This window comes from Schistocerca nitens, chromosome 8 (assembly GCF_023898315.1).
Source record: "Schistocerca nitens isolate TAMUIC-IGC-003100 chromosome 8, iqSchNite1.1, whole genome shotgun sequence".
NCBI classification, from domain to species: Eukaryota; Metazoa; Arthropoda; class Insecta; order Orthoptera; family Acrididae; genus Schistocerca; species Schistocerca nitens.
Genome location: NC_064621.1, coordinates 193,248,118 through 193,372,766, shown reverse-complemented (window position 1 = coordinate 193,372,766; position 124,649 = coordinate 193,248,118). Strand labels below are relative to the sequence as shown.

General features: G+C 41.9%; 1 protein-coding gene across 1 annotated transcript; it reads right to left on the bottom strand.

Annotated features, from left to right (window-relative positions):
- Positions 1–10,728: 10,728 nt before the first annotated feature.
- LOC126199482 (lipase 3-like) lies at positions 10,729–115,663 on the bottom strand. Its single transcript, XM_049936404.1, has 9 exons — positions 115,469–115,663; positions 111,441–111,645; positions 95,645–95,759; positions 67,289–67,535; positions 61,380–61,538; positions 40,634–40,718; positions 20,220–20,362; positions 12,104–12,172; positions 10,729–10,893 (listed from the first exon to the last, which is right to left on the bottom strand). Exons 1-9 carry the CDS (start codon positions 115,661–115,663, stop codon positions 10,729–10,731), a joined length of 1,383 nt encoding a protein of 460 aa, XP_049792361.1.
- Positions 115,664–124,649: the final 8,986 nt, after the last annotated feature.

Here is a 124,649-nt window from a genome sequence, read left to right as displayed (position 1 = left end):
GGGCAGCAAGGAGACATATCCCCGCCGACAACAACCACGGTACACAACGTTTGCAACAGTGTTTCACCGATTAGCCGACAAAGGGTCCTTTCAGGTACCAGGAAATCATGAAGGATGTACCCGAAATGTTCTGACAACAGACCTGGAGGAAAATTTGATTAACACAGTGGAAGGTGACTCCGTGTCAGTACCAGGCAGCTGGCCTCCCAGTGCAGGATAAGCCAGACGACAGTGTGGAACATCCACCACAATTGTTACTACCCTTATCACTTACAGCGTGAGCAGAACTTACTAGCGACAGACTTTCAACATCGGAAGCAGTTTTGTCACTGATTTCTTCACCAAGCAACCACGATTCCGGGATTTGCGTCATCCACCCTATTCACAGATAAGGCCACCTTTACGCGGAGTGGTATCTTTAACTTCCATTATACAGGGTGATTCAAAAAGAATACCACAACTTTAAAAATGTGTATTTAATGAAAGAAACATAATATGACCTTCTGTTATACATCATTACAAAGAGTATTTAAAAAGGTTTTTTTTCACTCAAAAACAAGTTCAGAGATGTTCAATATGGCCCCCTCCAGACACACGAGCAATATCAACGCGATACTCCAACTCGTTCCACACTCTCTGTAGCATATCAGGCGTAACAGTTTGGATAGCTGCTGTTATTTCTCGTTTCAAATCATCAATGGTGGCTGGGAGAGGTGGCCGAAACACCATACCCTTAACATACCCCCATAAGAAAAAATCGCAGGGGGTAAGATCAGGGCTTCTTGGAGGCCAGTGATGAAGTGCTCTGCCACGGGCTGCCTGGCGGCCGATCCATCGCCTCGGGTAGTTGACGTTCAGGTTTCATAATTAACCTTTTTCGTAGGACTCTCCATACAGTTGATTGTGGAATTTGCAGCTCTCTGCTAGCTCTGTGAGTCGATTTTCCTGGGCTGCGTGCTACATTTTCATCACTCGTTCTCGGCCGTCCAGAACTTTTCCCTTTGCACAAACACCCATTCTCTGTAAACTGTTTATACCAACGTTTAATACACCACCTATCAGGAGGTTTAACACCATACTTCGTTCGAAATGCACGCTGAACAACTGTCGTCGATTCACTTCTGCCGTACTCAATAACACAAAAAGGTTTCTGTTGAGCGGTCGCCATCTTAGCATCAACTGATGCTGACGCCTAGTCAACAGCGCCTCAAGCGAACAAATGTACAACTAAATGAAACTTTATAGCTCCCTTAATTCGCCGACAGATAGTGCTCAGCTCTGCCTTTTGTCGTTGCAGAGTTTTAAATTCCTAAAGTTGTGGTATTCTTTTTGAATCACCCTGTAGTCATCTGTGCGGCAGTATGCAGAACACCCATGGTATGCTGACAGCGAATGATCAGCATCGGTGCAGCCAGAACGTGTGGACCGGGATAACTGGCGACTGTATTTTGGGAACAGTCTTCCTTCCACGTCGCCTGTCAGGCCGGAACTATCCACGTTTCTTGCGAGTGACTTTGCCTCCCATGCCGCAAAAAGTGCCATTGATGATTCAAAAGGTTATGTGGCTGCTACATGATAGTTCTCCAGCCCAATTCGCCGTTAAAGTCCGAATGCATCTCAATCGTGTTATCCTCGTCGATGGATCGGACGAAGGGGTCCAGTTGCATGGCCTGCTTGTTCACTGGATCTCAACCCGTGCGATTTCTGGTTATGGAGCAATCTCCAAAGTATCGTGTATGCAGAGCCCATTCCAGATGTGGAGACAATGGAGCAGCGAATTCATGCTGCCTTTGATACTGTTCAGGATGCAGCCTGGCCCACGTGAACGTGTGAGACAGAACATGCTACGGCGATTACTCGCATTCGTTGAAGCACATGGAAACCATTTTCAACGCATACTGTGACTGTGGCTGCATGGTAAGCGTGTATTAGACCGCAGTCTCTGTATCAATGTATGATTGAATAAATTGTCTCTAACATGGAAACCATGCATTTCCGAACGTAAGTTCATTAGACGTTTCTTGTTCAGTACCCTCTCATCGATCAATAACTAGAGTTTGTACACGGGGAAAAAATCACCCTGTATACAACCGTTCCCTCGTCGAAACATCCGAACCTAAACACTGGAAAGTTATTCAAGACACGCCAATACAAAAGAAAGGGATTACGGACCCATATCGCTAACGTCGATTTGCATTAGGATTATGAAAGGTATATTGTGTTCGAATATTATTTGTTATCTCGAAGAGAACGATCCTTCCCCCATGAACCATGGACCTTGCCGTTGGTGGGGAGGCTTGCGTGCCTCAGCGATACAGATGGCCGTACCGTAGGTGCAACCACAACGGAGGGGTATCTGTTGAGAGGACAGACAAACATGTGGTTCCTAAAGAGGGGCAGCAGCCTTTTCAGTAGTTGCAGGGGCAACAGTCTGGATGATTGACTGATCTGGCCTTGTAATATTAACCAAAACGGCCTTGCTGTGCTGGTACTGCGAACGGCTGAAAGCAAGGGGAAACTACAGCCGTAATTTTTCCCGAGGACATACAGCTTTACTGTATGATTAAATGATGATGGCGTCCTCTTGGGAAAAATATTCCGGAGGTAAAATAGTCCCCCATTCGGATCTCCGGGCGGGGACTACTCAAGAGGACGTCGTTATCAGGAGAAAGAAAACTGGCATTCTACGGATCGGAGCGTGGAATGTCAGATCCCTTAATCGGGCAGGTAGGTTAGAAAATTTAAAAAGGAAAATGGATAGGTTAAAGTTAGATATAGTGGGAATTAGTGAAGTTCGGTGGCAGGAGGAACAAGACTTTTGGTCAGGTGATTACAGGGTTAAGAATACAAAATCAAATAGGGGTAATGCAGGAGTAGGTTTAATAATGAATAAAAAAATAGGAGTGCGGGTTAGCTACTACAAACAGCATAGTGAACGCATTATTGTGGCCAAAATAGACACAAAGCCCATGCCTACTACAGTAGTACAAGTTTATATGCCAACTAGCTCTGCAGATGATGAAGAAATTGATGAAATGTATGACGAGGTAAAAAAAATTATTCAGGTAGTGAAGGGAGACGAAAATTTAATAGTCATGGGTGACTGGAATTCGTCAGTAGGAAAAGGGAGAGAAGGAAACATAGTAGGTGAATATGGATTGGGGGGAAGAAATGATAGAGGAAGCCGCCTTGTAGAATTTTGCACAGAGCACAACTTAATCATAGCTAACACTAGATTCAAGAATCATAAAAGAAGGTTGTATACCTGGAAGAATCCTGGAGATACTAATAGGTATCAGATAGATTATATAATGGTAAGACAGAGATTTAGGAACCAGGTTTTAAATTGTAAGACATTTCCAGGGGCAGATATGGATTCTGACCACAATCTATTGGTTATGAACTGCAGATTGAAACTGAAGAAACTGCAAAAAGGTGGGAATTTAAGGAGATGGGACCTGGATAAACTGAAAGAACCAGAGGTTGTAGAGAGTTTCAGGGAGAGCATAAGGGAACAATTGACAGGAATGGGGGAAAGAAATACAGTAGAAGAAGAATGGGTAGCTCTGAGGGATGAAGTAGTGAAGGCAGCAGAGGATCAAGTAGGTAAAAAGACGAGGGCTAATAGAAATCCTTGGGTAACAAAAGAAATATTGAATTTAATTGATGAAAGGAGAAAATATAAAAATGAAGTAAATGAAGTAGGCAAAAGGGAATACAAACGTCTCAAAAATGAGATCGACAGAAAGTGCAAAATGGCTAAGCAGGGATGGCTAGTGGACAAATGTAAGGATGTAGAGGCTTGTCTCACTAGGGGTAAGATAGATACTGCCTACAGGAAAATTAATGAGACCTTTGGAGAGAAGAGAACCACTTGTATGAATATCAAGAGCTCAGATGGCAACCCAGTTCTAAGCAAAGAAGGGAAGGCAGAAAGGTGGAAGGAGTATATAGAGGGTTTATACAAGGGCGATGTACTTGAGGACAGTATTATGGAAATGGAAGAGGATGTAGATGAAGATGAAATGGGAGATAAGACACTGCGTGAAGAGTTTTACAGAGCACTGAAAGACCTGAGTCGAAACAAGGCCCCGGGAGTAGACAACATTCCATTAGAACTACTGATGGCCTTGGGAGAGCCAGTCATGACAAAACTCTACCATCTGGTGAGCAAGATATATGAGACAGGCAAAATACTCACAGACTTCAAGAAGAATATAATAATTCCAATGCCAAAGAAAGCAGGTGTTGACAGATGTGAAAATTACCGAACTATCAGTTTAATAAGTCACAGCTGCAAAATACTAACGCGAATTCTTTACAGACGAATGGAAAAACTGGTAGAAGCGGACCTCGGGGAAGATCAGTTTGGATTCCGTAGAAATGTTGGAACACGTGAGGCAATACTAACCTTACGACTTATCTTAGAAGAAAGATTAAGAAAAGGCAAACCTACGTTTCTAGCATTTGTAGACTTAGAGAAAGCTTTTGACAACGTTAACTGGAATACTCTCTTTCAAATTCTGAAGGTGGCAGGGGTAAAATACAGGGAGCGAAAGGCTATTTACAATTTGTACAGAAACCAGATGGCAGTTATAAGAGTCGAGGGGCATGAAAGGGAAGCAGTGGTTGGGAAAGGAGTGAGACAGGGTTGTAGCCTCTCCCCGATGTTATTCAATCTGTATATTGAGCAAGCAGTAAAGGAAACAAAAGAAAAATTCAGAGTAGGTATTAAAATTCATGGAGAAGAAGTAAAATCTTTGAGGTTCGCCGATGACATTGTAATTCTGTCAGAGACAGCAAAGGACTTCGAAGAGCAGTTGAACGGAATGGACAGTGTCTTGAAAGGAGGATATAAGATGAACATCAACAAAAGCAAAACGAGGATAATGGAATGTAGTCAAATTAAATCGGGTGATGCTGAGGGGATTAGATTAGAAAATGACACACTTAAAGTAGTAAAGGAGTTTTGCTATTTAGGGAGTAAAATAACTGATGATGGTCGAAGTAGAGAGGATATAAAATGTAGACTGGCAATGGCAAGGAAATCGTTTCTGAAGAAGAGAAATTTGTTAACATCGAGTATAGATTTAAGTGCCAGGAAGTCGTTTCTGAAAGTATTTGTATGGAGTGTAGCCATGTATGGAAGTGAAACATGGACGATAACCAGTTTGGACAAGAAGAGAATAGAAGCTTTCGAAATGTGGTGCTGCAGAAGAATGCTGAAGATGAGGTGGGTAGATCACGTAACTAATGAGGAGATATTGAATAGGATTATGGAGAAGACAAGTTTGTGGCACAACTTGACTAGAAGAAGGGATCGGTTGGTAGGACATGTTTTGAGGCATCAAGGGATCACAAATTTAGCATTGGAGGGCAGCGTGGAGGGTAAAAATCGTAGAGGGAGACCAAGAGATGAATACACTAAGCAGATTCAGAAGGATGTAGGTTGCAGTAGGTACTGGGAGATGAAGAAGCTTGCACAGGATAGAGTAGCATGGAGAGCTGCATCAAACCAGTCTCAGGACTGAAGACCACAACAACAACAACAACAAGAGAACGATTTATTGACAGACACTCAACACGGATTCAGAAAATATCGTTCTTGTGAAGCCCAACTAGCTCCTTATTCTCACGCAGTACTGTGTGTTATCGACAGTGGATGTCAGACTGATTCCATATTTTCATATTTCCAGAAGGCTTTAGACAGTCCTTCACGAGCGACTTCATCTCAAACTTCGTGACTATGGAGTTCGTCTCAGTTGTGCGATTGGATTCGTGATTTCCTTTCAGATAGGTCACAGTTAGTTCTAATTCTTGGAAAGTCATAAATTCATAGATTAAAACGGAAGTAATATCGTGCAGTGTAAGCTTTCACGGTAGGTATTGGCATCACTTAAAACTTCCAGGCTATTAGACGGTGGTCGATTTATAAAACTTTCTCCTAACGCTTCCTCTCCAACTGCAGAAGACATCTTCAGATTTAAAACGTCGAACTGCAACAAGAACTCGAAGGAGCGCCGAATATACTCCTATAGGCTGTGTAGAGGGCACCACAGTCTATCACAAGACTTCGGCTACGAGATTATCGCTGATACTGCCAACATTCTCGACTGAAAGTAATCGACCGTCATTCTTACGTTGCAATATTGACATCCAGATTTTATCTAATTTAACACCTTCCTCTTTTTTGTTAAAATTATTATGGTGTTTATAAATCTCAATAGTCTCTCCATACATATGCGCATGATAATACGATGTTTTCGATACGATACTCGTCTCAGTGAACTTTATTTCGCGATCACCCTCTTGATAAAGATGTTCCGCTACGCTAGATTTATCCGTGCGTTTTAGGCAGTAATTCATCTTGTGTTCAACAACACGATTGTTAACACTTCTTTTTGTGGTACCAATGTAAACCAGTCAACAACTAAAAGAAATTTTATATACACCCGGTGTAGCCAAAGGATGTCGTTTATCTTTCGCTGATCTTAAACATTCAGTGAGGCACAACATCTGCTGGAAAAATATCACATATACATGAGATAGCTTCGTTCACTGGAATCATGGTAAAAAACGACACAAGATCGAAACTAACAAGGATATCACTTTGGCTCACGTGCATTTCTTTTAATTTATCAATGAATTTTAATATGGCTATCAGTTTCACCAGCATAAGGTTGCAGCAGTGACGGAAGGTGTATAGCTAATTCGTGGGTGGGAGATCCTATAATCATCTAATGGTAGGTAAAGTACTATGAGTAAAACATCATAAAATCATGCCGACACATTCGCGAATGCAACGACTGTGCCTATATCCGCAACCAAGCGTCACGCAGCCCTTCATAAAAACAAGTATCTATCTCGGAAAGTATGTTTTCCGGACCCATGCTTATTGGACTTATTTTTCTTGTTTCGATGAGTACTATCACCTCTCAAACTATTTGACACTTTTTTGAAGACCCTGTACATCCTGAACTTTGTGCAGTAAAATAACATAATTTTGTAGGCACATTCACCGACATATGTGGATACTAACTGGGAAATTTGTTGTGAATAGTTTTTGTAGCAAAGAAGTAATAAATTTAAACGTTATGAATGATGCGTCAGTTTTTCAATAATCATAATGTATAAGACGTCATTTCTCATGAACTATGTGTTTCACAATGAGATAATTTTGCAGATAAATTCACTGGTGTATGTGAATAGTGTCTGCAGAATGTGTAATGAATGTAGTTAGTAGTAAAGAAGTAATAAATTAAAACGTCATGTGCGATGCGTCGGTTTTACTGCATGAACGGAGAAATTGTAATAAACGATAAACATTTTTGTGTCATCATGTTGTGGGGTTGTCAGAGAGAAAATGATTCCTAAAGGTTTGAAACTATGTGTAATCTTTGTTGCAAGTCATTAAGTGCTCTAATTCTCAAACACTCGTTGAATAAACTGTGGGTATTCATTCGTCGTGGGCTTCACTTCTTTGTCATCCCCACCCCTTTGGCAGCTATACCCCTAAGGTGATTCTTTCCATTCAGTAAGTGTTGTGTGTATCATGTTTGCTTGATATAGGTCCAGTGGATTAGAGGATATGTGGAACATATCGTGCACCAGGTTGACGTCGCATGGACTCATCAAGTCGTTTGAAGTCCCTTGTAGAAATATTGAGCCATGAATAGCGTAAGTGCTGCCGGTGCAGGATTTTGTGCACGAACTGACCTTTCAGTTATGTCAAATAAATGTTTGATGACATTCATGTTTGGTAAACTGAGTGGTTAAATCATTCCTTCGAATTATCCAAAATGTCCTTCAAACCAATCGCGAACAACTGTGGCCTGGTGTGCATTGTCATTCATAAAAAATCCATAGTTGGTAGGGATCATTAAGTCCATTAATGGCTGCAAACGCTGTCCAAGTAGCCGAACATAACTACACTCCTGGAAATTGAAATAAGAACACCGTGAATTCATTGTCCCAGGAAGGGGAAACTTTATTGACACATTCCTGGGGTCAGATACATCACATGATCACACTGACAGAACCACAGGCACATAGACACAGGCAACAGAGCATGCACAATGTCGGCACTAGTACAGTGTATATCCACCTTTCGCAGCAATGCAGGCTGCTATTCTCCCATGGAGACGATCGTAGAGATGCTGGATGTAGTCCTGTGGAACGGCTTACCATGCAATTTCCACCTGGCGCCTCAGTTGGACCAGCGTTCGTGCTGGACGTGCAGACCGCGTGAGACGACGCTTCATCCAGTCCCAAACATGCTCAATGTAGGACAGATCCGGAGATCTTGCTGGCCAGGGTAGTTGACTTACACCTTCTAGAGCACGTTGGGTGGCACGGGATACATGCGGACGTGCATTGTCCTGTTGGAACAGCACGTTCCCTTGCCGGTCTAGGAATGGTAGAACGATGGGTTCGATGACGGTTTGGATGTACCGTGCACTATTCAGTGTCCCCTCGACGATCACCAGTGGTGTACGGCCAGTGTAGGAGATCGCTCCCCACACCATGATGCCGGGTGTTGGCCCTGTGTGCCTCGGTCGTATGCAGTCCTGATTGTGGCGCTCACCTGCACGGCGCCAAACACGCATACGACCATCATTGGCACCAAGGCAGAAGCGACTCTCATCGCTGAAGACGACACGTCTCCATTCGTCCCTCCATTCACGCCTGTCGCGACACCACTGGAGGCGGGCTGCACGATGTTGGGGCGTGAGCGGAAGACGGCCTAACGGTGTGCGGGACCGTAGCCCAGCTTCATGGAGACGGTTGCGAATGGTCCTCGCCGATACCCCAGGAGCAACAGTGTCCCTAATTTGCTGGGAAGTGGCGGTGCGGTCCCCTACGGCACTGCGTAGGATCCTACGGTCTTGGCGTGCATCCGTGCGTCGCTGCGGTCCGGTCCCAGGTCGACGGGCACGTGCACCTTCCGCCGACCACTGGCGACAACATCGATGTACTGTGGAGACCTCACGCCCCACGTGTTGAGCAACTCGGCGGTACGTCCACCCGGCCTCCCGCATGCCCACTATACGCCCTCGCTCAAAGTCCATCAACTGCTCATACGGTTCACGTCCACGCTGTCGCGGCATGCTACCAGTGTTAAAGACTGCGATGGAGCTCCGTATGCCACGGCAAACTGGCTGACACTGACGGCGGCGGTGCACAAATGCTGCGCAGCTAGCGCCATTCGACGGCCAACACCGCGGTTCCTGGTGTGTCCGCTGTGCCGTGCGTGTGATCATTGCTTGTACAGCCCTCTCGCAGTGCCCGGAGCAAGTATGGTGGGTCTGACACACCGGTGTCAATGTTTTCTTTTTTCCATTTCCAGGAGTGTATTTCAGCCAATAATATGTTCAGATGGACCAGAACACCCAGCCCTTTCCTTGAATACACAGCCCATACCATGAAGGGGCTGCCACCATCTTGCACGGTACCTTGTTGACTACCTGAGTCCATGACTTTGTGGGATCTGCGCCACACTCCATACTCGAACCCTACCATTAGCTCTTATCAACTGAAATCGAGACTCATCTCACCAGGTCTATGGTCGACTGTGGTCCAACCAACATCACCATGAGCCCAGGAGAGGTGCTGCAGGCGATTTCGTGCAGTTGGTAGAGGAACTAGCATCAGTTATCTGCTGACATAGCCCATTACTGCCTAACGGAAACGTTCGTCGTATGTCTCACATTGATTTCGGCGGTTATTTCACGCAGTGTTGCTTGTCTTTCAGGACTGACCACTCTACGCAAACGTCGCTGTTCTCGGTAGTTATGTGAAAGCCGACAGCCACTACTTTGTCCATGGTGAGAGGCAATGCCTGAATTTGGTATTCTCGTCACATTCTTGACACTGTGGATCTAGGAATATTGAATTCCGTAACGATTTCCGAATGGTATGTCCCATGCGGCTGGCGCCAACTACCATTCCGCGTTCAAAGTCTGTTAATTCCCGTCGTGAGACCATAATCACATCGAAAATCCTTTCAAATGAAACACCTGGACACAAATGACAGCTCCGCCAATGCGCTGAACATTTATACCTTGTGTACGGGATAATACTGCCATCTGTATTGTACATATCATTATCCCGTGACGTTTGTCACCTCAGTGTATGAAGGAGACTATGTGGCTACTACATTAAGTAAGTTCTAATGGATCTCGGTTACAGTTGTTGTGAAGAGATGAATACGCTTGCACACGGTAGACCACCGTGGACAGCTTCGCCAAACCGGTCTTCAACCTAAAAGCACAAGAACAACGCCGCGCGGAGTAGCCGAGCGGTTGAGGCGCCACGTCACGGATAGCACGGCCCCTAGCGCCGGAGGTTCGAGGCCTCCCTCGGGCATGGGTGTTTGTGTTGCTCATAGGATAAGTTAGTTTAAGTCAATTTAAGTAGTGTGTAAGACTAGGGATCGATGGCCTCAGCAGTTTGCTCCCTTAGGAATTCACACACATTTTAACATTTTTTAACAAGAACAACACGTGCAAGTCGCAGTACATTGAGTAACACAGTAACAGTAATGGAAGAAAAGTTGGAGAAATATAAAGAAAACACAATACATACGTAGTTACAGAGTGTATATTAACCACTGAAAATTAACAGATTAATAGTGATACATTTAAGTAGTTCAGTACCATTTTCGTGAAGAGGCTATCATTAATTTTCTCTCGTTCCACTCTTAACAGTATACAAGTTCATTTTCTGCAGTCATTTTGTTCCTTTTTCATAACTGTTCATCACGTCCAAAACTGGTTTGTACACAAAATCATATGCGTCTTTGCCATATATAAAATCCAAGTGGTTAAATTTCGGAAATTCAATCATGTTCTTTTCTTTTGAATTTCCAAGTTGATTGTGCAAACGATCGATGTCCTGCAAAAGAAAATACTTATTATCTTAGGAATTAAACAAGCCTTACAAAATACAAATATTTATAATAACTGAAAACAATTTCAACTGAGTGATTTCACTCTTTTTAGTGTAAAAAAGACGTAATTAACAGTGAAATTACAACAGAACACGTTTTACATCTATATGGATGCTCTGCAAATCACATTTAAGTGCCTGGCAGAGGGTTCATCGAACCACCTTCACAATTCTCTATTATTCCAATCTCGTATTGCGCGCGGAAAGACTGAACACCTATATCCTTCATTTGTGAATTAATAAATAATAACATAGTTTTGAGACATGAATTATCGTTTATTTAAACAGATTCTAGAATCTTTTTAGTAAACTACGTGAGCAGTATTAAATTGTATAATTCAACAGGGCTGTTGGTACATAACGCATTCTCTTCTCCTAAGTCTGGTGCTTAACTTGATGTTCTAATAGTACAACAGGAGTGGCGGGGGGGGGGGGGGGGGGGGGTAGGAGCACTTTTGGTAGTAACTGTTTCTTACTTTCCAGACTTCACAAATCTCCGCCAGGAAGCTTCATAATAACGCAAGCACAAACCATAGTGAATGACTCATGCTGGAAACAAGTTAATGCCGTGGCTAAGGCGTTTTTCTACAGTACGCTTTCTACAGTACTTGGACAACATTTCCTCTGTTTCCTTCCTGCAGAACATGACTGCTGTGATTTAGGTAACAACTCATACAAAAAGTACGTACAACAACTTCCAATGTATGTTATTATTGCGGTATAAACTGAAGTTCTGGAATCGTTTCAAAGAGAGGTGTAATGAAGGAAGTTATTTGACAGATGAAACATTCGAGATTTTAGATTTGTTTTGTAATTACTTATAGATCGCTGTGGACAGAATATATTGGAGTAGCTTTAATGATCGGATACAAATAGAAAGTTTTCGTTTGGATATAGCACAAATAGCGTATTTATCTCTCTTATTCGTTGCTTGTGTAGAATTTCACATGCGATCGATAGTTCGGCAGTGGATATTATGCATGAGAATGGCATAGATGATTAGGGTGTAAAAAGTTCTGATGATTACTTAAGTGACACCTGTACTGTGTACGTAGAAAAATGCAAGATAGAATGCATTTTAAATAAAGTATTTCAACGATTACTTGCAAAATGGTTGAAAATGGTGAAGAGACGTGAGGAGCTGCATTCTACCAACCTTTGCTACTATCATCGAATCAATTATAAATGTAGGGTGGCACAGATTTGAAACTTTGAAGTCCACAGGCTGTAAAACAAAATGAGATACAGCTCAGCTAAAAGGTCGACCAGATCAGAGACCATTTACCAACGGACGAAGAGTATCGAGACGGGAAGAACGATCATCTATTGAAAATACAAAGGCTTGAATCTAGAGAGGTAGAGGAACTGTACTATTTTGATAGCACAGAAAACACTATTTTACTAACGGGGACTTACCACAAATTAAATAATCAATTGTTATGAGGCAAGCATTGTGTATTTTGCAGTACTGTGTTGAATATAATCAACATTCCAATGAACAGCAGGGTAAGAATTCCGCTCGCGTGCCGTGCCACGACGTGAGATACAACGCGCTCTGCTTCGATGCGCACTTCCACCAGCGCCACGCCACGCCGTCTGAGCATGTGGAGGAGGAAGAGGGGAAAACTGCGAACGCACCACATTTAAATGGTAATGCAGTCACATTGCATACGACTTTTTTTATACTTGACATATCTCAACAAACAGCTCACAAATGAAATAAATTTTCAGAATTAATCAATTATTTTTGGGGCGATGAAGATATAATAAAATTTTTATCTGGTAGAAACTATCGGCATACGGACAGATGCAATTAATTTCACAAGCTGTCGCACTCAAAATGTGACATAATAGCGACTTGTTCAGTTTCATAATCGAGAAAAGGTCTCTCACACAAATACGTCGATCGACATATTGTAGCGTTTTTGCAACCTCATACTGGAAACATGGAAATTCTACCTGGGGAATGCAATGTAGACGCCCTGGACAATTGTAACGTATAAAGATTTGTCATTAAATCTGGAATTACCTTGCAGGTCAATCTGTTACATCAGCACATGCACAAGGGCGCTTTCAACTGGATCGGCAAACGGTCTCGAAAACAGATGTACGAGTAACATTATCCTCAAAACCTTTAGAAAACTATCCCTGTACTTGTTTCAAGGCCACAAAGAATTCTTCAGACCTCGCGTTTTCTTTAACGTCAGTGAGCTCAGGGAACTGGGCTGCGTTTGTTAGAATGTGTCCCTTCTATTACGCGATTTTCTTTTTAAGTGCAACGTCATCAAGCCAGAAAGAAGGTGTTTCGCATCGGGCACTGCCTTGCTGTGGACAGTGTGCTCTGAAGTCCACTCAAAAGATAAGATTTCCAATCCATTCTAGATGTTTTCATTTTCGTTCCTGCACTCCTTTTTTTCCTTCATAAATTCAACGATAGCGAATTTAAATTCAATAAATCGTTCCGGGTATACGCTTTGAAGTGATACACAAAGTTTCCATACTGTTTGATCAGTTCCATAAAAAACAGTTGCGAATGACGGTGGAATAACACATGCGACTTCATATTCGTACCACCAGTTTCTTCACGTGCTGCGTGCCTAAAACTTTAGAAGTTAAGTGTTTGCTGATGTACTGAACAACGAATCCCGTCTGCAGACTGTTTTAATTTTTTGTTCTTTCATTGCCTGCTAAATCTTTAAACTCTTTCTGCCTGGTTTGTAATGTAGTTTCATAGGAAATTTGCCATTCCCGTCGCTTGTGTGATTGCATAATAAATACCGAGAATTCTCATCCCTGTATTCTGTCATTCCCAGTCATGTTTAAAGGTGTGTCACTATAGATCGCTACATTGTCTTTGTGCAAACATCCACTGAAACTGTGAACGGCCATCATGCCACGAACAGAGAGCGAAGGGTAAACAGCCCTGACACCACAATTCTGCCGACCGAGAAATGCCACATCGCAACACTAAGTGAAATGTCACGCTGTATAGAAAACTCCTCTGAAGGAAAAAGCAAAGTCGGGAGGGTCAAGCCTTGGCCCGCCCATGGTCCATAAATGGTTCAAATGGTTCTGAGCAGTATGGGACTTAACGTCTGTGGTTAGCAGTCCATACAACTTAGAACTACTTAAACCTAACTAACTAAGGACATCACACACATCCATGCCCGAGGCAGGATTCGAACCTGCGACCGTAACGGTCGCGCGGTTTCAGACTGTAGCGCCCAGAACCAATCGGCCACTCCGGCCGACCATGGTCCGTACCTTCTGCCTGTGTGAAGTGTGTCACGCCCTGGCCGACTCTGCTCTAATGAGTACAGAATATGAATTATGAGTAAACCGAAAAAGGACAAATGTAATGAAAGGTATTAGAAATGAGAATAGCAGGAAACTTGACACCAAAACTTGTCGTCACGACGCAGACGAAGTTAAGGAACTCTGCTACAATGAAACCAAAATAACCCATTAAACTTCCTGCCAGATAAAAATTGTGTGTCGGACCGAGACTCGGAATCGGGACCTTTGCTTTTCCCTGGCAAGTGCTCTACCGACTGAGCTACCCAAGCACGACTCACGACTCCTCCTCATAGCTGTAATTCCACCAGTACGTCGTCTGGAAAATAACTCATGATGGACAAAGCAAGGATGACATAAAAAGCAAACCTGCACAGGCAAAGAGGACGTGCCTGGCGAAGAGAAGTCCACACGTATGAAACATAGGCCTTAATTTGAGGAAAAAAGTTCTGAGGATCTACGTTTGGAGCACAGTAGTGTACGGTAGTGAATCGAGGGAAATTGAAAGACGAACAGAAGAAAATCGAAGCGTTTGAGTTGTAATGTTGCAGAAGAGTGTTGAAAATTAGGTGGTCTCATAAGATAAGGAATGAGGAGGTTCTCCGCAGACTCGGCGAAGAAAACAAAATGTTCAAATGTGTGTGAAATCTTATGGGACTTAACTGCTAAGGTCATCAGTCCCTAAGCTTACACACTACTTAACCTAAATTATCCTAATGACAAACACACACACCCATGCCCGAGGGAGGACTCGAACCTCCGCCGGGCCAGCCGTACAGTCCGTGACTGCAGCGCCTGAGACCGCTCGGCTAATCCCGCGCGGCTCGGCGAAGAAACTAACATACGGAAAACACTGACAAGAAAAAGGGACAGGATGACAGAACATGTGTTAAGGCCACAGAAAATAGCCTCTTGGTACCCGAAGCAACTTCAGACGGTAAAAACTGTAATTGAAGACAGGGTTTGGAACGAACCCAGAAAATAATTGAGGATGCAGAATGCAAGTGGTACTGGGAAATGAAGAGGTTGGAGCAAGGGAGGAGCTAGTGGTGGGCTGCATCAAACCACTCAGAAGATTGTTGACTCAAAAAAAAAAAACTGTTTTGGTGTTATGCTCAATTAAAAACAGAATATCGTGAACTACAAGGGTAGCCTGAAAATTAATGCGGGCTGAAAAGTGACGCACACCTGCTTGTAGAATGCGATCTAAATGATGCTGAGAAACGTACCAGGTGAGCTGTGGAAGGTAACATCCCCCCCTTTACGCATGTGTCGTTTGAATGCGTTGCATTCATCCACTGTACTCTGAGTAACGGAAAATGTGACTCGTAGGGAGATTCTCCTCATTTAATGTCTGTTGATGGTGACGTGCTGTTGATAGATTTACTGTAAATCAATGGGTACTAAAATTTCGGTGTAGCGAGTCTGGAAAAGTTATTGTTAATTAAACGCGCGGCGGATGTGCAATCATTACCACAGACGATAAACATCGCAAACTCGTCGAAAGCTTGACTCAAAATGATCGGCCAATCACACCAAAGCGTATCGCGAACAATAGTGCAATATCCAAGGAAAATGTCGGCTTCATTACTAAACAGTTAGGATACCGTAGAATCTGTGCACGATAGATACCATACCGTCACACAGACGAGAACACACAGCGTCGATAGGAGTACTGCGAGCAGCATTTGAAGCGGTTCCGTGACGAAGGAGACTGGCTCCATTTTGAATATTGGGCCGTGTGACGATTCATGGATCCACCATTACGACCCAGAGGAGAAAAGACAATGCTCCGTATATCGACATATTTCTTCTCAGGCGAAAAGGTTCAAAACACAACCATACGTAAAAAAACTCTTTTGACTGTGTTTTGGGATGCTGACCGAATTTATGTGACTGATTATCTGGTACGACGGGCAGCGGTAAATTCTTTTCAGTACACAGAGGTTCTAAAGCACCATTCATGCGAAGCTTGTAGTCTTCGAGGCAGCCTGGAGCCAACAATCTTGCAACATAACAGCACTCGTCCACACACCTTGCGCGAAAATGAAAAGGCTCAGCGAAAACTGAAGTCTGAACCGATTCCATACCCTCCTTACTAGGAGCGATCTTGCGCCTTGCGATTTCTTTTTCCTCTACTCAAGAGAAATCTCAAGGGTAATCATTACGTCTTGGACGATGATATGAAGGCAGCTGTAAAATCTTGGATTCGAGAAAAGTCGGAATAATTTTTCAGAGACGTAATGAAAAAACTCGTTACACGTTGAGACTATGATTCTGAAGCTTAACAGTTGGGCATTAATAACATTAACGTACTTTTTACCTCATCTTCCTCATTGTTTTTATTTGTGTTCTACAAGCACTTGTGCATTACTTTTCAGTCTACCCTCGTAATATGAATCTACGATAGTTAACTAGCATGATTTCGTCTGTAAATGACAGCAAGAGTTACGTTCTCACGACCTAATTTAAAGCATTTCCCGACTCTTGCGATTTCATGCGCCCTATATCAAACTTGTCATATCAGAATCCTGTGCAACGATGCCAACAGAATTAAACGGTTAAAAGTTTGGCTTCAGAAGAAATACAGAAACTCATGACACAATAACGTCCCTACGACTTACCTTAGAAGATAAACTGAAGAAGGACCTACCTACGTTATAGCATTTGTATACGTAGACTATTGTTTGACAATGTTGAGTGGCGTACACTCTTTAAGATTCTGAAGGTAGCAGGGGGAAAAACGCCTAGCATAACCTTATTTACAACTTGCTCAGAATCCAGACTACAGTTCTATACACTGATGAGCCAAAACATTACGACCACCTAATTGAAAGCGTGACGGTCCACTTGCGTGCCATGGATTCGAAAAGTAATTGATAGGTTTGTGGCTCCGGGTGCCTATGCAGAAGTCACACACTTCCCGTACGTTACTGTCTGTTGGTTTGTGGGTGCAGAGCTGGCGTCCGATAGCGTCGCAGTTGGGTTTCATCCGATAAGCCGAAACTGACGGACAAGATATCAACCTGAGTTTACTATCATGCTCCTCAAACCATTGCAACACGAATCTGGCTTTGCGACACGGGTAGTTATTCTGCTGGAAGATGCCATCGTTGTGAAGGAAGACATCAACCATATGGGGTTGCAGGTGGTCCCTAACAATGTTCACTTAGTCCACAGCTGTCATGGTGCCCATGAAAGCCTAGGTGAATGTCCCCCATAACATGCTACTGCTCCCACTGGCCTGCGTCCGTGGTGCGCTGCATGTTTAGACCAGACGTTCGCATAGCTGATGGCGTATCTGGACATGACCATCAACAGGGTTTAACAACAAATGGATTCATCCGACCAGAATACACGATTCCATTTGTCCGCTGTCCAATCTCGATGGTCCCGTGCCCACTGTAATCGTAACTGACAACGTTGTCGGGTCAACGTGGGACACGTAGGGTTCCTACGCTGCGGAACACCAAGTTCAACACTGTGCTCAAAAACACTTGTGGCTACGCCAGCACTGTACTCGGTCGTCAGATCTGCCACAGGTCGCCACCTATCCTGCTTTAGATAGCGGGCAATCCTCCAATACCTATGTTCTGTGGTGAGGTATGGACGTCCAACTTCTTGTCGCCTACTCGTGGCTTCAGCATTCTTCGACCACTTTCCATAGATACTCACGACAACAGCACCCCAACAGAGGACCAGCTTCGCCGTTTCCAATATGCTCGCTCTCAGGCGCTGGGCCACAACAATTTGGCTTTTGTCGAAGTTGCTTAAGTCGGCGGATTTCGCATTTAGGCCACTTATTGTTGATGGAGAGATTCCCCCATTCGTCTCTGCTCCGCTCATCTACTTCTCTTACTGCGTCATGTGCTCTTAGTACCATCAGGTAGAATACAACCTCGCGGTTGGCAGCGGTCATAATGTTTTGACTCATCAGTGTAATGCGATATTGCAGTGCCTCAGTTGTTCAGAAGTGCATGTCCAAAAGAATTATGCATCGTACTTGTGAACAACACAGGCACCGCAATAGCGCATTTATGCGCCGACTCCGGGCATGCGACTTTCATTATAATGTCTCCCATATACGGAAATATACATAATGAATGTACGAGAGCAGGTTGTAAACAAAGGGCTGACTAGAGATGGATGTTTATGTCCAGCCGTGAGTCGTGCTCGGATAGCCAGATGGTAGGGTGAGTGCTCGCGAGTCCTGGTCCAGCACAAATTTTCACTGTCATAATTTCATTATACAGCTGATGGTTGTCCATATTCTCAACTGCGAATACGTTTCATGTACAGTTATATGAGTCCAAGGACAAGAAGTAACTGGTGAGAGAAGAGTGAGACAAGGCCGTAACCTAATCCCAGTGCTATTCAACCTGTACATTGAGCAAACATTAAAAAGCAAGGAGAAGTTTGGAGAATTAAGTTTCAGGAGGAAGAAATAAAACCTTGAGGTTTCTCCGATGACATCGTAATCCTGCAGGGATGGCGAAGTATTTCGAAGACCAGTTCAATGAAATGGCTAGTGTATTGAAAAGAGGATATAAAATGGACAGATACAAAAATAAAAGAAGGGTAGGTGATGTAGGTGAATTAAATCAGGCGTTGCTGAGGGAACTATATTTGATATTGAGGCACTAAAAGTAGAAAATAGTAGATGAGTTTTGCTATTTGGACAGAAAAACAACTTAAAGCTGTAGAGCTTTTCTTGAGGCTGCATTTTAATTTCCAGTGGTCGTTTTCCCCCTGCATGCGATCCTTGCACGAGCTAGAAAAATAAGTGACAGCCAAAACAGGGAAGATATAAAATGCACACTGGTAATAGCAAGAAAAGTCTTTCTGGAAAAGACAAATTTGTTAATATCGACTATAAATTTAAGTGCTAAGATACGAATCGTAGTTTTCTACAGAACTGAAACGTTTGATAATAAAACAGTTCAGACTAGAAGAGAGTAGACGATTTTGAAATGTGGTTTTACAGCAAAACCGTGAAGATTAGAAGGGTAGATAGAATAACTAATGATATGCCATTGTATCGAATTGGATGAAAGAAATTTGTGGTACAACCTGACTAAACTAAAGCATCCGCTGATAGCAAACATCCTTAGGCGTCAAACAATCGTCAATTTCGTAATGGAGGGAGGTGCAGCGGGGAGGGGAGGGGGAGGGGCAAAATTGTAGAGGGAGAGGATGTAGGTTGCAGTAGTTATTCAGATATGAAGCGACTTGCAAAGGATATTTTTAAAAGGACATCATATTCGCCGTTGTCTGTAAGGATTATTTATTGCCTAATGCAGTTTAGGCTTTTGGGGATTTTCAAGTGGTACTGCAAATGCTTCTTAGGTCGTTTTCTGCTGTAGATGTCGACTTAGTTTTATGTATTTGATGTATTTTGGAATTACGTCGTTGGATTTACATTGCTTGTGAAACTTTATATATCTGTTGTCTTTAGTAATTTAATCTTAGTACGCTGAAATCGCAGTAAAGCTTCAGAATTCAATCAGTTGCATGCCTAGCAAGGCATATGTGGTTTTACTGCAATTTCAGTGAACGAAGAATAAATTTCTAAAGACAGCAGAGTGTATAACGTTTAACAAGCAATGTAAATCCAATAACGAAACTTCAAAATACACCAATGATAAAATTAAGTTGACATCTACAGCAGTGAAACGAGTTAAGAAGCTTTTGCAGTACCAATTGAGAATGGCCCGAAAGGCGAAATTACAATAGTGAAATAAATAATTTTTCAGTCAACAGCGAATATGATGTCCGTGATGTCTTTTTTAAAAAACTCTACATAACTATGAACCCCGGCTATGAGAAGTTTGCACAGGATAATCTAGTGTGAAGTGCTACCTCAGTTCCGTTTTCGGACTGAAAGCCAAAACGGCAACAACCTGGTCAAGTATACAACGAATAATCTGAGATTCGCTGTTGTTATTTTTACACAGTCGTCACTCATCACGAGAACTTACCGTCGGTCCAGCGAGCCAGTCGTTAGGCCCGTAGAAAAGATAGACCGGTGCAGTGACGTTCGCAAGGTTGTAGTCAGGCGGCGTGGCCTTACCGTAACGCTTGAAATTTTTTAAGATGCCATAATTGTATTGCCTAAAGTGACCTGAAAAAGAGAAAATGATGTGTTGAAAGCATTAGCAGATGGATCGCGGAATTACTGCAGTGATATATTTTGGTTATCGTGAAATCATGTTCTCTGTGAAGTTTGAAAGAATTCGTCTGGACACAGAATAATCGAGTATACAGCTCCCATGAATCTGTGTAACAACATATTGTGTTCTATTGTATATCACATTGTAAAAAAGGTGTTTGTATAACTGTAGGTAGTCGAAGACTGACACAGAATATCATGGCGTTTACTCTTTGACCTATACTACACTACCAGATTTTTTTTTACGAAGTTTCTGTGTGAAACAAAATTTGATCGTGGTATAAGACACTTTGTCAAAGGTCTTGGTCAGATTTTCTTTGATCTAATCTAGCGCCTTGCATTAGATTTGGTCAAAGAAAGTGTCCGTCTTATGTTTACTGCATAGATAAATGTAACCGCTTGGAGTGCTAACATCACTAGAGCTGTTTGACATCCAATGTTTATCTACATGACCGAAATTTACATGGTGCGTCACACCTATAAGGAAATTGATAGAATTGTACGAGCCAGATAAAGCACTGTGTAACTTGCGGCATTCCGAATACAAAAATAAAATAACAAGATGCAGTAGTTATTAAAAAAATTCGGAGGCCATTAGCCGTGAAATATGGCCAGGGTGTACCCTCGAGGATATAAAGGAAGAGATCTACAATTTTTGTAAGAATAAACATATTTTAAATGGCTTTGATATGAACTAAACAGGTAGTTGCTTTCAGATACTCCTTCTTCGGAGCAAATCACAGTCACTATGTTTACAATGGAGCTCCCAAATCCAGATTTCGTATACCGATTCCCCAAGACCGCTTCTGGTTGATGAAGTGAACGCCCCAAAACCGCTGTAGGAAATTCACTTCCAGCTACCGGTTTTCCACTTCCGCAATCGACTTTTGCTCCCACATAAACGTGCAATCGTTTATGAAACCTGCTTCGGTTGTCAGGTTACGTCTAGTTTTTAAAAATTTTCGGCTAATATTGACAGACTGACTTTTGTACGGTGAAGGGTAAGTAGAAACATTACGCTGAGCACAAAGCTGTTTACACCTCTAATGTCTAACTGAAGAGAAATAACGACTGTGCTGAGTAAATCAGAAACTGGAACAGCTGTTTTCTGGCCGCTGTATTTAACTACACTAGAAAATCCATTTAAGTCCTTAACATGTAAACACGAGAGCGGAAAATGGTTTCCGAAATTCGGTTTTCGTCTTCCGTAAGATGTGTCGCAAGTAAACGTAGTGAGTGTTTCTGTAAGTCTGTCTTTTGCGGATATAGCATTTCTGAGGTAAGTGTTCTGCTTCGTAATATAAGGAGCCACTTTCCTGAGCGCATATTGAAATGTACTCTCGTCCATTCACAAGTAATTTTCATATGACTTAACGTTCTCGACTTGCAGCTCCCGTAACAGATTTTTTTGGGTGATTTTGGCATCTCGCCGTGAAACTCACGGCTTCACCCATGTATGTTTCCTTTTACTTTTCTTCTGCTCCTCTTTCAGATGTAAATACAATGCAGTTGTGGTGCACGCAACTGCAAAGTACATAAATAAGTCTTGAGTAACAACGCACAACAGCTGATGCTAGTGGTAGCAACAGTCCTCTATTTTCGTTTTAAATCTGAAGATGGCAGGTACGTATAATGTGATGTAGATTCCTTTTTCATCAGATAAAGCTGTCTCAATAACAACGTGATCCATGTCATGCACAGTTATAAGAATCAGTGTCTACTGCAATATTGCTGTGTGTGTTTTCAGGTAGTAATGCAAAACGAGTATATTTGCATTGTTGTAAAGGTACGACCTCGGATATGTTGTATAAAATGTTCTGGATACACTTCTCGGTGTAATTTACTATTAAAATTCAAGCTTTCGACAACAGTACTATTGCCTTCTTCAGGATAGCAACTGTGTATTGAAGAAGTAACGGCGAAGAAGTAACGGACTCGACCAGGTCACTTCGACGAAAGACCACATTACATCAAAGACGCGACCAGTGACATTTCGTCGTTAGCGTCAGTGTAATCTGTGGTAGCAGCGGGTACTACTAACGAAGTTAGAATATAGGAAGACTTTCTCAAGCCGAAATAGAAGCCCGCCTCCGCCATATTGCTGAGTTTTGGTGAAGCGCTGCTCTTTGATCTCTCCTAAAAACAGGAATAAAAGGTTCGGCTGTTTTGTCTCGATGTACACCATGCTCAATGAGTGTGAATTGGCGTAAAAAATTAGCTGTTGGTAGGACTATTGTAGCGACTCTGCCCAGCTCTGTTTACATTTGTGACGTCAGTCGACCTGTGTCACTGACCTAGTGATGCAGCAATAAAATCGAAGATGATGGAAATAGACCAACTGTGTGCCTTATACTCCGCTCCCCCACCCCCCCCCAAGCACCACTCCCAACCCCAGCCTCTGCACTAAACGGTAAATGGCAAACTCTAAATGCATAATGCTAAAAGCTGAAAGGTCAATGCTAAACACCTAGCGGTAAGCACTAAATAGTACACGCTAAACATTGAGCGATAAATGGTAAACGGTAAATACTAAAGGACGAACGATAAACACTAAACGGTTAAATTGAACGATGAATGGTAAATGCTAAACACTAGAAGCCTAACAAATGACGCATAATGTCTATTGATCACTGATAATCACTGATCACTGACCATCACTGATCACTGGCCATCACTGATCACTGATCATCACTGATCACTGACCATCACTGATCACTGACCATCACTGATCACCGACCATCACTGACCACTGACCGATAGTTATCACTGACAGCCATTGATAAATGACCATCAATGATCGCTGTCAATCATTGATCACTGATTTTCACTGATCACCGACCATAATTGATACTGAGCATCACTGATCACTGATCATCATTGATTACCATTATTGATCACTGACCGTATGTGACACTACTGTCACAAAAGGCGACTGATGTAGAAGTACACCTTCCAGTCATTCGACGCGCAAGTAGCCGAAGTGGCGTCAAGTCGAAGACTTGCACCCGGCGAACGGTCTACCCGACAGGAGGCCCTAGTCACAGGACCTTCCAGTCGTGACAGGAAGGGTTGTATGAACTATGCTCTGTCTACTTGCAGTTTTAATTATACGGGATGAGTCACTAACTATTGCCACCAAGAATAACTCCGAAAGTATGACAGGAGCTGAAAAGTTTGTGGGACAAAAGTTGCATGGGTCAACTTGGTTTTTTTAAATGGGATACTCTAGTTTGATACTTATTTTCTGATAGCGGTTATCGAGACGAATCCAATTATGTGTAACAGTAAGATCTTTGAAGGTCAACGAAGGTCGGAAAGGTGGCATGAACGTCCATTTACAGAAGATGTTCGAAGCGATGACCATTGGTAACAATGCAGTCCTTCAATCTTCTTATCATGAACTGAGTGGTATTCCTTATCATATCGGCTCTTATCGAAGCACATGCTCTTACAATTCTCTCTTGCATATCTTCAGGTGTAGTTGCAACATCTTCATAAACAATGTCTTTTACGAATCCCCACAAGAAAAAATCCAGAGGCGCCAAGTAGGCGAACGAGCCGGCCGCGACACATCTCCTCCGCGTCCAATCCAACGATTTGCGATTTGTTTCTGCAACTTATTTCCAGCCATTAACGAAAAATGTGCCGAGCACCCATCGTGTTGATATCACATTCTGTTCCTTGTTCCTAAAGGTATTTCTTCCAATAACAGACCTAATGTTTCTTGCAGGAATGTTGTGTATATCCTACCATTAAGATTTCCTTCGATGAAATAGGGGCCTATAATTCTGTCCTCCTGAACCCAACACCATACACTCACCGACCACAGTTTTTGGTGTGCAACTTTCCGCAGCCGACATGGATTTTCATTTGCCCAATAATGCATGTTATATACATTAACATTTCTATGGTTCGTGAATGTAGCCTCGTCAGTAAACAAAATCAAATTAATAAATGTGTCATCCCTCTGAATCTGAAGTTGAGCCCACCGGCAGAATTCAGTGCGACACATACAATACGTGTCAGTTAATTCTTGGTGGAGATTGATATGGTGATATATTATGGCGATGCAGAATACGATCAACACTGCTATGGCCCATGTCAGACTCCATTGCAATTTGACGCGAACTAACACAAGGATCTACAAACACAGTGGCAAGAGTACCAATTTCCGTTTCTCGTTAGTAACTTTCCTTTGCTGGATATGGTTCTGATGCGTTAAAAATACAGTTGTCCTCAATTTATCATACTCGTATTTAAATGTACGGCGTATAGGGTGAGTAGGTTGAGGATATCTTTCAGCATATAAGTCTCTAGCTCTCACTAAATTTTGTTGTCATTCTCCGTAAATAAGAAGCATATTGACTTGTTCTTCTAAGGAATACCCCATTCACACTCGCTTGATTCGACGATATTAGTGTTGTCTTGCGAAACCGTCGAATGGTGTTTACATGTCAATGGCACGTTAGATGGATGCGCTGTATTCGTCGAATATTTACTATATGCACGACATAATGAGAGAGAATTGTCAGAGCACGTGCTTCGATAAGTGCCAATGCGATAAGGAGTACCATTCAATCCATGATAGGAAGATTGCAGCACTGCATTGATAACAATGGTCATCACTTGGTTCTAAAATGGCTCTGAGGACTATGGGACTTAACATCTATGGTGATCAGTCCCCAAGAACTTAGGACTACTTAAACCTAACTAACCTAAGGACAACACACACATCCATGCCCGAGGCAGGATTCGAACCTGCGACCGTAGCTCGGCCACTCCGGCCGGCGGTCATCACTTCGAACACCTTCTGTAAATGGACGTTCATGCCACCTTTTTGAGCTTCGTTGAGCTTCAAAGACCTTACTGTTACACATCACTGGATTCGTCTCGATATCCGCTATCAGAAGATAAGATCCAAACTATAGCATCCCTATCAAAAAAAAAGATAAAGTTTCCCTTCACATCCCTGACGCGACCCTTCATCAGTTGCATTAAACTTCGCTAATGTCTCATTTCCTACTGAACTGAATATTTGAGAAAAACAATGTAAATGTATCTCCACTTATCAAAAAATGTTTTGCATCAACTCGGTTCCCAGAGTTCCGGAACCTGTACAGAAAATTGGAATAGAGATCAACATAAACGTCATTTCCGCCCTTTTTATTGCTCATGAAAACCACACATTGCATGTTGTACCACCATACAGCGAAACCTTCAGAGTTGGTGGTCCAGATTGCTGTACACACCGGTACCTTTGCTACCCAGTAGCACGCCCTCTTGCGCTGATGCATGCCTGTATTCGTCGTGGCATACTATCCACAAGTTCATCAAGGCACTGTTGACCCATATTGTTGCACTCCTCAGCGGCGACTTGGCGTAGATCCCTCAGAGTGGTTGGTGGGTCATGTCGTCCATAAACAGCCCTTTTCAATCTATCCCAGGCATGTTCGATAGGGTTCATGTCTGGAGAACATGCTGGCCACTCTAGACGAACGATGTCGTTATCCTAAAGGAAGTCATTCACTAGATGTGCACGATGGGGGCGCGAATTGCCGTCTATGAAGACGTTTGCCTCGCCAATATACTGCCGATATAGTTACACTGTCGGTCGGAGGATGGCATTCACGTATCGTACAGCCTTCCATTACCACCAGCGGCGTACGTCGGCCCCACTTAATGCCACCTCTAAACAGCAGGGAACGTCCACTTTGCTGCACTCGCTGGACAGTGTGTCTAAGGCGTTCAGCCTGAACGAGCTGCCACCAAACACGGCTCTGACGATTGTCTGGTTGAAGGCATATGCGACACTCGTCAGTGAAGAGAACGTGATGCCAATCCTGAGCGGTTCTTTCGGCATGTAGTAGGGCCCATCTATACCGCGCTGTATGGTGTCGTGGTTGCAAAGATCGACCTCGTCATGGACGTCGGGAGTGAAGTTACGCATCATGCAGCTTATTGTGCACAGTTTGAGTCGTAACACGACGTCCTGTGGCTGCATGAAAAGTATTTATTCAGCATGGTGGCGTTGCTGTCAGTGTTCCTTCGAGCCATAATCCGCAGGTAGCCATCATCCACTGTAGTGGTAGCCTTTGGCCGGCCTGAGCGAGGCATGTAATTGACAGTTTCTGTCTCTCTGTATCTCCTCCATGTCCGAACAACATCGCTTTGGTTCACTCCAAGATGCCTTGACACTTCCCTTGTTGAGAGCCCTTCCTGGCACGAAGTATCAATGCGGACCCGATAGAACTGCGGTATTGACCTTCTAGGCATGATTGAACTACAGACAACACGAGCAGTGTACCTCATTCCTGGCGGAATGACTGAAAACGATCGGGTGTCGGACCCTCTCCGTCAAATAGGCGCTGCTCATGCATGGTTGTTTACATCTTTGGGTGGGTTCAGTGACATCTCTGAACAGTCAGAGGGACTGTGGCTGTGATACAATATCCACAGTCAACGTCTATCTTCAAGGAGTTCTGGGAACTGGGGTGATAGAAAACTTTTTTTGATGTGTGTCTTAATGTCTACAGTATTCAGTTCACTGATCACGAGTGAATGGCTATGGGAACATCAGAGGAGGAACACGAAGGAAAGAAAGTTTCACGTCGTTTCATTAAATGTCTCGAAACATTATAAACGTGTGGAGCATATGGATCTCTTGATGCTACATTCAGCTATCATTAAAGTTCACCGTATCTCCTACATAGAAAAGCTTTCAAGATTACCACGCAGTACTATCACTGCTCATCTGTATCTCCTCCATGTCCGAAAAACATAGCTTTGGTTCACTCCGAGATGCCAGGACACTTCCCTTGTTGGGAGCCCTTCCTGGCACAAGTAACAATGCGGACGTTATTCGTGCTATTTTCTTTCTAAAGAGAAGTTGGCATCACATTCGGTTGACTGTTCAGAGTTCACAGCAGTCAGAAATATAGTGCCCGAATAAGAGAAACAGTTCTTTAAATTAGACTCGTATAAAAAACCGTTCAAATCGCCTTTTTTTCATTGATGCAAAAATCCAATGTTTGTTGCGACCAGGTGTTAGTAACGACATTCACTCACATAAACCTTATAGTATACCTTTCTTCACGTACTTTAGTTTTAGTCATGAATATGCAGAGTTTCAGCTACACCGAGGTGCAGATTACATGGAGTATTTTACCCATAGTATGTGTCTGATTGTTGAGCGAATAAAAAACTACCTGTTCCAGAACAACCAGATAATTATTAAAGCCGAAGATGAAGAAGCTTTCCAAACAGCAGAAATTTGTCACCCATGCAAAGAATACCTCAACAATAAAGATGTGAAACGAAGGGAGCACCTCGTCCATCATCCAGGGATAACACGGCCGAGATGCGTCCGGGCGTTAACGGCGAAGTAGGCTGGAGTTCCATCATGTAGCAGCCACATAAACCTTGGAATCATCAATGGCACTTCCTCCAGCAGGGGAGGCAAAGTCACCCGCAAGAGACGCCGACAGTTCCGGCCTGTTAGGCGACGTGGAAGGAAGACTGGTCGCAAAATACGGTCGCCAATTATCCCGGCCCGCATATTCCGGCTGTACCGATGCTGATGATTCGCTATCAGCATCCCAGTGGGGTTCTGCGTACTATTCCACAGATGACTGTTATGGAAGTTGAAGATAGAACTCCGTGTAACGTGCTCTCATCTGTGAACAGGATGGATGACACAAATCCCGGAAACGTGGTTGCCTGGTGAAGAAACCAATGGGAGAACTGCTCCCGATCTGGAAAGTCTGTCGCTAGTAAGCTCTGAACACGCTGTACGTAATCAGGACTGCAGCAATTATCATGGAGAATGTTCCTCATGGTCGCTGGCTTACCCTGTACTCGCGGGCCAACTGCCTGGTACTAACACGACGGTACCTTCCAGATGGTAATCATATTTTTCCCCAAGTCTGGTGCCCGGACAGTTCGGATACGTCCTTCATGATTTTCCGCCTTCTGAAATGACCCTGAATCAGACAAACAGTGGAAGTGACTAGGGACTCCCGTCGGGTAGACCGTTCGCCGGGTGCAAGTCTTTCGATTTAACGCCACTTCGGCGGCTTGCACGTCGATGGGAGTGAAGTGATGGTGGTTAGGACAAAATATTGTTCAAATGTGTGTGAAATCGTAAGGAACTTAACTGCTAAGGTCAGCAGTCCCTAAGCTTACACACTACTTAACCTAAATTATCCTAAGGACAAACACATACACAACCATGCCCGAGGGAGGACATAAACCTCCGCCGGGGCCAGCCGATAGTTAGGACAACACAACACCCAGTCCCTGAGCGGAGAAAATCTCCGACCCAGCCGGGAATCGAAGCTGGGCCCTTAGGATTGACATCTGTCGCGCTGAGCACTCAGCTACCGGGGGCGGACAGACAAACAGTGAAACACTGTTGCGAACATTGAGTGCTGAGGTTTTTGTTGGTGGGGATGGGTCTCCTGCTGCTGCCCCCCGCGCGTTGCCATTTGCCTTACAGAAAGTAAACACCTTGTCGGCAAGCTCTCGATTCAGATACGGAACAACAGTGTACAGCGCTGTATCCATACACCACAAGGTGTGTCACCAAGAGAATTGAATCGGACACAACATTCCCAATTACTATGGAAGGAGAGGGTGCTAGGGCATGACGTATGAGGAACAGTACCGGTCTCAAGGAGGAAAGCCATAGAGTCTCTGCAGCAAAGTTGGGGTTGGGGTTGGGTTGTTTGGGGAAGGAGACCAGACAGCGAAGTCATCGGTCTCATGGGATTAGGGAAGGACGGGGAAGGAAGTCGGCCGTGCCCTTTGAAAGGAACCATCCCGGCATTTGCCTGGAGCGATTTAGGGAAATCACGGAAAACCTAAATCAGGATGGCCGGAGGCGGGATTGAACCGTCGTCCTCCCGAATGCGAGTCCAGTGTCTAACCACTGCGCCATCTCGCTCGGTCTGCGGCAAAGTATGAATAAATGGTCTGTAGCATGGAAACAATGCATCTCCGGACACAAGTTTATTATATACTTTTTGTTCTGTACCTTTTCATCGATCAATACCTAGTATTTGTACATGGTGGAAAAAATCACCCTGTAGATTTCTTCAACAGAAAGTTGCTCTCTGGAAAAGTTGCTCTCTGGAAAAAAAAAATCACTCGTGTTCAGAAAAGTCATAACTCCTTGGACGACTAGAGATGGGACGTTTATATTCACAGTACACGTACATTAGTATGATCTGCAGAAATGATTAGCGTTTGAACCATGTCGGCCCGCGGATTCAAGGTCGACATCGATATTGCAGCGCAACACCACCTACCGGTAAAAAGTGCCTGCGGCTCTCGTTGGCACCATAAACCAGAGGTAATGGACCAGTGTGACTTGAGCAGACGAGCAGGATGCCTCGCAGACGTATGTGCGAACCTTATCGTCAAATCAGTGAGTTTGAACGAGGGCGCATTATTGGCATGAGAGAATGTGATGCATCTATTCGGGAAATTCCTGCTCGTGTGAGACGAAGTGTTCCGGCAGCGCAACGAGTGTATGCAGAACGGTTCACGGAAGGCTAGGACTAGGCCGCACCACCGAGAACACTCAACCCCCCCCCCCCCCCCCCAAGAAGAACGATACCTCATCCGAATGGCTTCTGCGTCCAACTCGGTCCTGGCGCAACAGTGGAAGAGTGGAACACATCGTACATTATCAGGGGTGACAGTTTGTCGCCGTTTATAACGGCACTGGTTAAGCGCGCGTCGTCCACTTCTACGTCTACCTTTGGTGAATGTGCAGAAACACGCTACAAGGCAGTGTATGGAAGGACGTCACTGGGGGCGGGAATGGCATCAGATCGTGTTTCCGAACGAATCCAGAATTTGTTTGTAAATGGTGACCGCATTTCGTTCGCCGCAGACAGAGGAAGTGGCATCACAGTGACTGCATTCGCAAAGGACATTCAGAGGCAACTCGAGGCCCCATAGCGTCGGTTTCTATTGGATACAACCGCAAATCACAGTTTGTGCGTGTCCAGGGCACTGTGGCCAGTGTGACCTACTTAGCTATACCCTTTCTGCACAGCATCATAGACGCCATTTCTCGGCAAGACAATGCAGGACCACATGTTGCTGTACGAATACGTAACCTCTTGGTGTCACAGGATGTCAGCCTTTTGCTCTGACCCGCAAGAGTCGGCCGCGGTGGCCGTGCTGTTCTAGGCGCTTCAGTCCGGAACCGCGCGACTGTTACGGTCGCAGGTTCCACTCCTGCCTCGGGCATGGATGTGTGTGATGTACTTAGGTTCTAAGTTCTAGTTGACTGATGACCTCAGATGTTAAGTCCCATAGTGCTCAGAGCCATTTGAACCTTTTTTTTTTTTTTACCCACCAGACTTGTCGCAAATCGAAAATGTGTGGGATATGGTGAAAAGACTGGTGCAGCGCTCTGACACTGTGCCAACCACCACAGGTGAACTTTGGTACCAGATGAATGCATCATGAATGGCTACACCACAGGACGCCATTCGCGCCTGATACGCATAGATGCCGTAACGTATCGAACATGTTATCAGGGCCTACGGTGGACCCAGCGCCTACTGGGCAACCTGTGCTGAACCGAGGTGACTGAAATGCTAATCATTTCTGCAGAACATAGTAATGTATATGTCCTGTGAATTTAACGTCCTGTCTCTAGTCGTTCTAGGTGTTCTGTTTTTTTCTGCACATGAATGTACGTCTCACATTTAAAGGCCAATGAATTGAAGATAACAAGAAAGCGTTTCCCTAACAGCGAGAAGTTTGATTAAAGCAACAAGAAAGTCGCCTTTCCTTACGAATCTGTAACTAACGGACCTGTTTTGGTGAAAAAACAGTTACCGCCGATTAAGTCCTTCACAAGCTTGCGGAGTGGTAAGCCATTGATCAAAGAACAGTATTACTGAAGAGCATGCAAAGTTGTAAGTCGGCTGTTTGGGTTTTTATGTTGGTAACGCCACGTAGCACTCTGTATGAAAATCACTGACTGTGCTGTGTGCAGCCTGTGGCTGGTTGGCATTGTTGGAATATCCGCTGTTGTAGTGTTGGGCAGTTGGATGTGAGCAGCGCGTAGCGTTGTGCAGTTGGAGGTGAGCCGCCAGCAATGGTGGATGTGATGAGAGAGATGTCAGAGTTTTGAGTGGACAATCTGGACGTGTGTCCGTCAGAAAAAGGAAATTTGTTTAATTGGGTGTCACAAAATTATATATATACATACATATATATTATTACTTTTGAACGCTATTAAGTTAAATACATTGTTTGTTCTCTTTCAAAATCTTTCATTTGCGAACTATGACTATCAGTAGTTAGTGCCTTCAATAGAATCTTTTATTTAGCTAGCAGTACTGGCGCTCGCTGTATTGTAGTAGTTCGAGTAACGAAGATTTTTGTGAGGTAAGTGATTCATGAAAGGTATAGGTTACTGTTAGTCAAGGCCATTCTTTTATAGGGATTATTGAAAGTCAAATTGCGCTGCGCTAAAAAAATATTGTGTGTCAGTTTAGTGATGATCAGAATAAGTAAAGGGAGAACTGTCTGAGTACGTTCAGTTTTACTCAGCTGTCTTCGTATCATACAACATAGAAGTTTACCAACACAGTCATTCATAGTTTTTCTAAAGGGACGTTACAAAGTATAGAGCTTATCTGAATACAAGACCGTGGAAGATTACGCAGACTTATACATAAAAAGCCGAGTCTTGCTTCTCGTTGTTGTGTTTGAAAAGTTCCGCACACTCTGACTTAAAACATACGAAACAGATATCCCTACTATGTGGCCACATCTGGCTTGGCGTGGGACGTATTGCTAAAACCAATAAGGGAAAAATACAACTTACTACCGATATCGAGCAGTTGCAATCCGCTGAGCGCGGCATCAGAGTTGTTATTGTTCACTGCTTCCATAGACATTCAGTGGCAAACTGCAATTAGGTGGCGACTCTGATGAAAATAAGGATGAGTTGTAGACCTCGATGTTAACAATCTGTTCAGTTGGGTCATGATGCAACAACTACGAGACTGAGTTTTCATGGATACCTGTTGAGGGTTTCAAGGTGATGAGCGTACCCTATGATTCAGGCAAGGGCTGTATCCTCCCTAAGAGAATCCTGAAAATTTCCATGATCTGCTCTCTGAACTATCTACATGTGCGGAGAAAATTACGCCACCATCTAGCGTGAACAAGCCGGGCATTCCAAAGAAACTAATTTCCACACCGAACAATAAGAAAAAATATGTAATTCATTATACGCAGAAATTTAAAGCAGTTCTAAAGAACAGACTTACTATGCGCAAAATTCGCTGCATATTGCCATTCCGTCGATCAGCCTGGATGAAAAATTATGTAGGTATTAATACCGAGGAATACATGAATGTGAAGAACAAATTCGAAAAAAAAATCTTAAGACTGATGAGCAATACGGTTTTCGGCATAGCTATTGAATAAGCGACATGCAACTGGTAACATATTGGGAAGGAAGATACGGAGCTGCAGCTCTGATCGCAAGACGTAATTGTACAAGCAGCACCATATTTAAAAATTACTGAAATGGGCGGACGCAACATTGTTTTCGATAAGCCTATAGCTCAAATGGTTCAGATGGCTCTAAGCACTATGGGACTAAACATCTGAGATCATCAGTCCCCTAGACATAGAACTACTTAAACCTAACCTAAGGACATTACACACATCCATGCTCGATGCAGGATTCGAACCTGTGACCGAAGCAGCAAAAAATGGCTCTGAGCACTATGGGACTCAACATCTTAGGTCATAAGTCCCCTAGAACTTAAAACTACTTAAACCTAACTAACCTAGGACATCACACATACCCATGTCCGAGGCAGGATTCGAACCTGCGACCGTGGCAGTCCCGCGGTTCGGGACTGCAGCGCCATTACCGCACGGCCACCGCGGCCGGCCCGAAGCAACAGAGCGGTTCCGGACTGAAGCACCTAGAACCGCTCGACCACAGCGGCCGGCAATCCTATAGCCATAGCAATTGCCAATATACACTGAAGCGCCAAAGAAACTGGAACAGGCATGCGCATTCAAATACAGAGATATGTAAACAGGCAGAATACGGCGCTGCTGTCGGCAACGCCTGTATAAGACACTAATGCCTGGTGCAGCTGTTAGATCGGTTACTGCTGCTACAATGGCAGGTAATCAAGATTTAAGTGAGTTTGAACGTGGTGTTATGGCCGGCGAACGAGCGATGGAACACAGCATCTCCGAGATAGCGACGAACTGGGGATTTTCTCGTACGACCATCTCACGAGTGTACCGCGAATATCAGGAATCCGGTAAAACATCAACTCTCCGACATCAATGCGGCCGGAAAAAGATCCTGCAAGAAGGGGATCAACGATGACTGAAGAGAATCGTTCAACGAGACAGAAGTACAACCCTTCCGCAAATTGCTGCAGATTTCAACGCTGGGCCATCAACAAGTGTCAGCGTGCGAACTATTCAACGAAACATCATCGATGTGGTGTTTCGGAGCCGAAGGCCACTGGTGTGCCCTTGATAACTGCATGACACAAAGCTTTGCGCCTCGCCTGGGCCCGTGAACACCGACATTGGACTGTTGCTGACTGGAAACATGTTGCCTAGTCGGACGAGTCTCGTTTCAAATTGTACCGAGCGGATGGACGTGTACGGGTATGGAGACAACCTCATGAATCAACGGACCCTGAATGTCGGCAGGGGAATATTCAAGCTGGTAGAGACTCTGTAGTGGTGTGGGGCGTGTGCAGTTGGATTGATATTGGACCCCCGATATGTCTAGATACGACTTTGACGGGTGACACGTACGTAAGCATCCTGTGCGATCAACTACACCCATTCATGTGCGGGCTTGGGCAATTCCAGTACGACAATGCGACACCCCACACGTCCAGAATTGCTACATAATAGCTCCAGGAACACTCTTCTGAGTTTAAAAAGTTCCGCTGCCCACGAAACTCCCCAGACATGAACATTATTCAGCATATCTTGGATGCCTTCCAACGTGATGTTCAGAAAAGATATCCACCCTCTCGTACTCTTACGAATTTATGGACAGTTCTGCAGGATTCATGGTGTCAAATCCCTCCAGCCATGTCGTGTTGCGGCACTTCCGCGTGATCGCGTGGGCCCTACACGATATTAGGCAGGTGTACCAGTTTGTCTGGCTCTTCAGGTAGGTATTTCCCAAATGTTGGTTGTAGATTTTCGTCATGAGTGCGTGCTGAGAAAATCTGACCCAAAAAAATGTTAAAATGTGTTACACCGATACGTATAGTCCAATATATCATAAAAATAATGATAACATTAAAAACGATGTAGACAGGTGGTTTGATACGGCGGCTTAACCCGATTACAACGTTCATAATACCCACGTGTAAACAAAAAGAAAATGGATCTATAAATGAGTTGTCGGGTGGGATAATTACTTAATTCATCGGACAGAGAGCAAAACCGGACGCTCTGTAAACTGAGACGCAAAAGGTGTGAAACACTGATCACCAAAAGAACTTGCCGTTGATGATTATCAGGAATGTTTGTTAAATGACACTGACATATCCACTGTGCAGTACATAATTAAGTCCAAGCGTCCTCTTGTTTCTTCTTTTAGACAGGAAAATCTTACTTTATCTGGACGAGACGATAAACGTTTGATATTTCCTGATGAGGTCAGTACGGTGGCTCGGGGTCACTACCTTAAGAAAAATGAAGATTGCAAATACCGTTAAAAATGTAAATAGCTTAAACTGGAACTTTAGGCGAACAGCACCTTTTTCTGATGGAAAAATTAAATGGTCCATCGTAATTTGATTATATTGTACAATCTGGCCAGGAGAGTAGGTCTTGCCCTCTGAGGGTTCCGTATGAACTTAATTGTGTATATACACAGTTCATCCCTACCGAGAATCGAGGCTCTTGACGAATTTGCCTATTATCATATTGATACTGGTAAGATATCTGACACAGGAACGCCTAAACTCTGTAGAACTTTTCATTTTAAGTTTGAGGTTGGATAAGAAAGGGCAAAAGAATTTTTTGCGTGTGACGTAATTACAAATTAGCAACTTTCTGATTTTTTCCCCTTACTTGTAATTCCAAATCTTGCGTCTCGTCAGAGTTCATGAGCCTAAGTCAACGTGAAGAACCCTATAGTTTGTGATGATAGAGTTTTATACTATCAACATATGTGACATAAAACGCTGTATCTTTTGATTGCACTTAGAAGCTTCAATCTTATAAAACACCAATGGACCGTCGACCTTTAGATGCTATACAAATTTCAACTTGATACATCTATCCGTTTCTGAAGAAAAGGTGTCTTAACAGACGGACAGGCATACAATCGGACAACCAAAGACAAAAATAATATTTTTTTCGTGTGATACAATTACGAATTAGCAATTTTCGGATTTTTTCCTTCCCTTTTGCTGTGAAAGCTTGCTTCTTGTCAAATTTCCTGATTCTAGAACAAACTGAAGTACTCTGTAGGTTGTGATGAGTGAGTTTTCGAATATGGAAGTCTGTGACATAAATGGCCATACCTTTTGACTGCATTGACATAGATGCTTCATTTGTTTGCTCCGCTAAGGGACCTTATACCCCAGCATGTGGTAAAAATTTCAGCATTTTACGCCTACCCATTCCGGAGAAAAAAAGTTTTTGACAGTCTGAGAGACAGACAGACAGATACACGGACAACAAAACGATCCTATAAGGCTTACGTTTTAACCGACTGAGGTACAGGACCCTAAAAAGCAAATATCTTCACAATGTTTGTATAGGCCTGTAAAAATGAAATGAGAATACTGTAAAAAAACGTATGGTAAAAAGCCTTTTTTATAACAAACTTCGTATGTAGCCTTTTTTTGTGTTTGACTTTTCCTTCCCGCTGACCGTACAGTTTGTTTCCAGACATCGTTTGTGAGTGTCTCTGTCTCCCGGGGGCACTGCATCTTAACAGGACAGCTGAGACATGCAGAGATATCTCGCCTCTCTTAACTGCTCCTCTTCCTCCCTCGCCGGCCGAGTGGCCGTGCGGTTCTAGGCGCTACAGTCTGGAACCGAGCGACTGCTACGGTCGCAGGTTCGAATCCTGCCTCGGGCATGGATGTGTGTGATGTCCTTAGGTTAGTTAGGTTTAATTAGTTCTAAGTTCTAGGCGACTGATGACCTCAGAAGTTAAGTCGCATAGTGCTCAGAGCCATTTGAACCATTTTGAACCTCCCTCGCTGCCTCGCAGCAGCAAGTGAAGACGTTCACTGACGCTCCGTAATACGTGTACTGCACGCACTTACACAACTGGTCAATTTCCACCACCTTGCATTCTTAATACTGTGTTAACATTGGTTGGAGATAAGGAGGAGGCGTGGAATGTTGCTGATACAGGTGATGACATCACTGATGATTTCATGATTTCAAGGACATCGATTACATCAGTGATAAAATCACTGATCGTGATGATGTTGCTGATGATGTCACTCAAGCTTTCGGGCGCTAGTCGCACAGATTTGTCCCAGAATCTCCATAGCAATCGTACTTTGTCAGCTGTCGGAGGATACGTATTCACTCACGAATGTATATTCCTTCAAAGTACACTCCCTGAACTGATTGTCAATTCAATGCTTGAATGCTTAGAGGGCAGTTTAACACTGGGGTTTAACGAAGCTCTATGCTCGACGTAGATTACGCCATCTCTCCTTTATTGGGTAACTGTTTTGTGAATACCTTACATATTCGATAGTCGTTCACTCTACTGACGACGAAACTAGTGGTTACTGTCCAAAGCTCGAATTTGCATAGTGAATTAATGTGAAAAGTGCACCGATAGCTCTTTATACAAATAGCAAAGTTGTTCACAGTGTGCGTTAACGAGCATTGCGCTCTCATTTAAATATTTGGACGAAAGAGTCAGCCTACAGGAATTGTGAAACGAACCCTGTCGTCCAGGACCGGATGCCATAAAGTGCGCAGATTCACCACGAGATGGGGAAACTCACAGGCGTCTATTGCCTGTTGAGGCCTAAGCGCTGTAGTGTGCGTGTGATACAGACGAGAACCTACGTCATAGGGAAACCCAGTAGAAGGCTTTTGTGGCCAGGGAGACGTAGCAGTGTTAAATATGGTTGACGTAAGATCGGCGATAAAGGGAAACATTTATGAAAACTATTTAAGGGGCTCCGGAAAGGCTCAAAATCATGAAAAGTTCAATTTTTACTTTTTTGCGTTTTCTGAATCTGCAGACTATTACCTTTTAATAGATATATAATTTATTCAATTCCGAAGACTACAACTATTTTTAAACTTTTTTTGAAATGTGTTCTACATGGGCGTGACCCACTGTGGCGCTGTTAAACTGCTGTCAAATGGTGTTATTATTAACGTCCGTGTTCGTCAGGTACATTTTAGTGATGTGAGATAAAGTATGTGTTGTGGCTAACCTGTGATGGTTCAATATATATCGCTGGTGTGATTGTCGATTGTTTCATGTTTATTTACTCTGTCGTTATCTCGAAAATATTCGTAATTAATTCTGTTTCTTGAGTCTCTGTTTTGTTGAAGTATAATAATGAGTAAAAGTAAAGTTATTAGATATCCTCTGAAGGCTTTTAAGAAAAGGAGAAATGTTGGAAAGCCAAAGGTATGTGTTATTACTGTAAACAATAAAGACGATGAAAATCCCCAACATAGCTTGTGCCCCAAAGAAGAAGACAGTTGGTGTAAATATAACAAAGGATTGCTAACTGGTGAAGTGTACACTCATAAGCATAGTCTGCCTCAAGCAATAATGGAGGTGATAAAACCTATTTTCAGAGACTTAGCAGCACCTGAACTGTTGAAAAACTGTATTCACGGAAAAACTCAAAACCCCAATGAAAGTGTAAATAGTGTTATATGGTCGAGAATCCCCAAGACTGTATATGTTGGAATAGAAACACTTCACTTTGGTGTGTATGATGCTGTTGCGACTTTCAATGATGGCAACATTGTAAGGTGCAAGGTATTTAGAAATATGGGAATGAAGATAGGTTGTAACATGGTACGAGCGATGCTTGCTTTAGACAAGGAACGCCTTCGGGCTGCAGACAGGGCTGTAAAGAGTCTAGAAATACAAGCAAGAGTAAACAGGAGGAGGAACAAGAGGAAGCTGGAGGAGGAGTTTGCAGAGGATGAAGATAATTCATCCTATGGACCTGGAATACACTAAAAAGTTAATCCAATCTTGTCGCTCGATTCCCAAAACTTTTATTTTCTCATACTAATTACATGTTTTCTAAGGATCTTCCAAACATATTTGTTTCAAACTTTCAGTAAATGTTACACAGTACCTTCTGCATAATTTAACACAGCCTTTTTCCAAAAAACTGTATATTTTTGAATATATAAATAAAAAATTGCAAAAACATGTTGTGAATTTTCATTACAAATGAAAAAAAAAATCATCTTTAACAACTGAACTAAAATTTTGTAAAATCCCTGTGTTAAGTTGTAGCCCATATTCCAATAAATAATCTGTAAAAAGTTCAACTTCCTACCTCAAATACTTTGTGAGGAAAGATGTAATTTATAAGCGTTATTTTAACATTGCAAGTATAGGGCGTTCCGGAGCCCCTTAATTCTATAGTAATGCTGGGAATCACAGTAATTTTAATCTGCCAGCCTCCATAAATTTTCATGATGATCCCAATAAAACTTGACTATTGATCTTATCTTTAATTGTTTAGGGTTTACTGTTAAAGAGAAATTCACAAGTTTTGTTACAAAGACCTGAATGCTGAAATATGAAAGCTTTGGTCGATCTCAACGATCGATATTTCATATAGAAGAGCATCATTAAAATGACAAACGTTGTAAATATCAACTCTGCAACATCATTTGTTTAAAAGATATAATAAACTTAAATTATCACTATTTTCAGTTAAGTATCAGATCATCATTTCCTCCACACAAAACACATTGAACGATGACAACATGACACCTTATTTAAACATTAGGTAATAGAATATTTGTTGTAAAGTGTAGTGCACAATAGTTACTTTTGTTCTTTGTTTATTTATCAGAAAGCACACTGGTGCAAGGATACTGGCCGTGACATTCAAAGTTAAGAAGGCAATTGTATTGGTTTTATGTAAAAGAATTTAACTTTTATTGTGTAATGGATACTATTGTTACTTCTGTTATTTTATTTAGAACGTGAAAGTGGTCAAGCTTTGATTATTTAAATATGTTAAAATGTAAAGTAATGTAGAATAAACTGTAGCCAATCAGATGGACGCCTTCAGGAAAGGGAGCTGCCCTAGTCAGTTGAGCGAAGATGTTCGGCACGCGGGAAACGCGGTCGGAGACGAGCAAAGGGCAGTTCTGGTCGAGACACAAAAGGGGACAGTTCGGATGGAGACGCGAAAACCAACAGTTCGGCTGGAGACACCAAAGGATACAGTTCCGACAGTCGGTCTTTAGGTAGCTAGCAAGTGAAACGACGTAGAAAATTTCGCGAAGTGTGGTTTCGCGGGACGTAGTCTCTAAGGGTTGAGAAGCCGCGCGCCTGTTGTGAACCCTAACTTTTCGCATAGTTAACGAGGTGGAGTATTGGACTGCTAATTCGCGATGAGATTGTGAATTATCGAAGTGTGTCAAATGGATATGCTCTCGAGTGTAACAATAACTCTAAATACAACCACTTTCGTTATTAATTTGCTTTCGGAATAAACGATATTCTAACCGAATCGCAACTGTGAGGCCTACATCATTCATGGATCGTTAATTTAGTTCCCAATATTATTATTACTGTTATTATATGTTATGTTCACTTTGTATTTCGCAAACTTGCCATAAGCCAGACAATTTAACCAAAGGGTCACAAGTGTCTAATTTAGGACGTGTAATGCGACACGTGCAGTTCAACCCCTAGACGAGTTTCAGCCCAGATATTTCGACGAAGAGGTACCGCATGTGAGCCTGAACATCTTTGGGATGTTAGCTCGCAACAAAGATTCATTTTCAAAGACGAATTTAGTAATGCTAATGTTTCTTGCCAAAATAAAGGAATCACATACCTCAGGCATCCACATAACCAGAAAATGTGGAAGATTACTAACTTCTAAAACTCTGTGTTTGAAGAAAGTGCACGAAAAGTGACAAGATACAGTGTAGGATACGTTGTTTTATAATATGAATGTAATTATAATTTTATTGCATATTTACCTTTGGCTATGCCTTGTGCATAATGTATGAATTGCCTAATAGAAGATCCAGCAGGAATATGTGCTGAAATTGCCCCTAATTTTTCCTATAAAAAGACAAAAATGAAACATGTTAGTGTCAATATTAGTACGTTACTAATGCGATAACAGATATTTCTACTTATCGAAAACAAGAGTTGTTCAGTTAAATGTAACATTCATCTTTGGTTGAAGCAGGCTACATTGGTACAAGAGTCTCATGTAAAAGTGCTACAGATGAAGATTCCTTAGTCAGTTACGGAGACAGCAGACAAGAACATGGAGAGTGAACGATATCTTGTATCCTCATTAAAGGCAAAAGGTTTTTTTTTTTCTATCGTATATCTATAGCAACAAGTTGCACTGCATGTCAATTTTATGTTTATCAATAGGTCCCCAGGAATAGGCAGTTGACACAAGACTTAAACCCACTACTGGCCACTACCAATATTATGTGTAGTGTAAAAGCACACGCTAGCGAATATTCCTGAGAACTAAAAGTTATTTTGGAAAAAGGTAAAAATTTTGTCATCATTTATTGATAATAAGAACAAGATTAAGAACTATGATACAAGACTGTACTTGGGAGAGGGACTCTGTGGAAAAGCGACTGTGTGTAAATGCTGCGTCTATACCTACATGACTACTCTCCAATTCACAATTAAGTGCCTGGCAGGGAGTTCATCGAACCACCCTCAAGCTATTTCCACTTTCGACGAGCGCACGGGGAAAACGAACATTAAATCTTTCCTTAAGAGCTCAGATTTCTTTTATTTTATTACTGTGATCATATCTCGCTATGTATGTGGGTGCCAACAAAATGTTTCCGCATTCGGAGGAGAAAGTTGGTGACTGAAATTTCGTGAGAAGATCTCGCTGCAACCAAAAACGCCCTCGTTTTAATCAGTCCCACCCCAACTCGCTGTGATTTCGTGGTACAAATCCCACACCGCGCCGCAATACTCCAGAAGAGAGCTGACATGCTTAGTGTCTTTAATATACCTATTGTATCTCCAAAGTGTTCTGTCAATGAAGCGCAATCCTTGACTCACATTCGACTCATAACTAACTAGTTGAATTTACAGATTTTAGATTTGTGTGGATTATCGTGTAACCAAAATTTAATGGATTCCTTTCAGTACTCTTGTAGATGACCTCCAATTTTATGGTTTAGATTCAAATGCCACTTTTCGCACCATGCAGATATCTTGTCTAAATAATTTTGCAATTGGTTATGATCTCATGTTGACTTTACGAGACGGTAAATGACATCATCATGTATAAAATGTCTAAGAGGGCTGCTGAAATTGTCTCTTAAACCGTTTGCATAGATTATGAACAGTAGAGGGCCTATAATACTTCTTTGGAGAAATCCAGATATCACTTACGTTTCACTGGATAACTTTCCGTCCGTTACTACGAACTTAGAAGTTTCTGGCAGGAAGTCACGAATCCAGTAGAACATCTGAGACGGTACTCAATAGGCACACAGTTTATGTAGAAATTGCTTGTGAGTAACGGTGTCAGAAGCCTTCTGGAAATCTGCCAGTCATTTAAAAACGAAATCAGGTAAGTGCAGTGATGCTAAAGCGAAAGAGCCCCATGAAAAACGTGAAGATGTCTCAGAAGAAATAGTCTTTGGAAGAACAGATTCATCATATATAAAAATCAACGCAAACCTCAGTGAAATTAAAAGAAAAGAGTGTAAAACAAATTCCTTTGCTAAACGCAGAGGAGAGTTGGATAAGTTGAAAGAGTATAGTGAAAGCCTCTACGAGGGGAAAGAACTGTCTGCTGACTTTATAGAAGAAGAAACTGGAGTCGATTTGTATCAGATTTGGGATCTAATACTAGAGTTAGAGTCGACAGAGCTTTGGAAGACTTGCAGTCACATAAGGAATTTCTAAAGAAACTTGGAGAAGTGGCAACCAAACTATTATGCAAGTTCATGTACAGAATCTGTGAGCCAGGACACATACTTGCAGAAGTTCAGAAAATATTGTATACAAATTCCCGAAGACAGCAATATGATATTAATGCGAGAAGTACTACATAATCAACTTAGCAGCAGATTCGTTCATTATGCTGTCAAGAATAATATGCGGAGGATGGAAAAGAAAACTGAGGATTTGTTAGATAACAATTCAGAGGGGTAACCCTTACACTGCACTTGTTAATATAGGGGGCGCAAGAATTCAGAAGACATGTTCATGGAATTTGTCGATCTTGAAACAGGTTATGACAATACAAAATGGTGCAATATGCTTTAAATTTCGAAATGTAAATTATAGAGAAAGAGGGGTAATATACAACATGCACAAGTATCAAGAAAGAACGATAAGGAAAGAACGAATTTCACAGATTACAAAGGGCATAAGGTGCGGATGAAGTCTTTCGGCCCTACTGTTCAATCCGTAAACCGGGAAAGAAATTACAGAAATAAAGGTTCAGCAGTGAGATTAAATTTCTGAGTGAAATGATATCACCGACAAGATTCTCTCACGACACTGTTATCTTCAGTGATGACTAGGAATAATTAGAGGACCTGTTGAATGAATGAACAATCTCATAAGAGCAGAATTCTAATTGAGAGGAAATCTAAGAAAGACGAAAGTAATAAGGAGTAGTATTAATGAGATTAGCGGTTAATTTAGTATCAGCATTCGGGCTCAAGAAATAGACGAAATGCAGGAATTCTGATACATTGGAAGGAACGTAACGCATGATGGACGAAACAAGATGAACACAAAAAGTAGACTAAAAAGGCAAAAAGGATATTCCTGGTAGAAAGAAGACTACTGGCCTCAAACATCGGTTTTAATCTGAAGAAAAAATTTTTGAGGACGTACATTTGGAAGTGAATCATGGACTGTGATATAACTGGAAAAGAAGAGACTCACACGAAGCGTTTGGATTGTTGTGCTACAGAAGGAGGTTGGGAATTATGTGGACTGTTAAGACACGAAATGAGGAGGTTTTCTGCAGAGTCGGCGAGGAAAGGACAATGCGGAAAACAGTGACAAGAACTAAGAAGAAAATGTTAAGACATATGTTAAGTCATCAGAGAATAGCTCCGTAGTACTAATGGGATCTGCAGACCACAAAAACTTCACTTCAAAGCGGAGGTTAGAATATAAGTACCCAATAGGTACCTGAGGACGTTGAGTGTAAGTGCTACTCTGTGACGAAGGAGTTGGCACAGATGGGGTGTTGTTGTTGTTGTGGTCTTCAGTCCTGAGACTGGTTTGGTGCAGCTCTCCATGCTACTCTATCCTGTGCAAGCTTCTTCATCTCCCAGTACCTACTGCAACCTACATCCTTCCGAATCTGCTTAGTGTATTGATCTCTTGGTCTCCCTATACGATTTTTACCCTCCACGCTGCCCTCCAATGCTAAATTTGTGATCCCTTGATGCCTCAAAACATGTCCTACCAACCGATCCCTTCTTCTAGTCAAGTTGTGCCACAAACTTCTCTTCTCCCCAATCCTATTCAATACCTCCTCATTAGTTACGTGATCTACCCACCTTATCTTCAGCATTCTTCTGTAGCACCACATTTCAAAAGCATCTATTCTCTACTTGTCCAAACTGGTTATCGTCCATGTTTCACTTCCATACATGGCTACACTCCATACAAATACTTTCAGAAACGACTTCCTGACACTTAAATCTATACTCGATGTTAACAAATTTCTCTTCTTCAGAAACGATTTCCTTGCCATTGCCAGTCTACATTTTATATCCTCTCTACTTCGACCATCATCAGTTATTTTGCTCCCTAAATAGCAAAACTCCTTTACTACTTTAAGTGTCTCATTTCCTAATCTAATCCCCTCAGCATCACCCGATTTAATTTGACTACATTCCATTATCCTCGTTTTGCTTTTGTTGATGTTCATCTTATATCCTCCTTTCAAGACACTGTCCATTCCGTTCAACTGCTCTTCCAAGTCCTTTCGTCTACATCTACATCTACATCTACATTTATACTCCGCAAGCCACCCAACGGTGTGTGGCGGAGGGCACTTTACGTGCCACTGTCATTACCTCCCTTTCCTGTTCCAGTCGCGTATGGTTCGCGGGAAGAACGACTGTCTGAAAGCCTCCGTGCGCGCTCTAATCTCTCTAATTTTACATTCGTGATGTCCTCGGGAGGTATAAGTAGGGGGAAGCAATATATTCGATACCTCATCCAGAAACGCACCCTCTCGAAACCTGGCGAGCAAGCTACACCGCGATGCAGAGCGCCTCTCTTGCAGAGTCTGCCACTTGAGTGTATTAAACATCTCCGTAACGCTATCACGGTTACCAAATAACCCTGTGACGAAACGCGCCGCTCTTCTTTGGATCTTCTCTATCTCCTCCGTCAACCCGATCTGGTACGGATCCCACACTGATGAGCAATACTCAAGTATAGGTCGAACGAGTGTTTTGTAAGCCACCTCCCTTGTTGATGGACTACATTTTCTAAACACTCTCCCAATGAATCTCAACCTGGTACCCGCCTTACCAACAATTAATTTTATATGATCATTCCACTTCAAATCGTTCCGCACGCATAATCCCAGATATTTTACAGAAGTAACTGCTACCAGTGTTTGTTCCGCTATCATATAATCATACAATAAAGGATCCTTCTTTCTATGTATTCGCAATACATTACATTTGTCTATGTTAAGGGACAGTTGCCACTCCCTGCACCAAGTGCCTATCCGCTGCAGATCTTCCTGCATTTCGCTACAATTTTCTAACGCTGCAACTTCTCTGTCTCTGACAGAATTACAATGTCATCGGCGAACCTCAAAGTTTTTACTTCTTCTCCATGAATTTTAATACCTACTCCGAATTTTTCTTTTGTTTCCTTTACTGCTTGCTCAATATACAGATTGAATAACATCGGGGAGAGGCTACAACCCTGTCTCACTCCTTTCCCAACCACTGCTTCCCTTTCATGCCCCTCGACTCTTATAACTGCCATCTGGTTTCTGTACAAATTGTAAATAGCCTTTCGATCCCTGTATTTTACCCCTGCCACCTTCAGAATTTGAAAGAGAGTATTCCAGTTAACGTTGTCAAAAGCTTTCTCTAAGTCTACAAATGCTAGAAACGTAGGTTTGCCTTTTCTTAATCTTTCTTCTAAGATAATTCGTAAGGTTAGTATTGCCTCACGTGTTCCAACATTTCTACGGAATCCAAACTGATCTTCCCCGAGGTCCGCTTCTACCAGTTTTTCCATTCGTCTGTAAAGAATTCGCGTTAGTATTTTGCAGCTGTGACTTATTAAACTGATAGTTCGGTAATTTTCACATCTGTCAACACCTGCTTTCTTTGGGATTGGAATTATTATATTCTTCTTGAAGTCTGTGGGTATTTCGCCTGTGTCATACATCTTGCTCACCAGATGGTAGAGTTTTGTCATGACTGGCTCTCCCAAGGCCATCAGTAGTTCTAATGGAATGTTGTCTACTCCCGGGGCCTTGTTTCGACTCAGGTCTTTCAGTGCTCTGTCAAACTCTTCACGCAGTACCTTATCTCCCATTTCATCTTCATCTACATCCTCTTCCATTTCCATAATATTGTCCTCAAGTACATCGCCCTTGTATAAACCCTCTATATACTCCTTCCACCTTTCTGCCTTCCCTTCTTTGCTTAGAACTGGGTTGCAATCTGAGTTCTTGATATTCATACAAGTGGTTCTCTTCTCTCCAAAGGTCTCTCTAATTTGCCTGTAGGCAGTATCTATCTTACCCCTAGTGAGACAAGCCTCTACATCCTTACATTTGTCCTCTAGCCATCCCTGCTTAGCCATTTTGCACTTCCTGTCGATCTCATTTTTGAGACGTTTGTATTCCTTTTTGCCTGCTTCATTTACTGCATTTTTATATTTTCTCCTTTCATCAATTAAATTCAATATTTCTTCTGTTATCCAAGGATTTCTATTAGCCCTCGTCTTTTTACCTACTTGATCCTCTGCTGCCTTCACTACTTCATCCCTCAGAGCTACCCATTCTTCTTCTACTGTATTTCTTTCCCCCATTCCTGTCAATTGTTCCCTTATGCTCTCCCTGAAAGTCTCTACAACCTCTGGTTCTTTCAGTTTATACAGGTCCCATCTCATTAAATTCCCAACTTTTTGCAGTTTCTTCAGTTTCAATCTGCAGTTCATAACCAATAGATTGTGGTCAGAATCCACATCTGCCCCTGGAAATGTCTTACAATTTAAAACCTGGTTCCTAAATCTCTGTCTTACCATTATATAATCTATCTGATACCTTTTAGTATCTCCAGGATTCTTCCAGGTATACAACCTTCTTTTATGATTCTTGAACCAAGTGTTAGCTATGATTAAGTTATGCTCTGTGCAAAATTCTACAAGGCGGCTTCCTCTTTCATTTCTTCCCCCCAATCCATATTCACCTACTATGTTTCCTTCTCTCCCTTTTCCTACTGACGAATTCCAGTCACCCATGACTATTAAATTTTCGTCTCCCTTCACTACCTGAATAATTTCTTTTATCTCGTCATACATTTCATCAATTTCTTCATCATCTGCAGAGCTAGTTGGCATATAAACTTGTACTACTGTAGTAGGCATGGGCTTTGTGTCTATCTTGGCCACAATAATGCGTTCACTATGCTGTTTGTAGTAGCTAACCCGCATTCCTATTTTTTTATTCATTATTAAACGTACTCCTGCATTACCCCTATTTGATTTTGTATTGCCCGCATCTCGTGGTCGTGCGGTAGCGTTCTCGCTTCCCACGCCAGGGTTCCCGGGTTCGATTCCCAGCGGGGTCAGGGATTTTCTTTGCCTCGTGATGGCTGGGTGTTGTGTGATGTCCTTATGTTAGTTAGGTTTAAGTAGTTCTAAGTTCTAGGGGACTGATGACCATAGCTGTTAAGTCCCGTAGTGCTCAGAGCCATTTGAACCATTTGATTTTGTATTTATAACCCTATAATCACCTGACCAAAAGTCTTCTTCCTCCTGCCACCGAACTTCACTAATTCCCACTATATCTAACTTTAACCTATCCATTTCCCTTTTTAAATTTTCTAACCTACCTGCCCGATTAAGGGATCTGACATTCCACGCTCCGATCCGTAGAATGACAGTTTTCTTTCTCCTGATAACGACGTCCTCTTGTGTAGTCCCCGCCCGGAGATCCGAATGGGGGACTATTTTACCTCCGGAATATTTTACCCAAGAGGACGCCAATATCATTTAATCACACAGTAAAGCTGCATGTAGTAAAGCTGCATGTCCTCGGGAAAAATTACGGCTGTAGTTTCCCCTTGCTTTCAGCCGTTCGCAGTACCAGCACAGCAAGGCCGTTTTGGTTAATGTTACAAGGCCAGATCAGTCAGTCATCCAGACTGTTGCCCCTGCAACTACTGAAAAGGCTGCTGCCCCTCTTCAGGAACCACATGTTTGTCTGGCCTCTCAACAGATACCCCTCCGTTGTGGTTGCTCCTACGGTACGGCCATCTGTATCGCTGAGGCACGCAAGCCTCCCCACCAACGGCAAGGTCCATGGTTCGTGGGGGGAGATGGGGTGGTCCGCAGCAAATCAGACAGTTGACTGACGCCCCTGTAAAACTTTTAAAAATTAAGGTAGGTAATAGTAGTAATTGTATGGTGTGGAAAATGACTGTAAGACTGTCAAATGAAAGAATAAATTACTCAATTTGGAGTAGTAAATACCTTTGCTGAACATATCATTGAACTACCTTGAATTTCGATTACAACAGAGATGTAATAATTTGTTTCCTTGGTGTGCCGCTTCTGATTTCATAGGTGCTACGCCAACCGTTGTGAACGAGCGGTTCTAGGCGCTTGAGCCCGGAACCGCGCTGCTCCTACGGTCGCAGGTTCGAATCCTGCCTCGGGCTTGGATGTGTGTGATGTCCTTAGGTTAGTTAGGTTTAAGTAGTTCAAAGTCTAGGGGATTGATGACCTCAGATGTTAAGTCCCATAGTGCTTAGAGCCATTTGAACCATTTTCATAGGTGCTTGGCACGCAGCACAAAGCAGGGGTATAGTTAACTATACTACGCGAAGGTTGTGGGGTTTCCTCCATTCACGTAGCTGCCGTCTCCATGACAGCCTGCGCATTGGCTGAAGCTCTCTGCTCATCATTGCTTCCTTCACCAGTGCAACATGAAAAATGGACCTGACCACATCGATATACTACATGGGGTACTCAAGAATGTGATACGTTATCTGGTTGGTCTGACGCAATTTGAGCGTGCAACGCAGAGTCGTAGTTTCATTTTGACTTGTAGCTCAAGCGAGAGATGATTGATCATGGTGATATCCCCCCAGGATATATGTTTGAAACAAACGGGAGCCGGCCGCGGTGGTCTCGCGGTTCTAGGCGCGCAGTCCGGAACCGTGCGACTGCTACGGTCGCAGGTTCGACTCCTGCCTCGGGCATGGATGTGTGTGATGTCCTTAGGTTAGTTAGGTTTAAGTAGTTCTAAGTTCTAGGGGACTGATGACCACAGCAGTTGAGTCCCATAGTGCTCAGAGCCATTTGAACCAGCCAAACGGGATTTATGTTTGGAACAGGTTGGTATGCCTACTTCTATGCGCGGTCTGTGGGGCTTGGTGAAAGAAAATAACGAGAGAGGCACTTTCAAGACTCACATTTTGTTACCTCTAGCGAGGCTAGTTGCTGTTGTGATGCACGTTGCTTTACATGCACCCAGCCACACTTCGTATTACAGCTCAAAAAACACAGCAGAGAGTCATGCTGCGGCAATATTCGCCTTCTTTGCCTTTAGAAACGTTTACTTATCTAGAGTTACTTCAACATAACGATAATGGGCTGTCTTCAGCACCGAGAGCGTACAACAGTGGGGTACTGCCGCAGTCTTAACAACTCGTTGAGCTGCAACGAACTTTTGGACAAGAACAGTCAGATTAATAATTTAATTATATGTTGTATCGTCAAATTATGCTCAAAGAAGTGAATAACTCTTACTTTACAGTATACGAGCGAAACATAATCACGATGAGTTGGTTTGCATCACTTTCTACATCCAGTGTGAATGAAGCAAGAAATAAAGTGTATTAATGGGAAATGAAGCACTTCACACAGTCAAAAATCGTTATTACCACCAGTTAAATCCGTTAAATGGTCAATGTGGAACTTTTAGAACAGATGGGTGGGCAAGAAAGATTATCATCCGTAACACTGAACAGTGGCAACGAATAACAGGTTTGTGAAGTTACGTACGGGATATTGTTATTTTACTGGCTCTGTGAAAGTCTTATTTCCTCTGTCGAAGAGCAGCAAACGAAGAAACAATGGAGGATGGGGAATACTAGGAGTGATAAAAAGTAATACCTCCTAAATTTTTGTGTGAAAACTCTTAAAGCTTTTCGAATAAAACAAACGTAATTAACGTTCTATATCTTTATTCTTCTTGTCTACTTAATTATTTCTCAACGTCGTCACACTGGCAATGAACACGTTTCTCCCGGCGTGAAATCAGTTTCTTGACACTGACGCTGTAGAATGTTTGACTTTTTTGACGGAGCCACAACATTACTTCTGCTTGCACCGTTCCGTCATTATCAAAGTGAAGTCCTCGAGAGCGTTCTTTAATTTTTGGAAACAGATGAAATTTGAATGGGGGCAAGTCGTGACTGTATGGAGGGTGATCGATGACAGTGAAAGCAAGGCGTCAGATAGCTTCAGGTGTCTCAGCGTTCGTGTGAGGTCCGCCATTGTCATGCTGAAGGAGGGGTGCTCCATGTTTGGATAAACTCTTCTGCGGCTAGAAACCCGATTACAGCACGCTGTTTCTCACGCACTGGCGTAGTTACGTTCCACGCCGCCATGTCACACTCACAATTTGGAGCTGAAGATGTAGAATATTAAAAACGGTTGTTTCACTTGAAAAGCTTTAAGAGTTTTCACATAAAAACTGCAAAGGCATTACCTTCCAGCACGCCCTCGTATTTCATAACATATAAACATCCTGAACAGAAGAGAATCGAAGTGCCTGATATGTGGTGCTACTGAAGAAGGTCGAAATTAGGTGGACTGATAAAATAAAGGAGTTTCTTCGCAGAATTGGCGAAGAAAGGAACATATGGAAAACACTGACAAGAAGAAGGTAGAGGATGGTAGGACATGTGCTACGACATCATGGAACAGCCTCCATGGTACTAGATGGAGCTGTAGAGGGTATAAACTATAAGAGAAGACAAAAATTAGAATACATCCAACAAATAATTGAGGACGTAGGGTACAAGTACTCTGAGATGAAGAGGTTACTGCAGGATAGGAATTCGCGACGATCCTCATCAAACCAGTCAGAAGACTGATGACAGTAAAGGAATCAAATGTCAAGTTAAAGATGAAGAGATACTGGACGAAAAACTTTTAGAAGAATATCGGAAAATTTGTTGAGTAACTCATGATTCTGTGCAGAGTCATTATAAATTACTGAGGTATTTAATAATTCTACATTTTCCCTAACACAGAACATGAATACATTATCTTCTATTACCTCAAATGACGGAGACTACGCATTGCTTAGATTAGGAAGGAAGGAAGGAAGATTGCGATCCAGCGTGACTTCGATGACGTCGTCATCAAAAACGGAGCACAAACACGCATAGAGGAAGCAAATGGCTCTGAGCACTAAGGGACTTAACATCTGAGGTCATCAATCCCACAGAACGTAGAACTACTTAAACCTAACTAACGTAAGGACATCACACACATCCATGTCCGAGGCAGGATTCGAACTTGCGACCGTAGCGGTCGCGCGGTTCCAGACTGAAGCGCCGAGAACCGCTCGGCCACTCTGGCCGGCGAGGAAGCATGGAAAAGGAAACAGGCCATGTCCTTTAAAAGGAAAATCCTAGAATTTTCCTTCTGCGACTTAAGGAAATCACTGAAGTACTAATCTGGATTGCAGGGCGGGAATCTAAATCACCTACTTCCGGAACGAAAGTCTAGTAGTGCCTTACGACTGCTTCACCTCGCTTGGTTGCGGTGCTTATAGAACTCCTTGTGGACCCCGTGAGTAATACGGAATAAACATCCAGGCGATAGTCTCTTTCTCGCGGAGACCTGTAAAAGAGGCTTGCGTGACATCGTTCATAGCTGCGGTAGTTAACCTTCTCGATTCCGAAAACCTTGATTAAGGACAGATTTGTTAACTTTGTCTTTGATGATACCTGACGGGAAGAAATAAGGAAGTAGGAGACCGAGCGAGATGGGTTACCATATGAAAACATTGTGTGCAGCCGACGCGCAATCAGTCCGTTGATGCGGAATGTTTCAGTGCAATTATTTGTAATCATCCGTATACCAATAGGGTAGCACGCTGTGAACTGTGTTGTACATGTGTGTGTCCTTTAATAATATTTTCAGTGATGACGAACAGGTAAACAGGTGTCACTCAGGAAACACAAAGAACACGTACACGGGTGGTCGCGTTGGATCTCAGAGACACAACAAAGTTTTTCAGAACCCTGTGTTAGCACACTGGGCTACTGAATTTTCCAAGTAAATGCAATGCCATTACATCACCGGTAATGATCCCTTCCAGCAAAATGTGAGCCTGCTCGCCAACGGACACGAAATTCTGTAAGAAAAGCTGCTTCTTCATGATAAGATTTCAGTAAGTATAACACCCATTTGTACAAGCCCCACTGCAATCATCTGCATCTACAACTACATCTACATTTATAACACTTCTCTTCAGTTCACACTTCATTGTTTGGCAGAAGGTTTCTCGAACGACCTACAGACTATTTCTCTATCGTTACACTCTCGAACAGTGCGCGGGAATAAATGAAAGCTTATATATTCCCGTGAGACCTCTGATTTCTCTTATTAACCCCCGACGCAAGCAGAGGGGTGTTATTTTAACGTGTGTATCTACGTATCTGTCTGTGGCATCGTAGTCCCCAAACGTAAGGTCCGATTTTAAGGTAGTATTTTTTTTTTTTTTTTATTTCAAAGCTGGTTTAATCGGGGTGATTCTTAGCTACGTTCCGTGAAAGTCTGTTCAGCCGTTTAAATTTCATCAGCTAAATTCAGTAAAAATGTTTTCCGCCACCGCGCTCTCTCGATATACGCTACGTAACGCATAAAAGCTACATCAAGTTACGTAGTACCAGAGTGTAGAGCTCAAAAATATCTAGTTATATGTTGATCAACAGTGATGAATTTTGTTTTTTGAAGTCGCCCGTTGTAGCACCTACTAAGCAGAAAAAGGGTGACTGTGACTCAACTATAAGAGACAAACACATGCTCTCACAGACTTGTTTGTAGGTATTTTTGAGGTCTAGCTTTCAGTCCTAAATCACATGATTTTATCCTAATAGTTAAGGCAGCCTACTGCAGGAGAGTTCAGTGGCAGACCCCTATCTTCCGATTTGATTTAGAATTGTCGCCACTGCTTATTGCTTGTACTACCTAAATCGGCTAAATATATACTAAAACGGATCGATGAATAGATGTGTGAATTAAAAAAACAAAAACGTAAATCATGTAAGTCAAAATGGCAAAATACTATGATAGTTTTTAATGCATTTTAATTACTAATAGTAGCTACATGTGAGAAGTGCAAAGTATTCGAAATATAACAGTATTTTTAAATACTGCATTGCCAAAATCTTGCAAGTATAATAATGTTTATGAAAAAACATGTATTCTGAGAATAAGCAGATTTAGGCGAGGCAAGATCTCGCGTTGCCATTTCGTGTATCGTCCCGGACAATATTTGCGTGATTGCGGGGTTGGATGTGGATCGTACCGAGTCTACTAGTAAAATATAAACATTAAAAACCATTAAATAAGACTTAAATTACAGATTTTAAAAAACTACGAAAAAATCCTATATATATATATGTATTGCCCCTTGCAGTTTGGTATAAGTCGTAATATTTTGATCGAAGCGTCGTTGCGTCGGGGGACCGCTAAGCAAATAAAATAGTATAAAAATGGCAACGTATGAAATTTAAATAAAAGTAAGCTGCCTAGGCAAAGAACGTAAATATTGAAACAACAATATCAAATCGTTTAGTCTGCGTGTTAGCTGATTTACTCGGAAAAATTCGCAGTGCAGAGGCAGCCGTCAACGACGCCTGCCCTAATGCGACTCCGTCTTAGGGTACCTGGCGGCACCTGGTCACTCCCCATGCGCTACATACGACGCACCGCGCGACTGGAGCGCGTGGGTTGTAATTACGTACAAACTTAGTTAGGCTGGTACGTAATTGTGTAAAAGCACGGTATAAAATAACTAGGTAACGGGACCGATTACCTCGCAGTTTTGTCCCTTCCCCCTCTCTTTTAAACCAACAACAACAACTAGGTAACGCTGCTCCTTAACAACGTTATGCTAATTACAGACAAATTGAATTTCGTGTTTATATAATGAGTAACTGCAACTTCACTAACTAATGCGAGGTGTGGATGCGAGACGGAAAGAACTGGAAGGGATGACGCCAAACAGAAGAGGCTTATATCTAGCAATAATGTGAGTATTCTGTTAAAGAAAAGATAGCTGCTGTTAACTCTTTTCTTTTTATTTACTTTCCGGCCCTACGGCGCGACAACGCTTGGATCGGAATATTACATTTACATTAAACTTAAAGGGGCAATATGTATTTTTTTTTACTTTTTAGAAGTTTTTTGTCGTCTTTTTTAATTTTTAATTTTTTTATTACGATGATCGTTTATCCCTATGTAGTTGCACGTCAAAAAATATTATCACATTCGAAGGAGAAATTTCGCAATTGAAATTTGGTGAAAAGACGTCGCCGCAACGAAAAATGCCTTGCAATTAATGATTGCCACCCCAATTCGTTTACCACACCCGTAATACTAGCTCGCCAACTTCGCGAAAACACAAAACGAACTGCCGTTCTTTAAACTTCTACGCTTCCGTCCATCAATCCCATCTGGTAAGAATCCCACACCGTGCAGCACGTTTCCAGAAGAGGACGGACGAGTGTTGAGCAGGTAGTCTCTTTAGTAGATCTGTTGCATCTTCTAATTACTCTTCCAAAGTCTGATGATTACTTTCATATGCTATAAACAACAGTATCGTCTGCAAACAAAGTAAGAGCGCTGCTAAGACTCTCTCCTGAATCGTTTACGTAGATGGGTCCTATAATGCTTCATTTAGGAGCACCAGGTATCATTTCTTTTTTTACACGATGACTGTGTACTGTGGTCACGTTGACAGGAAATCACGAAACCTATAGCACAATCCGATATGTCGAAACCAGCCCTGAAATTTTTCACACGTGAATAATACACCAAAGGATAGGCCCTGTCAAAATTTTAGGTGCTAAGGCACCTTACGAGTATTTCTTCAAAAAAACGGCAAAATTTTCATATTTGACGCACGAGGAAACACTGATAGCAGCAGTTCGTACAGCCCCTCCTACCGACCGCGCGAATGTGCGAATAAACAGACGCAGCCGGGATAAGAGAACGTAGCGCCACGTAGTGCGATGTCCAAAGCGCTCACATGGGAAATTTAAGCACTTAAACCGCACCAAAAGTGCCTCAATTTATTACTTGTTTGAATAACTTGCAATTCATATCGACAACTAAACTGCCGCATATGTAATTGTTACACAAGTGACTAGGAGAGGATAGAAACACAAGGCAATGTACGAGGTCTATTCGGAAAGAAAGGACTGACAGGTCGTGAAATGGAAACCACTGTGAAAATCGAGTTAGCTACACCTTCCAGCTACACCTCTATATAGTCTCTGCTCCGACTTACAAGACTCGTCGTAGCTTTGCAGCAGCTTTCCAATACCCTCGTCATAGAAGCTACCCATCTATCTTTCCGCCAATTCTCTACATTGGTCTACAGTCTATGCCACAATGTTGTCTTCATAGCCAGCGGTTCATGTGAGCAGAGATGAAACTTAGAGCGAGCTAATTATAGGCCGAAGTGTTGGTGATGAATAACGTCCTATCGAAAATGCTGCAGGAGCATCCTCATTGCCCCTGCAGAGTGCGACCGGGAATTGTCATGAGTTAGGAAACACATGACAGTTAATCTTATGTGGGCTGCATGACATTGGGTGAAGTCCCTCACCAGGACCTCATACTTGGCTGGAGGCACTATTTTCTAAGAATCTTTGCGTGCTCACTATGCGTTCAAAACTGAAAAGAGCGACGTGACGCGATTGACCGGGATAATAGTAACACTGCTCAACACATCTCTGCATAGCTTCGTGGGATATTCACTATCGATTCCATTTCGCGCCCGATCGGACCTAACTTTACCAATAGCCCTCCTAAGAGGTTACATTACGGATTACGTCCATCAATCGGGGCTTCAATTTGTAGGCATTATATACTTTATAACAATATCTGTAGCACAGTTCTTGTGGTAATATTTAAGTAGCGTAGATTTTATTAACAATGAAACAGTTACATTTTATTCAATGTATTGGCAACAAAAACGCGAAGCGTCACTTGGATGACGAAAAAAATATTTTCTATGCACCAGGCACAGCTGATAAAAGAAAAATCAGTTCATTCAGGCATTTCACAGTAATTACTAGTATTATTCAGATAAAATTAACATGGAGCAAGAAATGGTCGTGGCCGTTGCTCTGTATATTAAGCTGCGTATCAGGCATACTTGATCAAGTTCTTAAAATGTGGTGATGCAAACTGAAAATGCGCGAACGTCAGAAGTTCAATTATACTGATCCGCTGATAAATATGAAACGAATTACAGCTATCAGAAATTATACTGTCCGACGGTTTTCAGGAAAAGATGCTTCACACTGTAGAAAAAATTCTTTTCTTTATCGAAAGGCTGAATCACACTATTAGTGGCGAGTGGAATCCAAATTACATTAACAGTCTTTTCGTCGTCCTCCTAAAGAGATATTGTTCTGTGCAGGTCAAGAGTGCCACAAAAGAAATGAGTTGTTTTTCGCTACTGGTAAGAAGATGCATCGGATGTAATACTGAAACTTATTCTCTCCCATTTTTCCAGATTTTACTACGTCAATTACAAAATTTTTGCAACTAACCAGTCGTTTTTTTTAAATTTTTGATACTAATCTGCCCCGAGGTTCCTGAAGAAAGCTACAAAGCTGCGGAAACTGTAATCCATTGATACTTATCACTGACGTTGTTGTATACGAATGTGTCACAGCATTCACAAACTATGCCGGCCGGAGTGGACGAGCGGTTCTAGGCGCTACAGACTGGAACTGCGCGACCGCTACGGTCGCAGGTTCGAATCCTGCCTCTGGCATGGATGTGTGTGATGTTCTTAGGTTAGTTAGGTTAAAGTAGTTCTAAGTTCTAGGGGACTGATGACGTTAGAAGTTCAGTCCCATAGTGTTCTGAGCACTATGGGACTTAACGTTAGAAGTTAAGTCCCATAGTGCTCTGAGCACTATGGGACTTAACTTCCGAGGTCATCAGTCCCCTAGAACTTAGAACTACTTTAACCTAACTAACCTAAGGACATCACACACATCCATGCCAGAGGCAGGATTCGAACCTGCGACCGTAGCGGTCGCGCGGTTGCAAACTGAAGCGCCTAGAACCGCTCGGTCACCCCAGCCGGCTAGCAATACTGCAAAAGCAACTGCTAATTATTATTGATATAAAAATAAGCTGCAAATTCAAGCAAACAGTATCTGTTGAGAGTTGTGTCCGGATAACTATCAATATAAACTGAAATTCGCTTTAGAAATTACGGTCGTGTTCTGCCGTGTCATCTGCCTGCCCATGTGCCGTCAACCACGCGCCCACCGTGTTCCGTATACACTGTCTGCTGCTACAGCTACCGCAGGGGTATAGATTTCTCCAACTGCCTATTACGAATTTCGCATATTTCAACAGTTTTACCTGCAGTTATTTTAGGACCTAAAATTTTTACGTGGTGTTTCTTTCGGTGTATTCTACCTGTATAAAACATTCCACGACAGGTTTCGACATGACGGATTAGACAATTTCCTTACGAGACGATATTCCATAGGCACCAATTTCATTAGAAGCCCCTAGTGAGAAACGAACTAACGGTATCAAAAGCATTCTAGAAATCTACAAATATGGCATCAGTCTAGGATCGCCTGCTGATAGCACTCATTACTTCGTGTGAATAAAGAGCTATTGTTTCACAAGAACGATAACGTCCGTGTTGTTACCAGTGACTATAGCTGCTCTTGGTTGTTCCTCTGCACTGATTGCTGTGGGACTTCTGAGGAAATTCACTTTCACTTTGTGTTATGGCGACTTTGGGCATACAGTTTCTGCAGCGACGGTTTTTTTACGCTAGGCAACTTGGGGAGTACGTTACTTTAATCACAAATACTGTACTGATGAACGCAGAAAATTATCAGACAGACAGACCAATCAAAGTAACACACTTGTATGCAGAATTTCGTCAGTAAACACTACAAGATATTGTCTCAGCTACAGGAATGTAATGACGTTACATTCTAATTGGCCTTATTTCTACACTATTTATCTAATTTCCACCACAGTCAAATCAACAGAAGTTACACTATAAAAACATTAATTAATACCTAAAGCACTTAATGGAAACCAATTAACAGATTTCCATTATAAATCAAGGTTTAAATATAATAATATAAACACAGTGTTAATAATAATCTCTGGGTTCCTTTTTCGAAAAATGGCTCTGAGCACTATGGGACTCAACTGCTGAGGTCATTAGTCCCCTAGAACTTAGAACTAGTTAAACCTAACTAACCTAAGGACATCACAAACATCCATGCCCGAGGCAGGATTCGAACCTGCGACCGTAGCGGTCTTGCGGTTCCAGACTGCAGCGCCTTTAACCGCACGGCCACTTCGGCCGGCTCGGTTCCTTTTTCGGGTATTGGGTATTAATGACTTTGAGACAAAGGGAACATTGAAAGGCTAACTTTAACAGAAATCTGTTGGTTCATCTCATTACCGGTTGCAAACTGCAGTCTGACGTCAGATGACATGAGTCACGCACGCTGTAAACAGGAGACATCAGTATCTCTACGTGCAATTGTCATATTTATAGTGATTGCGACCAAACCAGACCTGACCCTACAAATCCCACTAATGACTCTGTCTCATCGTCATTGTTCACACTAGTTAACAAAATGTTGAACGTTTCCTTGCAGATTTCAAAGCATCACATTTTATGTGCACCGAAACCAAACATACGGTGCTGTATGTTAAGATCGCAGGTATCATACCCTGCAACTGTTCACCCTGATGGGCCCTCGTTTGCGAGTAACTGACTAAAAGAGTTCGAAATTTTGCATGATGCTCAATAGCATTAAGAAAGATACATCACAAGTCCGATTACGAGGTGGCTAGGATAATAAGTTTCTCTTGCAAGAGGTTGTGGGTTCGAATTTTCTCAGATGCAATAATTTTTTATAGATAAATCTTTATCGAAATGACTTTATTATTTTTATTCAATTAATTGGTTTAAATGTAATGTTTTTAAATAGTGTCACATTATTTTAATCACCATATGAACTCTTTTCATTTGTTTCATTTTTTCGTCATATTCTTCTTCCAATCGGAATTTTTGTGAATGTGGATTTAATTATATTCATCTATTATAATATTAATTTTTTTGAAAATTCCGATCTATCGGTTAAAAAACAAAAGACCACATAATCTATTTATTTTGAATGTGCAGTGGTGTGAAAAATGCAGTTTTCGTTAACATGTGTGCATTTTTTTTCACGGTAATCGTCATAGAAACATTTAAAATATAACCTAAATACCTATTGTACTAAGGACAAAATAACGCAGGTGAAGATTTTAATGGAAGAATGTCTTATCAATATAACGAAATTCAAACATAATGACAAATAAATATAATGAAAACACTAATGTCGACGAAAAAATAGGGTGACAAAACAAAAAATAAATCGAAATTAATAGATAAAATTAATTAAAAACACATAAACATTTCAAGTGGAAAAAGAATGACAGGAAGAAAAATGAGAGTAAATGAAGAACTTGATATTATGATTAAAATGATGTGGCAAAGGAAAGAAAATAAAAAATTACACTTAAATCAATTAACTGTATAAAAATTGTGATCAAAGTAATTTCAACAAATATTTGAAAATGCAAAAAAAATCCAACATCTATCCACTACGCAACCAGACTGTAGGCTGCAACTTTATAACGCTACTGAGTGCCACACAAAATTCCGAAATTTTATTTCGTCAATTACTCACAAATGAGTGCCCACCACGGTGAATGGCTGCAGTGTATGATACCTGGAATCTTAACCTACATAACCGTATAGATGGTTCCAGAAAGTCGATCCCAAGGCTGGGAACGTCTCCTTGTGAGTGTGTATTCACTTTTAGTTAATTTTTTTTTTTTTTACATTCTGATCAGCTCGGATTTATCGTCTGATCAACCGAAGTATTTATTAGCTTTCGTTGCTTTTGAGAAATTCACTCTTTTTTCATTCTAAATGAATCACATTTCCCTAAAACGTCCCCTCTAAAAGAAATTACCGCCTAACGCTTAATTTTACTGGTATGTCCTTCAGCATCTCTCAGAACTACACGTTTTGTAGTGTTAAAATGTTTCATGGGCCCTGATCTCAGCTCCGACCTGGCTATTGTTCTCTGTCACCTGCCGACAGCAGTAAGGCTAAAATCCCTTTCACTCTCTTAGGTGCCTGGGGTATCATTGCCTGGTGAGATGCAAATTCTTTTTCTGCCATCATGCGCCACTGATGCATACATGCATTAGAATTTTTCCACTTAAACTTGGCTTTAGAAAGCGTCTTCAAGGGTAATAACATTTTCTGCCGCCGGCTCATTTTTTCGCCATGTCATTGAGGACGCAGGTGGAACACAGGGTCCCAGTTACAGAGTAAATACCTGTCATGTCGCAGAAGGGGTGCCGGTGTCCTCTGCGTATTCAAGTACACACCAGCTATGAACACCCAGATAATTCACAGTGTTTTCTAGCAACAACAATATACACTTTTTGCGATAGACGCAATAATGCCAGACCTAGATAAATAGTGGTATCATCATAGAAGAATGCTGAAGATTAGATGGGTATATCATATAACTAATGAGGAGGTATTGAATAGAATTGGGGAGAAGAGGAGTTGTGGCACAACTTGACTAGAAGAAGGGATCAGTTGGTGGGACATGTTCTGAAGCATCAAGGGATCACCAACTTAGTATTGGAGGGCAACGTGGAGGGTAAAAATTGTAGAGGGAGACCAAGAGATGAATGCACTAAACAGATTCAGAAGGATGTAGGTTGCAGTAGGTACTGGGAGATGAAGCAGCTGGCATGCGGTTAAAGGCGCTGCAGTCTGGAACCGCAAGACCGCTACGGTCGCAGGTTCGAATCCTGCCTCGGGCATGGATGTTTGTGATGTCCTTAGGTTAGTTAGGTTTAACTAGTTCTAAGTTCTAGGGGACTAATGACCTCAGCAGTTGAGTCCCATAGTGCTCAGAGCCATTTGAACCATTTTTGATGAAGCAGCTTGCGCAGGATAGAGTAGCATGGAGTGCTACATCAAACCAGTCTCAGGAATGAAGACCACAACAACAACAACAACATCATTTATTTAGTCCCAGAATGGATAACTGCCGCTTTATGAAGTTACTCTGTTACATTAACAAACTTAAATACAAGGTGTAGAGATTCAGATTTAGGATCACTATCTATAATAACTAGTTCTGTAAAGGAAAGAAAGTAACTTACGTCAATAACTTGATCATTATCGAAGCCACAGATGAGAAATACTATATTTCTACATATTCTCTCGGTGATAACGTTGCTCTGACAGACTTTCGGTTGGATACGTTTTATTAACTCTGGGCTAGGAGCAAACCTCGTAGCTCCAATTAGTTTCAGGATCGTCTGAAACGAGTACATAGTAAGAGGTATTTATTCAAGTATAAATCATATTAGAAAAATTTTTACATTAATATTAATGATAGCTTAGCGATTCTAAAGTATTTTAGACTAGTGCAATCTCCAAAATATTTCATGCTTAGCGTATCTGAACGACATGTGGAAAAACGGAAGAATGGGGCAAAACAGATTGGACGGGTCAAACCGACTCGTAGAAGATTTCCTGTTAGGGGCTGCTATCGGGAGGCAACATTAAGAGTTCGTCAAGAGACAGCGATTATGTGTAGTTCGAGCTTGATTTCGTTTGCATACTGGCCATTGGTTGGATTGTGCAAACTTTTGAAGTTTTTAACAGTTTCTTTTCCAACGTGCACTAAGTTTCTTTATGGTTTTGAGAATTAGTATGGCAATCTGATTTACCATCAGTGAGTAAGTATGATTATTCAGTGTATTTAGTTGTATTTTTTACAGTAAACGTAGCCTGGCAACTGTTGCTCGATAAACTGAAATCGCCGTATTTTTTTCATTGTGTACTGTGGGGCAGATCCGTCAACCGCTGGTGGGATAAAACCGACGAAGGTCGGTCTTGCCCCGCAGTGTGTTTCATTATGCTGTATAATACAATTAAAACTCCGAATTAGTAATATTAAGTGTTTCATAAAAATTTACTCTCAATGTGGATGGAAGTAAACAGGACATAAAAAGGCTTTGGACCAATATTTTACTTTTTATTTAACATAAATGTTGTTTTACTTGTTACACAAATAAATTGAAACAGCAGGAAACTGGAATTTTTAGTAGAGCCTAAGATAAATTTCTATTTCAAGTAAAATGTTCTCTTAAAACTGATAAAATCTTTTCTTTGATTTTTTATCCCTCACAGCAAACAATGTTAACTGTAATATTTTTTTTACGTTCGTAAAAGTTATGCACCTACAATTTCATTTCAGATATGGTGAGGAACTATGTGCGACAACTCGGCAGAGATGGTCATAACAAGGAATGAGGGAGGCAGTAAATGTGGTTCTTGAAGTATTAATGGGATATACTGCAGCAACTAAATTTCTCAATATACCTCGTACAACCTTGATTGACAGGATGAAATAACAGCGAAAAAACGAATTGACGCACGAGCTGGCTTCTGAAAAGCGATTTCGTCGCTATGATACTGTGTTTTCTGAAGCTCAAGAAAAGGAAATAGCTGAGTATGTATTATTTATGGAAGACAGACTCTGTGACCTTACAGTTTCTGATCTACGCAGGCTGACGTTTGATTCAGCAGATAAAATATCGTAAACAATACCTTCAACAGAGTCGAAAAATTGGCAGGTAATGAGTGGTATTACGGTTTCTTTAAACGACATCCTAAATTAAAATTAAGGTTACCAGACCATACATTTTTAGCTCGAGCTTGAGCTTTTAATAAAGCTGCCGTTGGGAAATTTTTTTACCTTTGGGCGTCAGTTTATATACAGTACAAAATTAAACCAAACGATGGTACAGTGTGGATGAGACAGGGGTTCTCACAGTCCCAGACAAACCTTCAATGTTATTAGCCCCCCTGCGAAAAAAAAAAACAAGTTGGATGTTTATCTTGTACAGAACGTGGTGTGCTCCTTACTGTAGAAACACGTATGAGTGCACCTGGGAACTTAATGCAGCCGATTTTTGTATCTTCCAGCAAGAAAGAAAATCCATTGTTAATGGACGATGCTTCTTCAGAATCCTTCACCTTTTATCATGAGTCGGGGTGGATCAATAAGCACGTTTTTCTAATGTGGTTTAAGAAATTCATCTAATTTTCTCCCACCATTGGAAAAAACAATTTTGCTCATTTTGCACGGACGTGTATTGCATATTAACAGTTTGGGTCTTATTGACGTAGCTCGGAAACACAGTGTCATTCTATTGGATTTTCCACCGCGTACAACACACCGCCTTCATCCCCTAGATCTTTCTTTTATGGATACCCTTGAGTGCATACTATGAGTAAGAAACTAGGCAGTGGTTAATTGCGGATCCTGGGCGTAGCATCACCGTCTACCAAATCGGTAAGCTTGTGAATAGGGCTTTCACGACAGCTGCTCTTATGCAAACTGCCGTAAAGGGCTTCGAGAACAGTGGAATACACCCATTCAATAGAAACGTATTCCCTGCTCACCTGTATGATCCATCTGAAACCACAACTAGACTAGAAGAATCAGATCCTACAAACCTTCAGCCATGAACTGCTACAGAAGCATCGAACATTGAAGTGTCCGGTACTGCACATTTCCAGGTCTCTGCAACCTTTCTGAGTCTAATTCTAGAATACCTGATGATAAACGTCCACAACCATCTACATCTGTAATACCTGATGCTACGTGTTCTCGGCCTTCAACTTCTGAAGCACAAAATGAAGAAGGGAACCAGCCCTCCACTTTTGGAGCAACAAGTTCACTACATACGTCATCAGAGCGAAGTCCAGGAGGGCTACAAAAAGTACCATTGCAAACAATTGCAAACAAGTGCATTTCTAATATCACCTAAATTACTAGGCCACCCCCACAAGAAAAGGAGAGAGTCCACAAGAAAAATGCAAGGAAAAAACGAAAAACGGTCAACCTCACATCCTCACCTTACAAATCAGAACTGGAGATTGAGGAGAAGAAAAAAGAAAATCAAAGGGAAATTAAAGCAGAAAGAATGAAAGTTGGGAACTACTGATTGTTGGACACAGATAGTAAAAATAAAAGGTGTCCAAAGAGGTAGCTTTCTTTTCAATCTAAGCTCCAAACAGAATCTGAAAATTGCAAGGTAAAAGAAAAGAAAGTGAAAGCAAATGTCAAAGAGGTGACGATGACTTGAATGAAGACGAAGAGGCTTGCATATTCTGCAATGAATTATACTATAAGGACAGGGAGGGGTGAATTCAGTGTCTGATCTGTAAGGGATGGAGCCACGAGGCTTGTAAAAATTGTGAAGTACGAGATACCAATTTCGTTTGTAACTTTTTTTCTTAAAACTTAAATGCAGCGTCATGTAGTGTTAATTTCTCGTTTCATGCTGATATATGTCTCATTACATTTCAAGACATTCATTTGTATAGTTTTTTGTACATTTTGGAATAAACGTTTTTACATTTAAACCTCATGGGTGTCTGTTCTATGCCACGTACGGGGTAAAACCATCATTTTGTCAACGTTAGAAAAAAAAATTTAAGCACTTACCATTAATGCAATTTATATGAATATTCATACATCTGTAATATGCAGATAATATTAATAACCTCACTGCAAAATGTACACTAGAACTACAAAACATCGCAATCTAGTATTTCAGGCCTAATAACTGGGCTTCGACTTTAATCATACATCTCTTCATGTACGGCACACACACTATCTGGGCGAGTATGGGATGTAGACGAAAGTCATAGGATAAGAAAGTTTGGGTCAGCGATAGCAAACGTTCTAAGACGGCCGAGGCGAATGTGAAAGACCTTCATTAAAATTTGTAGCGCAGTTGGAGCAGTATTATTTTTTGAAACTTTTATTGTGTTTTTCAATTTATGATGTTTGTTTAACTTTACAAAGTATACTATTTTATTAAAATGCTAGTTTCATGTCAGTCAGGATATTTGTTATACTATTTAACTTTTTAAGAAATTAATTGTTAATCTCATTCTGTAAACTGCACCATAAGGGTACCTTTTATTTTTTTATGCTACTGAAATGTTGGTGTAATTCTCTGTAGAAGGAAAATGAAATTTCTTGCAGATGAGTGAAAAAAACTGCCGGTAGGTGTTTTATTCTTGGTTTTACCTTTTTTTGATTCGATATTTCTTCGGCATGTCTGATACAAAAAGGTTCCGTAATCAGGAAAGTAAAAAAACTTAGTAGAAAAACAAAAATGTTAGTCAAGATGACCCCTCGGGTCAAGCTCAAGCTCCGGGTTCGCGTCCCGGCCCGGCTCAAAATTTCATTGTCACCAGTGCATGCTGCAGCCAAAGTTAAGCCACATTCGCAAATGCGAATATGATTCCTGTGGTGTCACCGTCAGACACCACACTTGCTAGGTGGTAGCTTAAATCGGCCGCGGTCCATTAGTACATGTCGGACCCGCGTGTCGCCACTGTCAGGATCGCAGACCGAGCGCCACCACAAGGCAGGTCTCGAGAGACGTACTAGCACTTGCCCCAGTTGTACGACGACGTTGCTAGCGACTACACTGACGAAGCCTTTCTCTCATTTGCCGAGAGACAGTTAGAATAGCCTTCAGCTAAGTTAATGGCTACGACCTAGCAAGGCGCCATTAACCATTTGTAACGTTGCATGTACCTCAAGATAGAGTCTCACTTGTATCATCCAGAATGCTGTATACCAAAGGACAATATAAAAGTTAAGTGTTCTAGTAGCTACGTTCTTTTCTTTATCACATTCATTACGAATCCTGTTCCAGACTTAACGCCAGACGGCGTGAGTTGACGCGTGCCCTTTCGGCTACTTCACTGTGGACTGGCTGCCTTAACAGTCCACTACAATTCCCGTATTTCATTTGGCTGTTGATCATTGCAGTGTCTGTTCCTTCAGACATGTACCGCAATCTAATACAGTGAACAACTTCTGATTTGCTTCTCAACGTTGGAGATACATTTTATCCGTCGCCATCGTCCTGTCCTCTAACTTTTATGCTTCTCTTGCTCTTCTTTACTTTGTTCCCTGTACTGCCATAGTTTTGTCTTCATCATCAGAATAATCAGACTCGCTTTGACCGTCGTCATCCACCTCTGTTTTACCTTCCGAGCCTCTCTTCCCATTTTCCTTTGCGTCCGTTATTGCCATAGTTTGGTATTAGAATCACTATGACGAAGATCATTATTTTATTCTGAGGTATTGTCATTATTTTGACTACGCTGGAAAATCTAAAGTTTGTCGTTCGATATACGTGAGAGCTAGAAAGTAGTAATTTAAACACGATAAATAATATTGAAAGAACAAACTGCAGCTCGTAACAAATCACAATTTGATGTAACAATTTCGTAGAACAAGTTTCGAAGCATAGAACCCAATATTCCCGGTACCAGCCATCTACGACACCCGAGCTGGTGCCCTCCTGAACAATGTTCGTGTGATATTTTGAGAGGGACCAGCTTTTACACTGCTAGGTGCGTACAGAAATGACAGTAAAGATTCGTAGTGATATTGTGTGGTTGTCCTCACTTAGTAAGTGTTAACTATGAGGCCTGTCAAAACATAGCAATATCGTCTCTCAGAAGGACATCACCCCATATACTCTCTCAGAAATTGGCCTAAAGACATAGTAATCAATTAAATTAATGAATGTAACACTGAAACATTGAACTGTCGCAGGCTGCTGAGCACAGTTTATTGTTATTATAGTTCTGTCTTTCACAGCAGCGACACCTGCTGTGTTAAAATCGAATGAATGGATAAATAAATATTGTTTTATTGCCCTAGTAAGTTACGCCTTTTCTGTATGACTGCTGATTATATTTGAACGAATTTCAAATGAATTTTGAGGATTTCTCGATGGCGTTGAAGTTTTAACAAATATTAGTCTGCAGAATGAAAGTCCCACTCTGCAGCGGAGTGTGCACTGATACGAAACTTCCTGGCGGATTAAAACTGTATGGCGGATCGAGACTCGAACTCGGGATCTTTGCTTTTCGCGGGCAAGTGCTGGTAGAGAAATCTGCCAGGAAGTTTCAGTAGAGTCTGTCTGTACAAGGCGTTAAACTATCCTAAATGAGTTCTTACCTGGACAACGGATGTTAAAGGTGCTAAAATTCTGAACAGCGGGCTCTTCATGTGGTTCATGAAAGCAATTGGTGCCAGGCTGAACATTGCCCGAATTTTTTCGTTGTAGTCATGCTTCAAAGACATTCCGACGTAGAACATGGTCGTTCCCATGGAATGCCCAATATAAAATATTTGCTTGTGGCCAGTGGCATTTAAAACGTGGTCTATCTGCGCCGGCATGTCATAAATACCATGCTCGTGCCAGCTGAAACACGTGAATGTATGTTATTTTCATCTGCATGACAGCCCATTCTCTTTAGCCAGATATCTTCATGACTTTTGGTTAATAATCAGCTTTCTAAATGCGTAACGCTGCTCTATATGATTTATTTTTATTTTCGGGTTACGAATCTAATTACGATAGTTAACAGCCGTACGAAATTTGTGACATTACGTAAAACAGGTTGATTTCCTGGTCCATAGTGCCTGTATTAATAGTTCAATAGCTGAAATAACAGGTTAGCTACTCCGGAGGAGTTACGGAAAGTTCTGTCTAGCATGCAGAAACACTCTGTCCTAAACCAGAGGTAAATAAAAGAGAACGGTGTTTCAAAATTCAGTCAGCCTATCTGTCTACGAAATGCGGCGCGTGTGTGTGTGTGTGTGTGTGTGTGTGTGTGTGTGTGTGTGTGTGAAAGAGAGGGAGAGAGGGAGAAAGTGAACGAATTTCAAGGAAAACTGTGATGTAGTTGGCTGGAAAACGTTACGTTACCCTTGAATCCACGTCGCATTATTATCATCACACCTTCAAAATCAACACAGCATTAATTTTCACTTTATCTTACAAATATCTCTATCATTTAATATTTAAACTCAAATCCTTGACGGGGTAATTTACCAAACTTAACTACAATTTCGACATGGAAAATCACAGAAATCAGAAATGAGAAGAAAGAAAAACTGACCATCGCGTAAGCTTGATGTAATAAAATACTGCATTGTTTTGATCGGAAAACACTTTCTGCGTTTTAGAGTTTGTCATTAAAGATGTGAACTAACCAACAGTATTTAGAAATTAATACCCTGAAAGGATAGGACAAAACGTAAGTGATGTTTAAAATCTTCGCGATAGCCAAAACGTAGTGGGAGAAATCAGTAAAACAGGGACTACTTGCAGAAGGCGGAAATAAGGACTCGAGTGTCATTTCAATCCAAATGTTTGATCTTCCGCAGTGGTTGTTTGAGAATGTGTTTACTTTGTTAGGGTTAATCTAAATATTAAGGCGGTTTAGCACAAGATTTGTTATGAAGGACATTCGGGAACTGACAGGCATGATTAATTAAAGAGATTCTCTTCAGTTATACACCTGAAGACGTAATTTTAACATTCCGACACCGGTCGTGGTTTGAACAAATCATTAGTACAACTGAAGCGGATTTCTTTAAATAAATTAATTAATTCGGTTTATATTACTGTTACGTATGTGTTCATTCAGACTCCGTTCTCAGAGTTTCTGTTCCGCTAAGACATTAAAAATACACACAGAAAATTGCAATGGTTAACCATTCACTTTTTCCTCACACTGCAGCATATGCCATAGGACAGATAAAGTAAAAAACGTATTTTATTTTTTAGACAGAAACTGTGAGGTGTCTAAACAGATAGTTTTGTACGAACAACTGTTTCTACTTTGAAAAGGTCAGATATTACTATTAAGTTATCTGGACACGATTAGCAGGTCTAGGTGAACTTACGTTAATTATCATATAGTTTTACCGGCCTCTCCATTCCGCCGTAACAGTTGTAGACTCAGTCAGTGAAAGTCTCGCTCAGTAGAGCGGAAATACCCAGATCATGCAATATTTGTTTGAGGCGCCTTAAATCTACCAAGTATAGACTGGGAATTCTATTGATTCATTGCTGTCGCTACAGACCGACACTCTTGCGAAGTACTTTTGAACACGTTTTCCGAAAACTGCCTTTTCACAAACAGTGACAATATTTTAGACCTTTTAGCTACATAGCTGCTACCAGACGTGACCTTATCGACAATGTCAGTTGTAGAGTCAGGAATCGGTGATGATATCATTATAGCGATGATGTCTATTAAAGTTAACAAAACCGTCAAATGGGGTAGGAGAGTATTTATTCTAGAAAAAGCAAATAAGCAGTGGTTAGCTTCCTACTCAGACAATGAATGGAAATCGATTAGTTCCAGTATGACAGATGTGGAGAAAGTATGGACAAAGTTAAAACGAATTGTAAATTCATTTGACTGTCCGACAGACTCCCGCATGTAAGACATAGAAATAGGCATCCCTGGCGTAGAGAAGCACCTGAAAAAGTTAAAAACAAATGAGTCGACAGGTTCATACGGAATTCCAGTTTAGTTTTAGACGGAGTACTCCACGACGCTGGCCCTTTATCTAGCTTGCATTTATCGCAAATCTCTCTCCGAGCGCAAAGGACCAATCGAGCGGAAAAAAGCGCAGGTGACTCCTCTAAATAAGAAAAGTAAAAGAAAGGACCCGCATAATTACAGAACCATATTTTTAATGTTACGGCGCCGGTACGCCAGTCGGGAACGACGGGGAAGAGAAGGCTGTGAGAAGAAGTCAGCCAAACGCACGCTGACTGACCTCCCTTCCAGGACGACAACGCGTTAGAGGCAGCCCCTACGTGAAGAGGACATATGCGCCGCGCCCAACTATTGGGGCCCACTTCAATGGTAGCTTCAAGATTAGTCGTTTCAATAGCAGCTTCAATATTAGCCACTTGGATAGCAACATCAACGTTAGTGACTTCGTTAGGAATCTCTATGTAGCACAGACTTGTGTTTCTCTATTATGAAGAAGACTGAGTGCTTTGTACGTCACCCTTTGCTTGCGACACATATCAGAGTTAAGTATTGCAATTGCCTTATTGTAATAAAACTCATTAATATGAGCTGTTTGATTGTTTGTCCAGCGAACCGAGCAGGCAAGGTTTCTAGACACAACACTTAACAGCGGTTTGCTGCAGAATTCTTGAACACATTCTGGATTCTAATATAATAAGTTTCCTTGAGACAGAAAAGCTTCCGTCCATAAATCAGTGCGGATTTCGCTCGTGTGAGACTCAGCTTGCCCTTTTCAGATATGATGTCCTACGAACCACAAACGGAGGGTAACAGGCAGATTCCATATTCCTAGATTTTCCTAAGGCGTTTTCATGGTGCGCCAGGGACGTGTGATAGGACCACTCTTATTCTCTATGTACATAAATGCTCTGACGGACAAGATGATTAGCAATTTACGGATGTTCCCTCATCACGCTGCGTTTTACGGGAAGATGTCGCCGGCCGTTGTGGCCGAGCTGTTCTGGGCGCTTCAGTCTGGAAACGTTCGACCGCTACGGTCTCAGGTTCGAATCCTGCCTCGGGTATGGATGTGTGTGATGTTCTTACGTTAGTTAGGTTTAAGTAGTTCTAAGTTCTAGGGGACTGATGACCACAGATGTTAAGTCCCATAGGGCTCAGAGCCATTTGAACCATTTTTGTTAAGTCCCATAGTGATCAGAGCCATTTGAATCATTTTTTTGAAGATGTCGTCGTACGTCGAAGACTTGTACGAGCACATAGAATATCTTCCCAGATATGCGAGGGTCTCGGAGACTTCTTAAGTAATACAACCCAGTACGTTGTTCTCGACGGTGAGAGTTCATCAGGGCCGGCACGCCAGTCGGGAACGATGGGGGAAGAGAAGGCTGTGAGAAGGAGTGCCCCAGGGACGTGTGATAGGACCACTCTTATTCTCTCTGTACATAAATGTTCTGACGGACAAGGTGATTAGCAATTACTGATGTTTCCTCATCACGCTACGTTGTACGGGAAGGTGTGGTCGTTGAGTAACTGTAGTAGGATATAGAATGATTTACACAGAATTTCTGCTTGGTGTGATGAATGGCAGCTCGTTCTGAATGTAGGAAAATGTAAGATAATGCGAATGACTAGGGAAAAAGGGAAAACAGTCCTGTAACGTTCAAACAGATCATTAGTTGTGTGTTGTTTCACACGGCCACATCGAATAAATACCGAAGGGTAAAACTGCAAAGCGATATGAAGTGAAACGAGCACGTAACGTTGGTAGTAGTGTAGGCAACGGTCGACTTCGGTTTATTGGGATATTTTAGGGAAGTATGGTTCATATGCGACCTTTTCCTGAGTGGTGCTCGAGTGTTTTGGATCCCTAGCAGGTCGGATTAAAGGAAGACATCGAAGCAAGCGTCCTGCTAGAGTTGTTAACCATACGTTCGATCAGCACGGAGGTATTACGGATGTGCTTCGTGTATTAAAATGGGAATCCGTGGACGGAAGAGGACGCTCTTTTCGCGAGGCACTACTTTAGAGAAATGGCATTTGAATCCAGTTGCACAACGATTCTATTATTGGAAACGTACATTTCGCATAAGTACCACGAAGACTGGTTGAGTGAAATTAGAGCTCGTAGGAACACGTACAGCCAAACGTTTCTCCTTCGCTCTATTTGCGAGTGGAATAGGAAACGAAATGACTATTAGCTGTAAGTGGAACCCTCCGCCATGCACTGCATGGTGGCTTGCGGAGCACAGATGTAGAATTAGATGTAGAACTTTAAGATATGAATCTGGTGCTAACCACCCAAACTCGAAAAAAGTTACTTACTCTAAGCAGAAAATTTATGACTTAGCGTCTTAGTGTTTGAACTTCACAAGTTTGGCATTGACTGCGTTTCAAAATGTGGATTTCTTACTATCTGCATGGAAAATTGCATATCACGGTTTTGTAAATATAAATGTTCACTGGTGAGCCCTAAGATTAAGTCCACTGCCCACCACGAGAATAAACAGTGCCAAGTGGCGTTGCACCTATGTTGCGCGGTACGGAAAGTAGCGAGTGATTAAAACTAAAGTGCAACTACACGAAAAGGTCCAGTGTGGGCTGTAATTATCGTACGGCAGCGAAACTTGGCGTATATTCCAATCACTTAGTGTGGAAGCGATTTACGTTGAAAGAAAATCCAATTTTGGCACTAGGTGAAAATCTGGCGCTGCGAATGCAAGAAAGACGTGTAGAAACGTTTCTATATTACAGTTGATTAGGAACTGGACGTCGGCGGAAAAATTTCTTTTAGATATCCCCTGAGCTAAAAGTCAGATGGATTTTCAACTCATCTATCAGGAAAATCTCTGGAGTAACACGTTCGTGGGAGGCTACATTAAGCAGATCTTTGGTTTAAATTGCTCTGAGCACTATGGGACTTAATATCTGAGATCATCAGTCCCATAGAAGTTAGAACTACTTAAACCTAACTAACCTAAGGACATCACACACATACACGCCCGAGGCAGGATTCGAACCTGCGACAGTAGCTGTCACACGGTTCCGGACAGCAGATCTTTCAACGGCGAGCGACATGAGGTGTTGTCCCGTCCTGCATGAAAATAGTTGTTTCCATACAGCTGCTCTCTTCGGAAGCAGGAATCACATGTTGTACAAAGAGCTCTCGATAACGTGCACACGTCACGGTACATCTGGAAGTAGCTTGTGAATCCACCTCACACAGTCTTACACGGTGAGTGCAATGGTTGTTCGTGCACAACACCCTGTTTAACAGTACCCGATATTCGGCTTTTCTGTGTATTCACTGCACCCTATAGTGCAAAATGTGCCTCGCCATTCCATAGAATATTGCCCTGCCACATATCATCATTCGATCCGCGCCAGGAACCGAAGAGAAAATTCACAAAGGAACCGGAGATAAAATTCAGAACGCTGCTGCGGATCAGGAGGTTTGAGTTGCTGCATTGTCTGGATCTTGTACCGATACCAATGTAAGATAAATCGCAAACTTTCTGTACCGTTGCCCATGGGATGGACAATTCTTGTGGCACTGCACGAGCAATAGCACGTAGTCGATGCATCTGCTACATGATCAGTTACAGCAACAGCAACCTCGACAACAGCTTCTACCGGGGTAGGATGTCTTCCTGCTCCAAGTGCCACACCAAATGGTTCAAATGGCTCTGAGCACTATGGGACTTAACTACTGAGGTCATCAGTCCCCTAGAACTTAGAACTACTTAAACCTAACTAACCTAAGGACATCACACACATCCATGCCCGAGGCAGGATTCGAACCTGCGACCGCAGCGGTCACGCGGTTCCAAACTGACGCGCTTAGAACCGCACGGCCACACCGGCCGGCTGCCACACCAAGTCCACCCGTATTTTCGAATTTCATTATCATCTTCTTTAAACCATTTAATGACATCGGGCGTCTCCTCAGGCATTTCATCGGCAACACTGTCTCAGTGCAGCACTTTAATTGCTGCAGTTCACATAAAACAATCTCACTAACGGCGCACCATCTCTCTTCTCGATAGCCATGCTGTTAACCCACGTTGTGGGTATTCAGATGACAGCGTGGATGTCGTACCGTCATACACATAAAACTTTGTGTAGGGAAAGTACGGCCTACTTGCCAGTGACCGCCATTTTGGGCCCACTGCGCCGCTGGTGCTATATTGACTTCCGCAGCATATTTGAGCATATTTAGCAGTGTAAATTAAAGAAGTGTACTCAACCGTCTAATGTACTGCTAAAACTAATCAATGGCTTCAAACGGAACAAATTTAAGCTAAATGAGTCGAAAAGCATTTGTTGTGGCGAGTACGAAACAGTTTTTTTCCTGCTATCCTTTATTAATAGCGAAAGCAGATTTCGCAGTTATTGTTGTGGTATCGAGTTTGACACCTTTTTTCTTAAATAACGTTAAATTGATACTATCCAATAGTCAACGGGACAAAAGGGAACCAATATTAGTTCACAAATGTAAGGAAAAACCCGTCGCTAATTTAAAGCTCTATATCGACATACTTCTTGTTCCTGCTACTCGGTACTACGAAAATTCGCCCAATGTCTCTTCTATTATACAAAATAAAGCATTGGATTGAAATATATACATACACGGTAAGTTAGTAAGTAGAACTGACAAAGATGCCTATATGGTTATGCATACTTTATATTTTTGTCAGATCTATCTCAAAAACTTTTGTCTGAAAATTTTTCTATGACATTAAGAATGGTTCAAATGGCTCTGAGCACTATGGGACTTAACTGCTGAGGTCATCAGTCCACTAGAACTTAGAAATACTTAAACCTAACTAACCTAAGGGCATCACACACATCCATGCCCGAGGAGGATTCGAACCTGCGGCCGTAGCGTTCGCGCGGTTCCAGACTGTAGCGCCTAGAACCGTTCGGCCACTCTGGCCGGCTGACATTAAGAGAATGCTTACGAAAGTACAAGAGAATACAATATTTTTAAGGTGTGTTCGAATAACACTAAGCCTACGATCAAAAGTAAACTGTAGGAAGCAGTAACAACTCTATTTGTATTAATACAACATCGATTAGCGGCCAGGCTGCAACAGTAATAATAGTCTCCTGGTAACGGCAATGGTTACTGAATGAAAGGTCGTAGGTTCGGTAGTTGCCTAGAGCAATTTTTTTTACATAATATTCTGTGGAACAAAGTACAATTTATTATTGTGAGAATCGTAAATATAAGTTTAAACCATACTATACAGTCGACCAGGACAAACTTTTTACCGGTCATGATAACTTTGTACCGTACCACTTACTATTTTTCGTTTTATGTACTAACTGTGGCAGTTTTCTCTCTAAGATTTCTATTTTGTAATTAAATTGCCACTAGGCCATCCTATTAGCTCTTCTGTCTTTTTTTGCTGTTCGAATGGACTGGAAATGAAGTAACAGAAGTGTAAAAAGGAGACGAAGATAAAAGGCCAGAAATGAATAAAATTAACTGAATGGTTGAGTCGAGTTCCTGCAACCTTTCCCATTGTGACCAATATTCTCCTTCTTGTTGCATCTCTATCTTCGGAAGGAATTCTGTACAGTGTTCCCCCCCTTTTCGCTTCGAAATGAACTGCCAAAAGCAAAGCACTGAGGCATTATTCTACTTAAAACTTCGAAGGTACACAACAATTCTTACGCTTCACACGTAACGCTTGGGCCCACAATGACCGCTAATGTCACGTGACGCAGTTTTAGCCAGTCCTGAACGGCGGACGGCGACAAACTCAGGGGAAAAGGATGGACATACATTCCTTTATAGCCGGCCGAAGTGGCCGTGCGGTTAAAGGCGCTGCAGTCTGGATCCGCAAGACCGCTACGGTCGCAGGTTCGAATCCTGCCTCGGGCATGGATGTTTGTGATGTCCTTAGGTTAGTTAGGTTTAACTAGTTCTAAGTTCTAGGGGACTAGTGACCTCAGCAGTTGAGTCCCATAGTGCTCAGAGCCATTTTTGAGCCATTCCTTTATACAGAGCTTTACAAACACACAGTGTAGAGCGCCAGATTTGCACCTGGTGGCCACAACAGGAACTAATTTGTTTTCCAGCGAGAATCGATTCCGCTTTAACGCATTACCCTATCTACCAGGCATTATATGCCGATAATTACAGTCCACGCTGGACCTCCCTGATTAGCTGCACTTTAATGATAAACACCTGTTATGTAAGCGCAGTTGAATCGAATGGGGAACCAGCCTAGTGACAACAGGGGCCGCAAATAGGGAAATCAACTGACACGAACGACTTTGACAATGGGCAAAATTTTTTAAAATGATTTTTAAATTTTAATTATCGCTTTTACCAGATGACCGTACATTGGACGTGAATGGTGGGGAGTGGCTACAGGGCAATGTTCAACGTTACTATGTTGTAAACAGCTTGTGTGAGTACTTTCTTGTTTCATTAAAAAAACTGGCTATTTAAAAGTGTAATTTACACCTCAGAATTGGGGGATCGAGTAGTTTATATGAGCTCTTATTATATTGTTCTTGGTACAGATTGCCTGAGAATGCACCGGTAAGTGGTGCGAAACCGGTCGCAGATTTAATAAAAATCATTCACACAGCCAGTGCGGAATTTTTTGGAATTTTGTTTGAAAAAATATATGGAAAGTGCTTGAAAGGAGTTGAAACCAGGAGTAGGCGTCAAGGTGTTGGACGCACACGCCTCTCCGCACAATGCGGAGGCTTCTAGCTTGCCCGCTCTGTAAGGTGGGGTAGGCGCTGATCTGTGGTACATAGGACGACAGAGTACAAAGCTGGTGCAGGCACAAGCGTGTTTTAGCACTTGGTAGGTGCACATTGTTGGACATTGACCCCCTCAGCAGTGTTCCCATGTTGACGCAACGGAATCGTCAATTACGATTGTAAGGGCGCAGGATCATCGTAGCCTGACTGCCGATCAGTGGAAAGGAGTCTCCTGTCCGCGTAAAAAAAAAAATGGTTCAAATGGCTCTGAGCACTATGGGACTCAACTGCTGTGGTCATAAGTCCCCTAGAACTTAGAACTACTTTAAACCTAACTAACCTAACTAACCTAAGGACAGCACACAACACCCAGCCATCACGAGGCAGAGAAAATCCCTGACCCCGCCGGGAATCGAACCCGGGAACCCGGGCGTGGGAAGCGAGAACGCTACTGTCCGCGTAAAACACGTTTCTTATAACACCATGAGATTTCGTGTCCCGAACAACGTCACTCAGGACATTGCTGTTCTAAACATGCACCGCGCCTCGGATGCAAGCCGATGTTGGCAGTACTACTCCGTGAGGGAGGTTCACCTGGGCTTCCATGGAACCTGCGGTGGAAATCGGATGTACCGTAACACCTGCAGACTACGTGAGCATTAATTCTGACCACCTGCATCCCTTCATGCTTGAAGAGTTCCCCGACGGCAATGGCACCTTTCAGCAGGATAACTGTCCGTGTCACAAAACCAGGATCTTGTTACAGCGCTTTGAAGTGTATTATAGTGAACGCGTGCTGATGTCTTCACCACCAAGTTTGTCTAATCCGAACTGTATGGAACATATTTGGGTCGCTTAGGGCACCAGCTCAGTGCCCACAAACTGTAAGTTCCGGGAATTTCGTGCAAAATGCATCACCATACCTGTATGATGTGAAAAATGGCAATTGTCCATGCATAAAGAAAAGTGTGAAGTTATTCACATAAATACTATAAAAAAATCCACTACATTTCGATTACGCGATAAGTCACACAAATCTGAAGGCTATAAATTCAACTAAATACTTAAGGGTTACAATTACAAAGAACCTAAATTGGAACGACCACCTAGATACTGTTGTCGGTAGAGCAAACCAAAGACTGCGATTCATTGGCAGAACACTTAAAAGGTGCAACAGGTCTACTGAAGAGACTGCTTACATCACGCTGTCCGCCCTATTGTGGAGCATTGCTGTGCGGTGTGGGATCCGCATCAGGTAGGACTGACGGATGACATCGAAAAAGTAGAAAGAAGGACGGTTCGTTTTGTATTATCAAGAAATAAGGGAGATAGTGCCACAAATATGAAACGTGAATTGGAGTGGCAATCATGAAAACAAAGGCGTTTTTCCTTCGACGGGACTTTCGCATGAAATTTCAATCACCAGTTTTCTCCGCCGATTGCGAAAACATTCTGTTGGCACCCACCTACATAGGGAGAAATAATCATCACGATAAAATAAGAGAAATCAGGGCTTGCACAGAAAAATTTAAGTGCTCGTTTTTCCCGCGCGCTGTTCAAGAATGGAACTGTAGAGAGACAGCTTGAAGGAGGTTTATTGAACCCTCTGCCAGGCACTTTATTGTGAATAGCAGAGTAATCACGTAGATGTAGACAACAGCTGCTACATACCTCCGGAAGCCTGCTACAGAATTTTCCAATTCATTCCACGTATACTCTCTGCTGTATTGTCTGCTAAAGGTTGCCCAACACACCTATAAAGCAGGTGGTCGTAATGTCTTGTCATCAGCGAATCATCGGTGGGTTTATGATGAGCACCACATACTACCTTGTGCTGCTTAAGTAAGATCTGTGACACTGAGCTTCCGTAGCAAATAAAGTAAATATGGCCTGCAATGAAAATTTCTTCTCATAGAACTTGCTGGAAAGAAGGTGGTAGCTCGGTACTCGAATTCGGAACTTCATGTTGCTACACGAAGGGGCAAACTGTGTTCGAGTTCCAGTCGGGTATATGGTTTTAGTCTTTCAGGCCTTTAAATTCTCCTATAAGTGGTATCTATTTGTCTTCTTTCTTACAGACTCGATGCACCTTCTAATTCAATGGGAATGAAGTCCCATGCTTCTTGACAGAGCGAAGGGGAATGCGGGAGACCCGCACCGCCATACGAGGCAAGATCCTAATGGAGGTGGTTTGCCGTTGCCTTCCTCCGACCGTAATGGGGATGAATGATGATGATGGAGACGACACAACAACACCCAGTCATCTGGGGGCAGGTGAAAATTCCTGACCTCCTTTTGTGTACTGAATACATGTTTCACCGTACACCATCTGAGTTTTGGATTCCAAGTCAATTGTACCCATGGTTGGCACTATTGCTATCGACAGCTGCTGTGTCAAAGATATCGCAAGATCAGGTGCCCTCAGTGATCTCTATGCTGGGTGCCCTCTTAGACGCGTATCTGAACAGTGAGAAGTGACTACAGGCAGCGAATGGAGGTGGACGTTCAGACTGGAGAGACCCGTAATGCCTTTACAAGTCACTTAGACGTGAACGATGCCGAGAGCAGGCTGTTAGCTCTTGGATGATTAGCACATGGTTTCTGCGCCATCGAAGAGAACCACGTTTAGCTGCTTGTGGTAACGGGCTCCTGGCTAATATATGCTGGTGTTGCAGTGACATTCGAATGCTTCCCGGGCGGGATCAAGTCCTTCCAGATACATGTTACGGCGTACAGTTGAGTCTGCATGTGCATATGTGTTCACGAGGAAGTAACAGCCACATTCGATAAGCTGTGGTGCACTGGGGGCGCTCTCAGGTGATGCTTGTCGGGTTATTTTTGAACTGGATGATGTTATGATGATGGGATCAGGGTTTCTAGGCTGTTTTGTGGTACGTTATGGTTACGCATCACTAACACTGCACTGTGTATGTTCTTGTTTCTGCATCTTAGTCTCAAGATTAATGCCGCCGGTGTACTGTAAGCTTGGACAGTAATTATTCCTGCGTGCTTATAGGTACGACAGTATTGCGGTAGCCGGCCGCGGTGGTCTCGCGGTTCTAGGCGCGCAGTCCGGAACCGTGCGACTGCTACGGTCGCAGGTTCGAATCCTGCCTCGGGCATGGATGTGTGTGATGTCCTTAGGTTAGTTAGGTTTAAGTAGTTCTAAGTTCTAGGGGACTGATAACCACAGCAGTTGAGTCCCATAGTGCTCAGAGCCATTTTTAGTATTGCGGTCGTTCGTCAAGGTGGTCAAGAACATTACGGTGCCTGTCTTGTCCATTATTACTGAATTTTTTTTCTGTTTGTGGCACCAAGTAAAATTGTGGTCTATGATTTATACTGTCGAGGCTAATGTGAAGCTTACACAGTAACATTAAGGTTTGCTTTAAGGCTGAGGTTTCACTACATATATTTCTGAGGCAAGATTAGAAGTGGTGCATGTCTCGCTGAACCTTATTATGTTTTGTTCGAACTATTGCGCGTCACCTTAAAAGATTTTGTTACCTTCCTGGCCGAGATTTAAAAGTTATGTAAGGTGTCAGACAAATCCAACACCTTCCATGAAAACCCTGACATGATAAGCAAATCCAGTAGTATGTCACATAGCTCCGAATAAATCGTGACATTAAATTAACCAAAGTAATACAAGTAACGAGTGAGCAAATGGAATACCACAGACTAACACAAGAATGCCTAAATGCATGTCATACCTTCCCACCGTGAGACAGACGCAGTTCCGAGGGGAGAAACGAGAACAGAAGCCGAGAGCAGAACCGTGTTAAGCTAGAAGGCCCTACGACAAGGGACAAACACCCACGTCGCAGCTAACCACCAGGACCACCACCCAGCCCATGTTAAAAGCTAGATCCCTCCAGAAGAACAGTATAGATCCTACGATAACACTAAAAGGGCCACACCAGCCGCAAGTTTTAGCGTGAGACTTTTTCGCGTCTCTGTTACGTTGCAAACGTTAAAAACATTGCCCCACCACGAAAAGTAACCGCCAGGACCACCCCCTAGCCCATGTTAAAAGATAAAACCCTCCAGAAGAACAGTATAGATCTTACGATAACATTAAAAGGGCCACACCAGCTGCAAGTTTTAGCGTGAGACTTTTTGCCTCTTTTACGTTTCAAACTTTAAAAACATTGCCCCACCACGAAAAGTATAACGTTTGTCATTGGATAGACAGAATTTTGGTAGGCGGAGCTTAAGGTTAACATTGAGACCCTGATTGGTCAGATGAAAACACAGCCAGATAGCTTTTTTTTTTTAAACCAACTTCGGGAAATTGTAGTAAGGAGAAGTCAGGAGAGAGTTGCTTCCGAGACGGTGAGCTGTATGGAGCTGCGCCGGCCGCCGCCCCCTGATGAACACCGACTAGGTAATGAACGCACGCGATGCCGCATTTTTGAGCGCATAAGGCTTCACTCAGAACTGCAGAAGTCTCATCTGTTACATCCCCTTTTTACGTAATACTAGTGTCGATCGTCAATTGAAGCTCATGGGATTCACATGTGCTACGTAAGTTAAAATCTGAAACGCGATGATTTTTCGGTTATATAATTATTGAGAAGCCACATCAGCCACTGTAATTTACGAAATGTTAGATAAGTAATTAAAGATAATTGAGGTTCACTGTAGACCATTTTGATAGTTTTCTCTTTTGTGAAACTTAATTTAAACCTAGATTATAGGTGTGATATGGCATAGGTCATCCTTCGATCCATTGTAAAACTTGGAAACCCACTCAGGGAATATTCGTTCACATTTTTGTTGAACGCAGTTGGTTTTTATCATCCTGTATTAAAATATTTCCTTTTATCAATAGTGCAATTTATAAACAATGTTTTGTGAGTAGAATAAAATTTTCAATCGTAAACTTAACTGCCTTTTCGACGTTATTTTACCAGGTAACTAAAAATAGGAAAGCCTTGAACCCCGTCCACTAAATTTAGTTAGTATTAAGATTGTTTTACAGGGAGTGCAGTGGAGCTGACGCTGAAATCATTAAGTATTTGGTTATATCATCGCTAGTCTCACTGAACTCTACATGTCATGTGTGGTCTGGCGTCTCCTTACCAGCAGCAGGTCCCAGGTTCAAACTAGTCAATTCCCTAAAAAAACATGCTCAGAGCGTCGTTGCGCGAAAGTGGTAGGGAGACACGACATAGAACAAACAGAAACCACGCAGAATGTTAGAGAATGGTGACCCTGCCAGGATGGTAAAATACCATGATTGAAGGGCGACCACATGCCTACATAGGTCAGAAAAATATCCTGTTGAAATATTTTCTTAGTAAAAATTTTTTTACTAAAGTTATAAATAGTCGAAAACAGTAGCTGCTGCGATACATAGTAAGAAAGTATTCAATAGAACGTGAGATATTCTAGCAGAGACAATAGCATAATTAAGTTATGAATTTTAATATTGTTAGAATTCAGTTTTGTCTCCAATGCAAGCGCACAGGTGGCGGATACATTGTTGACAAGTTGGTTCTGACCCAACAAGTAAGTGAATGGATTGTCAAGTCGTGTGTGCAAAAAGTTTATGAAACGCGTGAGATCGTATGAGCGCATGTTGACGCGAAGTAGGGCGCGTGAATTGCTTTTAAAACAGAAAATAAGGGATTCGGAAAGATCAGCAATGGCAGATCGAGACCTTGACCGAATTGAGGTAGAGACCCAACATGAAGACGGACAGAGAATAGAGGACAGTACAACAGACGATGCAGTATCGCGAGAAATAGAACAGATAACGCACCATAACGAGGATAATGTACGTCAAGGCATAGAAAACATAAGTCAGCATACGACAGAGGAACAGGAAAGTAGAGAGACAGTCGATGAGGATTCTAACTTGCGTCTTGAATACGTAGAACCCATAGTACAAGTAATCAGAGCTCCCTCACCACAGAGTACAAGGAATTCGAGCAGAAACGCGTCACCGCACAGTTCAGTGCAATCGGTTGCGAACCAACTGGTTCAAATGGCTTTGAGCACTATGGGACTTAACTGCTGTGGTCATCAGTCCCCTAGAACTTAGACCTACTTAAACCTAACTAACCTAAGGACATCACACACATCCATGCCCGAGGACAGCCAACTCTTGGGCGAAAACACAGAGCGTAGGACGTCGGAAGAAAACGCAATAGGACCCACCAATCTGGCAGAATTATTACATCAAATGACGGAAACCATGACAAGACAAAATATAGAAATTGCGAACCAAATTAAAATTCAGAAATCAGAAACGACGAAACAAATTGCAGAAACCACGAGACAAATGCGTGAGATTAAAGAACAAAACAAAAAAATTCAGTTACACCTAAGTCATATTGAAGACGAGGCAAAAGAATCCCGAGAAGTGATAGGAAACTTAGTAACAGGTCACAATCAATTGAGAACAGACATTGACAAGGTACAAGCGGACGTACAAACATTGTGTAATGACACTCAGGACGAGATCAAAACATTACGTAACAACACCCAGGGAGGAGTCATGAAACTAAGGAAACAGATAAACGTAATTACTAGACAAGCAGCAGGTACAGCGCGTGAAATTATTGAAAACAGTATGTTACGCAAACGTATCACAAAAGCAGCGCTGAAAATATATGATAAACGCATAGTCAAAATAGAAGCGCAAACGAAGCGACAATTTCAGAAATTGCGAACAGAGTTGTTGCAAACCATTGAAGAGCGCAGTGAACAAGATAATGAACAAGATCGAATAAGCACTGAGTCTGCAACCACATCCGTATCTGTAGTAGCACCGGAAAAACAAGCAGTTAACGAAGATATCATGCATTTTCGATTCCAATCACAGGCGGAAAATAACATACGTGAAATCAGAGAGCCTGCACCGCAAAAAACACGTTTCGAAATTTTTTATGAACAAACGGCACCACAAACACATGCAGAACCACAAATATATGTTCCAAGACAGTTTGAATCGTGCAATGAAGCGGCAAGGTTAGCCAGACAAGATACCGAACCAATACCTGACAATGGAAAGCCAGGTCGCGAAGAGTACAGTGCAATGCATCAGCTACACGTTCACAACCGATGGAAGAAAATCATTGCGTACCACTCCAACGATACTACGCAAGGGTACGCGAAAGTTACAGTGGACAATATCCAATGGATCTACTACAATCGGAAAGAACGACGGGAGAAATGTTCAGAAACAAAAGTGGCGAAGAATCGCGAATTTCATATGGAACTATGACGAAGTACGACAGCGATCATTTCCTTACAGTCGGAAAATTTCAACACTTTCGAGAAGGAAACTCATTACATCCACGAACTTTTATTGATCAATTCCGAGTAGGATTACCAGAACACTGGACGCTAGCACACAAATTAGACTTTATATGTGCACACATGTTAGGAACAGTCGCAGAAACCATGCAGAATGTTGCAGCGACATGCCGATCGTACGAAGATTTCAGAGAGAAGTTTCTCTTACGATATTGGTCCAGCGAAGCACAGAACAGAGTGAAGTACGAATTATTACAGAACCCATATTTTGAAAATTCAGGAGAGAAGAGTCCCGTGATATTTTTCGAATTAATGGCAAAGAAAAATCAATGCTTAGATATACCATACAGTGACGGAGAGTTGATTAAATTATGCGCGATGAAGTTACCATTGAAATACCAGCAATCATTAGTAGGGCGCGGAGGCAATGACGTCGAAGCATTTAAAGGTATTCTAAGGGAACTAGAGTTTATATTTTCGGAAGATGACGCAAGAAAAAGACGAAGCGCACGTGAAAACGAAAGCAAAAAGCAGTGGAATCCTCAAGACATAGTACGAAGAAACAATAATTACGAACCACGTGATAACTTCGCACCAAGAAACGACAATAGATTTCAACAAAGAACCGGTTATGGATTTAGAAGAGAATATGGCAATAACAATAATTCACCCAGGAACGGCAACAACTATTACAGAGGGAATAACGACAACCGGAACGGGTACTGGAGAACCAATAGACCGACAAATTATCAACAAAGAAACCACTATCAACAAGCTGAACAAGAAAAGAGAATACAGATAGAAGAGGTGGAGGTAAGACCACCAAACCCCGATAAACGTTCGAATTGACAGCTAAGCGCCCATGCCAAAGAGAATGACGCACCGACCCAGGACAATTGCAGCACCTTGAACAGAGAAGTAAATACCTTATCACGAGAAGAGAAGAAGGAAGAAACAAATCCGCAGGGACCAGATGAAAACGAAGACAGGAAAATAACAATATCGTGTTGGGACGAAATTAATTGGGAGAATACTGACGAGGAAGATGAATTACCAGAGGCATGCATAACGAATGTAGGAGGAAAGGACGAAGTAATGAGTATTGCAGAGCTATTTGAGATGGAAACCAGGGAAAGCGAATTCAATGAGGATAGTGCGCAGTCGACAGAAGTTGAAAATAAGTTACTAGTGAGCACACAACCCAACGTACATAATGAAGGAAGTTATGAAGCGATAATTAGAGCTTTTAGATGCGATTATGTGGAAGTAGCGACGAAGAAGGAGAAGATAGACGAGGATGAGGAAAAAGTAGAGGATGTTGAAGAAAGCGTAAATGAAGGAAGAAATAGAGAAAAGGAAATAAAAGAGAGAGAAGTAGCAGTCGAAGCTTATTCTACAGAAAGTTCGAATTCACAAGGGAAATTCATGAAAAGACTCATGTATGATTCAGTGGAGGATTCGTTGATGCAAGAAGAAGAAGAACAGAACCTACCCTTTAATTCAACCAATTGTGAAGGCCATGGTAAAGCATATCCCAGTCAATATTGTCATTGATAGCGGAAGTGAACTGACTGCGATCTCAGAAAATTTATTCATGCACTGTAATGCCAGTTCTGAAAACACGTAAGATTAAAGTATGAAGTCCTATTAGAAACAATGCTGCGGAAGTTAGGAGACAAACAAGGTTAACTCTTTCGTGCCAAGGTCAAAAGATCGAAGCCAACTTCGTGATTATACCTAAACTAACTGTAGATTTGATTATAGGTGCAGATTTTTTAAATGAGAGACGAGCGATAATAGATATGGGGAAAGGTAGCGTAACATTCGGGAAAGTCACACTTCTCTTTGAGCAAAAGCTAAAATTAGAAGAAGTACCAGTTATAAACAAACAATTAAGAATGACGCGAGATAAAGAGGATGAAGAATTAGAATGGTATGCACAAAAAGGGGGATCGCCTCAACTCATGTTAGAAGTCCATAAAGAAATAGACGAAAAATTGCAAGAAGTTCAAGGTATTTCGGAACACAGTAAAAGAGAATTAGAGGGTATCGTACGAGATAAGGCAGAGGTACTTTTACCTAAGACTGGCAGTATTAAAGACTTTCAGTACAAGTTCGAAGTAAAACAGCACAAACCATTTAGAGTGCCACCCTATACAATCCCATTAAGCTACAGGAATAAAGTATTCCAGGAGATATCTAAAATGTTAGCTGATGATATTATTGAACCAGCTACCTCCACATATAACAGCCCGCTCCATATTGTACAAAAACGAGATGGGAGCATCAGGTTAGTGCTTGATTCCAGACAGATCAACACAACCATAATCACTGAGACAGATCGCCCAGAAAAATTAGAGGAATTGATACAAAACTTCCACGGTGCTAAGATATTTTCATCAATTGATTTACGGAGTAGTTTCTGGCAAGTAGAATTAGTCCCAGAATGTAGAAAATTTACAGCATTTCTCGTATTCGGTAGATGTTACCAGTTTAAACGATTGCCATTTGGTTTAAACATATCATCAGCAGCGTTTATTAGGGGATTTAATACAGTACTATACTCAGTCCTGAAATTTTACAAAAAATTACTTGTTATGTTGATGATGTGATTATAGCAGAACCCTCTTTGGAACATCACAACGACACATTAAATCAGTTTTTACAGATCATGAAAGAGCATGGGGTCACAGTAATTATAACAAAATCCAAATTTGGAAGGCGATAGGTCAAATTTCTAGGACACATAATTTCAGAGAAAGGGGTAATTCCTGACCCAGAAAAACTAACGGCAATCAAAGAGTTCTGTACTCCATACAATAAGAAAACTCTCAGAGGATTTCTAGATCTCACTGGATTCTATAAAAAATTTATTTGGATCGACTCTCTCGCAACACCACGCCTATGTGCATTGACTGGAAAAAACACGCCATGGGTATGGGATCAACAAGTCAATGAAGAATTTTTAAAAGTGAAAAACGTACTAACAACAGCACCGATTTTAGCACATCCTGATCTAACACAAAATTTTTGTATGGCCACTGATAGCGCGAAAACAGGTTTAGGAGTTGTTTTATTCCAAGAATACGAACAGGCAGGGCTAAGATCATATAGAAAAATTGCATTTGCCAGTCGGGTACTCACAAAAAGCGAGAAAAACTATTCAGTCACGGAGCTGGAAGCATTGTCCATTGTATGGGGCTTCCAACCTCTTCGATACTTCCTATTCGGAAGAAAAACAAAAGTATACACTGACCACAAAGCATTAGAATTTCTGTTATCCGCCAAACTAACTCTTGGGAGGTTAGCCAGATGGATGTTAATACTACAAGAATTTGACTTCACTATTACACACATACCAGGCCCAGCGAATGTATTAGCAGATGCTTTATCACGATGTCCACAGGGTGCATCCAATAACAAAGGTTTGGAAGCAGCAGAAGACCAGTTTACAATGCACTATATGAAACAAGTACCTTTCGAAAACTACATTACGACAGCATTGAAAAACATAGGCAAAGAACAGGACAAGGATCCCGAAATACTAGGAATCAAACACAAGTGGAGAAGTAAGGAATTTCCAGACATTCGACAGCAATACCTCGTAAAAAACAATGTTTTATTTTTAGACGAAATGTTGCAACGAATGAATGGTTAATTTATATCCCAGATGAACTAATTAATAAGTACATATGGTATACACATTTAAGTAATGGCCACTTTGGACCAAAGAAATGCTTTTTAAAAATAAAACAAACAAGACATTCTCCTAATATGGAAAGACAAATTAGAACAGTATTAGTCAAATGCAAAAAAAGTATGAGGGCTAAACATGTCACTTTCCAAACCAAACCACCTATGTTTCCAATAATCCCTAAAAAATTAAAACAAATAGCTGCAACAGATTTGATGGGGCCCCTCCCATGCACAAAAAATGGATATATTTTCATATTTGTCGTTTTGGAACTTACTTCTAAATATGTTACCTTGACACCATTAAAACGGGCTACAGGTCTTACTATAAGTAAATTATTTAGACAAGATTTTCTCAGACAAGTAGGTCGAGTGAAACGAATAATTTCGGATAATGGCCCACAATACAAATCAGTGCAATGGCAGAACACGTTAAAACAACACAAAATAAAACCCATCTATATATCTAAGTACAAACCTAGCGTAAATCCAGCAGAAAGATCTATGAAGGACAGGCAGTTTATGCCGACTATATGCAGGCAAAAGACACAACACTTGGGATATATACCTTAAAGATTTTCAAGAAGTAATAAATGAAATGCCACATAGCACTACACTACTACCTCCAGTTACTGCACTTAAAAATATTGAACCCCCAAACTTAACTACAGAAAATGTTAGTTTTCCTATTGTACCATGTAGGCAGCACAAACAAGTCATAGCAACAGCACTCTCCAACATCAGAAAAGCAGCCATTAAAAGAAAACAAAGAGGAGATAGAACAGCAATTAAAAGAACATTCTCAGTAGGCCACAAAGTATTTGTAAAAACACACCATCTCTCCAGCAAACAGAAACACAAAATACATAAGTTTCACGCTGCATACAAAGGACCTGTCATAATTAGCCGAATTGCTCATGATAATGCTGTGGAACTAATGAACCCAAAAACAGGCAAAACCTTAGCACTTCATCATGTGAGCCATGTCAAAAAGTTCGAAGATTAATTTTATTACTGGTAAATAATCAGCACAATATTTCAAGATTATGTTGCAGATAAGATCATCAGGAGAAAGAAGAATGAAGAGAGAGGAAGGTGGGAAAAAGAAAGTAGTTTCAATAAGAACAAAAACAAAAATAACACCTATAGCAGCATAGATTAAGGTGAAGGGATAAAGCATAGATAGTATAAAAGAATGAAATACTAAAATGCTATACACCACGACACTACACAAAAATAAAAAACGAATTTGAGGATTCTTGTAGAAGTTAAGACTCAAAATATCTTAGAATTGTAACATGGAAAGGGCGCCAAAATTTGTAAAGCTTTTTAAAAAGTCGTAAAACAATGTAGGTACTAGACATATGTTAGATGATTATAAGTAAAACTATTTGTAAGAACCATTGTAAAAACTCCAGCAAAGACCAGATGCAACGACCCACAAGTTGCAATGCGAGAAGTATCAAGAAAGAAAACGACATAATTAGCAAGACACGATTCCTACAAGGCAGAAGCGTCGAGAGAAGGGAAAGGACAGCAAGACCAACAGAGGGCCCTTGTAGCTGAAGTGGGCAGTAAATCTGCCCACTAAGCGGAACCCTGCTGGGGCAGAACATGGAACCACAGAGTGGCGGAACACGGAAGGCCAAGAGGGTCTTGGAATGCCCCGACTCAGCGGAGTGAGCAAAAAACGGCCCAACGAGAAGACCGCTTGGGCAAGCCACCACTGGCAAAAAAAAAAAAAAATGGGTAAAAGTCACACTACTGCTATTAAACAGCACACTGGTGCACGAAACTGAAGAAAACTTCCATAAAGTAAAAATGACACACTCAAACAATTTATCAAACTGTTACTAAGAGGAGAACTTCAAAGCGACTAGTTATCAATAAATATTTCCATATCCTGCCCAGAGAAGAACCAAGAAGCAAGTAAGAAGCAGAGAAAAAGCAGGAAGAACAGAAGTTGAAGATTCGCAAGATTGAGACCAAGAAAGAAGATGGGTGAAGAATAGAGGACATACCTTCACAAATCCCTATCCTATTGTAAACTAGTTGTCTGCGAAGTATTACAACGAAAAACGACAGCTTTTGGCGACACATAACGATGACTTTCACGCATACAAAGCCAGTAAACAACGAGATTCTGAACTCACAGCTCCATTCCATTATGGGACTTCCACAACAGCAACACATACTTGCAAAGCCAACAAGGAACGACGAACAAAGCTGTACATCAAACACTTGCCCACATCCATCTTGCTCAAGTCCATCACCTTCGTGCAAAAACATTCGTAAACCTCATGCTTAAACATTCATAGGATTGTGTGAATGTGTGAAATTAAATTATGTGATGTAGGAATTGTGCAAAAAGAAACTAAATAAGTTAAGCACACCAGACAGTTAATAAACTACAAAATAACAGTCATTGACTATGGACTTAAGTGAAAAATAGACTATCGATAAAAATAAGTCATTAGTTCTGAAATGGACAATATATAAAGAACAAAAGTCAGGCATAATAAACACTAAAACTATATGCCACTTATTTTCTCCTCATAAAAATAAAAGAATAACTATATTTTACTTATTTTCTCCTTATAAAAACAAAGAATAAAAAATTATCTTGTTGGATGTTTTCCCTTTTTTTAACATTTGTACCATTTGTTAGGATAATATCTCAATACTTGTGTATGTATAATTCTTTGTCAAAGCAATTCTTGGAAGTAATTCTTATTTGTCAGTGTAACAATGGTGAGTTGAGTGTCTAGAAACAAAAACATTTTACTTGTAGATGATCTTTAGAAAATGTATTAGGAATAGATTTTGCTTAATTACTACATTTATAAAAACAAATATTTCTAAGAAAATCGATGTGAAAGACTCCTTACTTTCAATAACAAACTCCTTAAAAAGCAAGCTTCACACTTAAATAAACAAAGAAAATAATTAAAAATTAATAATAATAATAGCATAAAAATATTCTTCTCTTGTCAATATAAACATATTTTCGAGAATAATGTGGAAGAATATAAAAATATAAATCAGTAATACAAACTAACATAGAACCAGAATAATGTGGCTAAACAGTAGGCAACAAAATTTAGATAAAGGAATAATTTTTGACTGACTTAGACAACGATTCAATCATTGCCTAACTTCAGTGCAAAAATTAAGTTCGAAGGGTAGTGATATGTAACGTGTCAGGCAAATCCAACACCTTCCATGAAAACCCTGACATGATAAGCAAATCCAGTAGTATGTCACATAGCTCCGAATAAATCGTGACATTAAATTAACCAAAGTAATACAAGTAACGAGTGAGCAAATGGAATACCACAGACTAACACAAGAATGCCTAAATGCATGTCATACCTTCCCACCGTGAGACAGACGCAGTTCCGAGGGGAGAATTGAGAACAGAAGCCGAGAGCAGAACCGTGTTAAGCTAGAAGGCCCTACGACAAGGGACAAACACCCACGTCGCAGCTAACCACCAGGACCACCACCCAGCCCATGTTAAAAGCTAGATCCCTCCAGAAGAACAGTATAGATCCTACGATAACACTAAAAGGGCCACACCAGCCGCAAGTTTTAGCGTGAGACTTTTTCGCGTCTCTGTTACGTTGCAAACGTTAAAAACATTGCCCCACCACGAAAAGTAACCGCCAGGACCACCCCCTAGCCCATGTTAAAAGATAAAACCCTCCAGAAGAACAGTATAGATCTTACGATAACATTAAAAGGGCCACACCAGCTGCAAGTTTTAGCGTGAGACTTTTTCGCCTCTGTTACGTTTCAAACTTTAAAAACATTGCCCCACCACGAAAAGTATAACGTTTGTCATTGGATAGACAGAATTTTGATAGGCGGAGCTTAAGGTTAACATTGAGACCCTGATTGGTCAGATGAAAACACAGTCAGATAGCTTTTTTTTTTAAAACCAACTTCGGGAAATTGTAGTAAGGAGAAGTCAGGAGAGAGTTGCTTCCGAGACGGTGAGCTGTATGGAGCTGCGCCGGCCACCGCCCCCTGATGAACACCGACTAGGTAATGAACGCACGCGATGCCGCATTTTTGAGCGCATAAGGCTTCACTCAGAACTGCAGAAGTCTCATCTGTTACATCCCCTTTTTACGTAATACTAGTGTCGATCGTCAATTGAAGCTAATGGGATTCACATTTGCTACGTACGTTAAAATCTGAAACGCGATGATTTTTCGGTTATATAATTATTGAGAAGCCACATCAGCCACTGTAATTTACGAAATGTTAGATAAGTAATTAAAGATAATTGAGGTTCACTGTAGACCATTTTGATAGTTTTCTCTTTTGTGAAACTTAATTTAAACCTAGATTATAGGTGTGATATGGCATAGGTCATCCTTCGATCCATTGTAAAACTTGGAAACCCACTCAGGGAATATTCGTTCTCATTTTTGTTGAACGCAGTTGGTTTTTATCATCCTGTATTAAAATATTTCCTTTTATCAATAGTGCAAATTATAAACAATGTTTTGTGAGTAGAATAAAATTTTCAATCGTAAACTTAACTGCCTTTTCGACGTTATTTTACCAGGTAACTAAAAATAGGAAAGCCTTGAACCCCGTCCACTAAATTTAGTTAGTATTAAGATTGTTTTACAGGGAGTGCAGTGGAGCTGACGCTGAAATCATTAAGTATTTGGTTATATCATCGCTAGTCTCACTGAACTCTACATGTCATGTGTGGTCTGGCGTCTCCTTACCAGCAACAGGTCCCAGGTTCAAACTAGTCAATTCCCTAAGAAACACGCTCAGAGCGTCGTTGCGCGAAAGTGGTAGGGAGACACGACATAGAACAAACTGAAACCGCGCAGAATGTTAGAGTTACTGTCGCGCAGTAAGCGCTACCGTTAGTTTTTGCTTGTGTATCATCTACTGTTAGGCTGTGTCTGAAATATGCATATTTTAGGAAACGGACTGCATTATGGTCAAAGACTGTGAAGCTGGGCTATTTTGTAGTGAAAGCAGCCGTCAGTAGCCATGCTAGTCGTTAAGAGATGTTCAGCATACGTGGAATGTATGACGTAAATGGTAATGCGTCGTCAACGGACCAAACTACCTTTCCGACAGCCTGTCGTTTTCTGTGAACTTATTATTGTTCTGCTGAACGATCTTTATCTGTTGTTTTTGTATGTTTACGAAATATTAATGCTTTTTTTAAAAAAAACGTTTTGGCAGTCTACTGTAATTACGTTTGAGGAAACTGTTTTAATGTTGTTAAGACATTGTGGGAATTTCTTCTAAGTTTTGGTAAGATGCACATTGTTAAAGACATTGGCCAGTATCTGTGAACTGCAATGTTACACTGATGTTAAAAACTTCTTGGCTTCATATTTTGTGGGTAACAATTTTCTATTCTGAAGAATACATAGTTGTATGTGAACTTGAAGGGTGTTTTTGGAATAAACAATCTATTTTATTCATATGTGGAACAAATGGATGCTACGAGCGAACGTTTGTTTACACTTCTGTCCTAACGTGCCCGTCAGCCAGGGGTAATTTGGATGGGGTGCCTAGATTAATTAACAGCACACTATAAACATTGACAAAAAACGCATTTCCTTGTGTAACGATAACAACTTTTCGCTTATAACACTTAGTCATGTCACTAAAATTATTCTTATGTTATTCTATTTTTTATTATTGCCTCGGAAGTGCGGTACATTACGTCCGCAAATACGGTTGGATGATGGTCACGTAAGAAATTTGCTATCTCGTCAACCAAGTTCATAATACGAAGCGACTTCAGAAAGTAAGATACACATTTTGTCTCATGCTAAGACCATTGGACAAGAACGGTGCATTATCAGAAGAGAGTACAAGCTCCTGGTTTCTTGCAGACTCAGTTCTGGTGCGGTACGGATAACAAGTGCGTTTGATTGAAACAGAACGACTACTGTAAACGTACTCTAGATTCGAATTACGTGGGATAATACGACTAGCGTGGACAAAACGTTTGAATTGCACAGAGATTCACCACGACATTCTGGGGGTCCAAATGCAATGCAAAGTTGCGTCCAGCCGTAATGAAATGGTGCCAACAATTTGACTAAGGCCGCACAGAGGTCTTAATTGCAGATGGATTCACGGTGAAATTCAGGCAGGCCAAATGTAGTATGGGTCCAACAGTGATAAAATGGTAAACAGTGCCAGTAGTTTGACCAAGGCCGCATGAACGTTTGTGAAACTAATCGAGAAGTCCAGATAATCGCACTATCCGACTTCCTTCTTACCATTCCACAACCTCTTTCAGCCCTTCCCTTTGGCCCTCCCGTTCTTTTCTTTCCGAGGATCTTCGATTTCGCTATCTCTTGTCTGTTCCACTGGTGACTGTCTATTCATTTCCTGCGTCCTTCTCTGTCGTCGATCTCTGGCGTAATTTGCCTTTGTATAATTGCTTCTCCAATTTTATTTCCCTTTTACATTGACCACCAATTCCGACCAGCTATTCATGACTTCAAAACCCACTTGGTCCTGCCTTTCCTCTTATTCTCCTTGTTGTTACCCATGTGTATGTGCATGTGTATTGAACCAGGGACCTAGAAACGACAGAGAGGCTACTTCCCCCCCGTAGCCCTCAGTGGTTCACAACCCCACAACTGGCTACAACAGTCCACTCACCTCACTGCTGCCCCACACCGAACCCAGGGTTATTGTGCGGTTCGGCCCCCAGTGGAACCCCCTCCCTCTCCCCTCCCGGGAACGTCTCATACCAGACGAGTGCAACCACAAATGTTTGTACGCTAGAGTAATTATGATGTACGTGTACGTGGAGACAGCGTTGGCGCAGCAATCGCCGACAAATTGTAACTGAGACGGAATAAGGGGAACCAGCCCGCATTCGCCGAGGCAGTTGGAAAACCGCCATAAAAAACCTTCCACAGACTGGCCGACACACCGGACCTCGACACTAATCCGACGGGCGGATTCGTGCCGGGGACCGGCACGCCTTCCCGCTTGGGAAGCAGCGCTAGCCGAGCGGGCGTTGTTACCCATACTCACTTCGTCATTACGCTTGCATTCTTCCTCATGGCCCAACATAGTTCTTCCCTAGGTCATTGCATCCATATCTCAGTACCTCATTGAGGGCCTAGTATTTTCCTCAGTATTTTTCTCTCTTCTTTTTCAAGTTCTTCTGCAAAGCGGGCGATAAGTAGTTCAGACAAGAAGATAACAGAAGTTTTTGAAATTTGGTGCTATAGATGAATGTTGAAGATTGGGTGGGTAGGTCTGACAGCTAATGAGGAAGAACTGAATCAAACTGAGGAAAAAAAGCAATTCATTGCACAACCTGACTAAAAGAATGTTCGAATGGCTCTAAGCACTATGGGACTTAACATTTGACGTCATCAGTCCCCTAGGCTTAGAACTACTGAAACCTAAGTAACCTAAGGAGATCACACACATCGATGTCCGAGGCAGGATTCGAACCTGCGACCGTAGCAGTCGCGCGGTTCCGGACTGAAGCGCCTAGAACCGCTTGGCCACAGCGGTCGGCGACTAAAAGAAGGGATCCGTTGAGAGGACACATATTGAAGCCTCAGGTAATTACCAGTATGGTAAAGGAAGAGAGAGTGGGAGATAAAAAATGTAGAGCGAGACCAAAGGTTCAAAATACAGTAAGCAAGTTCAACTGAATCTAGACTGCAGTAGTTATGCAGAGATGAAGAGGCTTGCACAAGGTAGACTAGCACAGATAGCTGCATCAGTATTCGGACCGAAGACAACAACACCAACAACAGCACCTGCATCATTTCTTCCTTGTTTTATCGTCTCAGCCGCATATAATACCACATTCCTCAGCGTTGCCTTGTTGTGCTTCATCTTTGTGTCTGTATTTTCTTTATTGTATACAGCTCCACTCATACCGAAAGGTGACCTCTCTCATATACATTCCTTCTTTGTTACTGTTTCTTCCAGTTATATATTCTTCCACGTATTTAAATTTGTCCACCTACTGCAATGTGCCGTGTATGTTTTCGAGTACTGGGTAGTATCAACATCTTTGTCTTGTCCTACCCGATTCTCAGTTCCATCCCTACGGCTGTCTTGCTTAGGCTGACGAATTGTGCCTTCATGTCTTTCTCCATCCCTCTTCATTATAATACGCATATTCTTTGCATTGTACGGAACTGAATAAAAATTCCCTGTGATGACGGCACGAATGTGTTGAGCATCAAAAACAACAGCTGTTTGCATAACAGATGGACGTGAATCCCCATAAAAAATTTATTTGGCTGCTATTTAGTTTTATTGTCTTCAAAGCTAAATTAATCGATAATAAACTTACCTGAATTTCCAGAATTTATCTTTTTTTGGAGAGTAATCCTGATGCTTCTGTGAGTACCAGTTACCACGAATATTGCCCAGCCAAACGTCATATCCAGCATCAGCCAAAATGTACCCTGAAATGAAAGGAAAGGAAATAATCCAGTAGCTACCTTCATAGGTCCAAATGCATTCACCTCTGCCTAGACCATTCAACATGCTACATGTCATGGAGGACAGTAGCGATTACACCGACCACAAAGGTGAATGAATATATAGCAAACTAGCACAGAGGCGAACACGCTATAGTCGTAAGTACACTCTAAGACAAAAAAAAAAAAAATGCGCCACAAAGGAATTATTAGAAGGGGCGGAAATCGGTAGATGTCATGTAAATGTTCAAGCAAACAAATCATTGCAATTTCAGATAAGCTTCATAATTTGTTAATTAAAAGGGCTTCACAAATTAAGGAAGTCGATAACGCGTTGATCCAGCTTAGGTCCTTATACAAGCAGTTATTCACTTGGCATTAATTGCTAGTTGCTGGTTGTTCTACTAAGGGGATGTTGTCGCAAATTCTGTCCAACTGGCTCGCTAGATTATCAAAATTCCAAGCTGGTTGGAGGGCCCTACCCTTAATGCGCCAAATGTTCTAAAGTTGGGAGAGATCCGGCGACCTTGTTTGCCGAGGTAGGGTTTGGCAAGCAAGAAGAGAAGCAGGAGAATCTCTCGTTGTTTGTGGAAGAGCAATATCTTGCTGAAATGTAAGCCCAGGATGGCTTCCCGTGGAGGGCACCAAAACGGGGCGTAAAATATAGTCGACATACCGACGTGCTTTAAGGTTGCCGCTGATGACAACCGAAGGGGTCCTGCTATGAAAAGGAGTAACATACGAAACCATCGCTCCTGGCTGTTGGTCCATATGGCGGGCGACAATTAGATTGGTATCCCACAGCTGTCCGGAGCGTCTCCAGACACGTTTTCAGCAAGCATGGTGCCTGGAATTTAATTAACTGGAGTAGAATTGTCTTTAGTGTTGAGCCCCGCTTCGAAATGAGCCCCCGCAGACACGTGTCTGGGGACGCTCCGAATAGCAGTGAGATACGAACCTGGCTGTCGCCCGTCTTACAGCACGACAACCAACACTGATGGTGTGCGGTTGTCATTTGTTTTCATACCAGGACACCTGTGTTTGCCGTCACAAACGATATTCTACGCCCCTTTTTATTGTCATTCGTGGCAAAGAATCCTGGGATTACATATAATCAGGGTAATGCCTGTCCGTGTACGACGCGTTTGCTTGTCTTCGAGCTTACGAAAGCCTGCCTTGGTCAGTTAGGTCGCCGGATCTCTTTCCAATTGAGAACGATAGGAGCATTACGGGTAGGATCTCCAAACAGCTAGGGATTCTGACGATCTAACGCGCCAATTGGACAGAATTTGGCACGGTATCCCTCAGCAAGACATCCAACAACAATATCAATCAGTGCTAAGCCGAATAACTGCTTGCATAAGGGCCAGAGGTGGACCAACGCGTTATTGACTTGCTCGATTTATGAAGCTCTTCCTCTTATTTAAATCGTCCAGTTTTTTTTCTGAAATTGTGATCATTTGTTTGTCCGTATATGTACATCACATCTACCGATTTCCATCCCGTTCGAATAACTCATTCGCGGTGCGTCGTAAAACACTAACATTTTGTAAGAGGAAAGGTAATATAACATTTTAAATAAAGGCGTATTGTTACGGCTGATGTTGGCTTTATTATTCTTTTACGAAACCTGGGACCGCATCAGACACTATACTGATAGTCTTCGGTTTGCTTTCCTGGTTCCTGATACCGACGCTCGAATCGACGCTCTTGCAAGGACATTTTATGGAAACAAAATTAATGCATCAGCAGCTGTTATTGTATTACAGGAATTGTGGTATTGCAAACCCAATTAGGAGCAGTTGTTCAGACGATTTAGGGAACCTTAGCGAGTTTATGTGCTTATGCCTAATAACATAAGATGTGCTAATAGTTACTACGATTTTAGACAAGGTCGTTACAGACCTTTGTGGTATACTTATTAGAACTTAATGAAAACTGCGTTCACTGTAGATTTGAAAAGATTCAAATATATATATATATATATATATATATATATATATATATATATATATATATATATATATATATATATATATATATATATTCCTTCCCCTGTAGCGTACCTTGATGTTATAGACTAGTAAGCACTCCAACGGAACTGGCTGCAAATTCCTATCCAGCCATTCGGAGTTTGGTTTACCTTTGGTGGCTAAATCAAACATAGAAATTCCAGGATGTCTCCTCAGAAAAGACACAAGCGATGTCTTCCTGTAGTCCATTATGACTGATGCAGTGTCCTGTGCTTAATAACACTGGTATCGACAGGAATTTCATATCAAACTTTTCGTTCTTCATTGCCAAATTTCCTAAATTGCTTCGTATTTTGCAACAGTAAGGACTCCCGCTACATTTACAATTCATATCCGTTTCCCGAAAATCTTCTTTTGTCTTATCAGCTTAATCAGAAAAGATGAAAAATAACTTTTGTTTTCGGATTGTGAACTGTTCAAATGGTTCAAATGGCTCTGAGCACTATGGGACTCAACATCTTAGGTCAGAAGTCCCCTAGAACTTAGAACTACTTAAACCTAACTAACCTAAGGACATCACACACACCCATGCCCGAGGCAGGATTCGAACCTGCGACCGTAGCAGTCCCGCGGTTCCGGACTGCAGCGCCAGAACCGCTAGACCACCGCGGCCGGCTGTGAACTGTTCCTGTAGCGCTAATTTCGGGTGTGCGTGTGTGTGTGTGTGTGTGTGTGTGTGTGTGTGTGTGTGTTTGTGTGTGTAAATATCAACACTGAAGTAAGTACGCCTCATCGCAAATATTTTACGAATTCAAAAAAAGTCACTTCTGTAGACGAAGTCGCTCACACATATTGGTGCACTGGCACTAGATGATAATCCTGTAGTGTATGGAAAAGTGTCGGCACTGAGTGACTGTAGAAAAATTCAGGACGATTTACACAGTTTCTATTTGGTGAGGTGACTGGCAGCTTGCTCTAAATGTAGGGTAATGTAAGTTAATGCAGATGAGTGGGACAAACAGTCCTTCATGTTCAAATACAGTATGGGCTGTGTGTTGCTTGACGCGGTCTTGTCGATTAAATATCTAGGTGTAACGTTGCAAAGCGATATGAAATGGAACGCTCGCGTAAGGTCGGTGGTAGGAACTTCTTTTTATCGGTATAATTCTAGGAAAGAGTAGCTCATCTAGAAAAGAGACCTCTTATAGAACATTAGCAGGACACATTCTTGAGTATTTCTCGACTGTTTGGGATCCCCACCAGGTCGGATCAAAGGAAGACATCGGAACAATTCAGAAGCCTGCTATCAGATACACTGATGGGCCAAAACACTGATACCACCTGCTTAATAGCTTGTTTGTCCGTCTTTAGAACGAAATACCTCACCGATTTCGCCTATCAGGTTCAAAAATGGCTCTGAGCACTATGGGACTCAACTGCTGTGGTCATAAGTCCCCTAGAACTTAGAACTACTTAAACCTAACTAACCTAAGGACAGCACACAACACCCAGCCATCACGAGGCAGAGAAAATCCCTGACCCCGCCGGGAATCGAACCCGGGAACCCGGGCGTGCCGCCTATCAGGGATCCAGCAGTTTGTTGGTAGGTTTTTGGCATTAGATGTCTACGCACAGGTCATGTAACTCACGTAAATAAGGAGCTGCTGATATGCGTTCGCAGTGATGGCGCCCGATAGCGACACGGATGGGTTCCATATGATTTACATCATGCGAAATTGGTCGCCGAGATATCAACTTGCGTTCACTATAATGCTCCTCAAAGCACTGCTGCATGGTCCTGGCTCCGAGACGCGGGCAAACATACCGTCGGGGAAGACATCAAACATGAAGGGATGCAATTGGTTCGCAGCTGTCAGCGTGTATTCGCCCCCATGCCAGAGCAGGAGACTGCCTCCCACAGCATAACACTGCGCCCACTAGCCTGCGTCCGTGGGGCGCTGCACGTTTCGAACCGCAGCTCACCTCGATGACGGCGTTTGCGCAGTCGACCAGCGACCTTGAGTAGCAAAAATGTGATTCACCCGAAGAACCGACACTTTTCCATTGATAGACGGTTGAATCCCAATGGTCCCGTGCCCACTGTAATCGTAATTGACGATCTCATTGAATCAACATGTGAACACGTAAGATTGGTCTGCTGCAGATCTCCGTGTTCAACAATGTTCTATGAACAGTGTGTTCCGAAACACTTGTGCGTGCACCAGCATTGTGTTATTACGGCAGAGACGCCACAAATCACCATCTATTCTACTTTACACAACAGACAAGCTTCCGAACCTCATGTTGTTTGAAGAGTCGTGGACGTACACCCATTGAGCGCCTATTGGTAGTTTCACTGCCCTGCTACCTCTTTCCGTAGATGTTCGCGACAGTAGCACGTGAACTTTCGACCACCTTCGCCGTTTTCGGGATAGTCTTTCAGAGGCTCAGTGTAATAATAATCTGCCCTTTGTGAAAGTCGCTTATCTCAGTGGGTTTCCCCATTTGCAGCCCATATCTTTGCTAATATGCTCACGCGTCCGTGGATGCTCCGCTTAGATCCTGCTGTTACTGTGTCACGTGCCCGCAACGCCACCGGGCAGCAACTAATGTCGCGGTGGGCAGCGATCATGATGTTTTGGCTGATCAGCTTACGTTACCAATAGACTCTTTCAACAATTGAGTATTACCGAAATAAACCATGAACTCCAATTCGAATCCCTGGAGGAAAGACGTTCTTTTCGTGAAACACTATTGACAAAATTTAGAGAACCAGTGTTTCGGCTGATTTCCGAACAATTCTACTGTCACCAACATATGTTTATCGTAAATTCCTCCAAGGCAAGAGAAATTATGGTTCGTACTGATGCATAGACAGTCGTTTTCCCCTTGTTCCACTTGCATGCTGAACAGGAAAGGAAATGACTAATATTGATACAGGGTATTCTCCACCATGTACAGTATGGTAGCTCGCGGAGTATGTATATAGGTGTAGATGTAGATCTGGAGAAAAAGTTTAGAGCTTAATGGTAGTGAAATAATTAAAGTTTGAGCACTAGCTCAGCTGGGAAAGTATTGAACAGGAAATTGGATGTGGACTACTTTCAGTGAATCATTCCCGCAACCGCAAGAGTGGTTTTTGAGGAATCATGGAAAATACTCGTATAAATCATGATGGCTGCACAAGGCTATAAACCACGTTCCTCCAGATTAGGAGTCTTGTGCTTCTACCACTGTGCTACTGCCCTCGCTCTAGAAGCTGGACCAGTTCCAGGTAGTGAAATAAATTATCATCCCCAAAACTTTTTGCACAGGGGTAGGACAGCTGGTGAGGTACAGTCGCTGATCGGTAGACTTGCAGCTCTGTTCCAAATGTCGTTTCTCGCTAGCGTCGCATTGTGTGACGTTATATCGCCCTGGTCTGTCCGGCAAATGGCGACATTAAGATAGGAGGCTAGCTCTGTGCTATTTATTTAATGTGTATTTAATAGACAGATAAGTAGGTAGAAAGTAATGACATACTGGACGACGACCTGTTCAGTTACAAAAGATGAAAAGGTAAATGTGCTGCAATTCCCTACGATTAGTAATGGGGAGGAAGCCGAAGAATAGTCGAGAAAACATTCCAAGCATTTTGAAAACCAGTGAGAATGTCATAGAAAATGTGATATTCGTAATCCTGACAAATGTGGAGCTAAAATATGGAAAAAGATGAATAGTATACGACATATACAAATGCCAACAGGGACTAACTAAAGTGGAATATTAAGAAAGGAGAATCTATGCTAAGGGCGACGTAAGCAGGATCGTAGTTTATCACAAATATTGTTTACTTGTGCATAGCAGAAGTAGAGTTACGCATAAATTAAGAAGAAGGCGCTGCTGAGTAGTAGAAAGCTTGGCTTCTGTTCGAAACTGTTAAAACAGAAGGTGTAGGAGAAGTAAAGGAACTCCTCCGCCTAGAAAGTACGAGTGCACATGATGACCGAAGCAACGAAGATAGAGAAAGGTCGGCTGGTGCATATAAATATTTCCTTAATGAAAGAGCATTATTGATATCAAATGTTGTTAAGAAATTCAAAGGCAAGTCTAGCAATACAGCATCGTATGGGTGTGTGACAGCAGGACTGAATGAAACAGTGAGCATTTGGTAGCAGCCAGGAATATGTAACTGGGCACTGTAAGGGAAAATGCAGTAGGAGCATTACGTAGAGATAAAAGATAAGAACAGAACATAAAATGAGCACAGATGGCATCGAACCATCCACAGAATTGATGATTTAAAACAGGCTACGTTCTGTTATAAGATCTCACCTTCTCTCTCTCTCCTGTTAACGCACTTGCTCATAGAAACGGCATCACACCTAAACAAGTGATCGCCAAACTTTTTTTTGACATTGTGGGGCAGCATCTCGGGCAGAATATTTATCGACTTTACTATTACAGTCGAGCTGCCGAAATAACGTCCTTGACAACCCGCGACTATGTTGCGAACGCTACTACACGGATGTTTGTTGTTACGCCGTTTCGGTCAACCAGTGGTCTTAAATATAAACATGAAAGACAACTGTAGTGCTTTGTATCTATGAAAATCGTGATGGTCAATTATTGTTAGATTGGCAACTCCGCTCTTATATATCATGTTTGTTTCATGCTTTCCCTCGTTTGAAAATAAGTTGTGAACGAATTACTCGTATTACTTTTATAAACGTATAACCGTGAAGTAATGTGTAGCTTATGGTTGTAGACAACTCTAACAGAAAGGACGTGGAGCTCAGTTTCATAGGTAATTTATATTTTTATTCAGAACAAGTGTTTCTCACTTTGTATTTTATGTATAAATTACACTACTGTTGGTGGTGCTTCTCGTATTCAATTGTGTAGCTGTTTCTTGTTTACGCAGATTTCCCTTTTCTCGACCGGAAATTCTAAAATTATAGGTACAAGCAATTCGCAGAGATGACTGGTTCGCTACTTCTTACAGTGCAATTGGTACCAAGCGAGACCAAGAGCATTACTAAGATTGTTAACAGATGATGCAGTTCCGTCTGTGTTTGACTTTCCTAAATACATGCAGAAAACGATGGTTGCAAGGAGATAATTGGTCCGAAAAGAATCTGTTGGCACTCAGGTAAGTTAAACACATTACAAGCATTTAAGGTATAACCGTGTCAACGAGATAACAGCTAAAACAACATTTTTCATTAAAGTGTTGTTTGTTAGTATGCTAGAGAAGCAATTACAATTGTGAACTATGGTGAGTGCAAAATTTCAGTAATCACCTTCCTTGCAGTATGTGAACTAGGCAGACATATATTTGGTAAGGTCTCCTGAAGCACTTAGTGAAAACAAAGGAACGTAGACAACTCTCCGTTTACCAACAAAAATAAATTTGAGGAAGAAGATGAGAAGTTTACAAATGGCTGTAAGCCGAAGAAACAAAAAGATTTCAGTGGTGACCCAGATGATGGTTCAATTAAAGAAAAAAGGACACTTCAACAGCAATCATTTGAAATTTAATTTTAGTAGTTTTCCATTACATATCATTGTTAACCAGTTGAAAAACTCTATATGAGACAAACAAGTCAGAAGGTACTCTGATATCATAAGACAGTTTGCTCTGACATTACATCTTTATTCCACAATTTTAAACTTTTCTGGCGGCACAACCATAAATAAATTTTCAATATATGAAGTATACAGCTAACCGACTGCATAATTTTGATATACAAACCTTGACTAGGATTCAGTACGACTAAGAGGATCTTCTTCATAATGCAAATCATCTTTTTTCCCTTGCACACTAGGTAACATCATCTTCAGAGTGAAAATTTTGATTTAAATGATGCTTCAGTAAGACAATGTTTAAATTATTGCTGTACCCTGAATGATATAAATATTAGCACTTACATCAACAATATTTCGTAATAGACAGCAGTATCTGTTCTTAACAAATGCTGATCCATTTATTAAGTGTTGTGAGTGTTCCAGGTTGTTAATTTTTGAGAATGTCCATGTACGTGACTACGCATATTGTAAAAAGCCTGTCTGATGCTTTTGCTTTTAGTTAGAAAGTTTCTATGGAGAACTTAAATTTGCTTCTGAAACTGTTTATAAAATTATAATTTATTTGAGAAGAATTTTCGTAGTTTTGCTACTGTGGAAAATCTGGGCAAGGTTTATGCTCAGTTCGTTAATTCAATGTCTCACCATTTTTCTGTTTATGAAAACAATATTTTTAAACCACAGTCAATACATTCTGCATTCGACCTGGAAGATATGAACGAAAGAAAAGTCGTTAAAAATATAGCATCAATATATGTTAGACTTAGATTAAGAGCTAAATCAAAAATTGCAACTAGTAAAGTCCAGGGAAAAACTGTTCTGTACGACAGAAGCCCACAAAAATCATTCTGTTTTGAAATGTCTAGTACAAATAATAAATAGAAAGTAATATTGACTCGAACGTTGTTTACTTTCAAATTTTGTTCTTTCCTTTCCAAAAAACCAACTAGAAGAAACAATTAAAAATTTCAGAATGTTAGATTCGTTGTAAACATATAAAGCATTTTATTTCGAATGAAGGTCAACTAACTTGTAATTGACTTTCGATGAAGGTTACAACCAAATAATAGAAATGTTATGTCTTCTGGAAACTTTTACTGTACAGTTTTTCAGCTAATGAAAAGACCAACATGAAGAGACAATTTATTTATCAATAAGACTTTATTTTGTATGGATATTTAATGTTCAAATAGTTGCTCGATTGAGCAATCAGGCAGTCAAAAATTCAAATTTCACATAATATGTGATACATTACACTAGCCTGCATGTTATCAGATTACTGAAAACTAATATTGATTCTACCTCAACTTTTTATGCTGATTCCAAATCTGTTTTAAGTTTTTTCCATCACATACACCGTTGCCGTAATCTGCTTCAAAGTATATTGCTGTGCCAGTAGGTTATGCATATTGTTGGAGGGAAATTTTGTCAATATGGCACTGTATACATTACGGTTGCTACACCTGTTGATATTAGTTGTTATTGTGTTTATCTCACAAGCTTACATTACCAGTGTTTTATTTCGAATATTCTGCATCTTTAAGAAAAGAATTAATAAAACAGTTCGCCTGTTGTTTTGCTGTTACTGCAATGTAACACACAAGTGTGCGGACGACCCAAATGTTTTCTGCTGCATTTGTGGAAATTATACAGTGCCTTATCAGAGAATGGTTAAAACAGACTTTGTGAAAAAAGCTTACCATGCTTCTTTTAAAATGAAAGTTGGTGACCAGGACAGGTGATGGGCGCCAAAGACAGTTCGCCGCTGTTGTGTTGAGGATTGTGGAAAGGAACCAAGCATGCCTTTTGCAATTCAAATGGTGTGGAGGTAGCGCAAAAATCGCCTTAACGAATGGTAATCTGCTCAGTTATTGTTCAGGGGTGCTCTGCAGGCAAACTTTGATTCAGCCGTTAGGCCAGTTGCACGTGGAGAAGATCTGATTGCTTTTCTTCCTCCAGCTGTTTTAGAGAAAATGGCAGAAGACGATGATGAAAATGAAGCCGATGCAATTGCCGAAGACGATAGTGAGGCCTACGAATCTGAATATGACTTTACTCCACAATTATTCTGTCAGAGCGAAGTTAATGATCTCGTACGAGATTCCAATTTGCCTAAAGCATCTGCGGAAATACTTGGCTCCCTGTTAAAAACTAAGAATCTTCTGGAACCAGAAACTCATTACTCATAGTACGGACATAGAGAGAAAGAACTAGTTGCTCTATTCTCAGAGGACGACTCCTTAGTTTACTGCAGCAATGTGAATCAGTTAATGCACTTCTAAGGCACTGAACATGATCCTGATCAGTGGGAACGTCTTCTAGACTCATCAGCGAAGAGCCTGAAGGATTGTTACTGCATAATGGGAACGTGTGTGGGTCCATTCCTGTGGCCCATTCATTTCAACTGAGAGAGGCGTATGAGAACATTAAGATACTCTTAACAAGTGCCCATTATGAGGAACACGAATGGCTAATCTGTGGTAAACACCTACAACCATCAAAAAGAAAAGAAAAGTACATATATTTAAAAAAGCTGATAAAATGCTCTTAACGCCTTTTTAAGAGACAATCTCGACTCCTTCAGATCTGATCACGCAAATGTAGAAAAGATGTGGAATGATTTCAAAGAGATAGTATCGACGGCAATTGAGAGATGTACACCACATAAATTAATAAGTGATGGTACTGATCCCCCATGGTACACAAAACGGGTCAGATCGCTGTTGCAGAAGCAAAAAGTATGACAGATTTTAAAGATCGCAAAATCCCCAAGATTGGCAAAGTTTTCCAGAAGTTCGAAATATAGCGCGTACTTCAATGCGAGATGCTTTTAATAATTTCCACAACGAAACTCTGTCTCGAAATCTGGCAGAAAACCCAATGAGATTCTGGTCATACATAAAAAGCAGAGTTATTAACCACGGTTTTCCGAAACTCCTTCACCAAAGAAGACGAAGTAAATATTCCTGAATTCCAATAAAGAACAACTGCCAAGATGAGAGACATAGAAGTAGATATCCTCGGTGTAGCAAACCAGCTTAAATCAGTTAATAAAGCCAAGGCTTCCAGTCCAGATTGTATACCAGTCAGGTTTCTTTCAGAGTATGCTGATACAATAGCTCCACATTTAGGAATTATATACAACCTTTCGCTCGCAGAAAGTTCCGTACCTAAAGACTGGAAAATTGCTCAAGTCACAACAATACTCAAAAAGGGAAATAGGAACAATCCGCTGAACAACAGGCCCATATCACTAACGTCAATTTGCAGTACGGTTTTGGAACATATACTGTGTTCGAACATTATGAATTACCTCTAAGAAATCGATTTATTGGCACATAGCACGGATTCAGAAAACATCGTTCTTGTGAAACACAACTATCTCATTATACTCATGAAGTAATGAGTGCTATCGACAGGGGATGTCAAATTGATTCCATATTTTTAGATTTCCAGATGGCTTTCGACACTGTTCCTCACAAGCGTCTTCTAACCAAACTGCATGCCTATGGATATCGCCTCAGTTGTGCGACTGGATTCGTGATTTCCTGTCAGAAAAGTCAAATTTCGTAGTAATAGACGGAAAGTCATCGATTAAAACAGAAGTAATAGCCGGCGTTCCCAAAGGACGTGTTATAGGTCCTCTATTGCTCCTGATCTGTATTAACGACGTAGGAGACAATCTGAGTAGCCCTGTGAGATTGTTTGCAGATGATGCTGTCATTTACCGTCTTCTAAAGTCATCAGATGACCAAAACGAATTGCAAAATGATTTGGATAAGATATCTGTATGGTGCGAAAAGTGGCAGCTGCCTCTGAATAAAGAAAAGTGTGAAGTTATTCACATAACTACTAAAAGTAATCCGCTGAATTTCGATTACGCGATAAGTCACATAAATCTGAAGGCTTTAAATTCAACTAAATGCTTAGGGATTACAATTACAAATAACCTAAATTGGAACGCTCACATAGATAATGTTGTGGGTAGAGCAAACAAAAGACTGCGATCAATGGCAGAAAAAGTAGAAGGTGCAACAAGTCTACTAAAGAGACTGCTTACACCACGCTTGTCCGCCCTGTTCTGGAATATATGCTGTGCGGTGTGGGATCCGCATCAGATGGGACTGATGGATGACATCGAAAAATTTCAAAGAAGGGCGGCTAGTTTTGTACCATCGCGAAACAGGGGAGATAGTGACACAGACATGATACGTGAATTGGAGTGGCCATCATTAAAACAACGGCGTTTTTCCTTGCGACGGGATCTTATCATGAAATTTCAATCAAAAGTTTTCTCCTCCGACTGCAAAAACATTCTGTTGTCACCCACCTACTTAGGGATAAACGATCATCACGATAAAATAAGAGGAATCAGGGCTCGCACAGAAAAATTTAAGTGCTCTTTTATGCCGCGCGCCGCTCGAGAGTGGAACGGTAGAGAGACAGCTTTAAGGTGGTTCATTGAACCCTCTGCCAGGCACTTTATTGTGAACAGCAGAGTAATCACGTAGACGTAGACTTCAGAATTATCGGAATAATATTAGGACAACAAGCTGGGCCCACAAAAACGCCTTGCTTTATACGCGAATGGGACAGCTGGACAACGAAAACACGTTGAAGAGTGAGAGTTTGGCCAGAACACAGAAATTTTGTGTCTGGAACTAATAATATCCTGGCGGACTGCTTGTAGAAACACAATAAAAAAGAAAATTTGCTTCTACCACTACACACAAAATTGGGCTGGATGAAGCAGTTTGTAACGGCTCTAAGACACTGACTGCTTCAAGTAACTTTCCAAGAATTTTCCCTTCGTCACACGAGACAATTTTTGTTGGTCCTCAGATAAATAAACTGATAAAGGATAAAGATTTTGATAAGACAATGAAGAGGAAAGAGAACGACGCATGGACCTCCTTCCGATCAGTTGCTGAGTACTTTCTGAAAATAACAAATGTCCTAATTGCAACGCATTTGCTCAAGAAATGTTGCAGAATTTCGAGAATATCGGGTGTAATATGAGACTGGAAGTCCACTTTCTACACTCAAGTATCGACAACTTTCCGGAAAAGTTGGGACATTACCGTGAAGCCCAGGGTAAACGTTTGCACCAGGATATTAAGGAGGTGGAGAGGAGGTACCAGGGGACCTTGAAAGCAACTGTAATGGTCGAATATTGTTCGATGCTGAAGAGGGAGAGTCATCATATACAAGGGTCCGCAAGAAAGTCAAAGAAGAGAAAGTTTAAAAATTAATGGAGCACTGTTGACTTCTTGTTTTTAGACAAGGTAGTCACGAAATACATTAGGAGCGGGGCCTGTAAAGTATTTCTTAAATGTATTTTATTTTTTAAATGTTTTTTAATGGAAAAACTCGCCTTATATGAAATGGTGTTTGAATAGGTTTGTGGGCTCAGAAGTAAAAATCGTCAAAAAATTACGTCTTATTTTGTGTAAATGCCTAACGTGATAGACAAAAACGGGAGTTATTTCTAGAACCAGCACAAATAATTGATTCAAGAACACCTATATTCAAGAAATCGACTGACAAAAAGTTTTAAAGTGCAGACTATTGTTATACCTATGATTTCGGCAAAGGAAAATTTACTAGTCTACTTGCGAATCAGTTGTGTACTGACAGTTGAGAGAGAGGGAGAGAGACAGATATACGTTCGTCAGTATCGAGGGCAAAAATATCGAGCATCATGACTTCGTAATACACACTACTACCTCCAGATTATCTTCGAGCTCACAACTGTCACACGACACGAAGCGTCCCACAAGACAATTGTAGAGCCGTTCCAATGTTGTGCCACTAAAGCGTGAACAACCGCTAATAACACTGGAGGCTTGAAACGTGTCTCTTCGTAATCCAAACGAATATAAGGTTTGGGAATATATGTCGTGAGAGAGTAAAGATTACGATGTTTCAGTATCTCAGTACATATTTTAATGCGGAGATGTATCTCATACTTCCATCTCATGGAAGAATATAGTGAACCACCGTCTTAAGTGAGAGTGTATTCATTAGCCACATCTATAATGTGGCGATAACTGTCTTCGCTCCTGCTGCTACTGCTGCCATCCCCGAATCTAAGATGTAACAATATGTGTGTAACAATATTGTTCCGTTTTGTGGGAGTCATACTGTCCAATTTTTATTCAAATTGAAGGACGAGGGGGAGAAAGGAAAGGTAAAGGAAGGGATTATTGATATCAGCTGCATCAGGACATCGTGCGGACCGAACCGAGGTCCCCTGTTGTGTTAATCACTGCGCCACCCGGACATTATGTTCGTCGCAGTTCCGCGGGCTGCTTGACACGCCTCTCGACTAACCCACATTCCCATCTAGCGCCACCTACCTGCAGTCCCTGTTCATTCTTCTAAGCTCGCTACTTAGAGATTCCCGCAGGAGGTCGGACGTAATTGTGCACCCACAATGAATGTGGTGGATCCATCCCATTGAGGAGAATCAGCTGTCTTTTCTCTCGGACATGTGCAAAAGAACAGACATCGTGCTTTCATTTAATGCACTTAAATTTCGTCGTCTTTTAATTTAAAACTTTTATTTCTGTCCGCAATGTATGATTTTACCTGAGCCCACGTGATTTCCATTGCTCTAAAATGGCAATGATATGGAGAAAGGCGCCCCACACTATGACCATTTTATTCTGCAATTTTATCAATCTCATAAGTGATATTACATTATTCATGCCCTTTCACGATTTCCACCATTTTTGCTTTTTTTCATTTCCCTGTCAAACGAACTTATGCCATTCTTGTCTGTCCACCCCACTATGTCACTCTTCCTGCTGTTGCATGTGCAAACTTTGTGTAACTGAACGGAGTGATATGGTGCACGATTGAATGTTATAATTGAGTTGTTTTGTACGTTTGGAAGCAGAGAGTGTACGAACCATTCTTTAAATTCCCTTCGCGTCGTTTCCCCTTGGAACTCCCCCCATTTCTTTGATGTAAACAACAACAAAGCATTTGGAACAAACTCACCTATTGTTGCAGTACGTAAAAGGATGCCTTGACTGCCTTTTCCAGCTGGAGCTTTCATTCTTTCTGGAGCAGTGCCATCAGTCCTCGCAGTCGGCGTGGTATGATCAACATTTTCCAAACGACTTCGCGAGGTTTGGATTTAGATAGTTGCCTCAAAAAACAGCATCTCCAGGCAACGAAATCCTCCCTTTCAGTCAGAACACTTTTTCCAGGAAACTGCAGGAACCAACTGCTGCTCTTTCAACTCCAGGAAAAACAGACACGGAACTTGTTAATTTTCAAGCTTTTTCCAATGAAACCATATCTTCTTTAGTATAATTCAAAGGCGGGTTTTTCGTCTGAAAAACAACTCACTATCTCCAATGAGACAGGCAGCTTCTTCCGGTTGGGATATCCCTTTCTACAAACAAGTACCGGATTTGAAGATTCAAAGATTTGTCTGTAACGCGCATTCACGAATCCATGTTAATTTCGTATTAAGATTTGTACAGTATCAGCTGATCGGTAAGAGTTGCACAGTTCTCAGTTTCGGAAGACAAGCAATAAAACGGTCCCTCTCTCACACCCTCTAACCCTGCGGTGGCTGCACTACTTATCCCTCTGCCCTTTAGGTAAGCGGCCAACTTTAGTTAGCTCATGGCGGTACTGACCAACCCAATTACAATTAAGCACATGTTTAAATATTACTGTCTGAGTAATTATTTTTTGTGTGTTACAGAGCAGGAGAACTACACTCTTACGAAGCTCTTAACGTTAGCTGACGTTTATGGTTGCGAATTTTAGCTGCTAGATGCGCATTATTATAAAATACAGCTGAGAACCGCGGACCACACGAATGCTTCAATAGTTTGCGACCGATCTAGCATATTAGCTCAGCACCTGTACGTATAAGGATTAGGATAAATCAAGAATTGAAATGACGATCTTCTTGAAGCTACTGCCATTTTCCATACGATAAATAGCTGTTCTTAGTATGGACAAGCGAGCTAAAAACTAACGTATGGCCGTGTGACAGTGTATACTGAAATAGCTTAAATACGCAGAGTATCATGCACAATTGGGTATAAAACAAGAACGGGGATTCCGAACTTCAACACTGGCTGCGGACACAGCATCAACTTACCGAGAGCCCTGTCTGGACCAATGATTAACCAGTCGTCGGCGCTGTTCATGAGACCGTGCTGGAGAAGGACTGCTGGTCTGCGTTCTCCTTCCGTCAAAGGCGATTTTTTGCCATAGGGAATCCTGAACATTGTCAGTACGTAGCCATCTTCAGTCGTCACTTCATATGTTTCGACCGGATACCCATACTTCGTAAGAAGGCCAGGCTGCAAGAACATTAAAACAGGGATTTAGTGTGCACTTCATAATATACAATGAGAATGATGACTTGGGTCTTAATTCCTAAGGATTACCCGTGTACAATGATTTAAAAAAGTTTGTCTCACAGAAGCTCTCTTCTTCAATTACACTGGTGTGCAGAGCTTAAGGAAAAAGTAACTTTTGCATGATGTCTCACTGCCTAGTAACATAGCTCACTTAAACATGGACCACACACAGAAAGAACTACTACAGTATGTACAGAAGGTAGCTGAAAGAAATAAGCATTGAGACGGAAGTTATTTTTAAACATTTTTTAAAGGTGACTGTCAACAGCCGTAAAATTAGTGTTTGACCATCAGCTGCTTTTATTTTAAACCCAAATATCGACCGGTTTTACCCACAGACCATCTTCACGGATTACGGTTAAAACATGAAACTTCCTGGCAGATTAAAACTGTGTGCCCGACCGAGACTCGAACTCGGGACCTTTTCCTTTCGCGGGCAAGTGCTCTACCATCTGAGCTACCGAAGCACGACTCACGCCCGGTCCTCACAGCTTTACTTCAGCGAGTATCTCGTCTCCTACCTTCCAAACTTTACAGAAGCTCTCCTGCGAACCTTGCAGAACTAGCACTCCTGAAAGAAAGGATATTGAGGAGACATCGCTTAGCCACAGCCTGGGGGATGTTTCCAGAATGAGATTTTCACTCTGCAGCGGAGTGTGCGCTGATATGAAACTTCCTGGCAGATTAAAACTGTATGCCCGAACGAGTGCCCGCGAAAGGCAAAGGTCCCGAGTTCGAGTCTCGGTCGGGCACACAGTTTTAATCTGCCAGGAAGTTTCATATCAGCGCACACTCCGCTGCAGAGTGAAAATCTCATTCTGGAAACGGTTAAAACAGTTTAAGCCACAACATCACATCTGACATTACTTAAATAATGGCCACGCCTCATGTGTAGAGTATGTCATCAATTCCAGTATACGAGACAGGACTTCTAGAAGCAACTGTACTGCTCTGGTTACGCTTGTTATTAGTATGTTTGCTTCTAAATATCCTGTGTCTTTTACTGGAATTCATGACATACTCTACACATGAGGCGTGGCCATTATTTAAGTAATGTCAGATATGATGTTGTGGCTTAAACTGTTTTAACCGTAATTCGTGTAGATATTTGGGCTTAAAATAAAAGCAGCTGATGGTCAAACACGTATTTTATAAGAAAGTTACTTTCGCCCTTAAACTTTGCATTCCAGAGTACTTTGCATGTTGGTCATCAGCGTGAAAAGTAGAAATCTGAATTACCAGCCTTACAGAAACACTTGTTATTTAACGCACACATTATTAATATACATAAAAAATAGTAATCGAGCAAGATACAGCTTAAATCTTTTCCCAAGTTAATCTGGACTGTCCTACTGCCATATTTTTTCGAAGCATGTTAGTATGGTTGATTCAACAAAATATGATTGTCTTAAGAGAATATGACACTTCATAGATATTAACACAATAGAAATAAAATTTTCATGATCGAGGAGCCGAGGAGGAAAAAAGAAAGAAAACTCAACGGAAAGTGATTCCCTATAGTTACACAGTTTCAAACTATACCGAGGGAGGTGGCGTAGTTGTTAGCACACTGGACTCCGCATTCGGGAGGACGACGGTTCAACCCTGCATGCGGCCATCCTGATTTAGATTTTCCGTGATTTCCTTAAATCGCTTCAGGCAAATGCTGGGATGTTTCCTTTCAAAGGACACGGCTGACTTCCTTCCCCATCCTTCCCTATTCCACTGGGACCGATGACCTCGCAGTTTGGTCCCTTACCGCAAATCAACCAACCAACCTATCAAACTATATGAACTGTAATCACTGAGTAAATAAAGTCTTTCCCAGCTGGAAGGTAGCTCCCAGTGACAAGTGGAGCACCTTCCTCGATTTACATGTCATAATTTATTATTTCATACAATGTTTAACATTTTATGAGTTAATACATAAAAAAATATGCTTTCATGTTTTTCTGTGTATTAATTCGTACCACTAAAATTTGCAATTTAGCATGAGAAGTCATAATGGGCAGAGTAGGAAAAATAGAGAACAATTCAACAGCGTTAAGAATCGTGTTTAAGGTAAGAAACTGAACACCAACATAGTCTATGTTGAAATGAAAATATTAGTCAGCAGTAATTGGCTGAGTTAGAGCTCCTAGTGGAGTGAGTAAAATGACGAGATAGATAATACTGAATGATGATATTTATTTCCTTTTGTACCCTTATTGGTTTCTGTGTAACATAATCCAGTTAAATGGACAGGGAAATAGTTCTACATCCACGGAGAAGACGTCGCGTCGCAGCAACGTTATGTGGACGTGCATTGTTTTACTGAAAAAGCGCCTCATCTTTCTGTCGAAGAAATGGCAGTAGCACGTAGATAGCAGCCCGTGTAATGTAGCGGGCACTGGTTGCTTTACCCTCCCAAAACAACAAATGTGATCGCAAGTTGTATCTAATTCTCTCATCCCCCGCCACCACCACCATGAAGCCTGGGACAGAGACTGTATATCGTGGGCGAATGCACTCTCGAGCAGGCAGCTGACCATCTCTGCGCCATATACTTGTATTTTTATCACTCGCGTACAGACAGAACCTATCTCGCCACTGAAGACAAAAGAGCGGCATTCTTCTCTCCAGTTAACTCTTTCGCGACACCAGAATAGCAATTTTTGATGGTGTCATGGTGCCAGTTGTGGCCTGACCAGAGACGCACGTTATCTTAATCCTGTTGCAAGCAGATGCTTGCCAATGGTCCCTTATGACATAACAGGTCCAATATGTGCCCAGATTTGTCTTTGGATGATGTTCATTCGGCCACCGCTCTTCAAAAAATGTGTTCATCTTGAAGTACGTCTGCACTGCGCGGACGATTAGAAGCTGGTCTGCGGGTGAGGGAATGTTCCATAGACCAACGTTGAAAACACTGACACACCACTGATCGTTGTGTCCAACATGTAGAGCAGTCTGTCGATAATCCACCCAGCTTCCTGCAGGTGCCCACAATGAGACCCCATTCGCATGGCTGAAGCTGTTCAACAGTAGTATGTACTCGTTGGTGGGGCATGGTTGTACCCTAGAATGAATGTTGTTCACCTCGAAACTCAGCCCAGTTATTACCTGCGGATTCAAAGTAGAGAGCGCACAGACAGATCTTCTGAGCGCCTTCTCATCGACGATGACAATGAGAAAAGAATGACTAACAATACAACATTTTGTACCCTGGGGCCAACAAACACAGTTCCTAAGGGTGTTGCAGCTTCTGCGGCAGTGTAGAGCAAAGTTCATTCTTTTCAGCTAAACACCCCAGCAGGCTGCGAGTGGGGCAGAGGGGTTCCGAGTTGGGAGTATTTGGGAGGGAATTTCCAGTTCCAGCATTTGACTAACGGAACTAATCGGAATTGAGGGGCTGGAACTATTTTATTTCTAGGTAAACACCGTCTCATTCAAAAATTATAATTGTGTGTGTGTGTGTGTGTGTGTGTGTGTGTGTGTGTGGATTCTTGGCCAGACGATTCATCTTAAACGTCGCCACATAGTCACGACAGCAGAGGCGTTACATAGAGCATACTGAAGTGTGTATTCAGTGATATTTATTGTCTGCTGAACGTGATAGGTTTCCCACTAAAATTATAGCTACTCGCTATGCCTGTGGGGTGTCTATGTTCTCATGGAAACCGAACACGCAGACGTTGCAATACCTTTTTATTTGCTGTCCCAAGGGATGTCACATCGCAGCCGGCGCCAACATACTCAGTAACATCAAACTAACACGACTTACCGCGTCGAGGTGCACGTCCTCATCGTCGGGGCCTCCGCCTATCAGACCTCGCTCGACGACTGTGACTCCGTCATCGCTGACGGCTGTGTCCTGGTCGACAGTGACGTTCTTCTCGTCGCCCACCGTGGACGCCTCTTCAGCGCTGCCGCAGAGGACGGCCGAAAGGACGACAAACAGCCAGGATGCACCACGCATTTCTGCAAAACATATACCATGTGGGAACTTCGCTGGTGAAAACCTGTAAGTTCCACGTAACGTTACACACAACGCAGCAAAGAGCAGATAACGCGCGACAGACAGACAGACGTTCACGTCTCTCATCGTTCTCATCGTTAGGCAGGTGGTTCAAATGGCTCTGAGCACTATGGGACTCAACATCTTAGGTCATAAGTCCCCTAGAACTTAGAACTACTTAAACCTAACTAACCTAAGGACATCACACACACCCATGCCCGAGGCAGGATTCGAACCTGCGACCGTAGCAGTCCCGCGGTTCCGGACTGCAGCGCCAGAACCGCTAGACCACCGCGGCCGGCGTTAGGCAGGTGGATTTGCGGCAAAGTCACAACTGCCTTTTCATGTATTTATGAAGAAGCAAAGGTACTGATGCGCACTTTAATGTTTACCCCGCATACTGGCGCTCTGCCTCGGACAGTTACGACAGTTAGACCGAGCAAAGTTATGAGGAACGGAAGGGATCTACAGTGGGTCAGTAGCCGTATTAGAAAATTGCCGCGGAAACAAAGACAGCTGCATCACAGGTTTTACGAACTCAAAGCGTAGTGGACAAACAAAAGTTGAGTGAAACCAAAATGAGCGCAAGGCATTCTTCTGTTCCTAAACTGTATAAATGACTAAGGAGGCAATCTGGGCAGTCGTCTTTGATGGTTTGCGGATGATGCTATCATTTACCGTCATCAGAACAAAACCAATTGCAAAATGATTTAGACAGAATATCTGTATGGGAGAAAAGTGGTAATTGACCCTGAATAATGAAACACATGAGGTCATCCGCATCAGTACTTAAAGGAATCCGTTAAATTTCGGCTACACGATAAATCACACAGATCTAAAGGTTTCCAGTTCAACTAGACACCTGCGAATAACAATTACGGAGAACATAAGTTCAAACAATGACAGGTAATGTTGTTTGGAGGCGACGAAAGACAGTGTTTTATTGGCAGAACACTTAGAAGATGCAACAAACCTACTAAAGAGACTGCCTACACCACTCTTGCCCTTTCTATGCTAATATACTGCTATGCATTACGGAATCCTTACCAGATACGATTTACGGAGGACATTAGGAAACTTCAAAGAAGGGAAGCTCGTTTTGTATTATAGGGGAAAGAGTGACACGGACATGATACGGAAATTAGGGTGGCAGTTATCAAAACGAAGGCCTTCTTTGTTGCGGCGAGATCTTTTCACAGAGTTTCAGTCTACAGCTTTCTCCCCCTAACGCCAAAATATTTTATTGACGCCCATTTATATAGGGAGATATGATTATCGTACTAAAATAAGATAAATCAGAGATCGCACTGTAAGATGTAAGTGGTCCTTTTTACCGGTCCCTGTTCGAAAGGGACAGGGTGGCAGTTATCAAAACGAAGGCCTTCTTTGTTGCGGCGAGATCTTTTCACAGAGTTTCAGTCTACAGCTTTCTCCCCCTAACGCCAAAATATTTTATTGACGCCCATTTATATAGGGAGATATGATTATCGTACTAAAATAAGATAAATCAGAGATCGCACTGTAAGATGTAAGTGGTCCTTTTTACCGGTCCCTGTTCGAAAGGGAGAGAAGTGTCGTGGAAGAGGTTCGACGAACCATCTGCCAGGCACTGAACTGCATACTAGTTATTCAGGTGTAGATACAGGTGTAGATGTAGAAGGAGAGACATTCTAGAATATTTCAGTCGATACGAAGCAAAACTTTTCCGAACGATCTAACAATCCAAAAAACTTCTTCTCTTATATAACATCAGGGAGTGAACGGAAGTCATCTGCTCAGAAACTAATTGGCCACAGTGGCACTGAAACAGATGACCGAGAGAAGGTGGAAATATTGATTTCTGTCTCCCGAAATTGTTTCACAGCGGAATATCGTAGTACGATTTGTCCTACCAGTCATCGCACAAATTCCGAAATCGTAGTATCGAGACAGCTATCACGGAATGAAAAATCAACGGAAAATACTGAACAGTGAAAAGACGACTGCATCGAGTGATTTGCCTATGAGGATATAACGAGATTATGCAAAAGAAATTACTACCTTTCTAGCAGTATTTTATGATAGGTCGCTGCAGCGACGAAGAGAACCAAGAGATTGGAAAAAGAAAAGGCAGCTCATTTCCAATTTCAAGAAGGGTCGTCGGACATAATGAACATAATTATAGACCTATATAAGGAACCGTCCCCCCCATGAACCATGGACCTTGCCGTTGGTGGGGAGGCTTGCGTGCCTCAGCGATACAGATGGCCGTACCGTAGGTGCAACCACAACGGAGGGGTATCTGTTGAGAGGCCAGACAAACATGTGGTTCCTGAAGAGGGGCAGCAGCCTTTTCAGTAGTTGCAGGGGCAACAGTCTGGATGATTGACTGATCTGGCCTTGTAACATTAACCAAAACGGCCTTGCTGTGCTGGTACTGCGAACGGCTGAAAGCAAGGGGAAACTACAGCCGTAATTTTTCCCGAGGACATGCAGCTCTATTGTGTGATTAAATGATGATGGCGTCCTCTTGGGTAAAATATTCCGGAGGTAAAATAGTCCCCCATTCGGATCTCCGGGCGGGGACTACTCAAGAGGACGTCGTTATCAGGAGAAAGAAAACTGGCGTTCTACGGATCGGAGCGTGGAATGTCAGATCACTTAATCGGGCAGGTAGGTTAGAAAATTTGAAAAGGGAAATGGATAGGTTAAAGTTAGATATAGTGGGAATTAGTGAAGTTCGGTGGCAGGAGGAACAAGACTTTTGGTCAGGTGATTACAGGGTTATAAATACAAAATCAAATAGGGGTAATGCAGGAGTAGGTTTAATAATGAGTAAAAAAATAGGAGTGCGGGTTAGCTACTACAAACAGCATAGTGAACGCATTATTGTGGCCAAGATAGACACAAAGCCCATGCCTACTACAGTAGTACAAGTTTATATGCCAACTAGCTCTGCAGATGATGAAGAAATAGATGAAATGTATGACGAGATAAAAGAAATTATTCAGGTAGTGAAGGGAGACGAAAATTTAATAGTCATGGGTGACTCGAATTCGTCAGTAGGAAAAGGGAGAGAAGGAAACATAGTAGGTGAATATGGATTGGGGGGAAGGAATGAAAGAGGAAGCCGCCTTGTAGAATTTTGCACAGAGCATAACTTAATCATAGCTAACACTTGGTTCAAGAATCATGAAAGGAGGCTGTATACATGGAAGAAACCTGGAGATACTGACAGGTTTCAGATAGATTATATAATGGTAAGACAGAGATTTAGGAACCAGGTTTTAAATTGTAAGACATTTCCTGGGGCAGATGTGGATTCTGACCACAATCTATTGGTTATTAACTGCAGATTGAAACTAAAGAAACTGCAAAAAGGTGGGAATTTAAGGAGATGGGACCTGGATAAACTGAAAGAACCAGAGGTTGTAGAGAGTTTCAGGGAGAGCATAAGGGAACAATTGAAAGGAATGGGGGAAATAAATACAGTAGAAGAAGAATGGGTAGCTCTGAGGGATGAAGTGGTGAAGGCAGCAGATGATCAAGTAGGTAAAAAGACGAGGGCTAATAGAAATCCTTGGGTAACAGAAGAAATATTGAATTTAATTGATGAAAGAAGAAAATATAAAAATGCAGTAAATGAAGCAGGCAAAAAGGAATACAAACGTCTCAAAAATGAAATCGACAGGAAGTGCAAAATGGCTAAGCAGGGATGGCTAGAGGACAAATGTAAGGATGTAGAGGCTTGTCTCACTAGGGGTAAGATAGATACTGCCTACAGGAAAATTAAAGAGACCTTTCGAGAGAAGAGAACCACATGTATGAATATCAAGAGCTCAGATGGAAACCCAGTTCTAAGCAAAGAAGGGAAGGCAGAAAGGTGGAAGGAGTATATAGAGGGTTTATACAAGGGAGATGTACTTGAGGACAATATTATGGAAATGGAAGAGGATGTAGATGAAGACGAAATGGGAGATAAGATACTGCGTGAAGAGTTTGACAGAGCACTGAAAGACCTGAGTCGAAACAAGGCCCCGGGAGTAGACAACATTCCACTAGAACTACTGATGGCCTCGGGAGAGCCAGTCATGACAAAACTCTACCATCTGGTGAGCAAGATGTATGAGACAGGCGAAATACCCTCAGACTTCAAGAAGAATATAATAATTCCAATCCCAAAGAAAGCAGGTGTTGACAGATGTGAAAATTACCGAACAGTCAGTTTAATAAGTCACAGCTGCAAAATACTAACGCGAATTCTTTACAGACGAATGGAAAAACTGGTAGAAGCCGATCTTGGAGAAGATCAGTTTGGATTCCGTAGAAATGTTGGAACACGTGAGGCAATACTGACCTTACGACTTATCTTGGAAGAAAGATTAAGAAAAGGCAAACCTACGTTTCTGGCATTTGTAGACTTAGAGAAAGCTTTTGACAATGTTGACTGGAATACTCTCTTTCAAATTCTGAAGGTGGCAGGGGTAAAATACAGGGAGCGAAAGGCTATTTACAATTTGTACAGAAACCAGATGGCAGTTATAAGAGTCGAGGGGCATGAAAGGGAAGCAGTGGTTGGGAAAGGAGTGAGACAGGGTTGTAGCCTCTCCCCGATGTTATTCAATCTGTATATTGAGCAAGCAGTAAAGGAAACAAAAGAAAAAGTCGGAGTAGGTATTAAAATTCATGGAGAAGAAGTAAAAACTTTGAGGTTCGCCGATGACATTGTAATTCTTTCAGAGACAGCAAAGGACTTGGAAGAGCAGTTGAACGGAATGGACAGTGTCTTGAAAGGAGGATATAAGATGAACATCAACAAAAGCAAAACGAGGATAATGGAATGTAGTCAAATTAAGTCGGGTGATGCTGAGGGAATTAGATTGGGAAATGAGATACTTAAAGTAGTAAAGGAGTTTTGCTAGTTAGGGAGTAAAATAACCGATGATGGTCGAAGTAGAGAGGACATAAAATGTAGACTGGCAATGGCAAGGAAAGCGTTTCTGAAGAAGAGAAATTTGTTAACATCGAGTATAGATTTAGGTGTCAGGAAGTCGTTTCTGAAAGTATTTGTATGGAGTGTAGCCATGTATGGAAGTGAGACATGGACGATAACTAGTTTGGACAAGAAGAGAATAAAAGCTTTCGAAATGTGGTGCTACAGAAGAATGCTGAAGATAAGGTGGGTAGATCACGTAACTAATGAGGAGGTATTGAATAGGATTGGGGAGAAGAGAAGTTTGTGGCACAACTTGACTAGAAGAAGGGATCGGTTGGTAGGACATGTTTTGAGGCATCAAGGGATCACAAATTTAGCATTGGAGGGCAGCGTGGAGGGTAAAAATCGTAGAGGGAGACCAAGAGATCAATACACTAAGCAGATTCAGAAGGATGTAGGTTGCAGTAGGTACTGGGAGATGAAGAAGCTTGCACAGGATAGAGTAGCATGGAGAGCTGCATCAAACCAGTCTCAGGACTGAAGACCACAACAACAACAACATAAGGAACCGTCATTTAGCTGTAGAAATATTGAACATTGAAGCGTGTCTGCATTTTGAATGTCCATTGTATTAACAAATTGTTTCATGTGACTCCACAGAAAAAACCTTAAACATCGAGAGCCACCAAACTTGCAGGCTACAGACCTGGTCTCCCTCTGCCTATCCATTTTCCACGACTGATATTGCCTTGTGCATCTGCGACAGTGTGACTGAAACAGTGCTCGTAATTATTGATCTGCAAGGTTCTTGTGATTACCGCAATAACATCCTGACATTCTGTGGAACACCTGGGAGTGTTTATCAACAGGTCGACTTTTGTTGCCAATATCACATAAAATCAGCATTCAATAGTGACTCAAGTAGAACATTCTACACTACCAGAAAGAAAATGCAACACAATCAAGGACAAGTAATTTGACAGGTAGTTCAACATCGCTGAAGTATTGTATAACAATTTTAGACCAAATGAAACGCACATGTCCCAGTAAAGGGCGTCCAGTCGCACCAGACAGTGTACTACCTCTCTCTGTTGGCAACCCAGGCGTGTATTCGCACACGAAAATAATCATAAACATGCCATCCTGCAATAGTGCTTCCTGTGCACCTAGCGCCTTTTGTTGTAAATCGGCACTAGAGAATGATTAAGTTCTCATTTCATCGTGCCCCATACGTGTTCAACTGGCGCGAGATCTGGTGACGCCGCTGACCAGTGCAGCTGTTTTACACCGATAAAGAGCATGTTGCGCCGCAGTAGACGTATGTACACTCGCATTGTCCTGCTGAAAGAATACATCACCTTCCTTTCGAATAAATGGCAGTAGCATGGGGTAACAGCCTGTCCACTGTGGCGAACACTGGTTGATTACCTTACCCTACATGAACATCAACTGTAAACGCGATTTGTAATTGGTGGCCTCCCCCCTCACCACATCATGAAGCGTCGGATGAACCCTGTGTGTCGTGGACGAACGTACTCCGGAATAGGCAGATCACCGGGTATATGCACGCACACAGAACCTACTCTCACCATTGGAAACAACAGCGCGTCTTTCCTCTCACTACTGCACAATTTCACGACACAGGAGTAGCTATGATTGGCGTTGTCGTAGTCTCAGAGGTAGCGTGACCAGATTAGCGCGTGTTCTCAGTCCTGCTGCAAGAATATGGTTCCAAATGGTCCTTGATGACACAGCAGTGAAAATGTGAGCAGATTTCGTACTTGTATGATATTCGGTCTACCACTGCCACTCGCACAATGCGTCGTTCCCGACGGACGTCTGTACTATACGGACGACGAGAATCTGGTCTACAGATGTAGGAATGTTCCACAGACCACTGTTGAAACCAGTAACACACCAGCGATAAACTGTGCCCATCATATGCACCAGTTCTTCGATACATCCATCCAGCTTCATGCAGGCGCCCACAATCCGACCCCATTCATATGGTAAAGCTATGGTTGCGTACTAGAATTAAAGTTACAAACACTGTTCATCCCTAAACTGAGCGCAACTGCTACCTGCAGAGTCAAAGCAGAGAGAGCATAGACAGGCTTCCGAAGCGTCGTGATCGCTGGTGACCGTGAGAAACAAATGACCAACACCACAAAGCCTCAGTATGCACGTATTATAGCGAAGAGCCACTGACACAATCCCTGAGGGTGTTGCAACGTACGTTTTAATTAGTCCCTTACTCAGGAAATGAGCGTACGGGGAGTACATGCAATAATCCTGCACTGCCGCTCATGGGAAAGTCCTAGTGGAGGTGGTTCACCATTGCCTTCCTCTGACCTATTAACAAGTGCCAAGTGTCCGCCGTGTGGATGACTGTGGGAATGATTGCACAGTGTAGTGTTTGGTTAGGGTTGTCACCAAAGAAGGGAAGAGAGAGGGTGAAACCCAGTACCGGCAAATAGCCCAGTCCTATCGAGAAGCACCAAGGCGGCCGCCGTACGGAACATGATGAAATGAGAATCGTTCTCCAGTGCCGATTTACAGCAAAAGGCGTTAGGTGCACAGCACACTCTATCGCAGGATGCCATTTAGCATCTTTATGATCATTTTCATGTGAGAATACACGCCTGGATAGCCAACAGAGGGGGGTTGTACATTGTATGGTGTGACTGTTCGGATACCCTTTTCTGCGAAATGTGTATTTGAATTGGTCTAAGTTTGTTAGCCAATACTTCTGCGATGTGGGACTACCTGTCACATTACCTGTCCTTGTCGATGTTGCATTTTCTTTCTGGTAGTGTAGAATCTTCTTTTTGAGTCATCATTGAAAGCTGATAAGACAGACTGATTAACCATCAATAGTGTCACATGCCATTACTTCATGAGACACTGCGGAGAAGTCTGGAAATAAATTTAGAACGTGGGTGCAAAAATTGCAAAAATTCTGTTGGCACCCACCTACATAAGGAGGAATGATCATTACGATAAAACAAGAGAAATCAGGGCTCGCACAGAGAAATTTAAGTGCTCGTTTTTCCCGCGCGTCCTTCGAGAGCGGAACAGTAGAGAGACAGCTTGAAGGTGGTTCATTGAACCCTCTGCCAGGCACTTTATTGTGAATAGCAGAGTAATCACATAGATGTAGATGTAGCTGTAGAACGATAATGAGAAACTTTTTCATCACCACCTTTCCTGACCTTGCCGGCCAAATACTGGTAGCGTAAATTTCATCCACCACCAGGATTGGAACCAGCTTACCTCCGAGTCAGGCTCCACCACAGAGGCGTGCGTTAGTAACTCTGGCTACGGAGGTGGGTGGCCAGTGCTTGCACAATGTTAAAATTACATATTTTGTTCTTTTTTACGTGATCAATCAGTCTCAAAATATTGGACTTCGGTACCACTTGTCGAAACCCCTGCAGGCATCCTTGCCTTACCTTTCTCACAATCACAAACGACCTTATGAAATCGTAATTAATATTTCGTCATTCATTGTGATTCTGTGCGGACTGATAAGACTAAAGGAAAGCATTAATGACGTATTTTGCTTAGTCTCATTGTCAAACTTCCTTTGTCGTGCACGACAGTTCGCATGTTGTTACATGTGTACCAGTCATCATCCATTATAGCAAAAAGCAAAAGGAAAGTTAACTGCTGATTAGTTAATTGCTGAATGATAAAAGGACCGCATCAAGTGAATTTATAGGTAGAAGCCTAACACTAGAGACAATGTGAAGCCGCCTATTTAGTTCGAGGAGAGGCGAGACGACGGCAAGGTACCTTGCGGCCCCTTAATGGGTTTCTAATGATCCAGTCTATAAACACCTGTGGTACGTCTCTGTGTTAGGAAAGATGTGAAACAGCCGCCAAACAAAACGGTCATTATCAGATGGATTAAGTAAATTTATAAGACGAGTCACAAACAAGTGGGTTCATGCTTTTGAGTTCCCTGATGCCAGTAAAACAGACTCAGATTTCTATTCTTTCTTTTTTGTGATCTAGCTTTTATTTTAAACT

Bases quoted from the DNA above. Each gene is read 5' to 3' on its own strand.
- LOC126199482 (XM_049936404.1), bottom strand. From the start codon at position 115,663: ATGCGTGGTGCATCCTGGCTGTTTGTCGTCCTTTCGGCCGTCCTCTGC. The intron at 95,760-111,440 runs GTAAGTTGATGC...CTTTCATTTCAG, and splicing joins TGGTCCAGACAGGGCTCTCG to GGTACATTTTGGCTGATGCT. The intron at 67,536-95,644 runs GTAAGTTTATTA...CACGTGTTTCAG, and splicing joins GATAAATTCTGGAAATTCAG to CTGGCACGAGCATGGTATTT.